General features: G+C 50.7%; 5 protein-coding genes across 15 annotated transcripts; 4 read left to right on the plus strand and 1 right to left on the minus strand.

The window, feature by feature from the left end:
• Positions 1 to 913: 913 nt before the first annotated feature.
• HEATR6 (HEAT repeat containing 6) lies at positions 914 to 16,138 on the plus strand. The gene is made up of 21 exons (XM_062615804.1): positions 914 to 918; positions 977 to 1,250; positions 2,068 to 2,175; positions 2,607 to 2,747; positions 3,688 to 3,803; positions 4,483 to 4,597; positions 4,849 to 4,950; positions 5,362 to 5,499; positions 6,297 to 6,586; positions 6,973 to 7,150; positions 7,419 to 7,625; positions 8,170 to 8,269; positions 8,512 to 8,870; positions 9,187 to 9,309; positions 9,700 to 9,786; positions 10,707 to 10,841; positions 11,999 to 12,121; positions 13,101 to 13,225; positions 13,891 to 13,987; positions 14,428 to 14,632; positions 15,078 to 16,138. The coding sequence occupies exons 1-21, from the start codon at positions 914 to 916 to the stop codon at positions 15,662 to 15,664; spliced, it is 3,615 nt and encodes a 1,204-aa protein (XP_062471788.1). The 3' UTR covers positions 15,665 to 16,138.
• Positions 16,139 to 17,471: 1,333 nt separating this feature from the next.
• On the plus strand, positions 17,472 to 48,027 carry HNF1B (HNF1 homeobox B). Of its 5 annotated transcripts, none has more exons than XM_062615724.1 (9): positions 25,305 to 25,777; positions 30,387 to 30,586; positions 31,786 to 32,050; positions 32,550 to 32,794; positions 39,909 to 40,072; positions 42,595 to 42,727; positions 42,812 to 43,003; positions 43,668 to 43,786; positions 46,437 to 48,027. In XM_062615724.1, exons 1-9 carry the CDS (start codon positions 25,440 to 25,442, stop codon positions 46,455 to 46,457), a joined length of 1,677 nt encoding a protein of 558 aa, XP_062471708.1. In that variant the 5' UTR covers positions 25,305 to 25,439; the 3' UTR covers positions 46,458 to 48,027. The 5 variants fall into 5 exon arrangements, with proteins under 5 accessions (XP_062471710.1, XP_062471705.1, XP_062471707.1 ...); XM_062615725.1 differs by having other exon boundaries at positions 25,307 to 25,777; positions 31,864 to 32,050; XM_062615726.1 differs by lacking the exon at positions 25,305 to 25,777 and adding an exon at positions 17,472 to 17,586 and having other exon boundaries at positions 42,595 to 43,003.
• A 6,405-nt stretch (positions 48,028 to 54,432) lies between these two features.
• DDX52 (DExD-box helicase 52) lies at positions 54,433 to 61,735 on the plus strand. Its single transcript, XM_062615729.1, has 15 exons — positions 54,433 to 54,570; positions 54,736 to 54,949; positions 55,410 to 55,534; positions 55,733 to 55,918; positions 56,145 to 56,288; positions 56,911 to 57,022; positions 57,308 to 57,380; positions 57,526 to 57,729; positions 58,304 to 58,394; positions 58,921 to 59,043; positions 59,161 to 59,311; positions 59,691 to 59,766; positions 60,384 to 60,455; positions 60,807 to 60,899; positions 61,414 to 61,735. Exons 1-15 carry the CDS (start codon positions 54,484 to 54,486, stop codon positions 61,499 to 61,501), a joined length of 1,839 nt encoding a protein of 612 aa, XP_062471713.1. The 5' UTR covers positions 54,433 to 54,483; the 3' UTR covers positions 61,502 to 61,735.
• A 1,491-nt stretch (positions 61,736 to 63,226) lies between these two features.
• SYNRG (synergin gamma) lies at positions 63,227 to 101,922 on the plus strand. 7 transcript variants are annotated; one of them, XM_062615730.1, is made up of 23 exons: positions 63,227 to 63,330; positions 67,638 to 67,678; positions 68,894 to 69,012; positions 70,572 to 70,702; positions 71,036 to 71,141; positions 71,735 to 71,846; positions 72,565 to 72,864; positions 73,592 to 73,816; positions 75,394 to 75,471; positions 76,170 to 76,366; positions 76,531 to 76,779; positions 77,610 to 77,746; positions 80,163 to 80,281; positions 80,458 to 80,520; positions 82,458 to 83,408; positions 90,824 to 91,408; positions 91,687 to 91,850; positions 92,575 to 92,628; positions 93,312 to 93,408; positions 93,694 to 93,842; positions 96,650 to 96,760; positions 97,198 to 97,233; positions 98,235 to 101,922. In XM_062615730.1, the coding sequence occupies exons 1-23, from the start codon at positions 63,257 to 63,259 to the stop codon at positions 98,364 to 98,366; spliced, it is 4,230 nt and encodes a 1,409-aa protein (XP_062471714.1). In that variant the 5' UTR covers positions 63,227 to 63,256; the 3' UTR covers positions 98,367 to 101,922. The 7 variants fall into 7 exon arrangements, with proteins under 7 accessions (XP_062471714.1, XP_062471716.1, XP_062471717.1 ...); XM_062615731.1 differs by lacking the exon at positions 63,227 to 63,330 and adding an exon at positions 66,342 to 66,361; XM_062615732.1 differs by lacking the exon at positions 97,198 to 97,233.
• A 1,623-nt stretch (positions 101,923 to 103,545) lies between these two features.
• DUSP14 (dual specificity phosphatase 14) lies at positions 103,546 to 114,694 on the minus strand. The gene is made up of 3 exons (XM_062615738.1): positions 114,539 to 114,694; positions 106,965 to 107,063; positions 103,546 to 105,594 (listed from the first exon to the last, which is right to left on the minus strand). The coding sequence occupies exon 3, from the start codon at positions 105,487 to 105,489 to the stop codon at positions 104,893 to 104,895; it is 597 nt and encodes a 198-aa protein (XP_062471722.1). The 5' UTR covers positions 105,490 to 105,594; positions 106,965 to 107,063; positions 114,539 to 114,694; the 3' UTR covers positions 103,546 to 104,892.
• Between the last annotated feature and the right edge of the window lie 2,850 nt (positions 114,695 to 117,544).

A 117,544-nucleotide genomic window follows, 5' to 3' on the forward strand; every position in this document is an offset into this window, starting at 1 on the left:
GCACAGCCCCCCCAAAACCGCTCCTTGGGGAACACGGTGCTTGGCTTCTCAGGGCTCCTGCTCCAGTCAGGGAGCACTGAACCACAGTCCCAATGGCTCTGGGTGTTGTGGCCATGGTGTGGGCAGGCAGTGCCACCCGCTGTGGTGCTCCCCATGGCCATGGCACCCAGTCCCAAGGCCCAGAGCTGCAGTCACTGCCTGGGGCAGGTGCCTGGGCTTGTCCTGCTGCTCCATCATCGTGAATTCCCTTTCCTTCCTGGGCTCAGCGCCACATGAGAGTGGAATGGCCATGAGGGTAACACTGCTGTGAGGGTGACATTGCCATGGTGGTGGCATTACCATGATGGTGGTGCAGCTGTGAGGGTGACGTTGCTATGATGATGCCAGTGCTGTGAGGGTGGCACCGCTGTGATGGTGTCAATGCAGTGAGGGTGACACAGCCACAAGGGTGACGATGCTGTGAGGGTGACACCGCTGTGATGGTGTCAATGCAGTGAGGGTGACACAGCCACAAGGGTGACGATGCTGTGAGGGTGACACCGCCGTGATGGTGTCAATGCGGTGAAGGTGACACAGCCACAAGGGTGATGATGCTGTGAGGGTGATACCGCTGTGATGGTGTCAATGCTGTGAGGGTGACACTGCCGTGATGGTGACACCGCCATGATGGTGTCACTGTGGTGTAGGTGACACAGCCACAAGGGTGATGATGCAGTGATGGTGACACCGCTCTGATGGTGTCACTGCGGTGTAGGTGACACAGCCACAAGGGTGATGATGCAGTGATGGTGACACCGCCGTGATGGTGTCACTGCGGTGTAGGTGACACAGCCACAAGGGTGATGATGCAGTGAGGGTGACACCGCTCTGATGGTGTCACTGCGGTGATGGTGACACCGCTCTGATGGTGTCAATGCGGTGAGGGTGACACCGCTCTGATGGTGTCACTGCAGTGAAGGTGACACCCGGCCCCTAGGCCCCTCCTGCTGCTCCCGCCCGCCCCGGAAGTGCTCCGCGTTGCCATAGCGCCGCCGGCGGGAAGGCGGAAGATGGCGGCGGCCGTGGCCGAGGAGCCGGAGCCGGAGCTGGGCGGCTCCGTCCGCCGGTACCTGGCTCGCCTCGGGGCCCTGCGGCCCGGGCCCGGCGCGGAGCGGCCCGACAGCAGCCGCCGCACCGAGCTCCACCTGCTCTTCGACCAGCTCATCTCCGAGAGCTGCGGCACGGCGCCGGCGGCCGGGCCCAGCCCGCAGGTACCGCGTGGTGGGAGCGGGGCCATCGCGGGGTTCTCCTGCGCCTCCTCCGCTCTCCCCCCTTAGCCAGGACCGTGGCCCCCCTCTGCCTCCACCCGGGTTCCCTCCCCTGCCTCCGCAGGCGCTTGTGAGCTCTGCTGCCGGCGTGGGGGGGAGCGGTGGTGGGGATGGAGGGTGGGCACGGTGGGAGGTGCTGGTGAGCGCGCAGTGATGGGTCTGTAGGCAGCAGGAGTAAGTAACGGCCAAAGGACTGAGTGATATCATAGTCTGGTATTCAGACGGTAAAACATGTCAAGTTTAAAGTGAGCCCTTCAATGCTGAGTGCTGTAGGTACACAGTATTGACACTGCTTTGTTTGGAGCACACTGTTCTTCGTTACTGCTCCATAAGCACTGCTGATTTACCCGCTTTTCTTCATTTTATTTCCAGACTAGGATTACTTTGCACTTTGGAATTTATTTCTTTGGACAGTGGTCTCCCCCTGCCCCTTCCGTGCCTTGATCTAACTCTAGATACTTCTTTTGCTACTATTATCGGCTTGGATTTAACTCCAGTGCCTAAGCTGTGTTGTTTGAGCAGTACTATTGCAATATGAGTCCTGTGTCAGCATCCCCCTGCACAGGGATGAAGGTCTGGTGGTGAATGAGGGGAAGGGAAGCTCACTATCTGGAGTTTCATTCATTTCATTATTCCTGTGTATCGATGCCAGTGGTACCCACACGCAGATCTGGTTGTGCAGGCAGAGCCTCAGGTGACGATGTGGTTTCCACCCTGGCTTTGTAGTCCCTAAGTAATAAACTGAGGCTTTGTTTTCCAGGATGTCTGTGCTCTGCTTGTCCAAGCCTGTCAGCTGGTTCACCTTGATCAGGAACATCTTGTCAGCAAAGTCTGTCAGCTTATCCATCACTTACTTAACAGGTTTCAGGTATGGAAAGTTTGGCCTTGTCCCTCCTTTCCTTGTGTGCTGCCTCCCAGGGAGACCTCCTGCCTTCTTACAGTGCTGTGGAGCCAACCTACATGCAGAGTTACTTGGATTTTCCCCTGTGTTGCATATTTACTCTTAGCTGAGGTTCTGATCTGTGGCTCTAGCTTGGTTCCCCATGTAAAAACAGCTCTGTCAAACATGATACACCATCAAAAATATCCCGGTTACAGGACACTTGTGTTGGTTTGTCTGTTTGTCCGTTTGTGTTGGCTGATTCTGTGATGCTCTGTAGTTTTAACAGCCAGATCACCCAAGTCTGTAACCAGTGTATCTGAGTATATTAGTATGTACTAATATACTAGTTAATACACACAGTATATTAGCTCCAGCAGTACATAATGGTGTTTTCTTGACCTTCTCTGTTCCAACAGGTGCTGGTTGATGAACAGAACTTGAATTTCCTTCTCTCCTATTGCATCTCGGCTCTTAAACAGTGCAGCTCTTGGACACATGTGGAAATTGTGCAAGCCTTGGCAGCTCTTGTCTACAATAATGGACCTAAATGTCAGAAAGTGAGTTTGCAAGCACCCCATTTCTACTTTTATTTATTTTTTCCCTAAAAGAAAGAATAGAAAACTATCATGTTCTCAAATTGCCTTATCTTCATGTTAAGATTAGGTATCATTTAAATAGTGACTGATGGAAGTTGGATTTCAGGTGTGGTAGGTGTATATGCTAATAATAAGGATATAACAAGATCCTTCCCATGCCAAATACCTCTATATCTGCAGGCTGCAGCTATAGGGACCACCTCATACCTGGCTTGAGCCAAAGGCAGTCTGTTGAAGAAGTGCACCAGGCTTAGGCTGCAGTCTGACCACCCCGGTATACCTGTGTACCGGGCAGGAAGAACACGGGGAGCTTCAAATTGCACGTTACTCAGCAGGCTCCATTGAGGAGCCTGAAATTTACCCAGTAACCAGATCAGTGGGCTCAAAGCCTTTCCAAAGCGGAGCCTATCCGGTATCAGTCTTGAGGTCTGCATGAAGCTCCTTGTTGCTGCAGTGTGACTGATGGTGCTTGGTATGTTGAATCCTGCCGTCACCAGCTCTTGGCAGCGTGCAGAGCAGTTTCTGCTGCTGGGCTGAAGCACACGGAGGTGATGGTAGCAGTTTTGGAGCTGCCAGCTTGCGTGGGTTTGTAGCCTATATAACTGCAGCAATTTGGTACAGCAGTTGTTACTAACTTAGCTTTGTGTCTGGGAAGAAAGCATAAACTGGGACTCAGCCTCAACTGTGCTCACACTCAGTAATTTTCAATACAAAATAGGAGAACTTTGGAAATTTATATTTTCATGTCATTTTTGTCTAAACATAATCTGTCTGTGGGATCTGGATCTGCAGCTGACAGCTCTTTTTTTGGTAGCATAGATATGTTTAGCTACCAAACAGAAGAAGCAGGAGGCTGAGGGAAGAGCACTGATTCCTAACGGCTCCTGGTGGTTTGTTTTAGCATCTCCCGGATTTGCTGGGCAAGGCTGGGCTCTTGGTGCAGCTCAGCGATGCTGCTCAGCCCGACGTGGAACTCCGGAGGGCAGCAGTACGCAGCATGGCAAACCTCTGTCTCAGGTGCGTGCGAGCCTTCCAGATGGGGGAGTGGGTGCCCTGGGAGATGTACCTCTGACAGCAAGGACGGCTGCTCTGCTCTGGGCTGGGAACAGCAAATTTAAGTCTAAAAGGGGTATATGCATGAATTTGAGATGTAGAACTTCAGTGCTCCAGGGTCTCTTTGGATAAAATGGTAAACTCTCCGTCTTCCAGATACAATGACACAGAGATTAGTTTAAGGAAGAAAACAAGTGTAGTTCTTTGTGGTCCCTGCAATGATTCTCTGGGTTAATTTTGCATAAGAAATTGCCAGTTAAAAGCTTTTACAGTGATTGTCAGTTACTCCCTTTTTCTGTTCCACATGTAAAGATGCTGATTCCACAGTCATTCTAAGCCCTTTTCAATGCTGGTTTTTGCCTAAAAAGCATTTATAAGCATGAGATCTTGTTAAGCTGTGCTTGGAGAGTCATTGTAATCAAGAAGCAGGCCACAGAAGCAGTGTAGGTGTAAGGCACGCTATGACTGTACTAGCTCTTTGTGCAGAAGGTTTCCTTCTGTTCTTTACAGTGGTAGAGCTGCTCCCTTTCAAAGAGCCACCATCCACCTGAGGCTGTGCTCTTCAGCCTGGCAGAGGGCTTAGGTCTGAGTCTGTGGGATGGATTGTAAACCAACCACTTGTGTCTTCCTGCTTTAATCTCAGCGTGCCTGAACAGCCATACTTGGATGAGTCCTACAGAAGTGTCTGTTTTGAGACTTTCCTAAGTGTTCTGCAGTCTTCAAAAACCTCTGATGTAGATGACATCACTTTTTGCATGGTGAGTGTAATTGTCTAGAATACTCTCATTAGGAGATTGTGCTGCTGGAATATTGGAATGTGGAATATGTGACATTTGGAATGTTGTCAACTGAGGTTTTGCTTAAATAGTCTGGGTTTTTAATAAACATAAGTAAGTGTCCCAGTAATTATGTTGAGTTAAACCATAATTGCCCAGAAGGTCACTTGAAAAATGTGAACCTTCAGTGTTTTGGGAAAGAAAAGTGAGTAATTCTGTGTGTTGGTTTTCAGTTACTGCAGAATGCACTGAAAGGTATCCAGTCGCTTCTCAATGGTGGGAAGATGAAACTAATGCAGACTGACCAAATTGGATCTCTTCTTGCAGTATTGAAGGTGAGTACTTCAGTCCACCTTGAGAAGGAGGCAGACTCTGGAAGGTGCATCTTCCAGGTGCTTGTTAAATGGGGAACAATAGAAGACAAGAAGGAGGGAGCAGAGAAGCGCGAGCATGGTGGGAATATGTATTGTGGGATATAAAGATGACACTGAGTTTCTCTTACAGCTTCTTAACTGGAGTTCCCACAGAAGAATGTGAGAGAAAGATGGGAGGCTCATTTCTTTGGACCCACTTAAAATCCTTCTAGATATAGTTGAATTTCTGATGTTGCAGTGCTGTTATACAGCACTTAGAGGGGGCAAGGATTACAACCCCAACTGAAAATGGATGAACACCTGAGTAAATACAGAGTAAATCTTTGTGCGTCACAAAGGGAAAGGACCATAATGTTTTTGTTTCTATTCTAGAAATGTATGTTTCATGGACTGCCAGGCCTGAGCATAGAGATGCCAGCAGCCTTGTACCCGGTTCCATTACCTCAGTACGACAAAAGGTTGCCTGCCAAACAGGAACAGTCAGAATCAGCCACCTTTAAGCAGACAGGGGTAAGTTTGAATTACACCAATTCTGCTGCATGTTCATTGTGCACGTGTTTGTGCAGTTGTGTGTTACCTGACTGATGTTGGTTGCTCTTTGTGTTCTGAGCATCTGATACACTTCTCATTCTTTGCTTTAAAGGTATTGATCATAAATCTCTGCTCCTAGTAAAATTGCTTTGTAAGCTCAGATGAGGAGAACACAAATGGCTCTGAGGAGATTGCTTTTCCTGAGCTGAGCTCTGTGCATCAGTTACTCATCTATAGCCAAGAATTCTTGGCCTGCAGGCATGGGATTGGTGCGTGCAGACGAGGCAAAGCTTCTTATTTTATAAGTTACATTTTCTCTCTAACACTTGCACAATTGTTTGACTCTTTCCTAGGGGAGTCAAGTTCATCTCGAGACTGATTTCCTCCCCCCGCCCCTTAATCCTTCTACAGGTTATTTTTTAACCCTGTAAACATTTTGGATTACCAATTATCTGAAAGACATGAGAGAAAATAAAGATGTGCAGTCATGTTGACTTGTTTCTTTTCACATGTTAAATGTCTACTGTAAGTCTACAGCAGCATTTACCATTCTTCTTCTTCAGTCACTTTTGTGTGAAATAGGGGTTTTAACTGAAAGCTTTCTTGGAAATCTTTTGCTTTACTGATGAAGAGGCCAAACCTTAAATTTTGAGGTTATTCAGATATTAACTGCTTGCTTACACTAAGGTATTCCTATACTGATGTTACTGTTGCTACTAATAAGCAGAGTTTGCAGACTCTCAGATACTAAAGATGTGGGTTTTGTCTTAAAACAGAACAGAAGAAAGAAGTCCAAAGGGAAACAAAAGAAGGGAGAGTTTGTGGAGGAAGGGAGAGATTCGGGTGATGCAGGAAATGAATCAGCCCTTGGAGCAGACATGAAGAAATTGCACTTTGAAAATGTGCAGAAGAATCCTGGTTCAGATCCTCGGAGTCGTGCATCAGATGTTGCAAACGTGCCTGCTGGGAAGGATCACTTGTCTTCACATTATCCTAGCTGGAAAAGAGTCAGCAGCAGTGAGTCGGAATATTCCGATGCTGAAGGTGGAATACAGAGCAAAGTGAGGTGATTGTTGTTGGTGTAAACATAAAGCACAGCAGCAGTGTGCTGCTGTTCGGAACAATTTCAACTCGTGTGTCATGTTAAAACACACCTTCTGTCCCTGCAGACCTGACATGAATTTTACATGGGTGCAGCCTCCCACGCTTCCGACAGGGTCCTAGTGCTTTGGTCTTCAAGCTGTTGAGAAAATCAACAGCTTTGATTTATGTGATGATACAAGAAGATAGGAAAGCAGTGATTTGTATTGGTTGGAAAGCAAATTTGTTCTTTCTCTTCCTATTCTTGGTCTGAAGAATTTCTTCTCACATCTGGCCACTAATGCTAGTGAGAGGTTAGGTCCATTACTCTTCTTTGCTGCTATTTCATGAATCTTTTTGTTTGTTTTTAAGATCTTACCAAGCCAATGTTCGTCAGGGGGCTCTGGCCTGTTTCCTCTCTGCTATAAAATCAATAGAAAAAAGAGTTCTTTATGGCTACTGGTCAGCGTTTGTTCCTGATGCTCCTGGTATTGGCAGTCCCCAGTCAGTGTCCTTGATGACTATTGCTTTAAAGGACCCTTCTCCAAAGGTGAGGCAGCTCTGAGTAGAAAAAGCATTGCATTTTTGCCATATTAATCTTGAGTTGTCTTCTCTGGCCTTCAGTAAGTATTTTGGCTACTGTATCTGTGTTGCTGGCTGTATTGGGTAGGGAAACAAAGGATTGGTTGGATTGTGAGATAAAAATAGTCGGAGTTGAATTTTCTCTTGTCGGAGAAGGAGACTTCCCTAACTTTGGATGTTCTCCATCAGTTCAAAGGAGGTGTTAAAAGTGGGTAATAAATGTTTTATCATTTCAGACCCGTGCCTGTGCTCTTCAAGTCCTCTCAGCCATCCTGGAAGGCTCCAAGCAGTTCCTTTCTGTTGCCGAAGACGTTAATGATCACAAGAGAGCTTTTACTCCCTTCTCTGTAACTATTGCTTCTAGCATCCGGGAGCTGCACCGCTGTCTGCTGCTGGCCCTGGTGGCAGAATCCTCTTCCCAAACCCTGACACAGATAGTCAAGGTAACTGTACTGTTAGTGTTCCGAATGCTGCCAAGAGATGATACTGGTCTCTTGGATTATGTCTTGAAGAAGGATTGCACAGGAATTACTGTAGGTGTTGAGGACTAAGGTGATGGTGGGAAATAATCTGTTACCATCTCATACGACTTCATTGACTGAGTCTTCCTACACAGCTCTGGGGTTCTTTCCAGCACAATTCTCTTCTTCCTGCATTCCTTTTGTGTAGTTTTTGGGGTTGAGTGAACCTGTAAAATGATTCTGAAGACTCACATTGGCTTTAAAAGTGGAAATTGGCAAAAAAAAGCTTTCCATGGGCTACTGAAATTCCTTGGTCTTTATGCCAGGTCACAACAGTTAAATACTTGTTCTTAGGAGCCAAGTCTGTAGCCAGCTTTCAAACAGCAGATAATTGCATTTGGTTTTAGGTGCCTTCAGGTAATTAGCTGTCAAAATGACCTAAAATTGCCAATGTAAAACCAGATGTGTTGGAGGCAAGGCTGACATCATAACCACTGCTCCATGCATGTTCTTCTGTGTGTTTCAGTGCCTTGCAAATTTGGTTTCAAATGCCCCATACAGCCGTTTAAAACCTGGGTTGCTGACGAGAGTGTGGAACCAGATAAAGCCCTACATTTGCCATAAAGGTTTGTATTCGTTTGACTGGAGCCTCTTTGAGCGTGTGATGCCTTCATTGGGCATTGCTTGTTATGAAATAGTTGTGGATTTCCCTCTTTCCCCCTGTGATTCATCAATACATAAACATATACATTTCTGTTGAATTACATGTTATGATCTGTCTTGTCCGAAAACTGCTGAAGGATGCTGATGTGTCAGTGAGATGCTAATGGAGTGGCTTTTTCTTCCCCTGCCCTGTTCTTTCTTGCAGATGTTAATGTCCGAGTGTCTAGTCTCACATTATTAGGGGCTATAGTATCTATCCAAGTACCTTTGCCAGAGGTGCAGTTACTTTTGCAGCAGCCCAGTTCTTCAGGGCTAAGTCATAGTGGTAGCACAACCCCTCACCGTTCTAATTCCTCTGAGCAGTGGAGAAAACCCCTCCCCTCAGAAGGGGAGCCTGGGGATACCCCAGCAGGATGCACATCTCCAGAGCCATGCTGGCTGCTCCGTCTCTGTGTGTCCATCATCGTTCTGCCCAGAGAGGATTCCTGTTCTGACAGTGATGCGAACTTCCCATCGTTTTCCAGCGTTTATGAACCATGTCCCCTTCGACTGGAAGCCTTACAGGTGGGGAGATACTGAATGTGTTGCTCTACAGGCACTCTTGCTTGGCTTTTTAGCTACAGGAGACCTCACTTACAGTAAATAATTCATTGTGTTGCTACCTGATAGTGCTTTTGTGGCTGGTTTTGAACAGGGTAATGAACAGGAAGGTTTTGAATGAGCTCTGGTATTCTAGAAGTTGTACTGCAAGGTACATCAGAGTTTAGTATGTGGTTCCAGTGCTGATTTGCACATGAGCATCCTCTCTGTGTGTACTTGGGGTATTTTGGTTTAATAAAAGGAAAAAAGGGTGAATGGATTTCCTTTTGTTTGTGTTTAGGTGTTGGCCCTGCTTGTGAAAGGCCATTTCCCTATGGCTCAGAGCTATTTCCTAGAGCTTGGAGAAGTGGCTTGCAGATGCATGGAAGAAATGGATCCATCCGTTCAGCTTCACGGAGCCAAAGTAAGAGCATGAGGAGTGTTGCTTCACTGAGTCAATTTTATCTATTAGTGTGCTTTGCAAATACAGATGGGTAGTGATGGATATTCAGAGCACGTGCGAGTTAGCATCTGCCGGTGCAGGAGCTGTGTTCTGTCACCCAGAGGACAGCTCGGAGGACATTTCCTCTTTGTATGGCAATTTGTTATGCTGTCCTAGCTGATGACTTGATGTAAGAAAGGCTTTTCCTCTAATTTCTTTGCTAGCAGGGGCAGAATAGAGTCCAAACCAGTACTGAATCCTTCCGTTTTGTTCCCTGGGTAAATAATTAGAGTCCTAGGTAAAGGTTGCTATGGTTCCATAGAACTTGAGGCTTCCCTGACGAAGACCCAGTTGCCTTTTGTTTCCTTGCAGCTCCTGGAGGAGCTGGGCACAGGTGTACTGCAGCAGTACAAACCCGATTCAGCCATCAGCCCTGATCAGAGAGTACCGGTCAGCACGGTAAGCGTGTGGGCTCCCTCTGAGATTCCACTTCACTGAGCTTCCTCTCTTGAGTGCTCTGCAAAGCCACTGGCATGGATAAATAAATCAATTGCAGGAAAGCACAAAGGGACTCGATGCCCTGTGGCTTTGTAGGTGCTGATATGGAGAATTTTGGTAGACTTCCTTTATTGTTCTGTTTGTGTCTGTAGGCAGGTGGGGGGGGGGGGGGATTGTTTTATGTGATGTTAACACTGCCTCTCTGCCTTTCCTCATTCCTCCTCTTCCCACCTCATCTAAGTCAGAAAGGTGGAAGAACAGAGTCTGGTGAATTTGCATTGTTACAAGAGCCAGCCTGCATGTTCTGGCTGCTCACGAGTGCAGAAGAGCCACAATGCATGTGATTTCAGGAAAGGTCACTGTTTGAGGCTGGCTGTTGGACAGGTTTGTGGAAGCTGGGGCACTGGCATTCTGGTAGTAACTTCGGCCTGTTTAAGTCTTGCTTCTGTGAACAGAAGCCAAGTTTAAAAGCTTCCTTGGCCTATGCTAAGTATTGAGCTGATCACCAGTGACCTTACAAGATAGGAAACATGTCCAGTAGCACCAGGTTCCTGTTACTTGAGGTGAATGCAAATTGTCAAGCACATTAATTGGATTCAAGAAGGGGGTTGTAATCCTACCTAATGCAAGCTAATCCAAGTGTATATGGCCTTGAGAAGGAAAGAAACAGAACTCAGTGAGTAAGTACTTGATAGCAGTATTAAAATGTTTCTGAATGCCAAGTAGCTTAGGCTTGCAAAGAGTTGCAGTCACTTCCATGTGTGATTATGCTACCTGCTGTAAGGATGTCTTAAAGATGATCATAGCAAAAGACAACCTGTTGTAGGACTCAGGTATAATTGCTGAGTTTAAGTAAATAAACCTGGCTGCTGCTTCTGTAGGTTGTAACTTTCTGGACCATGATGTTGAATGGCCCTTTGCCTGGCACTCTTCAGAGCTCTCCCCATCCGACTCTGCAGACAAGCGCCTGTGATGCCCTGTCCTCTATCTTGCCTGAAGCTTTCAGCAGACTGAAGGTAAGAGCACTCCTTTAAGGTGGCATTTTTAAAGCCACTGAGGTTTTGATCTTGTCTACCAGATTGCAGCAGTGTAAAGCCTCTTAAAGCTTAAAATGAGAGGGTGGAGAAACCTCCCAGATTTTTCATAAGCATTCTGAACAGGTTGTGACCATTGAAGACTGGAAAAGGCAATGTTGGGAGTTATTAATCTGCCAAAACAATTAAACTGTGGGTCACAGAAGCTGTTTGGCCCTGCTATGAATACTTGGCCTTGTCAGTGATGCAGGGGAGATGGAGAGCAAGGATTTCATTGCTTGAGGGAGGGGTGAAGGGTTGTTATTTTGCTGGTGAAATCTTTTGAAGACACAGCTGAGCTAACAGCCACGGACTGATGGTGGTCACCAGTTCACATGCATGGCTTTTCTCTTGGCTGGCTTTTAAAACACTGAACTGTGGCGATTGCCCTGGCAGAAGCAAACAAATATGTTGGCCTGACTCTCCTTTTGCAACATAAAATACGCTTTTAAACATGAAAGCCTTGGCAGTGTATCACCCCTGCATTGTGCCTCTCCTTTCATGTCACTGTGCCCTTCTTGATGGGAGTACTCTGCCAGGTCTCATTTGCCCAGGAATTGCTAGTACAGCAGTATCTCTGGAATTCTCCGTCCGGTTTCTCCAAGCACAGCATGTACTTCATCACCCTGTACTTTGATCCCATACACTCTCTTGTCCCTGTGGGGTCAAGTCAGTGCCCACTCTGACCCTTTGCTCCGATGAAACCAAGATCTTTGTCATGGATTGGTAAACTGACAATCTGTCCGGGATGAACTTAATCTGCCTGGCTGTCCTTGTTAATGGGGGGGAAAGAGTGAAGTAAGACAGGAAAAACCAACTGATCCAGTGGTTTTACCTCTGCTGGGCCGTGCTGTCTGCATTTGGATGATAGTTAATATTTTGGTTTCCTTTGTAGTCTTGCCTAAGAGCAACAAGATCTTGTTTGCTGGAAGCATTCCCATTTCCTGTGTGGCATCCTGAAACGCCGCACAATTTACTTTAAAGATTATGCTCTGAATGGTAGTTTGTATAGGTTCCACATACGAGGGGTTTTCAATTGTCTTAGTGGGACAGAGATCTTTTCAGTTTCTCCCTATTGCCATGACTGGTTTTCGTTGCAGAATGACCAGCAGATCCTGTGTGTCACTCTGCTCCTTGGCCTGAACCACAGTGAGAACCCACTGGTAAAAGCTGCTGCCGCACGTGCGCTTGGAGTCTACATCCTCTTCTCTTGCCTCAGGCAGGTCAGAACTGCCCTGTTTTTCTTATTTTGAGCCATTTCATAATGGGTTTGGTGAAGCATAAGATGTGGGACATGAGTTCTTTTGGAATGAGTTGGCCTTCCTACTTGCTTTTGGTCTGTAGTGTGTATGTAGCTCTTCCTTATTGTCTCTACACCTGGTCTTGCCTCTTATGTGGTGAACAGAACCAGTGCAGGTTTAAATGAGATGAAACAGAAGCTAAAGTGCCTCATAAGCGAGAGCAAAAGAAGGGAAGCCAGGGTCTTCCCTGAGCTCCTGGGGGCAGAAGTGGGGGGCCAGGCTGGCACAAAGGAGCTGCAAGAAATGAGGTGAAGCTGTGAAGGCAGAGCAGGGGTACAGCGTGTTTTTAATGTGGAGGCTTCAGCTTTGCTTCCAAGCTCAGAAGTAAAACTTATCAAGAGAAAAATGCTGGATGGTTTCCATAGGAAAAATTGGTCTTGGCTTGGCTGAGCTGGGAGACTCTGGAGTTTTTGCAGTGTGGCCTGAACTCAGTGATTGTAATAATTATGCAATAGCTGATGTTGAGATTTGATTCCAAAAGACTTTGAAAGCAAACTCTTTTCCATAGGCAGGGGAATGAAAATGAAACGTAATGGCCATAGAAGAGAAGATTAAACAGGCAGCTCAACAGGGAGCTTGGAGAAGGAATTACTTCGAGTGGGATTTGATGAGAGTAAGATTGGCAGTCCAGGAAATTATGTTAAATCCAAAGTAACTAAAGCACTAATAAAATGAAATAATACATTGAAACCTTTCAGCAACAGCCACTCAAGGGAGTGGTGAACTTGATCACTGTTAATTTAAGATCAAACCAAGCTGTACAAACATACTGAGTATATGAATGGAGCTGGTCTCTGTGCAGGTATCGTTTCCCCTGGGAAGGCCTGAATGAATGTGTTACTAAGGAAATCACCTGAGTCTTTAAAGCTTCCTGACTTTGCAGCCCTTCTTGCTTTCATAGGACGTGATGTTTGTGGCAGACACAGCAAATGCTATTCTGGATTCCCTCCATGACAAGTCTCCGAACGTCCGTGCCAAAGCAGCGTGGTCCTTGGGCAATCTTACAGACACCCTGATCATCAACATGTACGTAAGTGGCCTGGGCCTCTGGAAGTCCTCTCCCTGCCCCTACTCCTGCAGCATCACACAGAGGACACTAATCTACTTAGTGTCAAAACCCCCTCAAATTTGGCTTAGATGCTTCCCTTTAACCACTCAGCCTGTGTGTCTGTGACCCTGTTACAAGAATCTGGTGTCCATCTGAGGGTTGAGTTCTAAACTGCTTGGGTTCAGCTCTTCCTACTTGTTAGTCTGGAGTATATTCCAAGTTTACTTTTCAGTTTTCTATTGCCTGTGTGTTGCTTTGTGTAATTGAGTTTTCCTGGTTACTTTCAGCATCACACAGGAGGAAAATTAATAAATAGTTAACACTTCCTCAAGCCAAGGACTGACCTACTGTTACATTTTTAACAGGAGGAATAGTTACCATATATTCCTGCTGCAGAATTGCCTCTGAGCAATTCGTTGCCCTCTGTTTTTTATTACAGACTTAATGCATTGCTAACTGGCTTACTTGCATTGATAGTTTGGTTTTAAATTAATAAACATAGTGGTCACATGTAGTAAGGTCTGCCTTACATATTAGCTCTCTGAAGAGTGAAGGTTGTTCATACGCCTCTCTAAAGGATTGTATCCCATCTTTGGGGATGGATCATCCGAGCTGGCCTTTCACTGTGTGATTCTCCTGCCAGGGAAACGATGGGACAAAGTTTTCATGAGGAATTTTCTGATCTCCTCCTGTTGAAAATGTTACGCTCTGCAACTGAAGCATCCAAAGACAGAGACAAGGTACGAGTGAGGGGAGGGAGGGTGGAGTTGTGTCATGGTGTGGTTAACTCTTGCATTGTTCTTACAAGGAAGAAAAGGAGGGGGGGAGATGTCCCCGGTTACTTTGGGGTGTTTTGCCCCAGTGATGGGGAGCTGCAGCTCAGCATCCTCTCCTGAGGGCTCATGCTTGGAGGTTTCCTGTTTGACTTGCAGGGCAGTTGATTGTGCTTTTCCCCAGTGCAGGAGCGGGTTGGTCTGCCTCTTTTTCAGGGTGACCATTTGCACAGAACAATCTTTCTGGTGGCATTTAAGAGCTTGCCATCTGATAAGACACCAAATCTGCTTCCAGACAGGCTCCTGGTTTGGCTCTGAGCGTGATTTCACAGCAGGCTTGACAAAAGCTTTGCCTATAAGCTGAAAGCCAGCATGGTTTGGGGTTTTTCTGTGTATGTGTGTTCCAGGTAAAGAGCAATGCAGTCCGGGCCCTTGGGAATGTGCTTCATTTCCTTCAGCCCTATCACATAGCAAACCCCAGGTTCAGGGAAGCCATCGAGGAATCTCTGCAGGCCCTCATTTCCACTGTTCAGAGTGAGGCCACTATGAAGGTGCGCTGGAATGCTTGCTACGCCCTGGGGAATGTGTTTAAGAACCCTGCCTTGCCACTCGGTGAGTAACTTGTCCCCCTGGCTCTGGATTTGCACAGCAAGTTGTGGTCTTGAGAAGAAGGGCTCTGTTACAGATGTGTTGGGGAAGAGGGGGAAAGCAAACTGAGCAGAACCTTGTTGTCAGAGCATTCCTGCCAGTGAAATAGGCTCAGATCCTGCAAATGTTAATACAGGCACCAGTGTGCTATATTCAGTTGGATCTGCCGTGTTATAGAAGAGAGCATGAGGATGGGATTATAGCTGTGAATAGATGCAAAATGTCACTTTTCCTTTTAAAAACCAGTTAATCTTCTGAAGCTTTGTAAATAATTTTTCATTTCATACCCCCTGGTTCTCTCATTTACACCAGAATAAATACAGTAAATGTAAACCCATTCAATATTCAGGAGGTGGATTTATGGTTTTATGTATTTTGACTGGAATGGGTTTGGTTTGGGGTTTTATAGGAGAGGCTCCTTGGACCGCCCAAGCCTACAGTGCCCTTTCCTCAGTGGTGAAGTCCTGCAAGAACTTTAAAGTCCGGATCAAGTCAGCCATGGCCCTCTCCGTCCCAAGCAGGAGGGAATGCTACGGCTCCACCGAGCAGTTCTGCCACATCTGGAGTGCCTTGGTGGTCGCCCTGCAGAAGAGTGAAGACACCGAGGACTTCCTGGAGTTCAAGTACAGTGCCAGCCTCAGGACACAGATCTGCCAGGCTCTGCTCCATTTGTTGAGTCTGGCAAAGAGCACGGACCTGCCTCTCATTTGGGAAACCATAACAAAGAACAGGGATGCAATCAAGTCCTATGTCTTGCAGTATCTGAAATCTGGTGCTGAAGAAAACGAAGCAGGAACCCACACGGACTTGGGTGAGAGGGAGGGAGTGTTAAGAGGAGCTATTGAACATCTTGGTGGGTTGGAGAAGCAGCTGCAGGGCAAGGCTAGGGTAAGAGTGTCTGTTTATCTGCAGGATATCCTAACAAACCACGCCAGTGCTGCTGAATTAAGAGGCTTAGAAACACCTCTTTTGGTGACCAACAACCTCCATTTCTGAGTGGGCACAGAGGAGAACCCACTGCTCTCACATGGGCCATCCGGAACGAACGCTTCCTCTAGCTGGTGTTAAACAGTTGGTTTCATACTTCCTGAAGTCATTCATAAACCTGACAGACAAGATCTGGAGAATTTAATATTATTATTTTTCATTTCTGTGTTTAATGAACCCTTGAGTTGTCCTCCCCTGGTTCTGCTTGCACATTACCCATGTCCTGGGTTCAGCTGTAACAGCTATTTCAATCCTTACTCGTAGTTGGTGCAGTTCTGTTACAGCATTACCCTTGGAAAACAAACACCTTCTCCTTCTTGGTGGGTTTTATGAAACCAGCCTGTTCTCTCAGCTTATGTGGAAGCATTGGGTTACTCTGGCTGCCGTATTCAAAATCACGGTTGTAAAGGAAGGGCCTGGAAGAATTTTGTTTTTCTGAGCACTGCAAATGTTGTGTTCCTGCAATAAACCCCAAACTGCCAATATTTGAATAATTCCTTAGAGCAAACACACTTTGCCTTTACCCGTCTGCCTTCCCTGGGTCTTACACCTGGCCTGTGCCTCCCTCCTGCCTTCCCAAACCTGGAAGTTCCTTAGGTTGTTTAAGCCAGAAAATCCAAAGCGAGTCCTCCAAGGCTGGAACTGTGCCTCTTGAAGCAGTGCTACCCCTGGGTGGAAGTGCAATGATGTCCTAAAGCACATGTGGCTTTGTTTCTGCAGCTCTGTCCCCTTCCCATTCCCTGCTCTGTTTGCTGTGTGCTTACTGTGCTGATAGCTGCAGGAGGACAGAGCTCTCTGATGTTGCTGGGGACAAATCGATGCCTCCAGGAATGAGCCGGGGCCCTGGGAGTTAAGTGCCTGCTCTCCTAACCCCTGGGTGGATGTTTGAACAGAGCTCAGAGCAAGCCCTGCCTGTTGTAAAAGCTCTTTGGGATACAGAATTCATCTGCTTTGTTCTTCCATCCACGCCGCTGGTTTCAGTGGGCTTCAAGTGGTGTGGGTATCCGAAACCCCTTCGCAGGGATGGAGTCTTTATTGATGCAGGTATGGAGCCACTTCCCTGGCACGAGTGACTTCTGCTGCAGCAAGGAACAGCTCTGCCAGTGTCAGGTGTGCAGCGCCCTGGAATGCTGAGCTGCTGCCTGGGACAGAGGTTGGAAAAGAGGGGTAGAGCTGAGCACCACCACTGCCCTCACTGGTCCCTAGTGGGGCTCTTGGCTTAGGAGCGGCCTGGCTGTGCATCAAGTTACAGATGCCACTTGAGCTGACACTTGCTCCTTTTCTCTGCCTGCTGCAGTTGTAGCTGTGCCCATCTTTGAGTTCCCACCATCTGGACCAGGCTCTGTGTCACAGCTGTGTTCAGCCTCTAGCAGAAACGTGTCCCATTGCCACTGAAACCACAGTTGTGGTTGTGCACACCATCGGCTGCTCCCTTCTGTCCCGTTTCCCTAGGGATGCTCATAGACTCCGGCACCAGTGTGACCTCTTGCCACTTCACTAAAGACTGACACACCAGTTTAGGTAGAGTCTGGATTTTGTGGTCTCATCCCACATGCTCATTACCTCCTGTGAAGAGGATGGGTCTTACATTGATGCCAGTGTTCATCCTCCTGTACAGGAGTATCCTTTTCCAAGCTTTTGGACACCCTTAGCTGACTCTCTGGGTTAAAACCAGTGTGTGCACAGGGGAGAGCAGAGGGGCAGGAGCTGGTTTTTGTCCTGGCTGGTGGAACCAACTCCATTCACCACCTCCTAGACACACGTTCTAAGAGAGCAAAGGGGCAGCTGAGCAGATTCAGGCCTAATTTCTGGGTTGTTCATGGGGGTCAGCTGTGCCCAGCCCCGGGGGCTATTTCTGCTGCTGGTGATTGGTCCTGGGTGTAGTTGTGATGGTGCTGGAGCTGAGCTGGGTTCTCCTGCCTCATAGTCAGGTCAGTGATGGTTTCATGTGTCCGATGCTTGGTTGTGGAGCAGCGTGGGCTGCATGTGCCCTGTGCCATCTGCTTGCTGCCATTGAGAGCAGTGGGGCTGGACGCAGCCTCTGGACACTCCACTGGTGAAGCAGGAGGTACTCGTGGAAGGGCCGGCAGCACCTTCCCCACCCGGGCCAAGGTTTTATTGTCCTGCCTCTTTATTGTTGTGTTTACAAGGCAGGCGCTTTATAGGGTTTCCTATGAATAGTTTCAAGGAGAAGGTAATTACCTTATCAGAGGCAGGGTGATTTATGGCCGAGGTGGCGAGGGGACACGCAAGCTCCCCATCGGCTCCGTTTGAAAGACAATCCTCCTGTTCTTCCGCGCAGGGTCACTGGGTGGGGGAAAACAAAAGGGCTTTAGTGCCCGGTCCCAGCCCCGGGATGTCTCCTGCGGCCGAGCCCAGAGGGAACCTTTCCCTGTGCCCAGCGCGGTCCCTGGGGCTGCCCATGGTGATGGGTTCAAAGCTCGGGGGTTGTGGCTGGGGTTGTAAAGTCCTCCTTGTGGGATTGTGTGCCTGGAGGCCGCACCGGGCTCCGTGTGCGGAGAGGGTTTGGTGACCGAAGCACTGGGTTTTGTTGGGTGGCCACAGACCTGGCTTGCAGCAGCTGAGGGACCCGTTACCCCTCTCCCCTTGCCTTCGGGTAGTGATTTGTATCTCGGTGCTTGCTTTCCCTTCCTCCAAGTCACTGCCTCTTTATGGGCTCTGAGCAGAGGCAACGATTCACCTGCTGCCCCGTGGGTTTTGCACTCTGAGCAACCTGATGCAGCTGAGGGAACGGGAAGGAAAAGGGAAAGGGCAATGGAAGGGAAGGAAAGCCAAGGGGCAGCAGCTCACCTGGTTTTGTGTGCTTCTTGCACTCTGAGCATCCTGGTGCATCCATTCCAGCAGCGGAGGGAAGGGAGATGGAAGCGGAGAGGGAGGGAAGGGACAATTCACCTGATTTTGGACTCTGAGCATCCCGATGCAGCCAAGCGCGGGAGAAAGGGAAGTGAAAGGAGAAGGGGAAGACGAAAGGGAAGGGGTCGCTGGCCCCGCAGCTGCCCCGGCCGCCGGGCCACGAGGTGGCGCCACGTCCCTGGCCACCACCCGTCCCGATCGCGGGTCCGGCCCCGGGCGGCCCCCGGTGAAGGATGGGGGGGGTCCCGGCCCATAGCGCACAATGGGGTGCGGTTGGGGGGGGGGGGGGGGAGCTGCCCTGGAGCAGCGGGACTCGGACGGGGCAGCCGCGTGTTCCTGTGTGTGAGAACCGGAGCGCGGGTGGGACGGTGGGGTCCTGCTGCTGCTCCCCCCCCAAGCAAGGGGAAGGGGGAACCTCACCTGCCCCCCCCGCCCCATGGGACCGGGATTGAGCTCTATGGGGCGCGCATCAGTGCGTGAGCAATGGGGTGGCGAAGGAAGGGGTGACTTCCAGTGGCGGGGTCAGCGGGGAGCGGCTGATGCTGGGCTCCCGCCTGCCGCCCCTCCGGTAACAAATGGCTCCGCGCTATCTCGGGCCGCCCCGCCGCTAGCGCGGTGGTTTTGATCCTGTCCGCTTCCCTTTGCCCCCTTCCCTCCCTGCGCTCCTCCCGCGGCTGCCCTGGGGTCGCCGCTGATGGATGGTCCCCGGCAGCGCCCGCATGGCTCCGCTCGGGTCTCATCTGCCCCTTGCGCCAGCCCCTGCTCTGAGGGGATGCTCTGCCCAGGGCTGGGAACCCCTCGTAGGGAGGGTAACAGCGAGGCACCACACGAGCAGCACCCGGTGGCGATGGGATGGTGCTGGTAAAGGGGCTTGGAGAGCCCCGGTGAGCAATAGCATCCCTGGGGTTGTGTCACCCATGGGAAACGAGCCTGTGCTGCCCGGGGGGGGGCCTGCAGCTCCCCGGGGGCCCAGACTGGTGTTCAGTCTAGACGTGCTGGTATGTCTCGGTTTCCTTGATGGCCCAGCAGCCAGGCACGGGCACGCTCCACGCTGGCACCGTAGGGGCTTCCCGCAGGGCACGGGGGGCACGAATACACCCAAATGCTTGCTCCAGGCTCCCGGGGCGGCCCCAGGAGCGTTTGCCCCGGAACGGGAGGGAAAACTATGCGAAACCTGGAATTTCCTCGTAAAATCAGGGGCAGAACTTGCCGCATCTTGCCCTGCGGAGGGCTTGCGTGAAAGCCTTGATCCCACACCTCCCGCTGCCCCCGTGCGCGGCAGGGCTGGGCCGGGGCAATGCGTTTGGGGGTTCAGCAGGGCTCAGCCCCTTCCTCGCCGCGCCGCCGGTGCTGGGGTGATGCTGTCCCCATCCCTCCCTGTGCCACCCATCCCGCGGGACCCCGGGGACCGATGGGGGGGACAAAAGGTGGCTTTCAGGGCGCCGCCGTGCTCGGGCACGCTCCGGGATGTGTGAAATTCGGCTTTGGCCTAGCTCCTTCCTGGAGCGGAACTGTTCCCAGCGAAACCCGGCCCCGCCACCCACCCCTAATGGCTTTTCTCTGTGCGCCTGCATTAATGACCGCGAGGCCCGGCCTCGTCGGGGGGAAGCCATGCAAGTAATTGCCTGCATGTTTAATTCGGGGTTATGATAGGGGAAGCGCAGTCACACGGCGGCCGCCCGGGCTCCGCACCATTGACTCCTGCAATTTGCTGCCTGGGTCCTGCCCTCCCGGCTCCCCCCACGGCTCAGAGGGGACCCCAATAGGGGCCGGACCCTCCCATGGAGGGCACCCAGTGGAGAAACGCGTTGGGGATGGAGGGTCCCACCGGCAGCAGGGGTTGGGGTCGCCGTGCCCATGGGGGGGGACCCTTGCTGTGGTTGTGAAGCTGTTTGCAACCTCCAACAGCGTTTGTGGCCTCCAAACCCCCTCTTCCACTCACACCCGGTTGCTTTGCCTATGGGGAGTTGGGGTTTGGTCTTTTTCCGTTACGGCAAAATGGCAGAGGTGACCCCTGCACAGCGCTCAGCATGAAGGGGGGAGTGATGGGCACCCATAGCCATGGGGACTGTGGCCAGGACTTGGGGTACCCAGGTTGGGGGCCCCCTGTAGTGCAGCCAGGGCTCGCACTGAAGCCGTCCCAAGGACAGAACCCCCATAATGGGGATCCCCCCCATCCCCGTGTGTGTCCTGGGCTGCAGCCACCACCCCCTGCTTTTGTTTTCCCAGAACACAGCCCCAGCCCTGTGCTGGTTCCAGCTCGCTTCCCTCCCCTTTGTCTCGGAATTAATCAGAGGCCGGAGGACGCTCGGTGAAGCCGAATGGCATCAGCCCAGAGCGCACTGGGAGCGGCTGTGCCACGCTGGTACCATGGGATGGTACCGGTCCGGGCTCCATCCCGCAGCCACACACGGCACGGCCCCTGCTGCTGTTGGCTCTGCCCCGTGCCGGTGTCTGGGGCTATGGCACTGTTGTGGTGTCCCGTGTGCCGCGATCCCGGGCCGATAGCATTGTTTGTCCTGACACGTAACCGGTGACAGCCTGCGGGAGCTCTGCCATGGACGGCGGCGCTCCCGGCCTGCCCCGCGTCCAGCGCCGTTTATAGCCCGGCAGAACTCGTTTGGCTGCGGCAGCCAAGCAGAACCCGAGGCCTGCGGCTCCTGGGGGGTGCCGGGTCACGTCCGCACCCCAATACCCCCAACCACCCCCTGTGCTCACCCAGCTGCAGCCTCAGCTCCAGATCAAGACTTGGGGTGGTCAATGGACCCCCCCCCCAGGCTCTTGTATTGAGGGGTCTGGGTTTTAGGGATCCAGAGGGGCTGGGAGCACGTTGATGGTAGGGATGCGGTGGCCAAAGGGCACTGGGCCATGGCCATGGTGGTGCTGAGCCCCACAGAGCCAAGGGGAAGCTGAGCAGCCCTGCCTGCGGTTGAGGGGCCACAGCACCCCTGTGCCCCCCCCATCCCTGAGCAGCAGCGTCTGGGAGGAGGCCGGGGGGGTGAAGACGGGCTATGAAAGTGTTTCTTTGCTTTGCTTTCGAGAAGGGAGAACTTCAAAGGGGCCATTTATCAGCAGACAAAGAGTCCCGAGCTGTTTGCAGAGGGTAAGGGAGAAGCATTCATTATGGCCGTGTCAGGCGAGCCCCGCTGCTGCTGTCCTCCTCCTGCCCGCCCGGCCCTGTCCCATTGCCACGGGTGGCTCCTGTCCCCCGGTGCCATCCCCGGCTCCTGCCTCCTCGCCCCCTGTCTGGTGCCGCACAGGACCCGCCTGGCGCTGGGGGATGGCACCACGGTGATGGGGTCCCAGTGTGGGTGCTGTGGTTGGAGGGGCACTGTGGGGACGGGGGCTCCCTGTTGTGTCCCTTCCAGTGCTGAAGGGTTGGTGCTTGTGATGGGTGAGCAAGGCCACGGTGGGAACCAGGCAGGGAGGAATCCATGGAATCCCAGCCTGGTTTGGGTTGGAAGGGACCTTAAAACTCCTCCAGCTCCAACCCCTGCCACGGGCAGGGACCCCTTCCACTGGAGCAGCTTGCTCCAAGCCCCTGTGTCCACCCTGGCCTTGAACACTGCCAGGGATGGGGCAGCCACAGCTTCTCTGGGCACCCTGTGCCAGCGCCTCAGCACCCTCACAGGGAAGAGCTTGGTACTGAGAGCCTGGGAGCATCTTTTCCCCAGGGCAGCCCAGGCTGAGACTGTGCTCAGAGACAGGGGCATGTGGAGGAGGAGGACTCGTTTCTACATCCCTGCCTCGCTCTGTGAGCCCTCGGGCGCATCCCTTCCCAGAGCAGGTCACGCAGCACGGCCGGTGATGGAGTTTTGGTGCCGATGGGGTCTCTGCGCTGGGTGGATGCCCAGGAGGATGAGAACATTGGGCACCGATCCCCTACAATGGATCCCCCATCCTGAAACCTCTGCAGGGCGAGACCCACAGCTCCATCATCCCTGGGGCGGGAGGGTAGGAGCGAGGGCAATTCCATCCCGAACCGGAGTGAGAGTGCGATCGGTGCCGTCGTCCCTGCAGCGTCGGGAGGCTGCAAACCTCGGGGTCCCCGGGGCGCAAGGGGTGGGAGCGCGGGGCTGGCAGCTCTGCCTCTCCTGTCTGATCCCTGCCGCAACCGCAGCTTCCCTTGGCCCCGGCGGGATCATCCCGGGGTCATATTTAATAAAGGTGGGGATGGGAGCAGGCTTCCAAACATGACGTCAGCCCCGGGGGGGAGGCGCGGGCAGCCGGGAATGCGACAACCGCCCCGCGAGGGAGTGGGGGCCGCGGAGACCGGGAATGCCAGCGAGGGGATTTAATGGCCCGGCTTCGGTGGGAACGCTCTTGCCCACTGCCCGCGGGGTCAGGGGCGGTGGAGTCTGCGCGCGCTCAGGCGGCAAATGGAGCTCAGGGGAAGGAATGAGGCACAAGGGCAGAAATCCCCTGGCGTGGATTGAGGCCCGCACCACCGCGATGGGGCCGTGGCGATGCCATGGGCACGGCGCCCCGGGGCTTCCCCTTCCCCATTGTGCCAGCGTGGGTTCTGCTGCCCGTGCGTGGGGCGAGTGATGCTGGACCCTCCGTGGGTGATGGAGGCGGTTGTGGCTGCAGGGAGGGATTGCTGGGCCGTACCGGTTGCATTAGGATGGTTATTCCCTTGTGGTGGTCGGGAGGGGATGGGCTTCTCCCTGGACATTGAAACCCACCTGGAAGTGTTCCTGTGTGACCTGTTTTGGGTGGCTCTGCTTTGGCACAGGGCTGGGACTGGGGGATCTTCCAGCACTAATGGTTCCATTTGGTGCCTCTCTGATGCTGCGAGCGATGGGGAGCGGGAGGCGAGGCCACCTCCAACCATGGGAGCTGGTGACCAGCACCAGGCTCATGAGCCCATGGGCTGGCTGCAGGCTGGGTTTGGAGTCCTGTGGGACAGAGCAGAGCGTGCTCAGCTTCCCAAACCCTTGCCTGCATTCCCAGCACCGTCCCCTCCTGCTGATGCCTTCCCCTGGCTGGGAACCCGTGTGCTCCCAGCCCCATGGAGTTAATGAGCTGTGCCCGCCAGCGATGGGAAAGGGCCGGTCCCAGCGAGGCTCTGACACCGCTGCGAGGAGCTGGGTGTGGAGGAAGGGGGAAGAGCAGTGGGGTGAGAGATGGACCAGAAAACGATACCCACTTCATTAGCCAGGTGGCTCCGAATGTGTGGAAACAGGGCAAGGTCCGGGTCACCCACCGTGACAGAACATCATTACCATGCGATGCCATGAAGCCTGTGCAAAGACCAAGTCAAAGCTCACCAGACCACTTGAAAGGGAGACGGGACCTTCCCGGAGCAAGAGCCAGGCTGTTCCCAGGGTGGGGGGTACCCGAGGGCAGGCACAGACCGTGATGGGGGGGTCTGGGCACTCAGCGCCGTGACTGGAGCAGTGGTGGGGGGCACAGAGGGTGTAACCCCAAGTCCTGATCGCAGTGGGTTGGTGCTCAGGGGCGGTGGTGGCTCTGTATGGCCCCCGTCCCCGAGGTTTGGGGTCTCTTTGGGGTGATCAGAGACCCATTGTGGTGTAAAGGAGGAGAGCACCCCCCTGGTAATGCAGCCCTGGGCACGTGGGAGCAGAGCTGGGGATGATGCACGTCCAGTCTGGGGTCCAGGAGGTTTTTTGGGGGGGTTTGGTCCTCTCTTCTATAGGTTGTGCTCAGTCTATGTGTGCCCATCAAACCCTGCACAGCCATCGCGTGCTCATCCACAAGCCCGCTCCCTTTGGGATGCCCTTGACCCGCAGCCCTCCCATCGGCTGTGGCTCTGTCTCCCAAGGGGAAGGGGGATTTGACAGTGCTCCCATCCCTGCCCTGGGCTGCTCCTGCACTGCAGGGATGGTTTCATCCCGCTGCAGTGTGTGTTCAGCTGTAGGTACCCTGTGAAAGTCTGAATCCAGCCTGGAAGTGCAGGGTGCAAAGAGAATGGGCAGGTACCAGCCAAAAGCAGCAGGGAACTGGGCTGCAAACCGAAAGTGCTTTGGGAGGGGTCATGACCAGAGGTTTCGGGCACTGGCCCTGCCTTCCCCTGCAGGTCCCTGTGTGTGTGCTCTGTTTGTGCTGGTGGCTCCTGTGTCCGTCCCTGCTTTGATGGAAGTGAATGTGTTGATCTTTGGGACTCGGTGCAGTCACAAGGGTTTTGTTCAGATCCCAGGGCCTGGCTTGGCTCTCTTCTGCCCACCTCCAGACCTGCTCCTTGCTCCCGCCCCTGGTGGCTGCCGAGGTTCAACGGGGACTCCGTGTCCCCTGAGCACCCCTGTGCCTGCCTTGCTGAGGGTCCCTCTGTGCTGTGCACATCCAGCTCCTGGTGAACCTGTGCTGAGCCTGGCGCAAAACTGCCCTGCAGTGGGTGCCAAGACCCCCATCGGGGCTTCTCCCGGGGCCTGTACCCGCTCTGTGCCAGGGCTTGGCCAGCAGGACCCTGCTGGGGGGGTGCCGGGGTTGGGGTTTCTCAGCTTGGTCCCGTTTCAGTGCAGGGCACAGCTCAACGGCCCCGGGCTTGAGCTCAGGAGCGGTGCAGGACGGGCTTTGCCCATCCCATCCCCATCCCCATCCCGGCGCTGCGGTCCGGTAGGCGCTCACCGACCCCCCCCCCCCCCCCCGACGGCAGCCGGGGCTGCAGCGCTGGGGTCCCCGCTGCCGTCCCGTTGTGCCCCCGCCGCTCCTCCGGGGCCTCCCGTCGGCAGCGGGCAAAGTCCGCCCCAAGAGCAGGAGCTAAGGGCCGGGCCGGGGCGGGGGCGCTGATTTGCATAAGGTATATTGCCTCATGATGGCCGTCATGCCTTGGTAAAGGGCGGCCCGCGCCCCGCAGCAGCCCGGCCGGCCGGGGCGGAGCGGAGCGGGGCGGCAGCGGCGGAGGGAGGCGGGAGGCGAGCGGCGGGGCGCGCCGCGGGCGCCCGGGAGGATGGTGTCCCAGCTGAGCGCCCTGCAACGGGAGCTGCTGGGAGCCCTGCTCAGCTCCGGAGCCACCAAGGAGGGCTTGATCCGCGCCCTGGAGGACATGGTGCCCGCCGCCGGCTTCGGCGTCAAGCTGGAGAGCCTGCCGCTGTCCCCCGGAGGGCCGCCCGACGGCAAGGCCGCCTTCGCGCCGCTGGCCAACGGGCACGGCAAGGGCAAGCTCTCCGGCGATGAGGGCTCGGAGGACGGCGACGACTTCGACACGCCGCAGATCCTGCGGGAGCTGCAGGCGCTCAACACGGAGGAGGCCGTGGAGCAGCGCGCAGAGGTGGACAGGATGATCAGGTACCGACGGGGACGGGACGGGGCGCGCTCAAGCTCCGCTCGCAGCCGCTCGGTCCCTGCAGACCCAACAGGTTGCAGGCACCCCGCACGGGGGTCTTGCCCGGTGCGCCCTACCCGGGGACGGGTCCCGGTGGTCCCGGTGCGCCGTGGCCCGGCGGGGCTGTGCTTGGAGAGGAGTGGGCAGGGAGAGGGCCCGGGGCTCTCTGGCCGCGTCCTCCCGCCCCGTCGGGGGGCTACCAGCCCGGGCGCAGCGGCTGCGGAGGCTCGGAGCGGCCGCCGGCTCCGTTTGTCCGCGTCGGGAGCTGCAAACATAAACTGCGACACGTGGAGCGCGGTGCTATTAATTTATTTCTATAAATCATCAACAGAAGATACACAAAGGGCCGCGATGAGGGCGAGAGCAGCCGCGGGTTATTCATTGCCGAGGTTGTAAAGCGGCCCGGGAGGGCGGAAGGAGGAAAACCCCGCGGGCTGCGCTCCTGCCCGTCCCGGCGATGCTGCTCCGCTCCGGTCCCGGCCGTGCCGAGCCGCCGGGAGCGGGGCCGCCGTCGGGGCGCGGAGGAGCTGCCCCGGGCTCTGCGGGCAGCGTCTGCCCCGGGCCGGTCGGGGCGCGGACGGCGTCGGCTCCGTTCCGAAGCGCAGTTGGGGCCGGTGTAGGCGGGTGGGAGCCCCGCGGGACACCCCTGAGTGCGCCCGCGGCACCTTTGGGTCCGTCCCCCCCCCTTGCTGTCAGGTTTTATACCTGTATCGGGGCACCGCCGGTGCCTCCTGCACCCGCTCCCAGCCCACATTGCCTAGGGCAGCCCCGGCTCTTGCCCCCCAACAGCCCCGGTGCCTCGGCACTGATGGGGACACCGCCGTGGTCGTGCCCCAGGCCTGCCCCGGGGGCAGGCGGTGCCTTTTGGGAGCAGGGTTTGGCAGCGGCGCCCGTTCCAGCCAAAGGGCTCGGCTGGGACCCGGCTCCATGCGAGGGGGGAATCACTGCAGGCCGTTTCCATTGGGATCCCACCCCTCCTGCGCAGCACCGTGCCCTGCACCTCTGGGTGCTGCTGCCTGGCCCCAGTCCCCCACTTGTTGCTGGCCACATCCATCCCGGGATGTCCGTAGGATGCAGAGCGGGCTCAGCCCCGGGGTCCCTGTGCTCCCACAGGTGTTCTGTGCAAAGTTTGCCTTTGGTGCAAACAAGAGCAGGCACATGTCCCTGAGGAGCCTTTGCAAAGAGCTCGTGTTTGCTCTAAGAGAGGCCTTTGTACTTGGAGAGGGAGCTGGATAGGGGAGTTGGGATCCATTTATTGCAGCTACGCATGGGGAATAAACCCCCTCTGCTCCCGCTCCCCAGGGCTGGCTCCGTCTCAGGCTATTCTCACGTCCCTGGGGTGCTCAACCCGCAGCTCCTTTGGGAACGTGGTGCTGGCCTCGCTGCCCATCCCAGTGCAGTGGTCCCAAGTGGTTCACCCCAGCCACAGCCCCTCAGCAAGCAGTGCATTCCCTTGGACCCCTTCATGGCTTCAAGGGATGCTTCTGTGTTACGGGCTGGGCTTAAACCACATCAGGGTGGCAGAGGGTGAGTGCCACACACGGGCGGGCTGGTCCCACACTGGCACTGTGCTTCCTCATGGAGCCTGGCCATGGGGGTACCGGCGACATGGAGAGCCCAGCGCTGGGGCGCGATGCCCCATGGCTCCATATCCCGGCCCAATCCCACCTTCCAGAGCTCACAGATCCCATGGGCCTGGGGTCCAAGGGAAAGCTACACACCCTTGGGGACCCGGCTGGAGATGCCCCAAAGCCACCCCGATATGCACAGGGAAGGGTGGACATGGCACATGTCCCCGCGCTGGCTCCCCATGCGCAGGGGAGATGAGATTCGGGAGGTAATTTCTGAGGGAGCCGGGTTTATGATCCATCTGTGTAAATTCTTGGCATATTTCTCCCAAGGATATGGAGCGTTTTTACCTGTTTGCAAGGCTGACAAAGGGGGTGAGCAGGTCCGGGAGTCCCTGGGGAGAGGGACAAGAGGCTTCCTATGGAGCTGGGATGGGAAATGCCCTTTTCTTCATCGGTGTTGGCGGCCGGGCTTCGCTGAGGTTAATTTTGTGCATGAAAAAAAACCCTTTTCCTTGGTTTTGGTGGTGAAGAACCTTGCGGCGAGGGCCATGAACTGGTTCTCCAGTGTTACAAAGCACTCCTGGCTTCTGGCTTGGGTGGGTTATTTTGCACGTAAAGAAGATCGGGCAATTAATGTGGTTTTGTTTCATTTTGGTGACAGAACAAAAAGCCAAAGGGCTTGCATTGAAGCGAAAGCTTTTTCCTCTCTTGTTTTTTAGGTTAAGCAGAAAAGAAAAGCGGGGGGGGGGGGGAGAGGTGAAATAAACACTGAAACATTTCATTTTGGGTCAAGTCCAAACATTTTGTTTAACATGAAACAAAATGTTTGGGTTTGGTTTCAGGTTGTTTAACCCTTTTGAATGCGGTCAAGTTGATCTGTAAAGAGAAATCCCTGCTCAGAAAGGCAGGGCCGAGGAATTGTTTTGAAAGTGGAAGTGTGAAACAGGCTGAAACCCTCCTGAAAATAACAAAATGGAGGGAAACGCGGGGATTTTTTCCCCTAATTCTCACCTATTTTTTTTCCAGCCAAAATGCTGCCAAATTCCATGGAAATTCAGAAATCACATTGTTCTGAAAGCAGCCCGAATTGTGAACTCTGGTGCTGGCTAACCCTTAACTCTGGGCAAGCGATGCCCTTGGTTTATTTGTGAACCAAACAGCTATTAGGAATGATAATGAGCTCCGTTCCATTAGCTTATTATTAATCAGTAATTAGGAGGATCACTTGGGTGACATGCAGGGCTCGTGGCAGAAGTCCCTGTGAGCCCCTTAGCTCAGGCAGGGTGGCTGTGGGCTCTGCCTGGCTCCGTTGGGAAGGAGCGCTGCAGGACAAGGACCTGTTCTTTGCTCCCTTCTTGTTGGCTCCCACCTTCTCCTGGGGCAGCACAAGGACCCGAGAGCCCCAAAACCTCGGTGGGCTCGGGGCAGGAACAGGCGTTGCTGTTTGCACCGTGCTCATCCCAGCCCAGGGTCCCGGCTACTGGGAGAACCAGAGTCAGTGTGTGCCCGGGTCCGCATCCAGCTCCGTGTGACCATCACCGTGTTCACAGTGGGGTCCTCCTGCACGGAGGATGCAGGACTGGGCACAGGGATGATGTCCCTAGGAAGGCCCCGTGCTGTCCTTCCCGAGAGGGACAAAGCCGCTGCCACCATCAGCGCGTTGGCCATGGCCGGGTGCTTTTGCTTTGGATCCAACCAGCTTTGTTTTCGCGCTGCGTTCAGGACAAACAGTAAGGAATCCATTTCTTGGGTTGTTTTTCTCCTCCTTGACAAGTCGAAGGATCCAAACCAAGGAACGAGCTGGGAAAGCAGCCGGGCGGTTGCTCCAAGCGCAGCATTATTTGAGTGCAGGACTGTGACCAGGCTCGGGCTCCGCACTGGGTTTGTCGGTGTTAAAGCACTTCCTTCTAGTGCAGAATAAACCTGGGGCTCTGGGGTACAGAGGAGGTGCTGGTCTGTTCCTCTGCCGTCGCCTTGTGTGTTCCTTAGGGCTAAGGAAGGCAGACGGCGTTTGATTTGTGGCTGTAGTTGTGTTTGTTCCTTAGTTCCCGGTTAGCGGCAGCTCCTCCAAGGACACCAAAGTAACGCGGGTTTAGGAAAGAGCCATTTTCCACCTGAAGCCTGCAGGAACAGAATTCGAGTGTTTAAAAATAGACCTAAGAATGACCTAACATTATTGATAGGTTTGGGTTTGGTTTTCCATTCCGGGGCTTGCTTGGGTTTGTGTGCCTGCTTTGACCTTCACTTCTCCGCCTCTTGCTTATGGCCTCTGTGCACTGTTGTGGGAGCATGGAATTAGGGTCTCTTTTCAATGACTACTGGGTTTTAGGGATTTATCCCGGTGGGAATGGAGGGGGGGATGAAGCAGCAAGCACAGTGAGTGGGGTTTGGTGGCTGTGCGGAGTCCTCGGTAGCCGGCAGCAAGCCCAAGGGCATGGGGCAGGGTGCGGGTACTGCAGCCGGGGCAGGAAAACCATCCCAGCAGCTCCACATGGGAGGTTTCTCTTTCTTCAGAGAGATTCCCAGTATGGGTATCCCAAATCCGTACAGGTATTTGTGCATGTGCATCTTCAAAGGGAGGAATTGTAGTGAATGCAGTAATGGCAGAGATTACCGGGTGGGCTGCGTTCCTCCTTGAAGGATCTGGGTGTTAACGTGACCTTGACGAGCCACAGGGATCCCCTTTATTCTCCCTCCTTGGGTGAGCACCCTGGTGGGCAGCCCCGGGGTGGCCTTGGCACCCTGTGATCCCCTGTCCCACCAGCTCCTGCCTTCTTGGCGCAGGATGGGGCTGTTTTGGGGGCTCCGGGATGGCTGTCGGGGAAAGGCAAATGCCCCAGGGTTCTTGTGCCCTTCTGAAACAGGTTTAGGAATAATAATAATAATATTAATAGTGATAATGATAATAATAATAATAATGGGTTTCCATTACGGGAAGAAGAGAAAACCGGGAGCTTTTCCCCCATCAGGACTGGTTAACCCTTGTTCTCCCTCCCCGCAGCGAGGACCCGTGGCGGGCGGCGAAGATGATCAAGGGGTACATGCAGCAGCACAACATCCCGCAGCGGGAGGTGGTGGACGTCACCGGCCTCAACCAGTCCCACCTCTCGCAGCACCTCAACAAGGGCACCCCCATGAAGACGCAGAAGAGAGCCGCTCTCTACACGTGGTACGTCCGCAAGCAGCGGGAGATCCTCCGGCGTAAGTACCCGTGCCAGCGCTCGCCATCGGGGATAACGGGGATAAGGGGGTCCCGCATCCCGGTCCTGCCGATGGGTGCATCCATGCCTGCTTCCGTGCCTGACCCAAGCTGCACAGCATCCTTCCCAATAGAGCTTTACAAGCAAAATGCATTTAAGGCATAGGAAGACTGCTCGAAAGCGCCTCCTGATCACAGGAGCACAGTTTGGGTTTCCATATATTTGTTAGAGCTGGGAAAGCAATGGATGGTTACACACAATTTGATGCCTTTCCCACCTCTGCCCCCTTTTCCCTTCCATTCCCTGAGGCCCTTCACTTTCTGCAGCTACTTGCAAAATAAGTAAAGAGAAAAGAGGAAAAGCCTGTGAAGGGCTCCTGTCTGTAGCATGGTCCTGGGGCTCTCTGTGCTATCTAAACTAAGACCAAGCGCCCAGGCTGTTGTGCACCTCTCTTGTATGGGCCAAAGCAGCCCCGTTTTTGGCTGAGCTGCACTTCAGGGCACTGCCACTCCTCCCTCCTCCAAAAGGATGTGATCTCCATCGGACGGGAAGCGCAGAGAAGGGTTTAGCACCGTTGCTTTGAAAACACACCTTGAAGCCTTAGAGCAAACAGAGCCTGCTCCAGCCTTGCCCTGCGCTTCCCCCCTTGTCACGGGGGGGAAAGCCATTAAAAAAGAGGGAGAATTCCCCTGCAAATCTGGGAATAATAAAACCCTCCCATTAATCTCCCTTTACTGCCACGGTGACAAGCGCCGGGTCCAGGGCGGGCGGCTGGGGAAGGTCACCTCTAGCGCTGCTGCCCCGGGCATGGGGCTGGTGTCCCACTGCACTGGAATGGGAGCGGGAGCTGGATGGGGGCTCGGTGCAAGCAGAGCAAGGCACCATCCCAGGGGGGCTTTGCAGCCACCCTGCCTGGCTCCTTGCTCACACAAATCCCCCCCAAACCCATTCACCCCCGGCGAGGACCTTGCCCATGAATATGCATGTGCCGCACGTGCCTCCCCATTGAACACCATCCCGCAGGGGTGGCAATAACCGCCCTGGCAGGGCACAGAGCAGGTCCTTTCCTTGGGGTGGGTGTCGGGGGCACCAAGATGTGCTGGGGTTGTGGGTTTTGGGGTGCTGCAGGAGGGGACACGGGGACACACGCACCACTGCGGCGGCTACAGGCCGGCTCACGTCTGCTCCTTTCTCTTTCAGAGTTCAACCAGGCAGTCCAGGGTTGTGGAAATAGGACAGACAAAAGCAGTCAGGATCAGCTGCTGTTTCTCTTTCCAGAGTTCAATCAGCAGAACCAGGGGGCTGCCCAGCTCGATGACGCCTGCTCCGAAACCCCCAGCAAGAAGATGCGCCGCAACCGGTTCAAGTGGGGGCCGGCCTCCCAGCAAATCTTGTACCAAGCCTACGACCGCCAAAAGAACCCCAGCAAGGAGGAGCGCGAGGCGCTGGTGGAGGAGTGCAACAGGTAAAGGCTGCCCCACGCTGCCCATCCCGCAGCCTTTCTCCCAAAAACTCCATGCGATTCCAGGCTTCCGGCCGCTGGCTCGTGGCACGGCTTTGCTGAGCTTCCTGGCTTCTTTCTGCCTCGTTTTCCCCATATGGGTGATGTTCGGGGCTTGGTGAGCTCCATGTTGGGGTAGGGATGTTGCAGGGATGCTGCAGAGATGCCCTGGAGATGCTGGCTGATGCCCTGGGGATGCTGCAGTGATGCCAGGAGGATGCTGGAGGGATGCCCGAGGGATGCTGCAGGGATGCCCGAGGGATGCTGCAGGGATGCCCAAGGGATGCTGAAACATCACAGCAATACCAGAAGGAGAGGGGGTGGCTTTTACAGCATGGATATAGTTGGAAAGAGGAGACAGGCTCCTAGGAAGGGCTTAACCCCCCCCAAGTCCGCTTGGCAGTGCTATGGGAGCCCCCCTCCAGCAGCACCCTTGTTCCAACGTGTCCCCTTGCACGCGCAGGGCCGAGTGTCTGCAGCGGGGGGTGTCCCCCTCCAAGGCGCACGGGCTCGGCTCCAACCTGGTGACAGAGGTGCGGGTCTACAACTGGTTTGCCAACCGGCGGAAGGAGGAGGCTTTCCGACAGAAGCTGGCCATGGATGCCTACAGCTCGGGCCAGCCCGCCCCGCACAGCATGAACCTGCTGCTGTCCCACGGCTCCCCGCACCACAACCAGCCCAGCGCCTCGCCGCCCAGCAAAATGACAGGTAAGCCCTCAGCAAGGATGCTCGGGTGGTGGTGGTGGAGCAAATGCGGCGCTGGGTCCTGTTTCTGCTGGAGATAGGGGTGCTGAGCCCTTAGGACGTGCATGGGTAGTCTTGAAGATGGGTACCCTGGTCCCTGGTGCAGCCTCAAGTGATGGTGGTGCGGTGAGGAGCAAGTGGTGTCACTGCAGTGTTATGGCCCCATGTTTTGGGGCTGGGTTTCCATCCTGTCTAGGATTAATTGGCATTTGCTTGGTTGGTTTAATTCACTGGCGTCCCTGTGTGGGCTCTTTGGGGCAGGGAGATGAGCTGCTCTGTGCCTGATGCATCACTGCTGGGGACTTGGGATGCAGCCCACTGGTGAGCACTGGTTTTGAAGGCAGGGGTGCACAGGCAATGCTGCAAAGCCCATAAGCTGAAGCAGTGTGTCCTGGGCTGGAGCTAGCCCAGGCTGGGTGCGTGGTGCTGCACCATCCCCATGCCAGAGCGGAGGGAGGTGGATGAAGGAAGCTGCTCAGGGGTGCCGGGCTCAACCTCCACCTCTCCCCATCACAGTCCAGCCCCGTTGTGCTCAGTGAGGAGGTGGCTGGGAGAGCAGCCCTGCCGAAAGCTCCGGGGGGATTTAAGCAGGAGATAACAGCACCGGGGAGGAGAGAGGCATTGTTGGGAGAACAATCCCCATTGTCCCCCTCCTGCCCTCCGCAGCCAATGCACCGGGTCCTGGTGTGCAGGAGCAGGCACTCAGTGATGGGGGGTCAGCAGAGGGGCTGCATCTCAATCACCTCTTGGCACAGCATGACCAGGGAGGTTAAACTGCTTGGAAATGACCCTGCCTGCCTCGTTAGGCACCCCCAGCTCGTTACAAAGGCAAATTAAATGAAACCCGTGCATGGAGAGTCCCTGCGGGAAGGGCAAGGTGCTCATGGAGAGGAGGCTGAGCTGGGGACGGTGCCAGGCCATGGACACCAGCCCCTGGGTGGTAGCAAGTGAGGACAACCCAAAGGTGGTACCCGGGGCAGAGGGGGGGGGATGCAGCAACATCCAACCGCTCTCCCGCAGAGAGACAGGCAGCATCCATCCCGCTCCCGGGTACCACTCTCCCTTAGGGCTGGGCCGCGGTGACCACGGTGTGACCCTGCCCCAGGAATGCCCCCGCACAATGGCGGGGACAGGGAGGACGTTTGCCCTCCTGTCACCGGCTGATTGCTTACAAGGTGCCCTACAAGCACATTGTCAGCAGAATCAGCTGTTTTCAGTGTCGGCCGGCGGGGCTCCACAATGCCCCACCAGCATGCAGCCCCGCATTGTCATGGCTCATCCCTGTGCATGCTTAATTGACAATTAAACCGGGCTTTGAACGAACCCCAGCGCCTTTGATGTGCCCCCGGCCTGCCAGCACGCATGCAGCACCCCCGAGAGCCTTTGTTTGCTTCTATTAGGGGATGGCAATTACTGTAACTGCGGGCATTTATCTTGGGGCTGGAGGGCCCTTAAGCCCCGACCTTTATTTTCCCGTCGGAGCAGTGCCAGCAGGAGCCGGTCCCGGCTATAGGGCCGATGACAGCCCATTCGGAGGGGCTTTTGAGCGGGGCAGGAGTGATGGTTGCGGTGATGGTTCATGAAGGGCCCCTCTGGAGGGGTCAGGAGGGCTTGGCTGCAGGAATTTCTCAGTGGATGGTGCTCATATCCATCAGCCTTGCCGAGGAGGAGGAGATGGGCACGGCGAGGTGGGGTTTTAGGACTGGTTTGGGATGGAGCTCAGCCGTGATTGATTCAGGCTCACCTCGACCAAGCTGGGTCCGGCCGGCTTGCAGCTCCCAAAACCGGCTCCAAACCCGTGTTTAAGATGCGACGCCTCGATGGGATGTGGGGCAGTGCTGCCTGGCTGACCCCATCCCGGGCTGGCCATGCTGGGATTTGAACTGCCCTTGCACCGCTGCGGCGGCGTCTGGGGCTCTCAATGCCTTAACAGCTTAATGACGGCGCAGGGATGCTGCCCGAGTCCTGCCCTGCACAGCCCTGTCCCCCCCCAGGACATCCCTCAGCAGGAAACGATGGGGCTGGTGGCATGGGGCAGCTGCACAATCGCTCCCGTGCCCGCAGACAAAGGGGGCTCGGCTGCTCCTCAGGACATCAATGGGGTCTTGCAAAAGGGAGGGTGTAATGACAACCGGGCAGGGATAAGGGCTGTAAAAGTCAAACATCCTCCTGGCCTCTTCTTGGGGACCCATCTGTCAAGCCTCAAGCTGTAGTTGTTAACTGTTTGGAGGTAAATACTTAAAGCCGGTCTATCTCGGAGGCTTCTCTCAGACTCTGGACTTTTCCCTTACTGTGGGCTATTATCAGCGATCTTGGTTCCCTGTTTGATTTGAAGGTCACTCGGGGCTTTATCTCGGTGCCATGCCGTAGACTCTGGCTTATGCCATCTTTATCTTCAAGAGCCCCGAGGACAATCGGTGCATTGATGAGATTAGGGGAGGCACCGCCCGCCCGCAGCCCCCCGCCTCCCCCTGCATACAAAGGGACGGCGGAGCCCGCAGAGCCCTGTCCCCATAGCCGGGGGTCACAGCATCGCCTCCAGCCCATCCCGGTGGTTGGGGTGTCCATGCATCCATGCATGCATGCATCCATGCATCCATCCGTCCGTTCCTGCTCTGCAAATATCAGAGTAGTAGAGCAGTATCAGAGTACGCACTTATATATGTATTTATATATATGAATGTACAGTACTTCTAGATTTTTAGCTACCCCTATAGATGGAGAACAAACATCTATATGAATGTACCTTGCTTACATATTTTTAGATATCTCTGTAGATGGAGATAAAACCCATATATATAAATGTACATTACTGATATATTTTTAGATACCTATAGAAGGAGATAAGAAAACATTTCTATATATGAATGTACATTACTTATGTATTTTTAGGTATCCCTATAGATGGAGATAAAAAACATATATTTATATAAATGTACATTATGTATATATTTTTAGATATCTCTGTAGATGGAGATAAAAAGCATATATATATTACTTATATACTTCTATAACTTATACACCTATATACTCACATTACTTGTATATTTTTAGATATCTCTATCCACGGAGATAACAAACATAAAGATAACTCAGCACCACCCCCGAGATCCTTCCTAAACCCACTTTAAGGGTTTTAACCTTCCCTTAAAGAAGAGCCCATCAATAAACCCTCGGTCCAAAGGTGCTTTGGTTTCTACCTGGATCCTACACGTTGTTGCCCCGGGCTAGGTGCTGGTTCTGATTGCAGACCCAGTGCCAGCGGTTGTAATGTTTTACTGTTGGGTGCACTGTGGGGCTCGGTGGGTACAGGGCGCTGTTAGGAGCTTTTCCCTCTTTTATGGGGGGTAATTAGGACTTTATGACAGCAGCGCAATGGGAGGGTCCAGTCCCCATAAACAGGTTTATAATGGATATAAACTATGCACCTCTGTAACGTAGCAAGATTAACACTTTAGGGACAATTTGAGTGGCAGCCCAAAAATCAGAGCTGGCTTTGGGAGGGTGAAAAGGTGCCATCACCAACCCGGCTGCTTCCACGGTGTCAATGGGTGCAGCATTGCTGAGTCCTGCTTCACCCCTAAAGTCACACTTTGCCTTTTCCACCCCAGTGCCGGGCTCCCGATCAAGCCGGCTGCATCCCTGTGGATCGGGCTGAATCCCTGCCCCTGAGTTATCCATGGCTGGGTGTGCAGCGTGGCAGGCTCTGTTTTGGGGTTGGGCATCGCTGGTGATTTACAGGATGTTTGCAAAGCTCCAGGGCAAAAGTGCAGCAGGAGCTGCGGGAGGAGGTTGGGATGTGCTGCGCCATGGTGGTGGCACGGGAGTGGTTTAGAAGTCCAGTGATTTTTCTTCTTTAAAGTGCAATTTAATGATATCAGTGGGACATAGAGGAGAACCAAGAGGCTTCATTGCTTCTGCCTCCCAAAGACACAAGGTTGGGGTGTGCCCAGAAAATGGCACAAGTGGAGATGAAAACAGCAAAGGTACCAGAATGCCAGGTTGAGGTTTCCATGCTACTGTCACAACCCCATCCCGAAAGCTGCATCAGGGGAATGGTTTTGCCATCCCTGGAAGCCGGGGGGGGATGCTGGGGCTGGCTGTAGAAAGCCATGGGGGCAGGACCCCCTGATTCCTGGTTGGCTGGAATGCAGGATTAAGGCTATGGGAGCCGGACTCCACGTCTGGAAACATGGGAAAGCAGTAAAACAGTTCACGGGCTGTGCAGCTCAGGGGCTGCACGAAGCCAGGTCCCATAAACAGACTTTTATGTTATGGCTGTAGCTCCAAAACAAGAAGCCTTTAACAAGGGCAGGCTCCTTGGCCAGGCCCATTCCCAGTGATCCCCATCCTGGCTCCTCTCTTGGGCTGCCGTAGAGGTCGAGGAGGAAGAAACCTCTTTGCATGGAAGCTGCTTCCAGCTGTGGAGGTGCAGGAAGGCGGCAGGAGAATGGTCATGGTGGGCTTTGACAGCGCCTGAGCCCCTGCTCCTAAACCCTGGACCCCAAAGCCCCCTGTTTGCTGCAGGAGGAAGCTTTCACGTCCTGGTGCACACCAGAACCATCCCTGTGCGTTCACTCCGGCTGTTGGGATCCCGGTGGTTGTGCTGCCAGGGGAGGTTGTTGGAACAGACAGAGCCCAAAAGCAGGAAAATGGGTCCAGCAACGGGGATGGGGAGGAAAGACAGCTTGAAGGTGGCTAATGCCCAGGTCACTGCCTTAGGCTAGGCTGGGCTGGAATGTGCAGTGTTCCCAGGGGATGGGGAGCTCGGATGGAAGCTCCCCACCGTCATCCGGGAGCTCAGTTGTAGCACTGACAATAGCAACAGCGACGTGCTGGTTTCCTAATATTAATTATTTAGTTTGCCCAAATCCAACCCAATCCTGAGGGCCTATGGACAGCAACACCCCTCCCATTCTAGGAATGGGAAAAACCCAAGCCAGGATAGTTGATGGCTTCCTAAAGCTCTGCAAGGTGGCGATGGCAGAAGGCTTTTATCGTGACAAGTGGTTCCTGGGCTTTGGGGATGCAGAAGCTTGGTGAGAGCAGGGTCCTCAGTGGGGCTGGACGGTGGCACCGTTGCCCCCAGCCCCATAGCCTGGCCTCACACTCCTCAGCAGAGTTAATCTTCATCAGGGCTTGGAGTCTTCAGTGGGTTTATCAGGAGCCCCAAAACCTCGGTCACCAGACTATCAGAAAATCTCAGCATTGCTTATTGTTCCTCAGACAATAAAAGTCTTGTCCTTGAGAGCTTTTAGCCTCTCATATGTTTTAAAGACAACTTCCTGGCTTCAGGTGTCCCGGCAGAGCATCCTCAGCTGGACATGGCACGATTTTGGGTTGAAATAGGACTCTTTTTGGTTTTGCTGAACTCGAACTCGAGTGAGGATGGAGCAGAAACCCTGGGTTTCTTCCCCATGGGAGCTGCCTGTGCTCCTGGTCTATCTTTAAGATCGTGCTCAGAAGAAAGGGCTCTGTTTTATCTCCCCTGCCATTGTTTGAGCAGCGCCGCAGGATCTCGGGGCGGCAGCGGCTGGAGCACACTGCACGAGGCCGGGAAGAATGCGTGTGACAGTGCCCTGGTTGAGTAATGTTTACCCTGTTCATGGCAGGGACGTCCACTCGGGCCCGCAAACACCCACCTGCCAGAGGACATTCTTGTATTATCAGGGATAAAAGGGGTTTGCTGGGAAATGATCAGGAGCCAGACATCGCGGGAGATCCCTATCTGCGGGACGTGTTTAACCAGCTGATGGGGGACCTGCGGGGGTCATTAAAGAGGCTCTTTGCTGTGATTCGTGGTGGAGGGCTCAGGGAGCTGCCTGCGCTGTGGTAGATGTTTATGGAGCTCGTGGAAAGCTCCTGGACCCCACTCATTGTTCCCTTTCCCTTGATTCAGAGGTATTTAGTGTGGCGCTTAGAGCATCCTTCGCTGAGCCGGCCTGTATCATGTCCTCCCTTCAGGCCTCTGGGAGGAGGAGATCCCAGTATCCCAGTAGGACAATCCTTTACCTGGGGATGTCTATGCTGGAACAGAAGAGAAGCCACCATAAACCTCCACAGGCTGAACAACTCCATCCGATGGTGATTTTGGGGAGCCCCTGTGGACGATGCTCTTGCTGGTGCCGGTTGGGAAGGTGGACTTTGCCTCCATGGTTTTCCTTCCCAGGAGAGCTCTGGGCTGTCCATCCCTCATCCATCCCCTGCTCCCATCCCAGGGCAGTTCAGTGAACCCATAACAAATGGCTTTTCGCCGTAGCCGTCAAGGCAGCCTCGTAAAAGGCGCTTTTGTTTCCCGTGGGTTTTCCTGGGTTAATTATTTGTGATCTGTGGATGCCTTTCCATGACACATGGCTGATGATCCGCTTATCAGCATGGGGGGGCTTAGCCAAATTAAATAGATGTATATGGAAGAGCTGTCCTCGAGCCAGATTTCCCTCCTGGTGGCGGTGGGCTGAGGTCTGGTTTGGAGGGTTGTGAGTGTCTGGTCCCTCTGTGCTCCTGCAGCAGTCTGTTAATCATACACTTGTCAAGAGGGAAATCGGATGTGGAAGGGCCTGGGGGAGAAGTGAGAGTGGTGCTGCTCAGAGCTGGGGTGGCCATGGGCTGTGTGGAGCTGGGAGGGAAGAGCTGGAGGATGCAGAGCTGGTCCCTGCAGCTCAGGACCCCCAGGCTGGTGTCTGGGAGCTGTGGAATGGGCGTGATGGATGCAAACGAGAGCACGAGGGATGCAGACCAGTGTCCAGGCTGCTGGCCTATGTTGTGCTCCCTTTCTGAGGCATTGGTACCCATGGGCAGCCTGGGTTGGGTGCTCAGCATCTCTCTCCATAAACTTCTCACTATCATTTCAGAAGATGAGGTGGGGAGAAGCCGGGAAGCAGCACCCGAAGGAGGAGCAGGCACGTTGCTCCACGCTATCCCTTCCGTTTCCCATTCCAAGGTGCCATTTAGGAGCTTGCACATCCCCGTGCCAAAGGAGCCAAGGGAGCGGTGGAGCCATTCCCCTTTAGAGGCACAAGGCACTGCCCCCCCCGTGCTGCCCGTGGGGTGACCCCGATCCTGCCGCGGTGTTTTGCAGGGGTCCGGTACGGCCAGGCGGCGAGCGGCGAGGCGGCACCCTCCGGCACCATCAGCCACCACGGCAGCGGCGCCATGGTCCCCACGAGCCAGGCCGTGCTGCCGCAGGTCTCCCCGGCCGGCCTGGACCCGGGCCACGGTTTGCTCTCTCCCGACGGTAAAATGGTGAGTACACCTGGGCTGGCGTGGCGGCGGCGCCGATAAGATAAGAGGGCCCAGCGGGCAGAGCAAACACGCTTCACTCCCCCCCAACCCTGGCTTTCACACGCGGCCCATAGCGAACAATGGCGCATTGTGGGGTGCGTGTGTTTTCCATGCTTCCCATAGAGAAGGAGCCCCGCTCCCGGGTTCATTGATCGCATGCCTGGCGGATGGGAGCAGCGCTGTTTGTTTTCGGCTGGCAGTGACACGGGTGTCGATGAAACGCTCGTGCAGGTGTTGGTCCCCGAGCCCTCCCAGGTCCTGCTGGGGAAGTGCATTCCTGGCAAGCAGGGATCTTCTTATCCCGAGGAATCACTAACCCAGCTCCTGCTTCTCCCCATCCCCATGTGCTCAAGGCTCTAGCAAGGGCTTTGCTGTGCAGATGCCGTTGCAGAGAAGTGGTTGTAAATGCAGGGTTGGGCTGGGCTTCAGCGCCCAAGCGCTCGGGCTGCTCCTTTCCGTGGGTGCGTGGCTGGTGCAAAGCCCTTTGGAGGAGGGCGCGATGGAGTGGGGCAAGGAGGAGGTGCAGGGGGCCAGGGTGGGATGAGATGGGATGGGAGATGCAGGCGCAGGCTGGTGGAGGTTCACGGTGAGCCGCTGCTCTTCCGGGAGGAGGATTGTTCCCTGCTGAAAGCGAAAGTCAAACATGGCTCTGTGTGGCGGGGCCAAGCCCGCTCCGCCGGGGTTTTCACTTCCATTTTCAAAGGCTTGGCTTTCACATCCGCCTCCTTACAAAGCTGGGTGGCTGGGGGGGGGCCTCATTGTCCCTCCCTCAGCTATGGCCCCATTCAGTGTTGCCTTTCCTTCCATGCTCTTTGGCTAGCGAGGGTCTCTGTGCACCCGCTCTCGTGCTGACCCTGCAAGGCCAAGCATCCCCACCGAGTGGGGGGGATCTTCCCAAGCACAGTCCCAGCCCTGCCAGCACTCTCCCTTCACCCCAAGCGCACCCATATCTCCTCCAGGGTGTGTTGAGCCCTATAACCCTGAGCCTTGAAGCCATAAAATGAGTCAGGAGTGAAGGCGGCAGCGGCAGGCACCGGGTGCCAGGGCTGCGGCGTGGGACGTGGCAGCATGGGAATAGAGTGGGTTAAACCGGGAAGAGCAGCTTGAGCACTGCAGTGGGCACTGGAGAGCCTGAAGAGCCCTCCATGAAGTATTCCCACTTCATGGACACTGCACAGCGCCATCCGGGACCGCTCGGGTCCTCGGCAGCGTGCGGCCCTGCCAGCTTATCTCTGATCTTGAAGCAGGGCTAGCTGGTGCTTGCAAGTGATTTAATAGAACATGCTGTAGGCTGTGGTTTCCAGTGGGTAAATGTGTGCCTCTGGTACCCCACATGAAACCCGGGGCTGGCAAGGAAGTTGCTGCCTCTGAAGGCAATCAGGGAGGAGAGTCACTGAGGCTGCACAAGACTTTGGTGGTGCAGGCTCCAGCGTTGCCCTTAGTCCTGGCAGTGCAAAGGGGCTCCCTCAATGCTTCAGTGCCTGGAGGGTCTTTCCCACTCGTGCCATCTCCAGAGGCGATTGTGGGTGCAGTGCTTTGGATCTAAACACCCGTGCAAGGAGGCTGGGCTGCGGGCGAGCAGCGTGCGCTCCCCGTGAGCTGTTTGACTTATGCAGCCAAGTGTGTTGTAACCCGGCCTTGAGGAGGCTCTGGAAGTGGAAAATACCGGATCAGGAAATACGAGTCACTCCCAGGCCTTGGAATTTATTGATGGAGTTGTTTCAATGGCAGCTCACATGTGCACAACAGACACCGTGTCCAGAGGTGTCGCACCGAGAGCCGCGGGGATGGCAGCGCTGCTCAGTGCAAGGGGGCTGAGGAGGGGGATTAGGGGAATGGGCAGCAATTAAAGAAATAAGGCTCTTAACCTCCTGTCTGCCCTGGGGACCAGCTCCGTTCTGCTCAGCACGCTCCAAGGGCCCTTGTGTGTTTGGTCCTTAAGCCCTGACACGAAATGCTGTGAGCTGGCTCTGGCTGAGCTCACCTGCCTCATCTCACCAGTATCCTGCCCATCTGCAAAAGGGGGCGCTATGATCATCACCATGGGGCCCTTTTTACCTGATTTCTGCCTTTTTTCTTTACCTTTCTGAGTTCATATTTCCCACTTTCCCCCCCTAACCGGGGTAGTTAATGAGTGTTGAGAGTCCTCAGCTGTCCCCGAGGGCAGGAGCTCGGGCCTGGGGGACAAAATGGCAAAGGGTTAGGATGTGCCATGTCTTGGCACCATGCTCTGCTGGAGCTGGAAGCTGGTGCCAGCAAAATCCTTCGCCGCTGCTGCTTTGCTATTTATTAACATCACGATTGTGCAGCCAGGCTGGGTTCTGTGCCCTGGGGTGGTGGGAGCTGTGTGCTGCAGCAAGATGGCACCGCTCGCCTCTTGGATGGGGGTTTAGGTTCCCCCCCATCTCCCCAGTGAAGCGGGATGAGGACGGAAGCAGCCCCCAGCTGTGTCTCTGATGTGTGTCCTGCTGGCTCCTTGGCAGATCTCGGTTTCGGGGGGCGGGCTGCCCCCGGTGAGCACCCTGACCAACATCCACAGCTTGTCGCACCACAACCCGCAGCAGTCCCAGAACCTCATCATGGCACCGCTCTCGGGAGTCATGGCCATCGCACAGAGTAAGTGCTCCTCTCCACGGAGCCCAGTGGGAAGGGGGACCCCCTGCCCGCTCGCTGTCACAGCCCTCTTCTGCTCCTTCCCAGGTCTCAACACCTCGCAGGCGCAGAGCGTTCCCGTCATCAACAGCGTGGCCGGCAGCCTGGCAGCTCTGCAGCCCGTCCAGTTCTCGCAGCAGCTCCACAGCCCGCACCAGCAGCCGCTGATGCAGCAGTCGCCCAGCCACATGTCCCAGCAGCCCTTCATGGCCACCGTGACCCAGCTGCAGAACTCGCACAGTAAGGAAGGGGCCGGGTGGTCCCTGCCAAGGGGAGGGCACTGAGGGCGAGCTCAGGTGGAGAATGGGCTGTGTTCTCTTCCTGCTCACACCCTTGGCTGCCGCCTCTCTCCTGGGTACCAGTGTGAGTGGGATGTAAGGTGCTGCTGTATGGCCGCATCCCGCCTCATCCTCTCCTTCCCCTGTGCCATCAGCTGTACCACATCTCCCATATCACTCTGCCACTGCCCCGTGGGTGGAACGCAGCCTCCCCTTCAGCATCTTGTACAAACTTCCATGTGTTTTCCCTTCCGTGTTCTTAAATCACCTGCTTTGACAAAGAGGTGGCGTTGGGCTCCCTGCGGAGCAAATCCTTCTCTGCTGTGCCCTGAAGGGATCTGGCTTTGCCCCTCAGGCTCATCCATCACCCCCATGGGGCTCTGCTGCAGTGGGGTTGTGGATCTCCAGTGTCTGGTCCAGCCACAGCCCTGCAGTCCCTGCTCAGGGGGAGCTGCTCCCTGAGGGAGAGGTGGCTTAGAGGCTGCTTTCCTTCCATGCCTTGTTGTATCTCGTCCATGTCTCCACGATGCTCATCACTGTGCAGCATCCCTGTGACCTGCTGTAATGCAGCACTCGGCTGCTCTGCCCTCTTCCCTGACGGCTGCTTGTCTCCCTCCTCTCCGCAGTGTATACACACAAACAGGAGCCTCCCCAGTATTCCCACACTTCCCGCTTCCCCTCAGCGATGGTGGTGACGGATACCAGCAGCATCAGCACGCTCACCAATATGTCTTCCAGTAAGCAGGTAATGGCCCTGCAGATGGAGATATGAGGGTGCACAGGGTGGGTGTGCAGAGGTGGAGCAGGGATGTTTCTCCCCTGGAACTGGGGCTGGAGGAGGGTGTAGCTGAGGTTGAGACCTCCAGCACTGAGAACCCCATCCCAGCCCCTTCACAAACCCCTACTTGCGGATGGGGTGATGGGCATTTGGGTGGTGGACCAGCTGTGCTGGATGGTGAGGACTTGTCTGCTGGTACCAGCCGGGCCATGCTCATCCCTGGGGCAGCTTCATCAGAGTAGGAGCATCCTACTGGGGTACAAACTGGGCTGAGAAGATAAGGACCAAGCAGATTTTGCTGCCTTGGTGGCCAGGGTGAATCAGCCCTGCTTGAGTCGAGTGGAAGAGCCAGGTTTCGATGCGCCCCGACTTCCCATAAACCTTTATCATCATCCCAGTGGCAGCGCAGGTGTGAGGCTGGACTTATCCTGGCTCGCATCAGGTGTGTGAGGCCTTACTCAGACAATGGTCCCTTTCTGAAAGCCACCTCTGGGGACTGTGGGAAATATGTGGCCCTTATTGATCGCTAGATAAATAAGAGAGAGCCTTGAACTTGCATCCAGATAAACTTCCTTACGGAGGTTTGACAAGGGCAGAGGGTAAAAATGCCTGCAATGACCACAGAGTAAATACAGCATGGGATTGCTGCGAGACAGCGCCGGGGATGGATGGTGCAGGGGTGAAGGATGGGGCTGGGGTGGCAGGCTGGGAGCGGGGGTGCTCGGGAAGGTGATGAACACCATTGCCTCCGGCTGGGGTCGGGCTCTGGTGCTTTGTAGTGGGGTGACCATGGGTGTGCAGGAGGCGGTCAGGCCTCGGGAGCACCATTTCCTCCGTGCTGCTTTATCAGCCCATCTGGTGTTCACCCAGCCCGAACTGCCCCTGATTAACTGAGCTCCCCCACCACGGGGGCTGCCTTTGATGCCGGGCTGGCCACACGGAGCCCTGGGCACACAGGAAATGTGCCTGGCAGGGAGATAGCGCCCGGCCATCCCCGCTGCTGCACTGATCCCCCCCGTCACTTTGGTTAAAGCAGGACGAGGTCCCACAGCTCAGGAGGGGGGAGATGGGGTCGGGTCCCCAAGAATTTGCTGTAGAATGGTCCCCATGGGTCCATTCTACAGCAAATGGGTGCACCCACCCCGTTAGCCCCCTTGTACACGGCGCACAAGCACTGCAAGCACCGGGGGCAGGATCAGGCTCTTGTTCCCCCGCAGCCCCTGGGGTCTCTTCCTACCAACCATTCAAGCTAAAGCTGGAGAAATTCCTCTTTGAATATTGGTTCTTTTTCTCAGGGGTTTCATTAGCAAGAGGTGAATGAAGTGTTAAGGGGGAGCCCGAGGACCCATAAGTGCTGCTCACCCCCCCACCCAAATGGCTCAAATGCCTAAATACCTTGGGCGATTTGGGTTTCTGTCCCTGGATGGGGCTAACAGGGGCCATCCCTTGGCTCCTCCATGCTTTGCCTTAGCAAAAGGCAGGCATGAGGATACCTGGCAGCAATGGGATGCTTCTGAGGTGGGCAGAAAGGATGGGAAGGTCACTTGGATCCCCAGTTTTCCAGTGCAGTTTGCCGGGGAGCACGTAGATAAACCCAGAGGGTGCACAGCCCACATAAAACCCCAATCTGGGGGCTTGTGCTGCTGCTCCTTGAGCAACCCCCTATTTGCAAGAGGAGAGGCTTTCCCCACACAAAGCAAAGCCTCCAGCATTCCCTGGTGGCAATCCTGCACCCCATAAGCTCCATGTTGGATGGAGCGGGGATGCTCCCGGTCCTGCCGGTGGGGATGGAGGTTGGAGTTGCCCCTCCAGCTCTCCCCTCTCAGCCCAGTGCTGCAGTTCACTTATCAGATGTTGTTATTTAGACCTGGAAGGGGCAAATACCTCCTGGTTCCTTTGACAACGCTTGAGGCCAAGCCACCATTTTTATGGTGTTAGCAAATACCCGATAGCCACGGCCCGGCCCTAATGACATGTCATGGGAGGCTCCTGGCGTCTCCTTATCTCCACCTTACCATGTTTGCTGTGAGATCCAGCCCACAAGGTCACTCCCAGCCCCACACCGGGCACTGGGGGGGACCCTGGGTAGGGAGCCCAGCCTGCAGGATGGAGAAGGGGCTGCTGCCATGGGATGGATGCGGTGGTGGATCAGATCCTTCCCCATCTAGTGTAATGGCTTTAACCTGCCAGAAAGGTTAAAGGAGATGGAGATGGGATCTTAAGAAGCTCTTCCCTGTGAGGGTGCTGAGGCGCTGGCACAGGGTGCCCAGAGAAGCTGTGGCTGCCCCATCCCTGGCAGTGCTCAAGGCCAGGTTGGACACAGGGGCTTGGAGCAAGCTGCTCCAGTGGAAGGTGTCCCTGCCCGTGGCAGGGGTTGGAGCTGGAGGAGCTTTAAGGTCCCTTCCAACCCAAACCAGTCTGGGATTCTATGATTCTATTACTGTTTGGGGAGAGGGGGGCAATACCTGGCTTAGAAAGCATGCTCCCACTCGGGGCCAAGCAGAGCTCCCGTGGCACCACTGAGGTCTGGGGATGATGCAGGAGGCGATGCCCCCAAACTCTTTGCCATGGCTTCCCCTCCCGCCTGCCTCTCACTGCGCTGCTCTCTCCTCCGCAGTGTCCCCTGCAAGCCTGGTGATGCTCCACACCTCGCTGCTTCCGCACATAGCAACGGGATCTTATTTTCCACAACATCCCGGAGGTGACCCGTGTGCCGAGCCCGGGGAGTCGCCAGAGCAAAGCCCAGCGCCGCAGCGAGGAGCCCAGCAACCCGGAAAGGAGCTGGAGGCTCGAGATTCCCCATCGGAACGGGCCCGGATTCACGGGGGCCCACCCGGGACCTCTCCTTCTCTCCGTGCAGTATTTCCAAGCTGTGTCTTGGGGATTTTTTCCTGAAGTATTTGCCTTCCACGAGGCCGCTGGCTCTCCCGAGGAACTGCAACGAGCTGTGCTGGGAACTGGCAGAACGGGAACATGGATAATATTTAAGTTATACTCCTCCACCCGACGGACTGAGAGGGACTTGGGTCTGTTACGTGGCGTTTGGAAGGAGGAATCGCATGTGCTGTTGAACTGAGCCAATTGAACTGTAAATATAGGTACAGTCTGCTCCGTCCTCACCCTTCCCCACTCCTATACATAGAGATTTATATAAAAAGAAGTAAATTTTGTCCAATGGATGTAAACTACTGTAATTAAGTGCAATTCTGCCATCTGTATATATTGTTCCCAAATCTCTTTCTTCTTTTTTTTGTTGTTTTTTTTTTTGTAAAGGTCAGAGCTGAGGGTGGTTTTGGTGTTGTATTTCTCTTCTTCCGTTAAATGAGTTAATTCAAAGGCCACACTGGTCTCGGTGGGAGGACAGGCAGAAGTGTGTCCTCTGCATGGTGACATCCCAGGTGAAGGAAAGATACAGGGCGAGACGAGCGGAGCCCCAGGCAGGACCTGGACCATCTGCAGGGGGAAAACTGCCACTGTGGAGATCTCAAGGGACTCTCCTGCCTTTGGGGGCTCTGAGGTCAATGATGGGGTGCAGAAGTGCTCAACAGCCTGGTCAGCACATCAGGCTGTTTGGGAAGTGTTCAGCATCGGCAGCTTTCAGGTGAGCCTGTAGCATTTGCTGCTACAGAGGTGAATGGGGCTGCAAGGAATTCTGGTGGGGTCTTCCTCAAGTGCAGTCCAGAGACTCCTTTCCTCCCCTTCTTGGGGCGCAGAAGGTGCCCAGTTCCTGCCCAGTAATGGCCAGTACAGGTGGCTTGTTTTCCACCATTAGCAGCTTGATGATGAGCCTTGTTGGTCCACTCTTATCAATAAACACAGTGCTGCAGTAGCTGTAAAAGGCACCATCTCCCCTCCTGTGAGACACAAGCTCCTCCATCCCTGCTCCCCCTTGTAAACAGATTGAATGCTCCCCAGTTTTACAAACCTTTTGTTAACTCTTGAGCATGTGCCAACTACTGAGAGTGGTTTCAAGAGGTGCCCATGGATGGATGACCACTGCTAAAAGGAAATACACTGGATGCTTTCTTTGGGGCAAGAAAAGCTCTTTTGCTCTGTGTTTGTACAACGTCGAGTGCAGTGGGACTCTAACTCTTGCTGGGACTGATAGGAGTTGCCCTGCTGTAAATAAGTCATCATGAATTGGAGACCAATACTCGGAATGACATTTAATTTAATGTATACCATAATTAAACACCATTTCTTCTGAATCACTGCTGCTGTGTGGTGTGTAAATTCCACAGCCATCATCTGCTGTGGTTTGGCAGGAGGTGGGATGCTGGCTGATGGCAGGGATGTGTCCCTTCTGCTGTCCCTTGCAATGCTGATCTGGGTTTCTACCTGCCTGAACATGGTGAGTATCATGGTTTGTGTGTTTCATATGAAGCCCCAGGTACCAGCCAAAACTAGCAGGAGGCTCTAAGAGATGGGGACACCCTTACCCTCCTAATGATGCTCTAATGAGTTTGCCTTTAGCCCAGCACAGTTTATTCCTCATCCTCTGCTAACTTTAGCAGCTGAGTGTTAAGCAAACCAATTAGGAGCTGAAGGCCAGACAAAGCCAGACCCTATCGCTGTTGATGCTGAGGCCTGGGTCAGTAAAGCAGGAGGGGAGGTGGGAGGGTGTGCTGTGGTTGCTGTAAAGCTTCAGAAGATCTTTGATTGCAAGGAGCTAACATCGCTGAGTGACTCAGAGCACATCAGTAGCTCTTTATGTGCTGTCACCCACCCCTGGGTAGCAGGAGAGGGGAAGGTAGAACGCATGATGGGTTGCTAAAGGATGCTGCGGATGCTACACATACCAATGCCTTCATTCAGAGTAAGCTCTCCCTGATCTAGATTTAACCTCTGGCTGAGGAAACCTTTCTGCCCAGGGAAATTCCATGCAGACTGCTCCCTGAGCAGCCTCTGCAGCAGCTGGCATAGTGATGGGAATGGGGCTGTCCCTGTCCAGACCTTACCTTGCCTGCAGAAGCACTGGGTGCGGTGTTTGCTCCTGTAGACACCCTCACTGCCTCATCAAGCTGTTGCAAAGTACAATATAATGTCAAATGAGGCTCCTGGAAGACCTTTCTTTTCCTCCTGTCGCTGCTGGGCACGTTGTGTTTGGCCATGATGCAGTTATGGAGCAAAGAAGCTATCAGAACAACAGCAAAGTTCATTTATGACCTATAGGATTTTACAGGGCTGAGTGATTACTTTACAGTTCAGAGCTGTTCACAAGGGAATTCCTCGCACATGAGGATCCACAGGCTGCCAGGAGGCTTTACTGGTCACTCTTCAGTCCAAACCAGGTTAGTGCCACCCTCACTGCCTGCCCCAGAGCCACCATAGGGCTTTATGAGACTGTGAGCATGAGCCCTCAGCACGGGGCTGTTCCTTGGTGCTTATCACCTCTGTAATTGTGGGAAGGAACGGAGCCAGGGAAGCCCTATCCAGGGCCAAACCCTGTGTGCCACTGATCCTGGAGGGCTGGGACACCTTGGTGCTGGGCTCCCCATCCTTAGGTGTGTGATGGCAGCCTGGTGGTGGTGCAGGCCTTGCTGCTAGAGCAGTGCCGGGGTTCAGCCACCGTCCCCGGCGCTGGCCAGGCTCTAACCTGCCGCAGCCATTCCAGCTCACATCAGCCAGCATCATGGGGACTGCTAAAGAAGTCCCAGGTCATTCCCATGGAGGAGCAGACGTCCTGCTGGCCATGAAGGCAACAGGGATATCTCCAGGGATACCAAAATACAGACGAGCTATTCCAGCAACTTTAGAAATGCCATTTGGCGCGCAGGTAAACGTAGCACGCAGTTGCACAACAGCACGGGCTCCAAACGCTGCTGCTTTCCAGACTTGTTCTGCCAGTCCAGCCAGATGGACAGATCTGCTGGAAATTTCAGCAGGAAAAGCAGCAGAGCAGCAATGTGGGGCTGTGCTCCCCTGCCCAGTGCAGCCTGCACCCCGCTCCCCATCACCCAGTGATCCCAGCGCTCTGTGATGGGTCAAAAGGGAAAGCATTGTCAGTCCCCTGCAGACAGCAAACACGCTCCTCCCTTTGAAGCCTTTGAGAGGATTTGGTTGGGCTGGTGGTGAAGTTTGAGGAGTACACAGAGAGGAATGCAGCAAGTGCTTGTGTTGGGAGGCTGGGCTGTTGGCAGGCGTTGCCAGCTCCCCGCTGCGGTCTGGCCATGGGAGCAGGGATACGGAGCTGGAGGAGTCCCTGTGCCAGGCAGGAGGCAGCTTTGGGCAGCATGCATTGATCCCACGGTGTGTTTGCAGGTCTTCAAAGGCCTGTGAAATGTGGGAAGGATTGATGGGGGTAAGAGATGTTAAGTCATAAAGAGCAGCAGCAGCAGAGAATAGCACTGTGGCAGTGTCCTTTCCTCATCTGACTGGGTGCTGCTAAACACCTTAAAATGCTCTCAGCAGGTAGAGAAAACCCCACTCTTCCTGCTTCAGTCCATCTCCAATCGCTCCTGCAGCTCTGGGTGCTGACCTCCACAATCCCTGCACTAACCTCTCCACAGCAACCAAGAGACCTGGGGGTTCACCAGCCTGCAAAGGTCTTAGGGGGCCTTGCTATCCCATCACCCAGGACTGCCTCCCTGGCTGTAAGCAGCCCAGCACACCCACTGCAGCAGTTATCCCACCCCAGTGTGTGTGTAATATGGAGCCACACAAAACCTGGACCTCAGACATCCCACGTTATCTTGTGATTCAAGGAACTTTGATTTTACTTTAATATTCAGCAGAATTAATTCTCCTCTCTGTAATGAATACACTGCTCAAATGGGTTCTTAATTGCAGATAAATCACAAATCTACACACTCAACTGTTATGCTTTTCAAGTAATAAACCAGATCATTTGTCTTCCTCAGCTGAACAGAGACCAACCAGCGCAGCGTTTCCCCCTTTATGAAGAATTCATTTGCCTTAGAAAGAAAGCCTTTAAAAAAACAGTGCCAGGCTTTCTTGCAGAGGGGATCAAAGCTCCCCCACTGCTGGAAACCAGTTTTGCTAAATAAGATGTGGGTAAAGGGAAAGAAAGTAAAAGTTTTTGGGGAGCTGTTGGGATTACAGCACCCTTGGGAAGGACGGGGACGTGGGGTCAAGAAGTTGTGACCAGGTTAGCAACACAGGGAACAGAAGGGAAGGACAAAGGAACAGAAAGTGGAAATGGACAGATGAATGAGGAAGCATGTTTCTTTGCCGAAAGAGAATGGATGCTACATCAATTCATACTGAGAGCTAAAGGATGAGGGTCTGTTAATGGATTGGGGGACACAGCAGGGATCAGAGGTCATGAGTGCACTCAGCTGGGCTAATTGACTGTTATGTGCATATTAGTGATGGTGATGCAGTAGGATAGTGGGGAACAGATATGCAAAGGTTCCCCTGACAAGCACTGTCCTGTAATTACACCTGTAAAATGAAGGCACAAAAGACGCTGGCCTTACCTGGCTCTCTTCAGGAGGGGACCCCATGGCTACAGGTAAGCATCTCTGACCTGATGGGGCTTGTGGTGGAATAAACTTGCTCACCACATTTGCTTTGTAATCTAAAGGGGGTTTATTTCAGTGCTGTGTTGGGTATGGAGCAACGATCTCACCTCCTACACTGTCCCAGCAGTCCCCTGAGCACCCCTGTGTGGGATGGGGGCTGTTTTGGGGTCAGGGGTGTACCCTCCTATTAACAACATGCTCGTACCTGCTGCGGTCCGGTCCCTGGGGCTGTCTGCAGGGATAACAAATGAAAGGGGGAAAGCATACCTCCTGGGCTCTCCCCCACACAGCAGCCCAGTCCACAGGCACCCTGCCAGCAGCTCCAGGCAGGGCAGGCTGGTGGCTGCCCTCCTCTGCTAGGACTTTATGCCAAACCTGGTGTGTTGGAAGCTCCGTGTTGCCCAGCACGTACAAGTGAGTGCAGGGGGTTCATGTAAAGACCATGAGCTGATCTAATACAGTGTTCACACTGTGCAGTATGGCTGTGTCTTGGGGGGGGGGGGGGTGTTGGTGCCCCCTTAGCTGGCACAGGTGGCTGTGCCTTGTTTGCTGTGGTGCAGATGGAGTGAGAACTCCCTGGCAGAAGGCACTGTGCTTTCCCTTTACTGGTTGGGATCAATGATAGGGAACGAAGCCAGACATCCTTTGCCTTGGGGTGCTCTGCAGTGTGTACCGGAGAGGAATGCTTCTGTGGGAGGCTTTAGGCCACCATGCTCACAAAGCAACAGAGAAAGAGTGAATTCAGCTCCCGTTGATCCAGGTACAGGATCAGGTTGGGAGAGCAGGTGAAGTTTTGAGCTGACTTCCATGGAATTGAGATCCAGCCTCCACGTGCTCTAATCAAAAACAGGACTGCCCAGGTTACACCAGGCTATTGGGGCATTAATCACTGTATCCATGGCTGGGCTGAGCTGAACAGCCTGTGCTCCTGCACTGCGTGCACCCTGCAAAGGCCTTGGTGGTCATCTGGTGTCAGCGCTGAGTTGGCAATTAGCACTGGGTAATTGATAGAGCAGCACTGGGGCAGCAAAGTTAACCCAGCAGCATGACAAGAGCAGTTGCGCTGGAATATGGGATGATACCACCAGGGACTGCTCCTGACGGAGGTCCCTCACTCCTGGCACACGGCTTTCTGCCCCCTTGGAAGCAGAAAGTGCCTTTCTCCTTACACAAAGGGATTTCCCAGTCGACTGATGAAGAGAATATTTCCCGTTTCCTCACTCTGGAACCTGCTGACAACATCTCTTGGCGAGTGATGGATACTGGAGATGATTTATAGTGCTTTGTTACACAAATGCCTCCACATTCTTCCCCATCCTCTCGCAGCAACCAGCAGTCACTTCTCCCTGAAGAAAACAAGAGCCTTGGCCCAGGCATGGCCTGAAGGATGCGGCGTCGAGTCTGGCCTGCAATGGCTTTACCTGGGGACACAGAGGAGGGAAGTGTTGGCATCGCGGTGCTCTGCACCCAGCTGGGTCTCCGTGTGGCGGCTTTCACCCATCCATCGGGAAGTCAAAAGGCTGGCAAAGGAAAAGCCCCATAAATCAGGCAGGAAGGGGCTGCGGGAGGATCGAGTTTGTGCCATTTTTCATCTCCAAGTTTGTGATTAAAGCAGTGAGCGTTAACGGGGGAACAGCCATTGCCTTTGTGTCTTAACGCTCCTGGGTTTTGGCAAGACGAACATTTAGCCCTTAAGACTTTTATGACATAAAATAGTTCCTGTAATGGTGTTGTAACTTAATGGGATTCCTGTTTGTTTTACTTCAAAAACACCCGGAAAAATACGGTATTGTTTGATCTGATACCGAGTTCTAGGAGACCCACCTGCACTATTGGGTCCCGCAGTTTATCATAATGAATAAATACATGAATTAAAGAGATTCTGATCTTAATCTATGCAGAGCCTCTTGATTGCCCTGTGCAGCTGAGCCAGTTGCTGGGCTGCTCCTGCCATTGCCTCCAGCGCTTCTTTCTCCGGGCACTGCAGTGAGGCTGGGTCGTATCTGTGGGAATCAAGGACTGAACACGTTAATGGGCACATTCTTCAGTTTAGGTGTCACTGGGACTGCTACGGGCTTTGGGTCAAACCTGCACTGAAATGGTCCATGTGGGTCTTCAAAGCATGGAGTCATGGAACGGTTTTAGGGTTGGAAAGGACTTTAAGACCAGCTAGTTGAGGAGGGTCAATGTGGCATTGAGCCCTAAGTGGGTTTTAACACATAGTTTTAGGGTTGGAAAGGTCCTTGAGACCTTCAAGTTCAAGAGGTCATCGGAATTAGGAGGGTCTTGTAGGACTGAGCCCTACATACTTTTTAATACCCTAGAATCATGGAATGGTTTGGATGGGATGGGTTTAACTGGAAGCAAGAGAAAACATTCCTCTGCTTTCAGTTGTTGCAGTGCACAAAGGCACTTGCCCATCAATCCACAGACAGAACATGACACAAGGCAATGGGAAGTGCTACAAAGGCGCTGTTTTGCCTCCTCTGAAACACCCAGGACCCAAGTTTACATCTCTAAGGGGCAGAGCGGCTGTGCCCAGCAGTGATCACCCCTGCTTGTGGCGCTGTGATGGATAGAGCGCAGTGCTTTAAGAGCAGATAATGCTGGTGTAAATCACCACCGCCCAGCCGCAGCCCAACAAAAACTGCCCTCAAAGGCTTTTGTCCTCTCATTCAGCCGAGACCTTCCTTAAAAACAGCGCAATTAACGCGCCATCAGGAATACACAAAAGGACAAAACGCTTATAAAGGTGTCGAACAGTTTTATGGCTCATACCGGATTTGGGGTTTCTGATTTGTTTAGACCTCACATAAATGGTAAAACAGAAAGAAACCCGGGGATCAACAACCACCACCCTCCCCTCCCGGCCCTTCCAGACCCCGGTACAGCTGCAGCGATGGGTCCGGAAGGGGCAGGAGGGGGGGACCCACGTCCTTTCCATCCTCCGGCTGCCGACACGGCCGTGCCCTCCTCGGGGGTATCCTCTCGCGGTGCCCCGGGCCTGCTGCGGCCTAGAGCGGCGCTCGGCCCGGTGGAGCCTGACAGCACGGTTGCCATAGCAACGCGGCGCCATGACACACCGGCCATGGCGCCGTTGCTAGGATACGCAGCCAAGGCAGCCCGCCTCCGCGCTTCCGGAAGCGCTCGGTACTTCCGGTGTCGCTGCGCCGAGGCAGCATGGAGGCGTGGGACCTGTTCCGGAGGCTGGGCGCCGGTGCCCGCTTTGACGTGCGGCGCTTCGGGCTCGATGCGAGGCGTTTCGGGGTGCGCTGGCACCGGGGGGAAGGATGGGAAGGGTTTGGGTTGCGTTCCCTGCGAGACGCCGGCTCCAGGGCCCTGTTCTTTCCTTGCGGACGGCGTTCGGGCCTACCCGCGGCCCTGGGGTAACGGTCCGGGTACCTCACCGTTGTCCCCGCTCTCTTCCCGCAGGTGGTAAGGGCAAACAGCGGCAGCGCCTCCCTGGAGAGCCTCGACTTCTTCGGGCACAAGGAGGGAGGCCCTGAGGGGGCTGCTGAGGAGGGCTGGGGGCTCGCAGGGGCGGGAGAGGAGGATGGAGCCGGGGAAAGCGGTGGAGAGACGGTGGGAAAGAGGAAAAGAGGCGCAGAAAGCGGTGAAGGGAAGAGGAAAAAGAAAAAGGCACGAGGTATTCATGTATAGATATATATATGTGTGTGCGTGTGTGTCCCTGATGGGAGTTCATGTTGATTACTTGTCTCGGTGGACTTTAAATCTGAAGGTACTGTAGGTCATTCTACCAGAAAACAAGAGGGTCCTGGGTTCATTGCCTGTGCCAGAGCTAATAAATAATTGGCTAGATTAGAGGCTCAAAGCCAGGTTGGACAGGGCTTGGAGCAAGCTGCTCTAGGGGAAGGTGTCCCTGCCTGTGGCAGGGGTTTGGAACTGGATAAGCTTTATGGTCACTTCCAAGCCAACCCATTCCATGATTCGGTGTTAAGATATGGGGAATGTGGCTGCCGTCCTTCTGGAGTCTTCATTAACTTTAGTGGGAATGAGAGAAAAAACGGTTTTGCAATGTTTTTTTCTACTAAATACCATTTGTCTGGGTTTTACTCATGAAAGATCTGTTTTTATTGAACCTGCAGGAGCAATACCAGAGTTGTTGGAAAGTAACGGGATAAAGTGGATGTCCTCTCTGGAAGCAAAATACGAAGATGCAAAAGACAAAAAGCCTACTGCAGAAAAACTTGAATGCTTGAGAAGACAAAAGGTAGAACCATGGGCTTCTAATGTAGCAAGAGATTCCTTGGATTCTGTGGGCTTTTCAACTGAAAATTGAAGTTCATTTATGGGAATTTCTGTTGGGAAGAGGGTGACTGAATATGGGGGAAAATAACCAGAAGGTGAATCCATATTTCTTTTGCTTTGTACTGTCAGAGAAAGAAAGAGTTTGTCTTTTGCCTTTTAGATAAACCGCTTCAGAAATCAACACAAGATCAGTGTCCAAGGAACAGATCTTCCTGACCCGATTGCCACGTTTGATCAGCTTCAGAAGGAATACAAAATCCACCCCAAAATCATGGAGAATATTCAGGCTGCTGGTTTCCGGGTCCCAACACCCATCCAGATGCAGGCAATCCCTGTCATGCTTCATGTAAGCTTTTCTGGTGCTGCAGTTGATTAGTATGGGAAGGTTTGGAGAGCAACGTTCTTGCGCTGTGCTTTTAATGATGTATTTTGGGTTACTTCGTGGCTTTCATATTTATATGAATGTGGGGGTTTTTTGTTTGTTTTTTTTTTTGGGGGGTGTGTTTTGCTTTGGGGTGGTTTTCGTTTTGTTTCCTTAGTAAAATATAAGACCCTTCTTGTTTTCCTTATAGGGCCGGGAACTTCTGGCTTCAGCTCCTACTGGGTCTGGAAAAACACTGGCATTTTGTATCCCTCTCCTAACACACCTGAAACAACCTAGGAACAAAGGATTCAGAGCTCTGATCATATCACCTACCCGAGAACTTGCTAGCCAGGTGGGTGTTGAGGGGAAAGTGGTATCATATTGAGGTACTTCAGAGTTTTCACTCTGAATCAGTAAAATAGCACCTTAGTAAATAGGTCTTTTTCCTTTATTACCCTCAGATATCAGAAAAAAAAGCTGTTTTAAACATTTCTTTTAAACCTTTAGTCTTCTGTGAGATTAGCTACATATCTAGTGCCTTGGTCTAATCTGAATGAGGCTGAAGATTCTTTGATCGCATTTAAAACTGCCCAGTGCTTAGATGCTCTTAATCCCTGCTTTCATATTTGCTATAACAGATAAAATTTTTGTGATTTTTCCCAAACACAGAATTCCAACAAATAACTTCAATATTAAACTGAAGTAATAGTAAACTGAAATCAAAACTTCAATAGTAAACTGAAATTAAACTTCAATAGTAAACTGAAATCAAAATGACATTTTGGGCAGAGTTCCATTTATATTCAAATGGGCTAGAAAGCTGCATTTTATTATGCTAAGGAAACTAGACAGCGCTGGAACTGAGGTGATGCTTGAAGCTGTATCTGCAGCATTGTCTGCAGGTTTTCTGGTTAGAAAAGCTCATCAGCTCAGTTTAAAAGTTGATTATTTGATCTCTGTTGCTGCCTCCCCAGACACATCGGGAGCTGGTGAAGCTGGCTGAGGGGACAGGCTTCAGGATACACATGATCCACAAGGCAGCTGAAGCAGCAAAGAAGTTTGGGCCCAAGTCTTCAAAGAAATTTGGTAATTGTTGTAACTACTGAAGTGCTTCTAAAAACTGAAAGAATGTCCTTGACCTTTCTCGTCTCATCTGGCCTGTGTGGTTTTGAAGAGCTCAGTTCATACCACTCGAGATGTGCGATGTATTGCTCAACACTAAAAAAGTAGTTGGTGTGGAAGAAGTAGGAATTGAGACTGCCAGGGGACCTCTGGCAGACTGGGTTGGAACTTGTTTCTCAGGGCTCTGTTAGTCTGGCTTATTTTGTGTCTTTTTCAACATTTTGCCTCTTTTCTCCTTTCTTCCTATAGATATACTGGTTACTACTCCAAACAGACTCATTTATTTGCTGAAGCAAGATCCTCCAGCAATAGACTTGACCAGGTACTCAAGAGTCTTTCTCAAATCTGGCTTTGCTACTAGCTTTGACACTAAAGGTTTGAGTAGCCCTCACATCTGTGATGGGTCTGTTAGCACTACTGCCTTCTCCCCACATGACTTGCTGAAAGGGGAACCTCTCTGTTCCCAGTGTGGAGTGGCTGGTGGTGGACGAGTCGGACAAGCTCTTTGAGGACGGGAAGTCAGGGTTCCGGGAGCAATTGGCCTCCATCTTCCTGGCATGCACGTCCCACGTGGTGAGACGAGCCTTGTTCAGCGCCACCTTCGCCCATGACGTGGAGGAGTGGTGTAAGCTCAACCTGGACAGCGTGGTTCTGGTGTCTGTTGGAGCAAGGTGGGTGTGCAGGTGGATGCTGACTGTCCTCCTTGGGTTGATGACTCTGCTGTGAGTCTGAGAACTGCAGGGTTGTGTAGCATGGAGATCTTTCTCACATGCAGGGAAAAGAGTTTGCTCATTACTTGATCATCAAATAACCATCAGTCTTAGGGGTGTGTTCTGATGAAATAAGTTTGTCTTGCAATATTTCTTGTTCACCAGCTGGTATTTTATGGTGTTTTTTTATGAAAACCTAAATAAATGTATAAATAGAGAATATATTATAGATTATATTTTTGTATACTCTATAATAATATATAAAGTATTTTATGAAAATGTAGACTTACATATTTATATTGTATTTTGGTTAGTATTTTTTCAGTATTCCATCAATTTTATATACAATTGGATATTTTAATTATTTTAATATTATTAATAGTATATTAAACTAACTATGATTTAGATTAGATGTTATTATTCAGCTTTTCAACAAACTAGTTTACTGCTATATAACAAGTGTGGCAGGCAGCACATGTAAACACGTGTGTCTAACCCCAGTGACAGCAGCACACTTCTGCATTCCTGCTTTTAGGAACTCAGCAGCAGAGACGGTCGAACAGGAGCTGCTGTTTGTTGGCTCCGAGACAGGAAAGCTCACAGCCATGCGGGAGCTTGTGAAAAAGGTAACTGGGAGAGATGGAGGACGTTCTGCTTGTGGCCACACTGAGCTGTGTGTTCTGTCAGAGACTCAGTTTCCTGGGACAAAGTCTTCCCTGGGACACGTGTTAATCCATTGTCCAGATTTGGTGTGCAAGAGGAAGTACCTGCCTCAGAAAACTGAGTGTTCTCCATTCTTGATTACGTGTTTGAGTTTTGCTTTGTAGCAGTTTGCATTAACAGTCTGTTTCATTTCACTGGGCAGTGTGAGTGGACTGTTCATATGGGGGGGGGGGGGGGAAGAAATCTGATTTTGTGGATTAAAATGCCACCAACAGCCAGGAACCATTCCTTCAAAGGAAGTGGAGGTGAACCTGCCTAGTTCTGACTCCCAAAGATTTGGCTAGTCAAGAAAATACTCCAACCAAACCAAAGTCTATCCTCTGAGATATAAAATACTGGGGCTTTTTAAGTCTCTTTAGTAGCTTGGGGTCTGCAACCAGTAACAGTAGGAAAAGGACTTGACCCTTAGACAAACTTATTCTTTTGCAGGGTTTTGCTCCTCCTGTCCTTGTTTTTGTGCAGTCTATTGAGAGGGCTAAAGAGCTTTTCTATGAACTTATTTACGAAGGCATCAATGTGGATGTCATCCATGCAGACAAAACTCAGCAGCAGGTAGGAGGATATAATTTATTCTCAGGAGACACTTCAGAAGGAAAGGTTTTTACACAAGAGTTAGGAAGCAAGTTCAGATTAAATTGCTAAGTCTCTACCTTCCTTTCTTCTTTCTAGAGAGATAATGTAGTTAGCAACTTCAGAGCTGGGAAGATCTGGGTGCTCATCTGCTCAGCCTTACTAGCTCGAGGCATTGACTTCAAAGGAGTGAATATGGTCATCAATTACGATTTGCCAACGAGTGCCGTGGAATACATCCACAGGATAGGTGGGTGATTGTTCACAAGTTATGGCCTTTATGTCATTTCCTAGATCTATAAGGTAGATGCTGCTGTGCATGAGCAAAAATCCTGAAACCAAGCCTCCTTTTGCTGCAGCATGAGCATCTACATTGCTCGAGCCAGTTTATGTCTGGGTTCAGCTTTCGGTAAAACCATGTTACTTTTTGTCAATCTTCTATGAACCTTAAATATTCAGAAATACATAAGGAGGCCAACAAGAGAGCTGGAGAGGGACTTAGAGCATGTGGTGATAGGACAAGGGGGAATGGCTTTAAACTGACAGCAGGGAGATGAGATATTAGGAAGATGAACAGAATAATGGGAGATATTTAAAGGAAAACCTCTCTGCAAATCTTTGTTTGGCAGGTCGTACTGGAAGAGCTGGGCACACAGGAAAAGCAGTCACTTTCTTCACAGAGGACGATAAACCTTTATTACGGAGGTAAACTGGAAACATGATAGAGCTAAAATAGTTTCTTGTGTTTTGTATCGTGTGCTGCTGAGCCATGTTGTGCCTGGTACCACATACCTTCTAAGCACAGTACTGCCATGCTTTGGAAACCCAGTGCTACTGTAAAAAGCTCTTAACAAATAGAGAACTCTGTGTCAGTGTGGTAGAACTAAAGGCAGTACAGCCGTATGGGAAGGACTGAGAACATTTCAATGTAAGGTTTCTTTGTGAAGTCTTTCACTAATGCAGCAGGTTAGGAACTAGCATCCTTTCCCTTCTTTCAGTGATGATGCCAATAATGACAAGGTGATGGCTGTCCAGAATTACTTGATTTCATTCTCTGGTTTTGCTTACTGCCTGTTCCTCATCTCCTTGAAGACTGTACTCACCTAGTTTCCATTTGTTTAAATGTATCCAAACGGAGTCATTAGTTTCATTTAAGCCTTTTATGTCTTTGTGTTTCTTCTTCATCGTACTTCTAATTTGCTTTTGTGTACACAACAAGAAGACAGCCAGTTGTTAGGGATTGTTGTTTTCCACTGAAGATGCTTCCCTCTTGTCCAGGCGCTCGCTACCAGTGTTGATCTCTTCCCCTCTCTCCTTTCCAGTATAGCCAATGTTATTCAGCGAGCTGGCTGTCCTGTGCCAGACTACATAAAACACTTCCCCAGACTGCAAAGGTATGTTCACTTGAGTACTTTGTTTTCCATTTTTAAAGCCTGCAGGAGTGGTGGTGGTGGGGATCTAGCTGTTTGCAATGTAACTGCAGTTTAGCTGCAAAAGGAATTTTGGACAGGATGGGGGGTGGCCATTTTTACCCAGACAAAAATGGAAACAGAATTCCCAACTTACGTTTTTTCTGGAGTAAAGCTTGTTTGGATGTCTTGGAGATAGCGTGGCTAATCCTGGAATGAAGGAAAATATATTCAGAGGCATAAATCTGTAACCAGTAAAGGTTTCATTATCTGTTTTACTTACTTTGGATGTTAATTTTTGCCCTTTAATCCTTCATCACTAAATGTTGTTCTCAGCAAACAAAAGAAGAAATTCATTAAGAAACCATTGACGAGAGAATCCATTTGTACCACTCCTGAGTGCTTCTTGAGAAAGGCCAAAAGAAAAATGTAAGTAGGTTTTTCTCAAGAGGAGGTGAGAGATGCTGTTTACCCAGAGAAGGCTCAGCAAGCTTCCGCCACAATACTAACTTATTTAAGTGATAACTGATTTTAGTGATGGTGGAGTTTTAGTGTCAGTACCTGTCCTGTGGGAACTGGATTAATGCTGTCAGTTTGTCTCAACGTGGTGCCATGTATCAATGATGGCAAGCTGAGTTTAAACCACTGTCCTTAAAGCTGGGATTCAGAGTAGCTGTCGCTTGGCAGAACTCATCCTCTGTTCTTCTGGCAAAGGGCTAGCTTTGATTTTAACACATAGAGGACTAACACAGGAAGCAGATCTTATGTTGTAATGATAAAGCTCACAAAGACTTGGTGCATAGCAGTTTGCTGTAGTGAAGTGGTCATAAAGAACACCATTACCAGCGCTTTGGGGTGTTGCTACTGAAGGATTTATGGCACAACTGCTGTCTGTGTCATGGCTGTCGTACTTCATACATGATGTTCAATGTGTTTCTTGTAGGAAAACTACCAAGCAAAGTCTTAAGGGAAAAAAGAAAGCTAAAGAAGATAAAAAGGGCAGTAAGCTACAGCCTGTTTCCAAAAGCTGAATAAGAACAGACTGTGTGGGAGCTGGGGCTGACATGTCCATACTGAAGAACAGAAGAATGAAGATAGCTGCAGCAGTGAAGGGAGAAAAGTATCCCTAATGCTTCTTTCTGGGTGAAGATGGATGTTTACCTGCAAGAAAGTCTCTACTGAAATACTGGTAGAGGATTCCTGAATGCTTCTTATAGAAGCTGAAGACTCTGCTCTTGCAATAAATGGCTTCTGGTTCTGAACAATAGTTCAAAAATAGCATCTGTTTGTGTTGCTCTCACACAGTTTCACGGTAACTCCTTGGAAATGCAGTCAGTTCTGTATTCAGATCAGCCCTACTATGTTTGTTAGACGTCAGAAGATTCAGTGGCAGACAATTCCCTAGGCATTAGGAAAAATCCAAGCCAAACCCACTTGTATGTGAAAGTAAAGCCTTTTTCCTCCTCCTTTTTTGCTTTTATAAACTCATTTTGAAATAAGTAATGCTTTACATGTCTGTAACCCTCAGTAATTTTGTACTGTTTCATATGTAAGCCTCAGAACAAAGTCATGAAAGATTCTAATACAGGGACCTGCCTTGATGGAACAAGTCTGCAGGCTTTATTCCTTAGCTTGGCCACGCTCCACATGTTTTCTACCTTCCAAATGGGTTCTGAGTCCACCATGGCCATGTCAGAATTCCAGTAATGCAGGAATGGCTTCTCCTTTGCACCTCCAGTTCCTTAAGGATTTTCTTCTTGCATTGTCCTACTTAATGCAGTTTGGAAATGGATCCCAGGTCCTTATAGCTCATTTACAGCACATTGTGCTCTGTGAGACGCTGATGGAGGTCCTGTGTCCTGTTTTACTTGTTTCTGAGCTAGACTTGCTTTGTTTGCAGAAGCACATCTTGTGTTAGATAGGAAGCAGGGTCTTCATTTTGACATCTATGAATGGATGTGCCTGTATTTAATAGAAGTGAAGCTGTATATTCTGGTAAATACCAAATTGGCTGCTACAAGATGATGGATGCAATGTGGAATGCTTAACAATGAGTGAGAAATTAGTAATATTCACCTTTAAAGGCACTGCTAACACGTAGAATAGTGTTAGTGGGAGAGAAAGCAGCTTTCTTACACGAGTGCATGTTTTGCATAGCAGGGTGCAGTTCTAACTGTGCTGAAGATGACAGCACAGCTCTTTCTGAGGTACTTTGCTTTCAAATGAGAACTTAGGTCTCACTTTGCTCTTTCTCTGAGGCTGTGTTTGATGAACACCGGTCAGTCGCTTATGAAGGCCTTTAAGCAATGGCCTGTATCAGGATTTACCCTTCCGTCACACCAAGTGCCTTCTTTGCGTGAGCTGAACACCAACTCCACAGCTTCCACGCTTTGTCACGTATTTTATGGAGCTTTGGCCATCCTTACGAAGAGAGAGGAGCTGCTTCCGCAGGACTCTGTCCAGTGCATCCTACAGCACCTCATCACTTGCACTTGGCAATGCTTGAGGGCCCAGTGACCAGGTAATAAACACCCCCAGTGCCCCGGCGCCCTGGGGCTGCGTTTATCCCCTTGGGGTGAGGGAAGGCCACTGGTGAGGCGGCTTTACCCGCACAGCCTCGCGTTTAAAGCCGCTCCTGAGGAGAAGGCCGGGCCCTTCCGCCCGCTTCATCCCCGGTGCTGCCTCTGAGGGGAGCCGCGCTGTGGGCGGGCTGCGGCCGGGCCCGGCCCCGGAAGCCGCCGCCGCCGCCGCCGCGCTCAGCTGACAGCCGGGACCGGAGCGGGAAGATGGCGCTGCGGCCGGGACCCGGCGCGGGGGGACCCGGCGCGGCGGCTGCGGGCGGCGGAGCGGGGCCCGCCAGGTCGGTGGTGGCCGAGCGGGGCCGGGGCGCTGCGGGCAAAGGGGGGAAGGCAGATGGGGGGAGATGGAGATGTAAGGGGGGGGCTGAGGGGGACATGGGAGGGGCAGAGGTAAGGGGGAGACCTGTGGGGTGGAGGCTCCGGGTACCGGTGGAGTGTGGGAGCAGAAGGGGCAAGGGCCCAGCCGGGCTGGGGGGGATCGGGTGTGAGGTACGTGGGGTCCTGGGTGGGGTGCGAGGGGCCTGGGTAACGTATGTAGGGGTTTAGGTGGGGTATGTGGGGTCCGAGGTGAGGTATGTGGTGTTCAGGGTGGGGTGCAGGGGCCCTGAGTGAGGTATATGGGGTCCCAGGGGGGTTATGTGTGGTCTTGGATGGGTTGTGTGGAAAGCAGCCATGGAAGCTCCACAGTGCATTGTGATTCGTTAGCGTTTTAGGAGCCCCCGGCTTGTCCAGGCTTGGGCAGGTGTAGCCCCCTTGCCATCAGGCTCCGCAGCCGCAATCTCAGGCATGGGGTGGAGAGGGGTTCCGGGATTTCACCATCCCTGCGTGCTGTCAGCAGTGATAAATGCTGCTTATCACCGCAGCTGCAAGCCGGAGCCGCTGCTGTGGGGAGCTTTGTGTTCCCCTCCATCCCACAAAGGGCTCCTCAGCAAAGAGGGAGGAGTGAGGAGTAGTGTCAGGAGGAAGAAACAGTGGTCAGAGACCTGTGAACATGTAGCTGTGTTCCTAAAAAGGCCTTTGAAGACTTAAGTAATTATTCTTTTTAACGTGGGCTCTTGAGTGCTCTTTATCTGTTGTCCTGCTTCCAGGGAGAGTGAGTGAATTTTGTGCTTCACAGATACGGTCCTGAAGTTGTCCTGGATCTCTGATGAGTGCAGTTTTGTTGGTGTGGTTTGGGATGTGAGGAGGGCAGGTCTGCACCGGGGTGACCTCGTGTATATAGATGTATGTCCAGGTGTATGCGTGTGCCTGTGCAAGGGATGGGATGCTGTCGTCGTGTTTCCCCATGTGTATAAAGCTGGAACAATCCTTGTGAAGGGCTGGAAAACCCCTCTGACCTCTTAGAACAATGCTGGGAAGTAAGATTATAAGGCTCTCAGAAATAAAGGGATTTAAAAGGCGTTGTTTCCCATGGTTAGTACTGTGGTTTCCTTGAGAATGAAGTCTGGAGGTAGAGGGGAAAAGTTCCTTTCCCTGTGTGGTTCTTTGCCTTGTTTCACATTGATTTGTGAGGATTTCTGCCACTCACCAATACTAGGACAGCCTGCATTGCGTTGGTAGAGTTGTACTGATGGGGAATGAAGGGGTTTAAAAATCCACCTGTAGATGGGAAAATGCTGTGTGTGGTTTGGAGCTCTGTGAATACAGACAAGGATTTGCTGCTTTCCATGCTCCTGCCTTTGGACTGAAGCTGATGGCTGTTTGGCTTGGGGTTTGGCTTTTTTTAAGCTCCATGTTTAAAATACTCATAAGAATTCACAGATTTATATTACTGCTTTAGGAGCCCTGTTGTGTGGGGTAAGTGCCTTGTTTTCCTTCTATTCATTTTATTTGTGCATTGCACACATATTACACTTTCTTGTTGCATGAGCCTAGATGGTGAAGTGCTTCTGCTCTTAGAACCACAGAAATATCTGCAGGTGCATTAAACCCTTGTGGAAATAAGAAGCAAGAAGCTCTATTGAAACATCATGCTTGATGATAGTCCACTAATCTATATACTTTAAACACCTGGGGTCATAAGGGTTCCCATTGTCTGGAAAGTCATTTTAGAGCATGGAGTCAGCCTGCTATAAATGTTCTTTTAGCCCCCAAGTAGTGTATTGCTCCTTTCAGATGGCTTAATTTATCATTCCCATCCTTTTTTCTTCCCTTTTAAAAAAGGGAAGCTATTCTAATTTGGTTAGTAATCATTTTGTCTGTTCTTAATCCTCCTCTCGGTGCTGTTATTTGGAGATAACTGGAATCAAAATGTTTTCTTTAAAAGAAAGTTATTTCTGTTACGTTTATCACTACGTGGTTATGAAGTTCAGTGGTTTTCTGTGGTACTTCAGGTGACCTCAGAGGTGCCTGTGCCTCAGCCGTGAGTATCAGATGTGTCTGGGCATTTCTTTAGCACTGTAGTGTAGAACTAAAGCTCCCGTTGCTCGAATAAAGAAGTTGATGGGGGTTATGTGTGAGGCTGATGTTGGCCCTTGCACGTCTGAGTGAGTGAGGTTCGTGATGAACTCAAGCCGCAGGTCTGGAGCACTGTGCTGTAGGAGCTTTGCTTTGCTGCTTTAACTACCTCTTCTTGCAGTGCCCTCCAGTTAACTGCAGGGTTTTTTGTCAATTGTTTTCCTTTCAACAGAGACTCATAAATAAGTCAGGAGCTCTGTAGAAAGGGATAAATATTTAATAGTCTGGCCTTTATTTGCCTCCAGCAAGCAGTGGTACCTTGCTATGTGTGTTCAGGTTCCAGTAGGTATGCTGATTTGGAAGAGTTCTTTTTGACTGCATTCCCCAACAAGAAGGGAAAGCATGAAGCTGTGAACATTCATCCATACTTGTGAGCTTTACAGAAGTAACTTTTGGTAGTTCATCATTCTGACTAAATGAAGAATGGTGTATTTTTATGATGCCTACAATTGTTGCACTTGTTCTCTGGCAGTGCTCAAGGCCAGGTTGGACACGGGCTTGGAGCAAGCTGCTCTAGTAGAAGGTGTCCCTGCCCATGGCAGAGGTTGGAGCTGGAGGAGCTTTAAGGTCCCTTCCAACCCAAACCCATTCTGTGATCTGCACTTGTTTTAAGGGGGGATATTGCTGAAGGGGGCAATCTGCATGGACAACTGTTGCCATAGCTGAAACCAAATGCAGGCAAAATCCCTCCGTGATTTTCAGCCATTTGTCTTCATGATGTTAATATTTGTGTGCTAATAAATGGACTAAAAGTGACCAAACTGAACCCCAGTCAGTTGAATAGACCTTGGCTGCAGTGTGAATGGTGTGGACTAAACCCCATCCAGAGAAGCCCAGCTCTTGTTTTGGGATGAGGTAGCGTGTGTCTGCACAGCTCTTCAGAGAGAGAAACCAAGCCCTGTGGAGGTTGAGGCTGATGAGACCTGAACCTGTTGGAAAGAGTAGGTGTGTGTGAGTTGTGGAAGGAGAAACTAGCACAGAGTGGTCAGGGTAAAAGAGGAAGCTTCAGTCTTAGGAAGGTTCTGAGTTAGAGGATGAAGTGAAGAGTAATACGGGTTGTCTTGGTGACCGTGTAACCTGCTGTCTGTACGGTGGGTAGGTGCAATTTACTCCTGGATAAATGCATAATTTAAATTCCCTATTTTATCTCAGTGCTCCTGTTACACAGCTCTTTTATATTTATAAACCAGGTTGGCTTTCAGAACTTTCTGCAGGGTTTGAAAGCCTGTCTGCAGCCACCGATGGCAGCGTTTTCTTCTTCAGTTTCTTTTACATCCACCCTTGTGCTGAGGAATATTGAATATCTATAAGTGTGTTCCCTTTCATGGCATTTTGATGTAATAGCTGAGACAGTGGGCGAGGTTCTTGTCTGGTGAATTACTGCTGACGTGGGTTTTGGGGAGCTGCTTGCAAATGAGACTTGAAGTTCTTTGTTGCTCTTTGGCAGCACAGCCCGTGCTCTGTTTCAAAGTGAGGGCTAGCAGTTTCCATTAGGGTTTCAGCTGAAATCTCAACAGTTCTTCCTCCAGGTGCACTTTGTCCTTGATACTGGAATGGATATTTTTCCAAGGCACTGTTTTTCTTGTAATTAGGTATAGTAGAGAAATTAGAAACTGCATTATTTTGTGTTTCTTAATGTTTTAAAGGGCAAAAATGCCGAGGTGATGGGGTTCCATGGATAATTTACCTCTATGCAGAAAACTATTCCTAAGCAGCTGAGAACTATTGTTTGGTGCAGGTAATGGTCTTGCTGAATCAGAGACTTCAACAGGAGATGCTTATTCATTCTGCAGTGCTTGAAGGCCAACACTGACAAACTGACCTGTTCCCAACCTGCATAGGTGCCGAGCCTTGTGGGTGATGTGGATGAGTCAAAGCCATTTTAGCGCTGCTGGGGAGGATAAGATCTATTTCTTCCTAGCCTGGCAGCCTGTGATGGTGCTGGTGGGACTCTGGTGCTCTGGGGGATCCCTGTGAGGGGTGCCTTTTCCCTGTGGTGGGGTTGTGAGACCTGAAAGATGAGGGGAAGGTGCTGACCGTAGGTGGGCAGGGATGTTGATGTGCAAATCGAGGTAGCTTTTTCAATCTTTTACATGATAGATTTTCACCTATCCTTGTTTTCCTCCTGCAGCTTCATGTTTCCTGTTGCAGGTGGTTTAGGCCCCCCTCAAGGTATGTATCATCTTAAGGTTTTGAGCACAAAGTTCTTTGTTTCAGGTACATTAAACAACTTAAAATAGTTCTGCACTGATGCTCAGAAGTGTGATTGTGAATTCAGCTCCACAGCTGGTTTTCCCCTTGAATTCAGTGCTGGTGATCTGACTCTCACAGCTCTATTTATATAACTTTCTGTGCATTGTTGCAGAAGCAGCATTACCAGAATGCTACATTAAAAGATCTAGGAAAAATACATCTCTGGTTTTTAACCTGAATTCGCCTTTAAGATGTTTGTGTTGTTTTGAGTGTGGTATTTAACCTCTTTATGCTTCATCTACCAGCTGTGTATACCCATATTGTGTGGGTGTTGCAAGACCTGGTAAATATTTACAAAGCACAGCAAGACCCTGGGACAAGAGTCACAACCTGTGTGGAAAGTATTAATACAATAGGAGAGCCTCAGCCTTAAATTACCTTTGTTCTCATTCCTGCTGCAGTGCTGTTTGTTTAATTAATGGAAAATACAGGGAGAACTCGTAGGGAAAGCAGAGAGTTTCCTTATAAAAATTGCAGGGACTGATATATGGATCATTCCCCAGTGTGTTGTGTCCCTCCTGGAGTGCTTTTGCCTGTGATGTTCAGTTATGCACAGTTATAATTGTCTTGTAGTGTGTTGGTAACAAATGACAGCAAAATATGAGATATGAAACTGCCGCAACATGATCCACTTGGCTTTATCCAGTGAGTGAATACACTCCAGCTTGGTTTGTCCAATTCTGTTGAAGTTTAGCTGACAAATCCAGTACCCATTCTCGTACACATAGTGGGCTAATGAAGCTACAGACAAGTTACCCAGCCAGATCGGGGTGTGAAGCTGCCTTGTGAAGTGATGATTTTATTTCCCAAGACTTATCTTCAAAAGCTGCCAGTCGGTTTCCCTCTTCAAGAGGAAGGGACAATTACAGCGCCAGTCAGCCTGGTTCATTACATCTTGTTAATTGGAGCTGACCCTTTCACAAATCACAGGGGAAGAAGCCCACAGAGAATCCTTAGGACTGTGGGAGGATTCATCAGCTTAGTTGGTGGGAAAGCCCTGTAATGATTCTTCCTTCAGACTGCTCACTTATCCAGGCAGCCCAGCAAGACTGAGAGCTTTTTCCTTCCCTTTGGTGGCAATTAAACAACTTTAACACTAACTGGGAGCTTACCTTATTTAATGTTTTGTTGTAGGGATGATTCCTATGCAACAGCAAGGATTCCCAATGGTTCCTGTCATGCAGTCCAACATGCCAGGCATGATGGGGATGAATTACGGTTCTCAGATGCCTCCTGGACCCATGACCATGCAGGTGAGTGGCAATGAAATATGGACTGAAGTGGGATAATGTAAAGAATTAAAGATAAATTAAAGAATTCTCCAAGTTTCATTGGGATCTGGATGGAGGCAGTGGGGGCATACACTACTCACTGTATAGAGTCGAGAGAAATGAGGGTGTAGTGCAAGGATAGCATCAGTAATATTTAAAATAACCTGGATGCTATAGGCCAGTCAGAGATGTCAGAATCTGAACATTGATTTCATTACACATGCTGTGACACCAGGGTGTGATAAGAGAAGCATTATCTCAGAACAGGAAAGGAAACAAAAGCATCAACAAGATGGTAAAAAGGTACCAGATGCCACCTACTCCAAAGTGTGGTTAGTAATAGTATTGAATTGTTAAGTCACTGCAGTTCAAAACTCCCACAACACACCTCTTCTTAACTTTGCTTTGTGCTTTTTCTGCCTTTGCTTTATGTACTTACTGTTAAAGTGGTGTCTTGGGCAATGTTTTACATGAGACCTTCATAAACTGATCAGAAGTGACTGTGTCCACAATCTGATTGTGGCCAATTCGCTTGAATGGTCATATTCCTTTGTAGCTCCAATGCTGGAATTCATAGAATGGAATTTCCTGAGTGTAGGTGGCAATTTATAAGCTTTGGTTTTAAATACCTTGACGTAGGGAGCAAGGAATCTCAAATGGGCTGGATTTTCTCATTTGACCAGTTCTCCTGTTTGTCCCATTTCCTATGTTTCATTCTCATTCTTTTTGTTGCCTAAAGTAACTCTGTCTCTAACTCTGCTGTTGCTAATTGAGCAGTAAGAATGGAAAATGAGGAGCTAATATGTTTTCACTCCTTTAGTGTTTTTTCTGTTTAGCACCATATGTGCTTATGTACAAATTTGCACTCTGCTGAAATGGAACGTTTTGGCATGGCTCTGTAGCCAAATTGCTATGTGACAAACTGAACTGATCACATCTGGCCAAGTCTTTACCCTCCGTTCATTTTGTGAAATCCATAGTAGGAAGATTGAGAGCTGATCTAAAACTAATGAACAACTTTTGTTCTCTTTTTAAGTGTTCTGGTACCAAATACAAAATGAATGGTAAGAGAAGGAAATTATTTTCTGGACCTTTCTATTTTAAGCAGTCTCTGCTGCTATAATTGTACCAGAATGTATTTCTCAGCAAGTGTTTCTGATACAGACACAGGTTATTCAGACAAGCCTCCTCTTGGCTGCTGTTGTATCGTGCCTCTCTCCCTTGGACCCTGGATAAGCTGTTAGTGAAATGACTAGAGCACCTTTTTTGGCATCCTTTGTTGGACAGGAGTGTGCACCTCCAACAGGGAATTTAAAAGTATTATGTGATCACTCAGCATAGGAAACAAAACCCAGCTGTAACTCTAGTGCCATCTACCGAGGGACCAGCGCTCTGTGCTGTGGCAGCGAGTCTGTGCTGCTCGTCCAACTCTTCATTTTGAGATCCCCCTCGTCTGCAACGTGTCAGGGTGTCACTGCCAGAGCTTTGGCTTTTTCTATGGAAAAAATAACCCTGGAGTTGTGTTATTTACTTCTTTCTAGGGTGGCATGCCCTTAGCGCCCATGCCAGCAACTGGAATGCCTTACATGGGACAGGCTTCTTTCCTGGGAATGCGCCCAGCAGCCCCGCAGTACACCCCGGACATGCAGAAGCAGTTTGCAGAGGAACAGCAGTAAGTGACACTTCACTGACTTGGGAAATTATTCTTTTTAAAGGGGAGATGTACTGTGGAGGGGTGGTTTACTCAGTAAATATATTGATACTTCCTCTAAAGAAGTAGTCTGTTTAGGGCTGTAGAACGTTGTTGAGATCATTCCATTGCATGTGAAGGCATCTGCGAAGTTAGTAGTGGCTGTCACCCAGCTCTGAGAAGAAGCAGAAACAGGTACACTGAGCCACCTGAATTAGAGACAGAGCAAATGGAAAAATCAAGCCGAAGTTTGCCATGAAAACTGTAATGAAAAAGTATTTTTGGACTTGTTTTTTAACATCATTTTTTCCTCAGGAAGAGGTTTGAGCACCAGCAGAAATTCTTGGAGGAGGAAAGGAAACGGCGTCAGTTTGAAGAGCAGAAACAAAAGCTGAGACTCCTAAGCAGTGTGAAACCTAAGGTATGTCCTAAATAACAACTGCGGTGTTTCTTTCTGCAGGCTTTGTTTTAATGGCTTGTAATGGGATGATCTTTTTCAACAAGCAAATAAGTGGGGAACTAGTATGAGACATCAGGTGACATCTTGGAAAGCAGCATCTGGAATAGTACTTTCCGCACTCTTGGTGCAGTGTAAACAGTCTGGTGTTGAAGATGAAATCAGCTCAAGAAAAATAAACCGACCTGGTGTGTAGCATTTGGGAGCAGATGGAGTTTCTAGAATATGGAATGTTTGGTTGCTTGTTTGTTAACTTTGGACAAAGTTTTGGACACTCGTGATGAGCTCAAAGGCCAGAATACAAATGGCTGAGAAAGGTTTTATATATTGTTCTTGTGCATAAAGCTTTGCCTGATGACTGGGGAACGCTGTTATGGTGTAGTCTGCAAGAGAAAAGCTTTCTAAGTATGGGAGTTAATGCTGATGTGCTTCAGGAGGGCACTGCTGGAGAAAGAAGCGTTGAATCTAGTGGCAGGCATTGCTGATTTTTGTGTGGATACTGAAAGAAAACTGAGCTGATCTATGAATGTTCAAAAGCGTGTTCTGTGCTGTTCCAGACAGGTGAAAAAAGCAGGGATGAAGCTTTGGAAGCCATTAAAGGAAATTTAGATGGTTTTTCTAGAGATGCTAAAATGCACCCAACACCAGCAGCGCATCCCAAAAAGCCAGGTTTGTCATTTTTCTCATCTTCCAACTGAAACTAAACCACTGCTGTTTGAAGTCCTCAGCAGGGGAGCTAATTCCAAGAAGTGTTTTTATTTGGTGGCACAAAGTGAGTGGATTAAAAGTGTCCTTCCAGCAACTGTTTGTTGCATAAAGTCTTTATCTCTACTGTGGATTTGCTCTTTGGTAATTCAGAAGTTACAAGTGGTTTCTGACAATTTCACATTGTAGATTTGCCCATCCTGCATCAGTTCTGTTAAATGGATGACTGTGGAATTGATCAAAACCGTCTAAATGAATAGACATTTCTTTTGATTCTTATGATCTATTCCTGAGTTTCTGAGGATGAAACAGTCCTTTGAGGGAGAGCATCCCCCCGTGCAGATCCCTGTTATGTCCGGTTTGAAATGGTACCTCTTGATTTGTTTGTTCCAGTCTGTTTAAATAGAATGCTTTCATAGCCAGTGTTAAGATCCAAGTATCAACACGTTTACATCAAATCTCTGGGAGAGAAGATGCACGGTTGGAAGTGGCTGCTCAGCTTTACCTTATGTTTTTGTTATGTTGACAGTAACAGCTCTTCACATCCCTGTCAAGTGATGCATCCACTGCTGTTCCCTTACCCATTTGCTATGTATTCCTGGTATTTGCCACTTCTCCTCCCTTTCCACCCATGAACCTTTTTCCTCATCACTTTCCATTGTGTGTTCATTCCATTTTACAGATCATCCCACATCATCCCATTCTGCTGTATCTGTTTCCCACTCTGCTTTTGTTGATGATGAAGAATTTAGTGACTTTATACAAGGGCCTGTTGAAATCCCCACACTGGTGCCTCAACCCACCTCTCAGCCTTTTCAGCCTTTCCATTCTGCTGCTGAGGCTGGGCAACTGCTTTCCGAAAAGGCTGTGGTCCAGCCTCCCCCTGCAGCCCAGACTCCAGTGTTACCCATCCTTCATGGTACAACTGGGCAGGTTCCTTATTTTCCTACCTCTGCATCTTCACCCAATATCCATAAAACAGGTAACTCTAAAGTATCTTATTTATTACATGTCACCTTCTGTCATAGAGCTACACAGAGTCTTTACTTATTTTGTTGGGGTTTATTTCAGTCTGGCCAAAAGAAGTAATATATAAGCAATTGAATAGAAATGTGCTGATCCATGGGAAAAGGTGATTTAAGTCCCCTTCTTCCTCCCTTAGAACTGCACTGTAAATGCAAGTCATGGGTGGAACCAAACATTGCTAAATATGCATATGGCTGATCTCAGATGAATTAAATCTTGTGTGCTAGCATCTTTGTAAGCCTGTGTAGTAGAAAAAGATAACAGGTGAGATGGTGGTATGAAAAATAACTCTTATGCTACGTGGAGCACTTGTGTGCTTCCTCTCTTGGAGGCTAAATGGATGTTGGTGAGAGTAACATGATGAATTTTGCTGGGGTTAGTAGATATTGGGCACTACTGATGCCTAGATGATTATGCAGTGGTAATCCCAACAGAAAATAGTTTCCTATATTCTACGTAGTGCTTTTTGTTTGTTGAAGTTGTTGTGTATCCATGGTAAGTAAAGGGCAGAATCAGGCCATAGAAGTGTTTGCACAGGGTGCTGCTATTGGTCTGAGCTGGGATGGATGCTCATCGTCATAACCCCTCAGTGGTACCAGTAATACTTTTCCTTTGGAAGTGTGGAATTGTGATCTGGATGGTTAATAACAAAACATAAATAATTCCTCCTGCTGTTTATTCAGGCTCTTCCTTGGAGGAGAAAGGCTTAGATAATGGCTCAAATGAGTCTGAACAAGAGCAAACCACACTTAAAACATCCGAAGTTGGGCACAAAGCCTCGGCTGCAAGCCAAGTTCATCCCAGTCTAACCATCAGTGACTGGGGGGTTGTAGGTGGCCAGGAAAGTGGTACCACCGCTGCAGAGGTGCCCAAGGCTTCAGAACAAAACAGAGCAGTTGAAGAGTGTGGTGAGCAAATGAAATGTTTGAGAGAATTTACATCTAATGAGTTGCTGCTTGGATGCTAACACACTGTGCACTAATTCTGAGGCCAGGCCTGCACAAGTTTGCTCTGAATGCCTGCTTGAATAATACATCAGTGCCTCCTGCTCCTTGCTAAAAGTATAACTATGATTTTGCTCTGAACTTTTTCCACTCAAGTTTATTGCTGTAATCACTTTTAACATGTGTGTTAATCAGGTCTGCTGGTTTCAAATACTCTGTCCTCTTTCTTGAGGGAAGATGTGCTCTCTGAAGATTCCTCTCATTTTTATGTGAGGAAATTTATTACTAAAGATGGTCAGTGTCGTGGTGGGTTTTCATTTCTTTACTTTGAGGAGGACGTGGTCTTGTTAGGTGAAAACTCTTAGCTTGTTTCCCAGACAATTTGCTGCTCATGTGTGTTATGTCTAAAACTACCTGTGCTGTAGGGATCAAGATTTCAAAAGCTGGTCTAGATGAAAACTTCAGGCAAGTTTTACTTCCAACATCAACTGGAACTAAACAGTTCAACTGAACAGCTGTTATCAAAGTTTCGAGTAAGACTCTCCTGTCTGCCAACTAAATATGGCTGAGAATTCCTTTTTGTTTCTAGTATCATTTGATTTTAAGGGGCTGAATTTTGCCAGAGGGATTCAAGGGTGAGAAGCAAGAGTCAGTAGGATGCGGAAGTGAATGGAAGGGTGGTTAAAGCTGAAGGATAAGGAGCCTGGAGGAAGCAGCAAATTTATTTTACTTGGCTGGTGAAATGGAAGGAATTGCTTATATAAAAATGTGCTTGGAGTTGTGGGGTGATTAGAAATTAGTCTGCAGCCAGGAGAGAATCCATGTGGAAGATGAGGAGGTGCAAGGGCACTGGGAAAGGCAATGAAATCTGGAATTATTCTGATTTTTGTCAGAGCTCCATCCAAGATGAGCGTAAAATCTGCTCAGGGAGACTAGATAGGAAGTGAAACTGTGAGGCTGAGGGGAAGAGTCCACGCAGTAGAGAAGGAAATAACATGTTCAAAGGGAGTAAAGTGTGGTAGATCATGTTATGAAAGCCTGTAGTAGTGAAGGTGGCTGTGATGTCTTCCGGACCTGAAGACTGGGAGCAGTGGGGCAGTGGATAAGTTTTTATGAACACAGGGTAAGATTTTGCTGAAATTCATCCTGTTTGTGGATTCCCCTGATAAGGATGTCCTGGTGGGTAGGTACAAGTTAATTTACTCCCCAGGTAGCCCTAACAGCTGCTATGAAAGTTCAGGAGATGATGAGACTTGAGCTTCTGCACAACTAGAAATTAAGAGGGAGGCAGATGAGGAGCTCCTTATTTCAATATGTATTCTTGCTGTTACTGCCAAATCATTCTAGTTACTAGGTTGAAATACGTATTCCTGCAGTAGCTGTTTGTCCTCTGAGCACAGTGATTCCCATCTGAAATCTTTGCCTGAAATGCTAAATAATACTGACCAACTATGATCTACTCTCTTAAGATCTTTGTACGCTGACCCTGTATATCCTAATACAGTTGTCTTTCTTTTTCGTACTGAATGGAACACGTTTAGGAGTCGGAGTATTCCCTTCACAGGACCCAATTCAGCAAATGATGCCTGCTTGGATTTACAACGATAACTTGGTCCCAGGTAAACAAGAAAATGGCATTTAGCCAAGCAGCCAGACAAGGTGTGAACATACGTGAGCTGTTGTTGGTGCTTACTGAGCAGAGTTGTTACTCTGCAGGCGTCAGATGAATCCTGTATCTTTGATACGTTATGAATTTATGGTGGCTTTATGTGCATTTGGAGAAGTGTGTGTTTTATTCATGCTAAATGTTTAATCTAGAATTTGTTATGACAGCAGATCAGGCTAGAAGAGGTTGTGTCGCTGTGATAATACTGCTTTTATGGGTAGTCTGGGTTTTGGCCTCTCTTGTAATTAAGCAGGCTCATTTCTTAAGGCTATTTATCATACATATGCAAATAACCCAGTAAATAGGAAATGAAATGCTGTAGTAAATATTGATTACACTGAGGTTTAAATGCATAAAGATGTTATAACTATATTTTATATGGATTATCCTGCAATTTCATTAAAGAAACATGTTTTGAAGTAGAGCATTAAGTGTATTTTATATGAAATATTTCTTCGTGTTAAACTGTAAAGACCATCCCATAACACATTTAGATGAAAAGTGATGATACAATCCAATGCCAGAATGCTATTGCCTTACCTTCTACTTTGAGTATTACTGATTTGATAGGATGTTGAGGCAAAATAGAAAAGCAGTTGTGAATTCCCTTGAAACCAGCAGTTGTCTCTAACACTGACTCCCTTATCGCAGAGTTGTATAAGAAAATCTTAGAAACCACTTTGACTCCTGCTGGAATAGATACAGCTAAACTCTATCCCATCCTGATGTCGTCTGGATTGCCCAGAGAGACCCTTGGACAGATATGGGCTCTAGCCAACCGTACCACCCCTGGGAAGCTCACCAAAGAGGAGCTGTACACTGTCCTGGCTATGATAGCAGTGACTCAGGTATGGATAACCCTGGAGATCAGCATGTTTTGATTTGGAAGGTTTACCTGCATCTTGGCCAGTACCTGCTCTTTCATGGTGTCAGTAACACAAGCTAGAAACTGGAACTGAGAATGCAACGTGTCTTTTTGATGTTGATTGTCTTTGCTTTTCTGCCTTTGCAGAGGGGAATCCCTGCAGTGAGTCCGGACGTGTTAAACCAGTTTCCAGCTGCCCCCGTTCCTACGTTAAGTGGATTTCCAATGCCGCTGCCTGCCGCAGTGAGCCAGCAGCCTCTGCTGCCCCCTGCACCGCCCGTCTCCATGCCTCTGAGCATCGGGCCGGCCGTGATGGGGATGAGCATCACGGCTCCAGCGGGCGGAGCTGCAGCACAGCCTTCCGGAGGCTTCGTCCCGTCCTACCCGCCCAGCCAGGTCAGCTCCCTCTGTTACGTGGCAAATCTGCCTTGTCCTGGAAAGGGAATTAGCCTGGCTCTGTCTGAGCTACGTAGTGACAGCAGCCTTTAAGTAAACAGCAAAAAGAGGAGCTGAAATCCAGCATGTGGCATCTGAAAACATAAAGTCATGCCGCTAAGGAGCGTAGAATCATAGGATGTTCTTTTATTGTTCTTCATTTCTTTCTGGTGGCATTAGAAAGGGTTCAAAAGCATTCTCCATTACAAACTAGTGGCATTGAAAGAGGATTTTAGTTGTAATTAGAATCTTGTAATGCACATTAAATGGGATTTTAAGTTAAACTACACAACAGACTCTATTAGCTTGTAAAGTAAGTGACATTCTTCAGGAGAACCAAGGACTGAGAGAACCTTTGGTTTCCAGCACTGTAAATCATATGGGAGATAAATTTTGCTCTTTGAAAATATGATTCATCCTTCTTCAGAAAATATTTCTTCTGATGCTTTTGCTGTGTGTATTGATTATAAATTATTGACTGATTTGAATTTATTAATATTTGTCCTGTATTAAAATGGCATGGCTATGATCAGTAACACTTTTAATGTGAAAGGAGCAGAGTTCCTTGTTCACCTGTTCTTTGTGCGTGCTGCTTGTAATCCTGTACACCTTGTGGGTGTTTTGAGTTGGTGCAGGTGAAGTGGAACCAGTGACCATGCTAATTTTGCATGCTCATGTTGAAAGGTTTTTTCCTCTTCTTAAGTCAGTCACGCTGCTCTAAACTGCTTTCATGCTACCTGACAATTTGAAAAGACAACAGAACAGCAATTGACATGATGTTTGTCATTCAGGTAGTAAAACCAGAAGATGATGACTTCCAGGAGTTTCAAGATGCTTCAAAGTCTGGCTCGCTAGATGACTCCTTCACTGATTTCCAAGGGGATGTGGCTGGCTCCTCTAAAGCAGCCAGTTCACAGCACCGGAGCAGGTACCACATCTGTGTATTCAGTATTTGAGAGCTCTCTTAAGGAATTAAATGTTTTCCTCCTTTGTGGGTAGCTTTCTAGCCTGTAATTTGCTTTTGTCACCTGGCTTTTACTCTTGCCAGTTTCTTTTAAAGGTTGTTACAACCACAATTAGGCTTTCTGAATCAAAACTGGCATTTGATGTGCCATAGGTGGTTGGCCATTCTTTAGCATTCTAGTCATCATGCTGAGGTAAATTGCACATACAAGGTATGGGGGCGAGTTTTCAAGTGTCTGTACTATTGCACAGGCAATTGGAAGTTATTTCATGCTGTGCATTCAGGGAAAATCTTACGTAAAGCTATTGAGAAAACATACACCAGGTCGGAGGAGTTCTGCTTTTAGTGTGTGCTTCCATTAGAAGTATGACCCCACATTTGTGGGAGTTAATAGAAACCATTTGTTGACATCAAGACCTTTCTTCAGGCCCTGAATATTGACCCCAAAATTAATGTAAAGAGCTTGACATCATACTCTGAAATGCCTGAGAGCTCCAGTGGACAAGGTTTTGTTAGCTCTGTCGTTTCTCTGGCCAGTGCTTAAACTTTCAATAAGCGACTATAAATCTCAGTTGAAATCTCATTCAGACTTCAGCCGTCTTGGCTTTTCTTTTGGGAGGCTGCCAGAATGTAGCTCGGGATCAGGGAAATTTTGTATAACAGAATAATGGAGCATGTTTGCTCCCTTGGAGAGTTTACAATTAATCTCTCAAAGTCCTGTGATTACAAAATTTCACTGTTGTTTCCTTTTGCTGCACATGGCAAACTTTCGTGTGCCTCCCAGGTGTCTTAATTGTGGGCACAGACCTTTTCTGTGCATGAACGGGCTGTTCTTAGTTGCAAACAGAGCTGGCTCTTTCCAGGTAAGCACAGATTACCAGTTGCTTCCTCAGCAGTGACGTCAAAAGGAGACACTAAACCAGATTGTTCTGTTACACGGTGCCTAACGGCATTCTGTGCAAGTGATTTCACTTGGCTGATGTCATGTGTAGCTGAAGATGCTCTCTTTTAAGTATATCTTGATTTGAGTTAGATGGCATTTTGTAATTAAAGCTGTTCTGCTGTTCAGAGTTTTACCGGAAGCATCGTTTGTAAATTCCACAATGGAAGTAAGTGAATCCAGCAGTGTTTCTTTTTCACTGCAGCAGCTCTCTTCATTCAGTTGTGCAAGTGTTCAGTTTGGAGCAGAATGGTACAATGAGCTATAATCTAATTGCTTATGGAGCTTTACTTGAAAAAACCCATCTGCAGAGCACAGATGATTAACCATTACATGTGCCAAGGCTGCATAGCTAATAGCCTGGTTTGCAGTGATGTGAAATGTAATTATATTACCATAAGCTATATTTTGACATTGCACTGTCTGTCTGCAAGCACCGCAGACCGTCATTAGCACGTGTGTGCAAGTGCAAGGTTTGGGTGTTGCTTGTAGGCTGCTGATAAGGAGATTTAAATGGCTCTGGAAAGATTCTTGCTTCAGGCTGAAGAACGCAGTAGAAATTCATTCACATTTTCAACGTGCATAGCGTTGACTGACAAGAACTAGAGGTAAAACACATCATTCATATGTAGAGGATGATGTTGTGTAAAGCTGCCAAGGTCTGATAAGGGGCCTTGCGTGGAGGGCAAGCAAAGCTCTCACAGAATGGCTTCCCAATCTTACAGCAGTTGCTACATGGTGTTAAGTTATTGTGGCGCTTTCACTATAGAAAGCAGAATGTGTTTATGTGCAAAAAGATTTGCTTGTGGAACTATGGACTAATCCTTGGTTTGCTCCTTAGATAGCTACCTGAGCTCCCTGATTTGCACTGAGAGAAATTCAGAGTTAGCTTTTCCTTCCTTTAGTGGTTCTGCTTTATTCTCTTTAATATGTAATGAAATATAACCAGAAGTAGATAAGCTGAAAGCATGGAGCTGGCAAAATGTCATGCAGTTTTAACTCTTTATCTAGTTCTATCAGGGAGAATTGTCATTACACTGCTCGGGACAAAGTGATAAATGAAATGGTGATTCCTAGGATATGTCTATGTGCATGTTCTCTCTGGGCTAAGAATTCCTGTGGAGTGAAGCTCTGGAGTGTTCAGTTCATGGTTTGGTGCAAACTAGAATCAAGAATGGAGAAAATTGACTTCTGGCCTAAAGAAATAAGATTAGGTGAGATAAGGTGTGAATTAACCCATCAGTTACCAGCTGCCTGTGTACATGCTCTTATTCCCAACTGACAGTGATGGAGTTACACCAGGTTCTCAGTCAAGCACTCTTTTGGGTACAAGCTTAGGTTTGTGTAGTCTCAGTAAGAGGCTCCTTTAAATAAAACCTGGAAATGTAGATTTCTTACAGATAAATTATGGAACTTTGCTTTTCTCTCTTTTGTTTTTAGTGTTCCTTCTTTACTAATGCCACTCCCAGGTAATAAGACACTCTCATCAACTGATAAGTATGCTGTGTTTAAAGGAATTGCAGCTGAGAAGCCTGCTGAAAGTACAGCCACTTTTGGAGGTAAAAGTTAAAATACACAACCACTATAAGCAGTTTCTTGTAATGTGTCCTATATCTTGGTTTTGGCATTGATAAGATATTAGTCTTTAAAAACCAGAGCAGTTATGCCAATATAGTTTACAGTATGAATTCATAATGCCTTTTTGTGAATGTATTTCTTTTCTCATACTCACTAGATGGTGGAGACAAGTACAGTGCTTTCCGTGAATTAGAGCAGCCATCAGAGAGCAAATACTTAGGTAAGCAAATACTGAGGTAACTTATGTGGGGTTTGAGCTATTTAAATGTATTTTCATTGTATTTTTGTAGCAGTTCTCTATAAGCTGCAGCATCTCCATTGCTACAGTTGTAGAATAATGATGGTTCTGCTTCCCTTAGCAAGAAGTATCCTGGAAAAACAGTGCACTATCCTATTGGAACAATGTACAAATTGTATTTCTGGAAGACTGGCATCTCTCCTTGGTGCTTCTGAATTTTATTTTAAGACAGTATGGTTGGAATTTATTCATCTTAAGGAATTGTATATCCTTAAAGACAGAACAAGATGTTTCTGGACAAAATTGCAACTTTTTTCTCTTGTTAAGGTGGAATTAAACCTTCTCACTCTGTGGTACTCTAAGAATAAATCTTATCCCTTATATTAAAATTTGTGGTCAACTGGTTTTGATTGGGCAAAGTAAAACCTAGGATAAAGCTGCTTACCTGAGTTCATTCCTGCTCCTTGTTTGTCAGAGACAGAATTCCTTTCAGAGACTGAGTTTCTGAAACTCCTGTAATGTACTTGTGCTCAGTACCTCTTCAGGATTAAATGCATGCAATGAAATGTAGTTTTACCTCTTTCCATGCATATTCTGAACCACATAAAATTACTATATTTGCCTGTTATCCAGCTCTGACCACTCTTAACCCTTTCACCAGCTCACATTTCTGATGGAAAAGTTTGCAATTCAGCAGTAAGTGTAGTTTGCTGTGATGTGTTAGTTTTGATCAATGAATAGCAATTCCGTGAGCAGTTGTGTTGTTGCTGGGCCAAGTGAATTGATTTGGAGGGGAGGGAGAATGGAAGAGTGTGTCAGGTGTAGTCATGGTCCTGTACTACTGTTATAAAGGGTATTCTTTTAAGTCTTGGTTAAACACATTTAAAGTATGATATTGGTGCTGAGGAATTAAATGTTAGTGGTGTACTTCTAAAATAGAACAAAATCTATTCATTGGACACTTGGCTTAAAGTATGCTCAAGACTATAAAATGACAAGTGGTCTAAGTATGCACATGCTGGTGAATGGGTTAAACATTTTTCATGTTCAGAAGATACTGCTTTATAAAAGGTAATTGTGTATGAACAGGAAAAACTTCTAAAGTCAGTACATCAAAATATTTAATGTAAATTCAATGAAAATCCTGTTACCAAATGTTCAGTCAGGTTTGAATTATAATCCTTATGTAGCGTGATCCTACGCTTAGTGGGTAGAGGAACCGGAGAGCTGCACATCTTACGATTAATCGTGCTCACTTTCATGTGAAAGTATCTCCAAGCTTCTTAGTAAAGCTGGAATCAGTCTTAGCAGGAGCTAGAAGATGCCTCCTGGTTGAGTTGTATTTACTGAAGTTCTGATCACACACTCTGTAGTGTATTTAGGTGAACCTGCTAGACTAAAATGAGAGTCTAAAACTGTCTTCACCCTCTGCTGAAGCCCCACAAAGAAACTGCATGGGGGCAATATGTTGAAGGGAGAGGGGTAGAATTGCTTCTGTAAGAAAGCACATATCGCATTGGTGTAAGTGAAATTCAGGATTACATTCCTTGCTTGGCAAATATGAGGATGGGGTGAGAAAAAGAACTTGTGTGGAAGCTGAATAAGACAGATCACCTTTTGAATCTGTTGGTCAAGGTGTGTTTTGATATTAACACAGCGTAAAGGGCATGTCATATGACTTTGAGGCTGTTTGGAAGACTTAAGTGTGTGCTGGAATGACTTAGAATTGCTGACCTGGAAACTTGGGTGGTTCATAGAGGTTGTATTTGCAGTTCTAGGGCTTAACTTAAACAATTTGCATCAAAACTTCTGACACTGCATGGGCTAATTTGCTTGCTTGCTCGCATGGTGTGAGTATGATGCGCTCGTTGTCACTGCAGTGTCTTTAATGATTGTTTCCTCATTGTTCTTGCTCTCAGGAGAGAACCTTGCAGAGTTCAAGCCTGCAGGATCCGATGATGGCTTCACGGATTTTAAAACCGCTGACAGTATCTCACCCTTAGAGCCACCTACAAAGGACAAAACGTTCCCTGCACCCTTCCCTTCTCTGCCCGTTCAGTCAAAACAGCAAACACAAGCAAAGACCTCTTTGAACCTAGCAGACTTGGATCTCTTTTCCTCTACTGGAGAAACCAAGCAGCCGTCCTTTCCACCTGCGTTTAACGCGACGAAATCAGGCTCCTTTCCACCACCACCCGTTCCAGCTACCACTGCCCAACCAGCACCCAGCAAAAGTTCAAGCTTAGCTGATGACTTTGGAGAGTTCAACCTTTTTGGGGAGTTTTCTAACTGCTCATCAGCCAGTGGACAAGACGACTTTGCAGATTTTATGGCTTTCAACAATAGCAGTGGATTTTCCGAACAGAAACCAGAGGACAAATACAATGCACTCAAGCTAGAGCCTGGTCCTGTTCCTCAGCCTGGCTCCTCTGCCAGCGCGGTGAAGAGTGGGCAGAGTTCTGCCCCTACTGCTACACCCACCAAATACGATATCTTCAAACAGCTTTCTCTGGAGGGCTCTGGAGGAGGCTTTGAGGAGGCGAAGGACAACGCGCTTTCTTCAGTGAAGAGCGATGATGATTTTGCCGACTTCCACTCTAACAAGTTTTCTTCCACGTGCAACAGCACAGATAAGTCCCTGGTGGACAAAGTTGCAGCCTTCAAGCAGGCCAGAGAAGACTCTGCTTCAGTGAAGTCTCTGGATCTTCCTTCCATCGGAGGCAGCAGTGTTGGCAAGGAGGATTCTGAAGACGCGTTGTCTGTTCAGTTTGACATGAAACTGGCTGATGTGGGAGGAGATCTTAAGCATGTCATGTCTGATAGCTCTTTGGATTTGCCAACAGTTAGTGGCCAGCATCCACCAGCAGCAGGTGAGGAACTGGTTAGATTGCTCTGGTAACGTAGGTGATGGAGGTTTCAGTGTTCTTCTGTGTGCTAAATTACAGTATTATGCACTGGTCTTTCAGTAGTGAAAGACACTTCAATCTGTGTACCCGCTAGCCAACAGCCCCTTGGCAGGGCAGTGTTTCTTTCTTTGTCTTAGGAGACTATAAATAGACTGAACAATTTGAACTCCAGGCCAGTTTATTTCTGAGATTTGACATCGTCATCATAGTGCTGGTACCTGTCAGCTATTGTCCCTTAAGGGATTTGAGTGGAACACTTTCCAACGCAAACGATGTCATTCCATTTGCGTTAGCAAGAGGGATGGCAGAGTCTCACTTTAATCTCTTGGGTTCAACAAAGCATTTGGTTTGAGGACTTCATCCACTCTGGGCTTCTACAGGGGAGGCAGAACACTGCTTCATGCTGCTGATGAAAAGCTGTTTAATAACACCACAAGGATATCCCCGGTACAGTGGGGCTTAACCTGTGCAGGCAGTATTTTGCAGGACTGCAGGTAGAAGTATTATAGAGTTGAATTCCTCACTGGACTCGTTGAGCAAAGGGCCTGTAAGTGCTACTCTTAATGATTGGTGACTCCTAGACCTAAACTAAAACCATGGGCTTTTATTTATGAGGGTTTCACCTTCTTTCATTCCCCCTTATGAAAGTCCTCCTGAGGGAGCGACTCAACTGTCTCTGATCTGATCACGTATCACCAATCCAATGCCCCAAGTGTCCTGCTTTTCACGTGTACGTAGGAAGGTGAGGTGTAGTTAAATGTTCTGTGGCCTTCAATAATACAGGAACCATTACTGTGTTCTAGCAACAAGTATTGTGCAGTCAGAGGCTTTTCTGAGCCTACAGACTGTAAGTGTCAAAGCTGTTCCTGCAAGGATTGGTTGTTTTCCAGGTGAAAGATTTCTAGTGGGTAGAGATAAATAAATACACAGTGCTGTAGGTTTGCATTCTATGATATTTTTAAGTAGGGGAGACAATTAAGGTGGCAACTTTGTGGAAGATACTCTCCAACAGGGTACAATGTATCAGGAATAATTTATTAGCAAAGACCTTTCGTTTTCCTCTTGCTGCTTGGTACGATGCCAAGGGGGTGAGCTGTCAAACGCAGCACCTCCAGTGTGGTCTGCAACATTTACTTTGGGTTTGAAAGCACTTTTTCCTAGTATTTTTCTAGCCTCTTTTGGTGGTAGTTTGACTCCTGGAGCTCTTCGACAGGCCGTGAGCTTTTGCCACAGGAATCAGTGCTGAGTGATTGCCGCTTGGGGCAGGAAAAGACTTTCTGGTTTGTTTAAAGGGGTTGGCCGACCATGTGCTTGTTGCTGAACTTTTGAACTCTGAAGTATTAATTAGAAGCTATTTTTATTGACCTTCAATGAGTCTGCACTCTCCTCTGGTGCCAAGCGGGCTGTTTGTCCACAGGGAGAGTTTTACTCCATTGAACTCTGTTTGGGTTTCGTAGCGGAGCGTGCTCCGGCCGACCCGTTACGAATGCTTGTGTGCTCACGTGTTCCTTCCTGTGTGTTTGATGCATTTCAAGCTCTGAACTGCTGATGTTCGAGTCCTCTTTTTTCAGTTTACATGAAGCTAAAAGCAGATTTCTTCCCCCCCCCCCCCCCCCCTTCATTTTCTTCTATCTGTAACTCTAATGTCAAAAAGGGACAGTATCCCTTTGCCATCCTCCCTGCTGAGACTAGTCACTGGGAGCTGTATGTCTGCAAGCACCGTGTAACACCTCCAGTGAAACAGCAGCAGCACAGAGGTGCTGGTAAATGATTTGACTTTTCTGACACCCTGACACAGAGGTCTTTATCCTTTGGCTATTGAGATTTTACCTTGCGTAGCTTCCAGGTATGGGCAGGTAGGTTGCTTATGCTGGGAATTAGAAATCACTGAGTTGCTTCCCAGCCTTAGGTTTCTGAGGGAAGAAAGGTTTTCAGTTTTGCTCTGTCCAAAGGGGATACAGTCTCTTTAAACTTTGCTATAATTCTTTGTGTGGAAGGTAGATGATGCTAATGTTGCCTGATTTCTCTTGCATTTACTTCGTATAACCCTTTGAGCACTGGCTGCATGCTGTTAGTTTCAACCAGGCTGCTTCTTTTAAGCCAAATTTATTTCCCTCTAAGACAAAAGTCACATGAACCCGATTCATTCTGTTGCAGCGAGAACATACCCTCACCCGGGTATTCTCAAAGGGTTATCCATTTGCTGCACTTACCAATCTGTAAAGTACCTTTTTCTTTGGCATTATTGGAGATATCTGTATATTTTAATCAACTTCAGGTTTTTTGCTGCTTTTCTAATGTCTAATTTCAACTAAACATTTCCTGTGTGAATGTGCCTTTTCAGATCTGCTTTGGTATCTCTCTTCTGCAAGTATTGACCTGCATGCTTTATTCTGATAACGCCCTTCCGAGCTCCTATGTATCACTATCTTTTGTGATCTGTAAGTCCTGCTGTGTTAATAAATATTATCTTGGCATATTTTGAACACGTGGGGATGTGTGTGATTTGTTGCAAACCACCATGTTAAAAGTACAAAGTTTAAAGTCGTAGTATCCCCTTCAGCTGGCCCGTGCCTTTCTCTTGCAGAGCAGCGTGTGAGTGAGCTTCTTTGTCCTCTTCCAACACTCTGACCTCGCGCCCTGTGCACTGCTGAATCTTCACCTATCAGGCTGAATAACTTGTCAAAAGAGCAGGTTTGGAGAGGGGTTGAATATAGTGTGGATGGCAGAGTTGTTGCTGTGCGTTGGTTTGAGGGTACGGAGTTAGTTCAGACTGAAGACAGAGAGAACCTTTCCTCTGTCCTGTTGTCTCCCCATCTGAATTTCCCTGCTGCCAGCCAAGGCTGTGGTGCACCTTTGTGAAGGGGACCAACTGGAAAACAGTTTGCAATTTAGGCCTTTGTGATTGGGAGCCCATTAAGCAATATTCAGATATTTATTTAGCTGATCTAAAGCAAATTAATTGGTGTCCCAAAGTGAAGGACTCTGCTTCCTATCTGTTTGGGAAGTCCTGCCTTACTAAACATTGAAACTAGCAAACATGAATGCCTTTAAAAGAGAAAACCCCAAAGCAACACCCCTCTTCCATTATGGAAAACCAGTAGCTTATGCCTAGCCCTAAAGCTTTTTAAACTTGAGGGCTTGAGCATAAAGCCAAGAGATTTAATTCTGCAGGGCTCATGTTGTATTTATCCATTAGGATTTCCTATGAACTGATATGGAAAACCTGAAGGTCTCAGTCCTGGTTAAAATCCCTACATGTAGTACAATCTTCTGAAGTGTCTTTCCCAGTTTTCTTTAGAATATCACTAACACTGTCAAGGGTTTTCCTTATATGATTAAACTGTTGCCATTGAAGCCTCCAGCTTGTAAATCGCCTCCAGCCATAACGTAATCCGTGCTTGCTGAAATAAATTGTTATAGTTGGCTCCAATGAAGGATGTCAAGTTTTCCTCTTATGAGATAACACTGGGAAGCAGTGTTATAACAGTGTTCAGCCTCTGTCAGTATTCCCTGTACGTCCCTTGGCACCTCTTGCGTTGCCTGGCCCCAGCAGCAGCATGGCTGGCTTCTAGTTGTCCCCAGGCAGGTTGGACTATGGCTTTGGTGGTTCAAAAGAGATGGGAAGTTAATGGTAAACATCTCAAACCTTTTCCTTTGGAAGAAATACAAACTGGGTTTGGTTTCTGAAGCTTTTGGGAAGTTACTGCACTCCAGCATGACACGGTGAAGGTTGCTTTTTCCAGTCTTGGTCCGCTAGAAAATAGTTCTAAGGGGGAAAAAATGTGGGTTTTGTGATATGTGAACGGATCTGACTTTGATTTTTACAGAGACACGTGCACCCATCCCTCCCTGCCCCATTTCAGAGTGATTTGAGGATCAATACCAGTATTGATGTGTTTAGTCTGAGGGGTGTTTCATGGTCTCACCAGCGCGCAGCTGATGGTGCTAATGACACGTGGCTTTAATCTGAGTCAGAGCTTCTGGGTTTTTATAACAAAACTAAAATCTCCTGTGTCATTTCTGCAAGGCACCACAGAATTGCTGCTGAGAGTACTAAGGAATGCTTATTTTTATAATGGTATATTTCACTGAAATCTATTGATCCATCTCCTGTGGTAGGATTGTAAGATTCCAAAAGCATGATCAAGTCAAGATTTGCCCTGCTTCAACAGGAATTTGCTGTACGCTCTCCAAAAAAAGCTAATTCAGAACTCACTTTTAACCTCACACAAAAAAGATGGCACATCCCCAAACCAAGGCATTTTCATAGAATTTTGCTCATTTTGGGGGGATCAAAATTGATGCTTCTCATGAATTCAGATTCTGTTCTTACTAAAAGTGTCCTCCGGGAGCAAATGGTGGTAGCTTCGTAGCATCTCTCTTCATCAAGTGGGATGCTTAGTTAGAAATAATTAATCTCTTTTCCCACTTAATCATCTCTTGCTCTGCAATAATACCACTGATACCCATGCATCTCTCTAAATTCTGAATTGCCATACCAGCAAAAGGAAGCTTTTATTCCATCGGAGGCTGGAACTGCAGCGTTGTAACCGGAGCTCTTTTATTCATCACACGTACCTGTGCTCTTTAAGGCAAAGGCTGTTGGAGGAGCAGTTCTTAACACTGCTTTGTTATAGCAAAAAGAGTGTTTTATTAAGATACCCACATCATGAAGAGCTCTCTGGGGTCAGCCAATGAATGCTTTTCACACGTAAACTGCTGCTTCACTTATGAGCCTGGTGGCAAGTTGCTTTGCTGCCTGGCAGGGGGAAAGCTCCTCTCTTCATTATGCAGCAAATGTGCCATGAGCTCAGGTAAACCTTGAGCTTTGCCCTTGCTATGGCAAAGGTTCTGATTTCACCTCCTCTATTCAGAAACATCCAGCTTGTGGGAAACAATGCTATAAAGTGCAAAGCACAGCACAGCAAAATGTGGGGTTTTTTTCTCCATAGAATAAACCCCAAGCGTTTCCCTTGGATTATGAACTGTTCCACATTCTTATTTTTGATGCTTTTCAATAAGTTGCTGTAGGACTATGTCAGCTGTAAGCCTTTTGTCTCTGAACACAGTGTTCTTCCTGTGATATAATGGTGTTAGGAAAGTTTATTCGCTGGAGTAATCCTTTAACAGCTATCCAAATAAATGTACCAAGTTGCACTGAGACATTCATCTCAGCTCTTGCACCTATGCAGATGGGTTCCACATATGCCTGAATTCACCCATTGAGTCTTGCCTCTTAGTCTGTAAATGACTGAAATCCTGTTCTGCCTTCCCTGCCATGACCTGTTGATTCAGGACTTCCACTGCTGCTCCTGACTGCCCCTGAGCAGGGATCGGATCAGGACTACACGGACCTGGTCCTTAAGGGTGGGTTTTCAGCTCAATCTCTTCCCCATTATCAAAGGAATAAGATGTGAATGTGCAGATCCTTGCAGTAGGAGCATCGCTCTCTCCTTGCATTTCCCTTTGAGCACTGAATCAACCGTGATGCTTAAATCTTTGCTGGGTTTGGAGTCAGCACAAGCTGGGAGATAAAAAGAGGCTGCCTCGTACGCTGGTGCTCTCAGGATTAATTGCAGCTGGCTAACATTGTGGAGGTTATTCTGGCACTGCCTTCAGTGCTAGCGAAGCTTTCATTTCACTTCTTCAAACAAACCCGTGTGTTTGAGACCATGAGGTGTGGTTTCTTGTGATCAATTACTGATCCCTTCCACCTCAGCTCCTTTTCACCTCGGAGCCTTCTTTCTCTTCACTGTTGCCACAAGCAGGTGATTTCAGCTCCCCCCCTGTTTGCACTTCTGGAAGCTGCTTGCTCTATGTATTTAATACTCACATTGGAAACCTTGCTGCCTACATGTGGGGTGTGAAGGTTCACTGTTGATGTGCTGTCATGGGCAATGCAGCAGCTGCAGGAAGACTGTCCCTTAGGAACATCTGATGGGCGCCGCACCGTGCCTCGCTGGCCCGTTGCAAAGGGCCTTTTATTGCCGTAACCATGAAACTCCATCCTTATATTGTATATTTTAGCTAATCTATATATTATATTTTTTATATATATTATATATATATTATCTTTAGCTAATAGATAATTAGCTCTGTATGTGGAAAGCAGCCTAAGCACAGTGTGCTCCCCACTTCCAGGCAGTAATGCTTAACAAAGTGGCTGAATCCTCAGGCTGGGGTGGCCAGATTGACTAAAGGCTGGTAAACCAGCTTCTTCCCACCCGAGCTGTGTTCAGCCCGAGCTGCTGCTGCCACATGCCAGTTCAGACTGTGATGTCTGCCCGAAGAACCTCAGCTAAAACCATCCAAAGGCAATGTATTTCTGGTTTAGGTTTGCTTAACCTCGAGCCTGTTTGGCTGCAGGGCTGAGCCCCAGCTGAACGTCTGATGCAAGCTGACAGTTGGTAATGCTGGACAAGCAATGCCACATGTGGTAGAGCAGAGGTTGGTTCGTTGGGGTTTTTTCTGCTTTAATGAGAGCTACCCAGCCCCTGGCTCTCTGTGCCTTCGCTATGGATCAGTCAGGCTTAAACATGAAATGAGTGAATGAGTAGCGGACCCTGGTCCCTGTGCAGGCTCCTTTGTTGGCTCTAATGTAACCAGGCTATATCTCATACCTGCTCATGGCAGTGAGAAGAACCTGTTGGCCCATATAATTGCCAGGTGAGTATGAACTTCGGGAGCTTTCTGCAAAATGATTGGATGTGCTCTGTATTTACTAAGTAGTCTGTGAAAGCTAAACCATGGTCTGCAATATTCCTGTCATTCCTGGAACCTGGAAGTTGGCCGTGTAGCTGAGAGAAGCTTAAGCAGCATTTCTGGGGTTTAAAAGCCCTTGCAGCACATTCCTTATGCATTAATTTTGTATTCATGCTTTGATCCAAATCAAGTGTGTTAATGCTCTGTTAGAGGGGATGGGAAGTTAGCCCGGTCTTCTCTGCGGTTGGGTTTGATAAGGTGAACTAACACGTTAAGATGTTTGAGTTGCTAATGGTTGTATTTAGAGCATAGATTGTGCAGCCAGCATCAGAGAACTGAACCAGTGATGTGTGCAGGCTGGACTGTCTGCTTATTTTATTAGTGCTTCTTCACTGCCTGTGGTGGGATGGTGACTTTCAGCTTAAAATATAAGACAGCATTCAAAGGTCAAGGCTTACGTTTATTAAATGGAGGGGGTTTTACACCGAAGACTTAGGTATTTGTCAAGTTATTTTTGTGCAAACTCTCCTTTAAGCCTCACTGGAACAACGATTCACTGTGTGTGATCTTGCAGGCCTTTAAGACCCTCAGCAAGTTGCTGTTGGTTTTATGCAGCGTAGAGAGACGTAACGTTTGAACTTCAGCTTCTAATTGCAGGGGTTTGTTTTTCTCAGATATAGATGACTTAAAATGTGCCCCATTTGGAAGCTATAACAGCGGGTCTGCAGTCAGCAGCCTGGCAAGCTATGACTGGTCCGACAAGGAAGACATTCATCAGGGCAAGAAGCTCTCCTCCTTTGTCCAGTCCTCCGGAAGTGGATCCTCTGCGGCTACTTCTGTCCTTCAGAAGAAGGAGACCTTGTTTGGCAGTTCAGAGAACATTACCATGACAACAGTTTCCAAAGTGACAACCTTCCCTAGCGAGGATGCTTTACAGGATGTTCCCTTTGCAGCCTTCGCAAGCTTTAAAGACCCCGTGTCCAGCGCTCCAAGTGAGGATGACCTCGGAGGCTTCGGTGATTTCGCAAGACCTCCGTCGGAAGCCCAGGATGCAGCAGCTGAGCAGGAGGCAGATCTCCTTGGGGGTGCTGTCTCCTCAGCCCTGCGGAGAGAATCCACGGATGACTTTGGAGAATTCCAGAGCGAGAAGCCCAAAATCAGCAAGTTTGACTTCTTGGTGGCCACTTCCCAAGGCAAGGTGAAATCCAGTGAGGAGATGATCAAGAGTGAGCTGGCCACTTTTGACCTGTCTGTTCAAGGTAAGTGTGCTCAGGGTGGGGGATGCTCATGATGCATGTGCTTATCAAAGACTGGTTTTTGTAACCAAATCACCAATTAGTTGATGGGGATTGGTCCCAAGGCCACTGGAAATGAGCTGAATTTCTCTTTGATTCCTATGGCATTTGGACATCTTCTTTCTAGATAGAAAATATTGCGCCAAAAACCTGGAGAATTGACGAGCTGGGGCTTTATTAATTTTAAATAGCCTGTGCCTTTATGAGTAAAGGAATGACTTGTTTATAACCTCGCTTTTTAGGGTCTCACAAAAGAAGCTTAAGCCTAGGAGACAGAGAGATAAGTCGCTCTTCACCTTTACCAGTCCTGGAGCAGCCATTTAGAGATCGTTCAAACACTCTAAGTGAGAAGCCTGCTTTGCCTGTCATCAGGGACAAATACAAAGACTTGACTGGGGAAGTTGAGGTAAGGAGTTCTCTGGGGTATGAGTAAATTGGCAGTGACTTCATCAGTGTGATAGCAAGGGTGTTCTGTATCCAGCTCTTTGGGACTTTTGCTGTTTGAACTTGGGGTATGATTCTAAGACAGCATCTTATGTTGGATGTTTTGATTGGAATCTCCTCTTAAAGGAGGCTGCTTCTCTCCTGTCTTTTAAATCTTATCAAGTGGGAGAAGTGCTGTTGCCTGAAACTCAGAACTACTTGACCTTGTGGTCTAAGCCTGTGACTGGAAGTTAGTTACAACTTGAATCTAATCCCAGTTTTGGCACTGAGACCATTGGCTTTGGGAAATGGCTAAACTTTTTTGGCTGTGTGGTAGTTATTTCCCTTGCTCATCTTGAGAATAGATGGTAAAAGAGCTCAGGTTAGATTCTGCCAATCCCCATTTCTACAACAGCAGGTCTGTAACAAGTGTGTTGGGAGTAGGCATGCACAATGCAGACCTCTTACCCATTCAGCTGTGTTCTTCCTTTTGAAACTGGTTATAACTCCCAGAAACCAAATTTTAGAGTTCAGGTGCAAAGGGAATATTTAAAGAATGGGGGGAAAAAACAGGAACAGGTCTGTGAGAAGTTTACATAGCTGCTCTGCAAATAGTCTCTTAAAATACCTGCCCACTGTGTGTCTGTTGTGATAGGGGAAAGGGCAAGGCAGGAACAAGATTCAGACTGTCCTTTTCTTTCAAATAGGAAAGTGAGAGGTATGCATATGAATGGCAAAGATGCTTGGAGAGTGCCCTGCAGGTAAGTGCACAGCCTCCTCCACAGCCCTCCCTCCTTCCTGTAGGTACCAGCTCACCCAGTGTTTAAGACCATCCAGGCATAGAAAGGGGGGGAATCGGCCCAAGTAGATTACAGCTTTTAAACCCAAAGCTGCCACGCAGCAGAAGCATAACCCCTCACTTAAAGATCCTGTCCTAATCTCCTGTCAGCTGTGATTAGGTTGGCTTTTGCCTCCAATTACAAGTTAACTGGTTACTGTGGGGGTCCTGTGTTTGGGTGCCTTGTTCAGGGCACTGATACCAGCATCTGGCCCACCAGCACTGCTTGAGAAACGGGCTTGAGGCCATTAGTTTTCTGGTGATGGGTGTCAGGTATTTCACAGCCAGACCTTCTTTGCATTTGTGTATCAGCCAAAGCTGTGAACGCTGCTATTAAACCATACAGCAATGCATGCAGCTCTTCAAACTGTTATTTCAGTAATGAAAAGATTTGGGGGAATACATTAAGGTTTGAAATGTTCATATTCTCCCCCTGATCTTCTTATAGTTACAGCTTGAATATATAAAAACATGATGGAGTATGGCAATCATGTATTATATTTGCCTCCTTTTTTTGCCTAACAGCTTCTGTTGGGGACAATCTTGTTGGTAATAATTGTTTTAAGGTGGATAACACCATCATCTTATGAAATTCATTTCCACCAGGTCATCAAGAAAGCAAATGATACCTTAAATGGAATCAGCAGTTCATCGGTTTGCACTGAAGTCATCCAGTCTGCCCAAGGCATGGAATATTTACTAGGTATGTTTTAATGTACCTTGTCTCTTGCACTGGGAGTTCTCCTCTGAAAACCAGCAACACATACTCACTTTCCAAAACAGTATTGCTTTTTAGCTTAATCTTTTGCCTGCCCCTAAATAAGGACCAGCTCCTCTGCTCAATAAATGTAATACTCCCTTGAAATACCTGTCCATGACCACCTTTTGTGTTCTGTGCCTGTTCTGTGCTATTCCTCAGTTAAAAGCTTCAGGAACCTGTGCTGGCAGCGAGTTCTCTGCAATCCCCCGCTGTGTTTTGTGTCAACAGGGGTTGTGGAAGTCTATAGAGTAACAAAGAGAGTTGAGCTGGGTATCAAAGCAACTGCGGTTTGTAGTGAGAAGCTCCAGCAGCTGCTGAAGGATATTGATAAAGTGTGGAACAACCTGATAAGCTTCATGTCACTTGCTGCTTTAACGGTAAGACCCACGATAAGTGATGGCTTTATTAAAACAATTGCTACAATTACACATAAAGTGACTTCGTGGGGTGCCCTAACGTTACAGTTTGTGTTTTCCTCTTGCAAAATGGCCATTTGTGAAGTCCAATTTAGAGCTCTCTAGAAGAAAACACCATTCTTTGTACATAAATAAGAGTTTTCTTAGTGTCTTAATGATGTTGGTGATACTCTGTGTGTCTGTGGACCTCTCCAGTGAGGGCAGTTCAGTAAAACTGAAGTTCATTTAGGAAGCCAGAATAATGTGGGGCATATTTTGGCTTTGTAAGATCCCTGCAATGAGTGTGAATGCTCGCAACTCAAGAGCAGGCTGTGTAGCAGCCCAGGGATAACTATACTGTTCTTTTGAACTCTTTCCTTTCTCTCTGCTTCTGGAAATGCCCGAGTTTGTTTTGGTTCATGCTACAGACTGAATTCCTTCCCCTCCTCTGAATGGAGCTGCCAGAAAAAGCTCACTTGCTCTGAGACAGTCTGGTAGGAGCTTGAGAGCTTTCTGCATAACTGGGCAAGGGCTACATGGGGCTGTCTGAGGGGTGGCCCTTAGGGAGGCAGCAGCCCATGGGAAGGGTCTGCAAAGAGGCTGGGAGAGAGGACACATTGGGGCCAGGTACAGAATAAATGCCATTAGAGGGCAATAAAATCACTTTGCCACTAAATGCTTTGCCCTTCTTTGTGTATGTATGTTGCAGGAAATGCAATGAGCAAAATGGCTTTATTTATCCATGGTAAAACTCCTAGTTTTAGGGAATCATCTACTGGTAGGTGCTTGATACCATCTTGCATAATGGATCCCTTTAACTCATTATATACTTAAGGAGTCTTTAGCTCTTTGTATCAGTACATCACACCAAGCATCAGTAAGCAGACCATTACCATGGTTATGTTTTCAGTGACCATGTTCATTCGTGGCTTCCTTCTTGCAATACAACTATGGCCACTAAAGGTTTTGGCTTCTCAGTAAACACTCGTTTATAAGCAAAGCCCAGAGTCCTTGGTGTCTGCTTGAAAGACTCATCTTCAGCTCACTGTGATTCCCTGCAAAACAGGTATTGTAGATGCTCAGTCCCTTCTTACACACCTTTCACACATTTTAGCCCTCTCCAGTACAAACAGCAGTGGCAAGCAGGTATTTTTGGTGCTGTCCTGTGTTATACTTTCCATACATTACTGCTTGGCAGCTGAAGTTGATAGATGGGGATTCATCCCTTTGAACTCTGGCGCTGTTGACAGTAACATCTAAAGAGCTATCGGGATCCTCTCCTGCTTTAAGCAAGTGGATTAAACTTTAGCTCTTGAAGTGCTTTTCCTTGGAAGCTCACAGGGATTGCCTTGAAGTCCAAAGCTTGGCCACGTGTTCTCCGAGCCGCAGCAGCTCCTGGCTGGTAGGAGGCCAGCTAAACTGTAAGCAATGGTAGGAGCTGCGAGCAAGGACTTCTCTTACACACACAGTACTCCTGGAGTTATTTACTAGGCAGGGACTCCTCACTCCTCCAGTTCTCTCACATCACCCCTTTTTGTTCCTCTCCTCCACTGGGTCACTGGCAGCTGTGGAACCCACACCTCGTGTTCCCATCACAGATCCCAAGTGATGCAGAAGTGCCAATGAACCAGGAGTATTTTAGCTCAGATGCATGTGCTGGGAAAGGTTGACTTTATCTTTTAAAGGCTTTTGTTACAAGGGAATTTTCTGCGGAGCCTTGTGGTTTTCCAGTGCAAATTAGAGGCTGACCTTCTCATTTGCTTCCCTCATGCATCTGGTAAACAAATTTTAGAGTGCCTGTATTAATTTGATTGATTTACTTAAGGATTAAAGGGTGTTTTCTGCAGGATTCCAATTATTCTCCAGCCCTTCCGCAGGGGAGCATGGCCAGCATAGCAGGAATGCGGATTAAGAGCACACGTGTCCTAGGAGCACACCATTTGTTTAAGCTTCTTGTATCTCCAGTCACTGCACTACAATCTGAAAGCAAATCTTCAACACTTTTATGCCATCCTTATGCAAAGCTTCCAACTATCATTTATCTTGTGGCTGAGATGTAAGTGGAAAAGGGGTTATATTCATGTATTACTTATTTGCAGGGTTATTCTCCCATCCTTTACCGCTCTTTAACCTGAGCTTGTGTGTTGCCAGTGACCTTAATTCTTCTCTGGTTTGCTTAACCTTAATACTTTGTACTTCTGTGCCATGGTCTAGATGCAGAAGTAACCTTAGGAGAGAATAACAACTGCCCCTTTTCGCTCAGGCAATGAGAGAGCATCCAGGACAACAGACACCAGCACAGACACCACTTCAAACGTGAGCAGTGCAGGCCGTGCTGGCCCGTGCCTGCTTGCCTTGCAGCTGCACAAATAGCTGTTGCATACCACTGTTTGTCTCCATCCAGTTCTTCATACACCGAGTTGAAATGGAGCAGGCACCGCCTGGGCTCTCTGCTCAGAAGTTTCTTCCCCTTTTTGATGTGGGAACGTGGAACTTCAGAACTCTTTCCTTTGTAGTCTAGCCCTGTCTTCAGCTGCTCGAGTGTTATAAATGAATGCTGGTGGGGATTGCGTGGCAGGATTGCAAACACACACCAGTGACTTCAATGAAACCACGCAGGGGTTTGTGCAGGAGTGGTTTAGGTCGTCCCTGCCGTGGCTCTTGGGAGCAAGCAGATTGATAAGTTTGATCGTGATGTCTGAAACGTTTTCAGTTACTTTAAGTAACTCATTTTATTGTCTAATCATATAGATGGGTATAAGCCTAATTTTGTTGTCTCTTTTCTTCAGCCAGATGAAAACTCGCTGGATTTCTCTTCTTGTATGCTGCGGCCAGGGATTAAAAATGCCCAGGATCTTGCCTGTGGAGTGTGCCTCCTAAACGTGGATTCAAGAAGTAAGGTAAGTCGAGCAGCCTCTTAAACTCAGTTTTAATTGACAGTTTGGACTTTCATTTAGACCTTGGATGTGTTTAAAACATTTTCATGGCTATAATTTATAACTGGAAGTGGAAAAGGCAACATCTGACCTATAGATGGGACTCATGTGTTACCCTGGGCTTTGGGTGTGACACAGATGTGGATAAAGGGTTAAATTGTTCACAGAAGGGGGAAACTGGGATACTAAGACTTAAAAGGCGTGTGTGTATATATCTGTGTATTAAAAATACAACTCTTTTAATGACTTTTCTTTATGAAATGCATCTCTGAGGCTCACCAGGAGGGGATTGTTGCACTTAGCATTGCTGGGAGGGGATCCCAGGATGTGTACAGAGTAATGCCAACCCAGTAACATACCCGGGCAGTTTTGCTGACTTTTTGGTTTCAACGTTATTGCAGAAAGAAGAGAAACCTGTGGAAGAGCTTCCTAGCAAAGTATGAACCTGTAAAACCATATTCTCTATAGACTCATTCTTAGTTGAGTGTGGGAGGCTGAGCTGGCTTTCAGCTGTCATTCGCGATTGTATCAATCATTACTCCTTTTCTCCTAGTCATCTTTTGTGACCGTAACACTTGATCTGATCAACTAACACGCTCTAGAGCCTCCCCTTTGTCTTGTCTGCATGCTTGTACCTTGTGAATAGCTTCCTGGTTCTGTGCCTCTTCTGTTGTGTGGTAGGAAACGCACTGCAGTGAGTTTCTGAGTTCGTAGCTGCCTGTGTGTCTGTTGCAGGAGAGGGGGAACTGTAGAGGTTCTGTGCTACAAATACTGACTTTTGGCTATATGGAGTAGGCAGTGGCATTTTTAGCAATCTCTGCAGGAAATCCAGGGTGTGGGGAACAAGGGTAGAATGGGGGGTTTTAAATAGGTGGCTGTGAAGCATTGGAGAGTATCTCCTAGCAACAAACATCGAGATGTTTGAAGCTTGTTCACGGCTTCACACGCTGTTCAGAAGCTCCTATTGTAAAGCAGCTCCAATTAACAAAAGAAAGTAGATCAGATTCAACCTGAAATAACTCTATTATCAAGAATGGCACCTGCCTAAATCACAGCCAGATTGGAGCTGATGAAGTAAATGCAGTAGCTACCCACTGGCTGGCAGAACAAGCTTTTATCCTTTGTGGGTCTGTAGCCAAACTAGAGGATGGATGAAACAAGGTGAGTTAGTTGCCAGGCCTCAGATCAGGCAGCAGGGTGCTGATCAGATGGCTCCTTACCAGGGTGTAAGAGGCAAAGTGGGCATCAGCTGTGATGGACGGAGCTTGTCCACTTGTAAACCCTTTGCAGGCTAAAGTAGAATGCTGGGTGTTCAGAGGGAGAGGGTCCCAGCACAGTGTGCTGGGGTGATACCTGGGCAACAGCCATTCTCCACTCGAGTTTCCAGACCCTGGAATAGATGAGACCATCACACTTGTTCCATTTCTTGTTATTTTAGGCCTTCAATTCAGAGACAGATAACTTCAAGCTGGCGTATGGAGGGCACCAGTACCACGCAAGCTGTGCAAACTTCTGGATCAACTGTGTGGAGCCCAAACCTCCAGGTCTCATTTTGCCAGACCTGCTCTGAAAGCAGTGGCGCTGAAGATGGAATTTCTGGTCTGATAATGCACGACACTTGGGGTAGATGGTGTGATAGGGTAAGTGGAAAGGCCTGGGGTGTGCGGTTAGTGGCCGAGATTGGAGTTTGGTACCTAACAGGTTAAAGCCACCATCACATACAAATTGCTCATGAAGAATTCCACTTGAAAGGGGCAGGGGTGTAGGGATAACCAGTGTGGCAAAAAAAAGCAGCGTTTCAGTCTTTCTGATGGAAGCAGGTTAGCCTTTATATGCAGTGCAGTCTGCTAACCAAGCGCATAAACCTGAGAGAGGCCAGTACCCAGCTTCCAAGAAAAACTGGAGTGATTTGCACAGAAGTGACCACTTAGATACTTGAAGGACAGCTTTGCAAACACATCTTTTCTTTCGGTGTATGGACCATGATGGTTTTCTTCATTTGCTGCTCCAATATTACGATGCACGAGTCACAGTAACTCTCAAGGCAAAATGAATTATTGACTTAGAAGGAATCAGGCTGCAGAGCCACTGTATATTTATACTTCCACTGATCTGTACTCTAAATTATACTGTGTTTGTGTGTGTCACTGGTTAGTGCTGGGGGATAAGGACTTGAAGGAATTGTTGACATTTTCCCTATATACCTGGGTTCTTTAGTGCAGGCAGCTGGATTTTAGACCTTGTTGTCTTTGCTGCTCTTGTAAATACAGACTCCTTCCTTGGTTTATTTTCCACCTGATGCTTTGGTAGCTCCATGGCTGCATCACTGTTGAAAACTGGACTCCACTGACAGCAGTGTGCGTGCTCCTGTGTGTATGTATGTGTGTTACCTCTGTCACACCTTCACACGCCTTTCTCCATGGGATGCCTGTGTGTAACTTGTGCTCTCTGTAGTAACGTGTTTCTCTGAGTCAGAGCTGGCAGCACAAGGTGGCCCTGAGCTCCTGCTGCAGGTGGGTGTGATTTAACCCTGCAAGGCGCTGGTGGGCTGACGCAGGCTGGGGTTTGAAGCAGGGTGTTGCTGTTGCCTATGGCAGGTACACCTGTATGGACAGGAGGTGGTCAGTGGAACAGCCTAAAATGTTACACATGCATCTAAAATACCCGATTCTCTCTTCAGATGCAGTGTGCAGATGACAGTGCAATCAGCTCTAGTGCTAGTAACAGAACTGTCAACTGCGGGAGCTTCATGGCATTAGTGTAAGAGCCTTAGCACAACAGAGTCTTCCTCAGTGTGCAGTGGGGTCTACATCCATCAGGTACAACTTGCTTCTTAATTCTTTAAGTTTCTCAGCTCTCCACTAGAATCTCCCTTCTCTCCAAAGGCACCAACAGCTTGTCCAAGCCTTGCCTCTGTTATAAGTAGCTGACACTGGGTGGTTATTTGCTGGAATAGAAATTCCAATGAGGAAAAACGATGCTCCGTATTAAAAAAAGGCTGAGTTATCCTCAACTGTGAGTTACACCAAACGGGAGCATCTTGGCTCCGAGGAGTGCCAGGTGTCTGGCCCCTTATTTACACGAATTAAAACACATCATCTCCCTGCCTGAAACCAGCTCCTTCATGAGCTCAGCCTCTTGTGCCTCCAGCCACAAGCTCACGCTCAGCCAGAGCTGGGTTTTCCCTTGTGTGAGGGTGGCTCCTGCCTTTTGTTGCCCAGGATTTACCTGCGAAGGGGCAGTCACTCCCTGCCTGCTCTGCCTGTCACGCCTTGGCTGTGTTCCTTAGGCAGCACCGCAGCTTTCTGAGCACAGACGTGGTCCCCATCGCAGTCAGGGGCTGCTGTACCAGTGCGAGTGTTCCCACTGCTGCCAGGGCTCCGCGTGGCACAGGGAGCCAGCCCTTCCTTTCCCATCCTGAATCCCAGGAGCACTTCAGCATTGCGTGGCTGGAAGCAAACGCCTCTCGTTGCTGCTAGCGAGGGGACTTCTCAAGTGGTTTGGAGCGGCTGGGCTGACGCAAGGCTGCTGCTTATGAAATGCTATATTGGGAAAGGGAGGTTATTGTTAGCGTGGGTTTCCACCGCCGCTCCTGCGCGCTGAGCTAGATGGGCTTCTTGGTTTTCCTAATGGAAAGGGAATGCCACAAATAAAAGAAGCCACGATGTGAGACTTAAAGCAGCTGCAGCACCGGCTGCACTGACGTGAAAGCATTTTGCAGTGATGTGTTCCTTGCACTTGTTAAGCAGGTGAGTTCCCTTCCGAGCTGCATCCAGCCTGTCTGGGGGACCGTAAAACCAAGGAACCGACATGTACCACTGTAATTGCAGCAGAGCTAAGTGGAGGATGGCACCACTGCAAAGGGAAGGCACAGGCAGTGCTATGGTGCTTGTGGCAAGCAGAAAGTGCTCGGAGCTGCACCCCTTTACGTCATGGGAATATCCCGAATGGTTTGCCTGTTGATACCCTCGATAAAGGCATTGCGCAAGGAGGATCATCTCCCATCTCCGAGTCATTACAGTGACTCACTGTTGCATTCAGCATCTTCCCAGCTCCTGCACTGCCAGCCAAAGCCCAGTGTCCTTGCAATCTGTATCCAAGGTTACAGCATTTTCTACAGCACTTCATCTCAGACCACGTTCCCCCCTTGCTTTGCATAGAGGCTGATGGGCACACTGCCTTTCGCTTCGGTTGTCTTGAATTTCATGACTCTAACTCCTCCTCCTGCATGTTCTTCACTAGGAAACTGGATTTTCTTCCTTGTTGTTAATGTACTTGTTCTCTGTGCCTGCCCTGGGGTTACCTATGGGAAGTGATTTTTATCTATTTGTGTATATTTGGAATTCTACAGGATTATTTGCTTGGCTGCTTAATGTATATATTGCTTTATCCAGTTGTATTCCCAATGCATCCGTGCTTACCTGTGCACTGCAGTTTTTCCACGGGGGAGCTGGGGAGCGAGCAGAACATCCCCAGCCCATTCCCTGCCCATCCATTCCCACATCGTGGTTGAGCATCTCCCCAGCCTTGCTGAGGTTCTTTGTGGAGTGGGAATTGTTCCATTCTATGCTTGGCTCTTCCTCTCTGGCAGCAGCTTCTCTTCACCTGGCTTGGTTTGAGCAGCCCCTTCCTTGACATTGGTGCAGTGATAGTGGAGTTCAACCTAAGGGTGGGACGCAGCTCATGAGAAGCCGAGGAATGCTCCAGTTCCTGCTTAGCTCCTATCAGGTGAATCAAACTGGAAACAAAACCTGCCTTTGCAATAAAAGCTGCTATTGTACAAACTGCTTCTCTCAGAAAGATCTTTGCTCTGTATGGAATCAATATTGAAATAGAAATGTCATGATTTTATGAGGAGAAGGGGTCAGAAAACTTCTCTTTGCTTTGTGATCTTTACCCTGCCCTGGGGGCGAGCGTTAGTTCTCTCGTAGAAGTGGTTTTGTGATCAGCAGTTGGAGCAGTTTTGGTTTGTGCAATGCTGAAGTCACTGCTGGTGCTTTAAAGCCTATGAGAAGGACGTGATGGACTTTAATACATTATGAACTCCCTTGATCCCTGCGATGGGTTCCAAATCCTGTGTCGAGAGTCAAACCTTGGATTCAATAAAGAGCCCGTTCCCTGTCTGACCGAGCTGTGAAGTGGCTTGTTCCAGGATGTTCCAGGATACAGCTAGGAAAAGCATTGGGGTTTGGTGCTTGTTGGTGCCACAGGTGTCATCTCCATGGCGGGGAAGCTCCTCCATGGGAATACCTGGGCAGGGAGAAACCTTCCTGTGACAAGGAAAACACGTGTCTAAAACATCCTTTGTTGAATGAACACAAGAGGGACTTCTGCAAAGAAACAGCCACAAGTATTAATACCACGGCACTGCTCCGTAATAGAATCCCTAGTGGATATTTCAGGTGGATTCTTCATTTCCTAACATGCTTTACTAGGCAATTACATTGGTTTTATAGGTTTCACTTTCCCTTTTGTTTAAAAGTCTCACTCTTGATGCTTTCCTGGCTGATCAGTAGGTTCTTCCTCTTCCCTGGGTACTAGGGCTTTATACTGGGTATATAATCTATATGATAATTCAAAGCAGAGAATTTCAGCCTCCCAGTTCTTACATAGACAATAGTGTTAAATCAGACACAGTCCTTTTGTAGGGGAAGTTTACTTTTGCAAGCAGACCTCAGTTTTAGTGTGGTTTTCCCCTTTGAAAGGTCAGGCTCCAGCCTCATGATCAGCCTTGATTTTTCCCCTCTAGTTCCTTTTCTCACTGCCCCTTTCCCTGGTGTAACCCATGGTAAAAATAGAGAGATGAGCAGAGAGTGGTTTGTAAATGGATGATCTCCTGTGTCTGTCACTGAAACCAGGACATGAGCATGAAACCCGAACTGCATGCAGCTGATGGCAAAGCCCCCCTTTTATTCCAGTGAGCTAAAAACTCCTGCTTGCTCAGCTGCAAAAGCAGGAGGAAACTTCCCTGTGCCAGTGTGGGGCTGTGCTTCCCACTCGTGATGCTAAAGGATGTGTTGAAGTTGGTGGGGAAACTGGTGTGGAAGTATCTGGGGGGGGGTTTATGTGCAGTTTTGTCTAACAACATCCTGGATAATGGCTGAGAGAAGGGTTTGGAAGGGGAATGGGGGGAATATCAAAGACTTTTTGGCTCTGGAGCCCTTGCAGGGTTGAGTTTGCACTAATTCGTTTCACAGCGGGGTCTCCACGTGCGGGATTGGCATTAATGCAGAGCTGAAGCTGTGACCAGCCCCATGACTTCCATGCCCACAGTGGTTGGGAGCACAAACCCCCTGGCTAAGTGGCCTTGAGCCCAATGTGAAGCTGTAAACCTGCCCAGCCATCCTCACTGGGAACACTCTGCTCTGTACAGTGAACTTGAAACCTCTGGTCAAAGCCTCTGCATCCAACGCACTCTGTTCCAGACTTTTATCTTGGAAAAGACCATTAAGATCACAGAGTCCAAGACTGTTCAGTGTGGAACAATCCTTTAACCACATCTGCTGCTCCTTACAACCTCAGCTTCAGCCGGGGCTAAATGAGATAAAACCTTTGATACAGCCAAATGAATGGCCTGGGGTTTGTGATGAGGACCGGGGATTGCAGGACACCCGCGTGGCTGTGAAGTGATCGGCCAAGTGATGGGCACAGACCACAGCATCTTCCTCAAGACTGAGGTTCAGTGTTACACCATGTTCTCGCTGGTACTTGCGGTGCATTAGCGCGGTTCTGAAGAGGAAACCAACACATGTTCTTCTTTAATCTTTATTGATTTTTGTTGTTTTACAAGTATAGAATCTCATTTAGATCAGCTACCTCAGCATCCAGCAATCTGCTTTTCCTCCTTCAGAGATGCAACAGAGGACACGAGCGTCTTGGCGAGGAACAGGCTTGCCTTGCTCTCCCCATGGGCCTGTCAGTGCTTCAATGAAACAGGCGGCGGCTCTGCCATGGGGAGGCTTCTCCCCCACTGGGGTTGGAATCATTCTCCTCGCACACAGAACAAGGCAAAGCCTTCTCCATGAAGCCATCCTTGCCCGGGAGGGTGAGCGGGTCGCCGTTCTGCGCAGAGCAGCTCTAGAATGCAGCATAACCTTGAGGACGTGGTGATGTAGAAATGGGCTAAGGCAGGTCACGACCGTGCTTAGGGCTCAGTAATCAAGAGGATTTGCCTAATTCCAGTTTCCTGGCAGGTTGCTGTTGGATGACAAGGCCCAGCCCCTTCGGAAGGTGGCCATGCACACAGAGTCCCCTGACCATCTCTCTGGCTGTCCAGTGCGGGCAGGGTCAACCTCTCACTCTGTCTTGAGCCACGTTTGGGCCAGATCTCTGCTTACTTCCCACCCAACAAAGAACGCCAGCGGTTTTCAGTAGTGTATCCCAGGACTATTGCCCTGGCATGGAAGGAGTGAAGAAGGATCGGGTATTATTTGCTCTGGATCGTTGGAGTTTTGTGGCTGACAAGGACTGACCTCACTCTTTTTATACTTTTATTGGTTTTTTGGTTTGTTTTTTTTTTACTTTTAATACAGATTAAGAGCTAACTAAAGATCTCAAACACTACATACTGAGAGTCACTACGGGTGGTAAAGAAAACACCAGCACTAGCACCACAGCGCCTGCCTCCCTCTTGGAAGAACCCACCACCACAGGGCAGGACCTCGCTCCTCCCGTGCTAGTGCTGCTCCCAAGCCTTTATAGGGATCTGCAAGGAAGCAAATAAGCTATAAATGAAATATCCAGGCTACCGCATCCCAGAGCACGCTTTGTTCATCAACTCTGCCAAATGCCTTTCTGGTCTTTCCTCCTAGGATACTCATAAACTGGCTAAAAAAAGGGGGGAGGCTTTATGGAAGGAATAAACTTATAAGGAGACCTCATTCTAAATCAGAGAAATGGGGGTGGGGGGAATCCCTGTAGAGAGAAATGCTTTGAAGGGGATCGTTGGCCTTGCAGGTTAGTGAGGTGAGAATTAGTTGAGGTTCTGCTGTATGGTAAAGAACCCCAGTTGGCTGTAGAAGGAGAAGGGAATGTCCCCAGTCTGGTTGACTCAGAACAGCGCGTCCCTTCTGTTGTGCTCCCCGTCTGCAGTCCCATTAAATCCCCCAGTAAGGCATCAGGGGTCTCCTCTCTCTCTCATAAACGTCTGGGATGATGCCATAGGGTGTCTGTACCATTTTAACCGTCGTCTTCCCAAAGAGCTTCCTCTCGTAGTCTATCAGTTGCCTCCAGAAGCCCACGTTGGGGCGTATAACGGGGCGCCTGGACTTGACCCAGTTGTAGGCCTCAAAGAGGGACACCTTGTGGTACTTCATCAGGTAGGCGATGCAGAGGGTGGCCGACCTGCTCACGCCGGCGGCGCAATGGACTAAGGTGGCCCCGTGCTTCCGCGCCACGCTGTTGATCTTGTCGGCGACGCTGTCGAAGTAGAGGGAGATGGGAGCGTTGGGCATGTCAGCCAAAGGCACTTTCACGTATTCAAACTGGGGCCAGTTGAAGTTGGGAATCTCGATGGTGGCATTGATGATGCAGGTGATTCCCCGCGAGAGGAGCAGGTGCCGGTTGGAAGCGACGCTGCCCCGGCTCAGGTACAGCGAGGGGGTGATTTGGGCAATGCCCCCCAGGGCACCTTCAGAAAGCATTCGTGGAGCCATCAGAGTTCTCGGTAAGGAGTTGTGGCTTCTGGAGGTCATGGAGGAGCTTGGCACTCACGCTTCCATTATGGGAAGAGATCCAACGGGATCTTCAGCCAAGGGGAAGGATTGTCTGGCTTGATGGTGCAAGGACAGCAAGGGTCACTGCAAAACACAAGCAAGGCCACATGAGCTGATGGAGGAGACCAGGTCTGGGCATGGAAAGGGAAAACCCAGCTCGCCCTGCTGGGGCCTGGCAGAGCTCTTTGGGAGAAGTGGTGTTGGTCTGCACCCAGCTCATTACCAAGGGGCCCCCGGGCACTGCCTGGACAGATCCTCACCAAAACCTCTTCCAGCCTAATTAGCTCCAATTACTCATCAAGGGTTTAGGCAGGTCCCTGTGGGCCGGGTTAGCACATGGGAGATTACCTCTGCCTGCGCCATGCTCAGAACCAGCAACTCCCCGACTGGCCCCAGTCCAAAGGGATGGTGAGAACCTGCTGCAGATGCCAGGAGCTCCAACAACCCTGCCCTCGCCCAGTGCCACCCTGCTCCCTTCTGAGGGGCAGGATTGGCCCCGCCAAAGTACACAGGCAGCAGAGAGCTGCTGGGTGGAAGGGCCGTGACTCACGTCCATCCGCATCAGTCAGCGGCTCTCGGCTGGGCCGGGAAGTGTGGAAAGAGTGACCTGGTTCTGTCAGGAGCCGTGAGGAAAGCCGAAGCACAGGCTGGGACACGGGAGGCTCTTCTCCTCTGCTCTGATGACTGAGTAATGCTTTGGAGACAGCCTCGCTCTGCAGAGGCTTGGGCTTGCCTGCATGAGCCACGCATCCCTGGCTGGGGCACCCAGGAAGGAGCCCCACTTCATTTCCCCCTCTTCCTTTAGGACTTCTTGGAGAAGGGGATGAGCCCTGCAGCATCAATACGCCCAGTCCCTTTTAGCTCTGTGTTCTCCCAGGCCACGGGAAGGCTCTGGTCAGTGCATGCTGGGGAGTCCCTGCTCTGCCCAGGTACATCTGAGCCCAGCAAAGCATCACTGGGCACCACACGGAGGGGACCTGGGGACCACTTTGTCCCTCCAGCCATTAACTGTGGGTCAGAGGGTCCTCAAAGGGCTGAGAGACCCCTCCTGCAGCCCTGACACGACAGCACAGCCCTGCCTGCATCCCGTGCTCCAGGAAGCAGCGGCAGGTCTCAGCAGCGGCTTGTAAAGCTGCCAGGGGATTTTTGGCACGGCTTTGTGGTACAGGAACTTACTGAGCATAACACGGGCTCCTCTGTGCCTTATCCCTGCTGGCACCTCCTTGAGCAGCCCCTGAACCACGGGCCCAAAGGGCTGGTGCTGCACTTTGAGTTCCTGCCCCAACAAGGGGAGTGCTGGTGCAGGGGGAGAGCTCAGCTTCCCCTGCAGGCACCCCAGTGCAGCGCCCAGCGGGAGCAGCAGGGAAAGGCACGTTCTCCCAAAGGAATAAAGTCCTTTGAGTAGGGGGAATCAAGCAGCTGTTACTGGTAACACAAAGGATTTGGGCACTTACCCTTGGTAAGGAAGCGTCCTGCTCCAGATCACCAACGGGCTCACGGGTGTGATGGGCTGCTGAAGGGGGGATGTCTCACAGACCACGTCCAACGCTCAGCTGGGGAGAGAAGAGAGTTCACGGGGTTTACTGGGCTCTGTGCTGGACCCAGACTCGATCCCAAGCAGCCCCTCTGCTGAGGTATGGTTAACCCCCAGTCTGGGTGCTTGTCCAAGAACTGGGAGCAGCATTAAAGTCACTCAGTGGAGTCTGAGCTGGCACAGAAGTCATGGCTCAAACACAATAGTTTAAGTAATTAATTTGCTCCCCAAATGGGGATTTTAATGGCTCACCTCCCCTGAGGATGGCTGGGAAGAGTTAGCAGAGGGTGACTGCTGGATCTCCTCATCCTGCTCACAGCCAAGGGCCTCTGGTGCAGGGCAGAGCATCCCAGGACTCACCTGCCCTATATCTGTGGGGCTGCAGCCACTCCCCACAGGCACCCAGGGCGCTCCTCGGGGCGCTTTGGGAAGGGCTTCGGCTGCTTTCCATAAAGTGGTTCCTGTTTGCAGGCACCAACTGAGCCGGGCATTTGCATGTGACAGGCTGGGGCTCGCTCAGCAAACCGGGGTGCACTGAGCACCCCCGGGACAGCACCACACGGTCAGTGATGAGCAGGTTCCTGCTGTGGGACACGCTGCTCCATTGGGAAGAGCAGAGCACGCCAGGGGGGTGTCCATCTGCCCCAGCTCTGCTTCCTGCCACCAGCAGAAGGGGAATGGGATGGATCTGGGGCCAGGCGGGTGCCCGTAGTCCTGCGTCACAGTCACACACCTCACATTAGACCATGTCCAACCTGGCCTTGAACACTGCCAGGGATGGAGCATTTACCATGTCTCTGGAGTTCCCTGTGGCTCCAAGGGGCTGACACTGGGCAGCAGGAACCAGAACAGAAAGAGTTAATGTTCTGGAGCAGAGATCCTTATATAAGCAAGAGATGAGGCTGCTGCTGCCCAGCAGGAGCAGATGCAGGGGGAAAGATGCTCTGGAGAGGGGCAGACCCCGCATCCCTTCCCGTGTCCCACAGCAGGAGCCGGCTGGGATGCCATCGGCTGCCACATGCTGTCGGAGGCATGTGACAGAGCCCGGTGCCCACACGAACCGGGCTCAGCAGCTCCTGGCTTGCGGGAGCCTGGAAATGGGAAGGAGCCTCCTGTGCCATCAGCAGAGGCTGCTGCAGATCAGGAGCCTTCAGCTGCCCCGTCTCCCACCGCTCCTGCCTGGCCCCAGGACAGGGGCTGCCTGAATCCTGGCCTGCTCCCATCAAGCTCCCTTTGCCTTTCCCAACGCGCCCTCTGATACAGCCGCTTGGCACCATCTCGTGTCACACAAACCCCACAGCTCCCTGGCCTGAGTTTCCGAGCGGCTCCATCCCAAAGGGATGGATGTGGTGGTGGGCTCCTGCAAAGGCTTTCATTCCCAGAGGATGCAGCCCTTGGGTAAAGAGTGGCTGGTGCTGGGCTGGTCGCAACCAGGTGCTGCTGCTCCTGGCCTCGTTTGCAGAGCTGATTCCAGTGAATGGGATCATTCATCTCGGAGCACTCAGCAAATCCCTCCCTAGGCTCTGCCCTGGTCTTCCTCAAGCACAGGGACCATGGTGCTGGGTGCAGGGGGTCCCTGTTGGCACGGGGCTGGGAGCAGGGCAGCCTCCTCCCTCCCCAGCAGATTGGTGGCTTCTGCCATGTGCCTCATCTGGATAATGAGGGGTGGGGGAACCAAGTGGGTAATGAGAGGCTCTGGTTCTTAAAGCCTCCAGGTCCTCTCCACACAGCTCCTGGCCAGCACCCTCCATGGCTGGGACCTCATCCTGCACCCACCAGCTCTCCACTGCTCAGGTAAGTCCAGCTGGCTCCTATGGGGCACTGTGGGTCCCTGCTGTACCCCCAGGTTTTGCTTTGTGTGGTTCACCTGTGGCCAGGTCCATAGGGAGATGGGGCAATGGTTGCTCCCATGGGAGGCTGGTAGTGTGTGATCCTGGTCTGTATCCCACCTGCGCTGGATTTCCTGCCATCAGAGTGCCTCCAAAGCATTACCAGGATGCTGCTGGGATGGGTTGTGGATCCAGTGGTCTCCATTGCCCCAAAGGGGTTGCTGCAGGCAGTGCTCGTGGCTCTGTTCTTCCAGGTCTTGCTGAACTGGAGGTTTGGTTCTCTTGCTTTTGTTCCCTGGAATGCATCCTGCTGACAAAGGCTGAAATTCCCACAGGAAAGCAGTCCTGGTTCCAGGACCTCCTGAGGAAGGCTTGAAAGCACCTCTGAAAGCTTAAAAGACAGAGGCAAACAGGCAGATGTTAGTTAAACACACTGTGATCTCTGGGGCAGGAGGGGAGAGCCTTGTTTGCTGGTCTCTAGACAATGAGTTGGCAAATCTGAGCTTCTGCTCGCTTGTTCTGGTGCTGCTGGATGGTTCCTCGGATGCTTTGGGGGGGGATTTTCCCTTTTCTGAGGGCTCTGGCTTGCGTGCAGAGGCTGCGGCTTGGTTCTGAGGGACTCGGAGTTAAGACTTGCAGCTTGTGTTGGATTCTGTGTCAGCAACGTGGCGCTGTGGCTGTACCTGGCAGAGGTGGGAGCATCCTCAGGCCCTTCTCCCCCTGGACCATGTGGGATTGTGCAGCTGTGTGACTCGATGGCTGGGGGGGGTGCTCAGCTGGTCCCGCTCTGGCTTTGCTGCAGAGGCACTGGTTGTGTTCCCAGAGCATCGTGCGGGGCTCGAGGCAGGTCTGTGGGCTGGGGGGGTGACCGGGTCCGTGCTGAAGCAAGAGGAGAAGTATGACAAACGCTCCCTAACGCTGCAGTGAAGAGGAGAGTCAATACTGCAGGCGCTGGAGGAACGAGCTCAGGGCTCTCCTGGCCAGGCTGAAGCCATTTGCTGCTCAGAAGTGGTTGTGGAGAGCAGCACTGAACGCATCTCAGCAGAGAGCACAAACTGCAGCCATCCTCAGGGTCAGGGCCTGCTTGTGCTGAGTCCGGGGGAGCTCGAGGTGGGCCCGAGGCCAATGGCTGCCTGCTTATCCTGGGTCTCACTTACACCCTTATCCAGCAGTCACCTGGCAGAGCCGAGGGGAGGATGTGTGGGAACTGCTGGTTCTTGTGCTCCTCTTCCCATCCATTTGCTGTGCTGGGTCTTTGCTTCCTGCCTTTGGCTGTTGTGGATGTGCTCCCAAAGCTGTCACAGCCTCCTCTTGGGAACATGGTTCAGAACCATCAGCACACAAGGGATGGGTGGCTTGGATTTGAACTGGGAAGCAGGAGGGCAGAGACTGAGGCTGATGGAGGATGCCTGGGCTGAGCCCTCATTGATTCCTGCTCGCAGCCTGCGTTATCCTCCCAGGCGAGCCCAGGGTGGAAGCTGTCGGGTGTTAAATCCAGGTAACAGCCTGGGTACCCAAAGCTGTGAGCAGGCCTGTGCAGCACCCAGCAGGACCCCGTGCTTGCAGCCACACACCGGTAACTTCACAAGGGTTTCAGGCACAGGTCCTGGACTTACCCTTGCTCAACAGCCCCACATCAAACACATTTACTCCATGAGCACAGCCTTGTGCCAAGGTGCAGCTCTGCCTCCTCCACACAGCCGGAATTCGGGCTGCTCCCATGACCTGAGCCAGCTCTCAGGGCTGATGATTCCCAATCAGCCTGTCCCAGCCTGCTGTGATGCTGCCTTTGGAGGGGTGACAGCAGCATCGCAGCCCACCTCCCTTCCATGGGCACCAACAGTGTGCCTGGTGCTTGGGGAACACCAGGACCTCGTAACCCTCCTGCACACAGGAGCAGTGCCCTTGCTCTTGCAGCTCCTGCTGCAGGCACATTACCCCACAGAGCCTCAGTCTGTGAGCAGATTAATGCACTGAGGAAGCCTATGAGGGGTTAACCAGCGACTGTAAACCCCATGGGTAGCATTGCAAGCGTTCACAGACCATCAGGGCATACGTTAGAGTTGGAACTTGTAAAACACACGTTGGGCTGAGCTCCTAAACGTCTGGCAGCGCTCTGGATCCCTCCCTGCTCTGCCAGCCAAAGCCTGGCTCCTGATTTCCTATTCTCCCAGCCCCAAAGGAGCTGGAAAAACGGGTGGTGAGGTTTTGGGTAGGATCCATCCGAGGATGCTCCTCGGCTCTCCCATGTGCAGGGGAGGCAGCTCCCGCAGAGCCTGCCCACGGGCACGCTGCACGTGCCCTGCTCCCTGCCACGCAGCCGCCTCTTCCTCGCTGCTGTGGGGTTGTGGATTGGGATCGGGATCAGGCAGAGCTGCTTCCTCTCTGCTGCACAGCTGGGTCCTGCCGGCAAAGCCGCTGCCGTAGGGATGGCTCCCGGCTGGCGTGCGGGAGATGGGAATAATCCAGAGCACGTTGGTCCTTGTACGTGATGCATGTTGTATCCTGTATGTGATACAGCCGGGGACAAGCTTCCCTCTGCAACAGGGTTTTAGGCAGGAGAAACAAACCATCTTTCTTGTTAAAGCAGCGTCTGTTATATGGGAGCTGCTGGCTCCAGTGTGCCTGGGGGGAGCAGTGGGAGCACAGGGCTCCCAGTACAAGCCTGTAGCGTGGCCATCTGTATCGTACTTAAACCCTCTGAAACACCCTTTACAAACCAGACCCAAGCCTTGAGGGGGCATGAACAGGATTCCACAGTTGTGTGCAGCATCGGTTCTGGGCTCAGCTGGACACCAAGGGCTGGTTTCAAACCCTGAGTGGAGACAGGGGCTGTTCAATGCAGCTTATTTGGGTGCCAGCGTACAGCACCTGGCTTGCAGGTGGGTTAGAAAAGCTCCTCTGCTCCATCCCCTGCTCCCTGTGTCCATGTGTGACAAAGGGGACACAGAGCAAGCTGCTCTAGTGGAAGGTGTCCCTGCCCCTGGCAGGGGTTGGAACTGGGTGAGCTTTAAGGCCCCTTCCAGCCCACAGCATTCCATGAATCTGTGTTCCAAATGCAGCCCCACTTCCCAGGAGGGGTCTCCAGTAAACCTGACTGTGACAGCTCCCGCTGGAGGAATCCCCTGTGGATTCCAGGTAGCAGCTCGTCACAGGGCAGTCAAAGCAGGAATCAAGAGCTAGAAGGAGGGCAGCAGGAAAGCAGATGGAAATGGACTGGTCGTAAGGAATGAGGTCACCTCTGAGCACATCCATGGGGTTGCTTTGGGTAACAGGAAGAGAGGCCAATTTTCATCCATTAGAAATCAAGTTTACGTGTGGCAGCAAACACTCCCTGTGCCAGCAGCACGAGCGCTGGGATTCCTGCTGCTGGGATTCCATAAGCTGCTGCTGAGCCTCCCAACGGGAAGGGACCCTCCGTGCTGCAGGTGGGATGGGGATAAAGGGGAATATTAAGTCTCCTGAGCCCAGGAACCCCAGTGCAGCACAGGGCAGGGATGAGCGGCGGCACTTGTTGAGCTTCCTGCTGGGAAACTAAAACCTGCCTCGTTGTTACTATAGGCTCACTATATTGTTCTCACTATCTATAACTATTATTACCATGATTGATCACTCTATAGATTTAAGTGGGGGAGCAGCTGTGTGAGACCAGCCGCGAGCTGCAGTGCTGGTGCTGGGGAGTGCTGGGCACTGGGGCAGCCTCCCCCAGCCCTGTGCTGCTCAAGGACAGTGGGCAGCGCATTTGCCTTCCAGTTTAAAGCTTCCTACCCAGGGAGCTGGAGCTGCTGTTGAGGGATTCCTCAGCTGTTTCCCAATGGCAGAGCCTTATCTGCTGGCTGTTTGCATTCCTGAGCACTGTGGTTGCTCAGTGGGCTGTTTCCTGAGCGATAAATCAGTGTGTGTGTGGTAAGGGCTGCGTACCTGGAGAGGAAAGGGACTGGGAGAAGCTCCTGTACCCGATTTGAGGCATTCCAGGGAAAGCCACCCCATAAGGAAGGTCCTGCAGTGGTAGCAGGGAACTCCCCTGGCTCTCCTGGGGAGCGGGAGTGAAGCTGCTCCTGGTACCTGCTGCCTTTCCCAGGTGCCTTTTCCCTTCTCCTCATTCCCAACTTCTGCCCGGGCACCCCAATGTGCCCCATGGCCGCTTCCCTGGGATACAGCCGGTACCGACCCAAAGCAGAGATCCGCTTGAGTCTTCCCATGCAGGCTCCTGCATTTCCTTCCTCCCTCCTGCAGTGCCTGATGGTGTAGGCAGGTTCCCCCCTCCACCCCATACATTTCTAACACCAGATCAGCCCTCTGCCTTTCCAGCTCCGAGATTCCAGCTGGAATCAGGTACTGAATTAAGCCATGCAAATTCCAGTATTACCCCGACCAACGAGGAAGCGGCACCAGAGCCTGGAGCAGACCCAGCAGCGCACAGCAAGGGCTTGGATGAAATCCATGGGATTTCTCCTTTGTTCCCGCAGGAAGGATGGGATGTGCCTGCCCCGTCCAGGGCCCTTGGTGGCAGAAAGGACAGGCAGAGCTGCAGGCTCACACCTTGTAGGCGTGAACCGACTGAAACCTGCTGCATTAGTGCTCCCCTCCTGCCTCAGCCAAGCCATGGGAATGGTGCGAGCTTCCCAAACTGGGGACTCCTGTTACCCATTGCCTGGATAACTGCGGTGTTATAGATCCCATCCTCACCTCCAGGAACAGGGATGGAGAGGCCCTGCGGGAGGAATCCGCTCCCTGCCCGAGCAGGGACAGCCGATCCCGTGTACCATAAGGGAAAACAGTGTTTTGTCAGCGCTAACCCAGCCACCATTCCTGTGGTGATGGCATTTAGGGATAAACTGACCCTGCAACCCGATATTAGGACGTCTGTCAATACCGGGCGCTCCGGCACACACACCTCATCGCCTGCCCAGCCCAACAGGTCACAACCCTTCCCCATCTCCCTACGGCCAAACGCCACTCATTGACTCCGGCCGGACTCCGGAGCTGAGTCAAGGCCCGCGCACGCAACCGGTCTGGTTTGGAGGCCGGCGAGCCGCAGGCACGCCATGGGGTTTGCCAGCACCGGGGTGCCCAGGGCACCCCATGGGCTCCCATCCCGATGGGCAGGAGCCAGGCAAGCACTGCCCGCGGTGGGGGGGGTGATGCTGGCTTCCACCCCAACCTCTGCGCCGATCGGGAGTGAGTCCGGCTGGGCTTTACCCATCCCCAAACAGGCTCCTGCCTTGTCCTGCCCCTTTTGGGGCACCTCTTGGCACTGCCGCCTCGGTGCTCCGCAGCATCCCAGCACCGCGGCACCATCCCTGGGCACACGGGACCATCCCAGCCCGGCGATGGGCACAGCCAGCTCCCAAACCATTGGGTCCCCATCCAGCCCCAATGCCCCAGCGGGGCTCTAAGCCTCAGGACCGCGCTCTGATGATGGTGGGCGGGGGGGGATCTCCTCGCATCCCAACGGGACGGGTAAAGGGTTGGGACCACCGGCTCAGACCCGAGGCGCCGGGGGAGGCCGGCGGTCTCCATGGGGACACGGCGCTGGAGGCAGGGAGCGCAGGGCGAGCTGTAAATAACGCAAGATCGGCGGCGAAAGGCGACAAACCGGTACCCCCCCCCCCCCATCCCCGGTACCCCCCCATCCGCGGTACCCCCCCCCGCCGCCCCTCACCATGGCTCCGTGGCGGCTCCGCGGCGGGCGGCGGCCGCGCAGCACTTTTATCGGGCGGCCGCCGGGCTCGGTCTCCGGCGCTGCCACCTGACCGCGGCGCTGCCGGGGCCGCCCCCCGCCCTCCGCCCGCCGAGCGGCGGTTTCCAGGCTACGGCGGGGCCCGGCCCAGCCCGGCGCGGCCCCGGGGCGGAGGCAGCTGGCGCCCGGCCCAGCCTTAAAGGCGCCGCGGCCTCGCTGGGGTTCCCGCGGTCCCTGAGGGGATTTGGGGGGGGGGGTCCTGTGGGGACGCGATGGAGGCTCATGGGGATGGCGGTGGGTCAGTGAGGGGACGTGAGGGGCACCGGGACATGGTGGGGTCCTGAGGGGATGTGACGGTGTGAGGGGGCCCTGTGGGGATGGCGGTGTGTCAGTGAGGGGATATGAGGGGGCATGAGGGGCACCGTGGGCATGGGGACGTTGGGAGTCCCTGTGGGGACAAACAGGGGTCCCTGAGGGGATATGGAGGTGTGTCAGCGGGTCGGTGAGGGGCCATGAGGGGATGTGGCGGTGTGAGGGGTCCCTGTGGGGATGGCGGTGGGTCAGTGAGGGGACGTGAGGGGCACTGGGGACATGGTGGGGTCCTGAGGGGATGTGGCGGTGTGTCAGTGTGGGGACGTGAGGGGCACTGGGGACATGGGGACATGGTGGGGTCCTGAGGGGATGTGGCGGTGTGAGGGGGCCCTGTGGGGATGGCAGTGAGTCAGTGAGGGGACGTGAGGGGCACCGGGACATGGTGGGGTCCTGAGGGGATGTGGTGGTGTGAGGGGGCCCTGTGGGGATGGCAGTGAGTCAGTGAGGGGACGTGAGGGGCACTGGGGACATGGGGACATGGTGGGGTCTCTGAGGGGATGTGGCGGTGTGAGGGGGCCCTGTGGGGATGGCGGTGAGTCAGTGAGGGGATATGAGGGGCACCGGGACATGGTGGGGTCCTGAGGGGATGTGGCGGTGTGAGGGGGCCCTGTGGGGATGACGGTGTGTCAGTGAGGGGATATGAGGGGACATGAGGGGCACCGTGCGCATGGGGACGTTGGGAGTCCCTGTGGGGACAAACAGGGGTCCCTGAGGGGATATGGAGGTGTGTCAGCGGGTCGGTGAGGGGCCATGAGGGGATGTGGCGGTGTGAGGGGGCCCTGTGGGGATGGCAGTGAGTCAGTGAGGGGACGTGAGGGGCACCGGGACATGGTGGGGTCTCTGAGGGAATGTGGCGGTGTGAGGGGTCCCTGTGGGGATGGCGGTGAGTCAGTGAGGGGACGTGAGGGGCACTGTGGACATGGGGACATGGTGGGGTCCTGAGGGGATGTGGCGGTGTGAGGGGTCCCTGTGGGGATGGCGGTGGGTCAGTGAGGGGATATGAGGGGCACCGGGACATGGTGGGGTCCTGAGGGGATGTGGTGGTGTGAGGGGGCCCTGTGGGGATGGCGGTGGGTCAGTGAGTCAGTGAGCGGCCATGAGGGTCCCTGAGGGAATATGGCGGTGTGTGGGGGGGGTCCCTGTGGGGACGCGATGGAGGCCCATGGGCATGGCGGTGAGTCAGTGAGTGAGGGGATGTGAGGGGCACTGTGGACATGGGGGTGTTGGGAGTCCCTCTGGGGACAAATAGGGGTCTCTGAGGGGATATGGCGGTGTGTCAGTGTGTCGGTGAGGGGCCATGAGGGGATATGGCGGTGTGTCAGTGAGTCAGTGAGCGGACATGGGGGTCTCTGAGGGGATGTGGCGGTGTAGGGGTGATCCCTGTGGGGACATGAAGGAGGCCCATGGGGATGGCGGTGTGTCAGTGTGTCAGTGAGGGGACATGGGGGTTCCTGAGGGGATGTGGCGGTGTAGGGGTGATCCCTGTGGGGACATGAAGGAGGCCCATGGGGATGGCGGTGTGTCAGTGAGTCAGTGAGGGGCCATGAGGCGATGTGAAGGGCCCTGTGAACATGGGGACGTGGTGGCATCCCTGAGGGGATATGGCGGTGTAGGAGTGGTTCCTGTGGGGACATGAAGGAGGCCCATGGACACGGTGAGTCAGTGAGGGGACATGGGGGTCTGTGTTGACATGGGGACATGGTGGGGTCCCTGGGGGTCCCTGTGGGGATGGCGATGTGTTAGTGAGTTAATGAGGGGCCATGGGGGTCCTTGTGGACATGGGGTCCCCGTGGGGACAAATGGGGGTCCCTGTGAGGATGACGATGTGTCAGTGTGTCAGTGAGGGGACATGGGGGTCCCTGAGGGGATATGGTGCTGTGTGTGTGTCACTGTGGGGACAGGGACAAGTGCGGGTTCATGGAGGGACATGGATGGGGCTCTGCAGGGATGAGGATGTGGTGAAGTCACTGAAGGAACATGGCGGGGTCCCTGTGGGGCCATGAGGAGGTCGCAGTGAGGACATGATGGTGTGTGGGGATGCGGCCACATCCATGCTGGGGCACGGTGGGGTCCCTTGTTAGGGATGGGGTGTGTCATGTCCCCATGGAGACCCTGCCAGTGTGTGTGGGGAGACGGTGGGCTCCTTTGGGATGTGCCAGAGTCCCTGTGGGGATGAGGTGGGTGCCCATGGGGTTGGGGACAGCCCTAGGAGAAGGACAAGCCAGGTCTCTGTGGGCTCGGGACATTACCAAGCGGCAGCCACTGCTCTCTCCTCCATGTGTCAGGAGCAGGGAAAAGGATGGAGCGTGGCTTGGGAATCCTGGCTCCCATGGGCACTGTGCTGGGTGGCCAAGGTGGTCCCTTGCTGGTGGCAGGATGGGCCAGGATCCCCATGGAAGGGCAGGGGGATCCACATGGCAAATGGGATTCTTTGGCTTCGTTTGGAAACCACCTAACGTGGAAGGCTCTGCTCCCACCTCCATGGCAGGGCTGGCAGAGGCAGAGGAGGAGGAGGAGGGCAGCAGCCTCCGCTTTAACTCCCCAGCTGCTGGAGCGAAGCGTTCTCACCCTCGCTCCTTTTGGTTCAGTTTCTGGTGGTGTTGTCGCACGTTCTGG

This window comes from Pezoporus occidentalis, unplaced genomic scaffold (genome assembly GCF_034315485.1).
Source record: "Pezoporus occidentalis ecotype Australia unplaced genomic scaffold, CSIRO_AGI_Poc_V1 ctg183, whole genome shotgun sequence".
NCBI lineage: Eukaryota > Metazoa > Chordata > Aves > Psittaciformes > Psittacidae > Pezoporus > Pezoporus occidentalis.

What these genes read in the sequence shown, in the direction of transcription:
- HEATR6 (XM_062615804.1), top strand. An exon ending in GCCCTACATTTGCCATAAAG is followed by an intron (nt 8,270 to 8,511) that starts GTTTGTATTCGT and finishes TCTTTCTTGCAG; the next exon opens with ATGTTAATGTCCGAGTGTCT. An exon ending in TTCGACTGGAAGCCTTACAG is followed by an intron (nt 8,871 to 9,186) that starts GTGGGGAGATAC and finishes GTTTGTGTTTAG; the next exon opens with GTGTTGGCCCTGCTTGTGAA.
- HNF1B (XM_062615721.1), top strand. Translation starts at nt 25,440, where the DNA reads ATGGTGTCCCAGCTGAGCGCCCTGCAACGGGAGCTGCTGGGAGCCCTG. An exon ending in CTGGTGGAGGAGTGCAACAG is followed by an intron (nt 32,051 to 32,549) that starts GTAAAGGCTGCC and finishes TTGCACGCGCAG; the next exon opens with GGCCGAGTGTCTGCAGCGGG. An exon ending in TCTCTCCCGACGGTAAAATG is followed by an intron (nt 40,073 to 42,594) that starts GTGAGTACACCT and finishes GCTCCTTGGCAG; the next exon opens with ATCTCGGTTTCGGGGGGCGG.
- DDX52 (XM_062615729.1), top strand. Translation starts at nt 54,484, where the DNA reads ATGGAGGCGTGGGACCTGTTCCGGAGGCTGGGCGCCGGTGCCCGCTTT. An exon ending in GATAAACCTTTATTACGGAG is followed by an intron (nt 59,767 to 60,383) that starts GTAAACTGGAAA and finishes TCTCCTTTCCAG; the next exon opens with TATAGCCAATGTTATTCAGC. An exon ending in CACTTCCCCAGACTGCAAAG is followed by an intron (nt 60,456 to 60,806) that starts GTATGTTCACTT and finishes TGTTGTTCTCAG; the next exon opens with CAAACAAAAGAAGAAATTCA.
- SYNRG (XM_062615730.1), top strand. Translation starts at nt 63,257, where the DNA reads ATGGCGCTGCGGCCGGGACCCGGCGCGGGGGGACCCGGCGCGGCGGCT. An exon ending in CTATGATAGCAGTGACTCAG is followed by an intron (nt 76,367 to 76,530) that starts GTATGGATAACC and finishes CTGCCTTTGCAG; the next exon opens with AGGGGAATCCCTGCAGTGAG. An exon ending in AGGCATGGAATATTTACTAG is followed by an intron (nt 93,409 to 93,693) that starts GTATGTTTTAAT and finishes TTGTGTCAACAG; the next exon opens with GGGTTGTGGAAGTCTATAGA.
- DUSP14 (XM_062615738.1), bottom strand. Translation starts at nt 105,489, where the DNA reads ATGACCTCCAGAAGCCACAACTCCTTACCGAGAACTCTGATGGCTCCA.